Source organism: Oryza sativa, chromosome 3, assembly GCF_034140825.1.
Source record: "Oryza sativa Japonica Group chromosome 3, ASM3414082v1".
Classification (NCBI taxonomy): domain Eukaryota; kingdom Viridiplantae; phylum Streptophyta; class Magnoliopsida; order Poales; family Poaceae; genus Oryza; species Oryza sativa.
Genome location: NC_089037.1, coordinates 10,374,464 through 10,493,649, shown reverse-complemented (window position 1 = coordinate 10,493,649; position 119,186 = coordinate 10,374,464). Strand labels below are relative to the sequence as shown.

Here is a 119,186-nt window from a genome sequence, read left to right as displayed (position 1 = left end):
TCCTGAAAAATTCGCTCCCATGGAGAGTCGTACCCAGGACCTCAGTAGCAGGCTCTTATAACCATTAGGTTACAGGTCCTTTCGCCATCTGTCAAATATTTCTGTTAGTTCTGGTCGAGAAATATTAAGATACACTGGAAGTTAATTATTTCATATTATAAGTCATTTGATTCTTTTTTTAATTAAAATTCTTTAAATTTAACCCGAATTTGTAAAAAAAAACATCTACCACACCAAACTAGTTTTTATTAAATTTAGCATCGAATATAATTTAATAATATATTTGTTTTTTTTGAAAATATTAGTATATTTTTTATAAATTTGATTAAACTTAAAGAAGTTTAACAAAAATGTTAAACGAGTTTATGATATGAATCGGACGGAGTAGCAAATTTAGCCTGAACAATCAACTAGTAGTACATAGTATGATGGATGATGGATCTTGCTTTTCACATTAGCATGGGAGGGCACTACTATATGTTTGTGGTAAGATGATTAGAAGATAGCAACACATGTATAACGCATCCAAGATCGTGGTAAGAACTCTGAGAGCGACTGAAGCCGTTCTCTTGGAATACGCAATTATGAAATGCCTCAATTATGCAAATCTGCGAAAAGCGCGCGACTTTGTGGTACAGAATATCATTAGGACTTACGCGCGCGCGCGCACACTGTGTAGGAGTTAGTAGGTTGTTTGACAAAGTGAGGTCAATTGGTCTTTTTTTCCACTCCAACTGAACAATTCCATCAGCTTTTCATTTATTAGGTGGCCAGGAGAAGACGCAGGTGCGATATGATTAGTTAGGGCCATTGAAACAAGCTTACGATACTGCTTTGTCTCAGGTAACAGTTAACTAATCTTCTGCCAGTTCCATGGTAGCAGCACCGAAGAAAGCAACATGTGAGCTGTGACAACATTTTTTTTCCGAGGCACACATGTAACAACATTCTGAGCGTGTCCATCTGAAAGTCTTACCAATCTCCCTTGCAATCGTACCGATAATTTCTTCAGTAAGAACGAAGAAGGATTCGAGCAGTGTAAACGAGCTTTCTGGTTTACACTGCTGTATGCAGACTCTTGTATGCTACCATTGGCCTACTGGGTGAATTCCGGTTGATGAAAAGTGGGTCCTGCCTGTCATGCAGAATAGTAGAAGAACCCATAACTTTCTGGTGGGAGTGGATTCTAATCCCTCGAGGGGAGGGATATCCCCTCGTATATCTTTTTCTTCTAAATTCGATGCAAATAGTTGTGAAAAATTCTGAAAAAAAAATTAACAATGTAGAGTATAATGATGTCTACTAGTCCACCAAAATTCATGTTCATATTCAATCTACACATCGAGAAAAAAAAAGACAAATTTAGATATAAACAGTATGCTACTATTCATACGTTGAATTTGTCTTTTTTATATCTCGATGTGTGAGTTGAGTTTAGACTTAAGATTTTGTGGAGTTGTATATATGTGTTGTATGAATGTTGTCAAATTTTTCCAGAATTTTTCATAACCGTTTAGATGATTTTTAAGCAAACGAGGGAACATCCCATCGAGGGATCAGAATAGTTTCCCCTTTCGGGTTTGGATGCTTGAGATGGATTCAAATGGCAGACTTTACGCTTCAACTTCAGGTTGGCTGCTCCTTTGTAAAATAGCACAGTATCTTTAAGTGGCCATGAGCTTGAACATGCAAGTTGACTAATAGCTGGGACGTGTAATTCACGATATATAGCGAGTAATTAGTGGAGGGTTTACTCCATCCTGCCACTTTCTGAATTGGATGGGTGAACAGTTTAACTGATTGGCGACAAGGTTAGATCACTGACTGGATCAACAAGAAATCAGAACAATACTGTCAGCAATAATCCAAAAAAAAATTATTAGCATATGCCAAAAACTTGAAATTAGCAGGTCACCAAATATATCTCGCCACATCAGCCTTCCTCTCTAACGTCCTCATATGCGTGTTTCAGTCAGATATTCATACACATGCTCTTTTGCATTTCTATTTTGTGAGCTAAGATTTGCAGTATCAGTTAATCCACTGCATAAATGACAAGAGAGTTTTGTTGCATCAAACCTCACTTTTTTTATCCTAAAGTAAGAAAGCAAAAGATGCATGTTCAAATTGGTTCTTCCTGCATGATGAAAGAAAAGATTGGGACAAGAAGGTTTATCCATAGAGATGAATCGATTGCTTTGGAATGACAAATTTTTGCAATGCATTAAGTGCTGAAGCACTACAAGTTTGCCTGAAACTTAATGAGAAGCCAGCACTCCCATATCATCTTCTGATAACAAGGAGTGCTTCTGGCAGATACAAAAGAATTCAGGAATCAAAGAATGGCATGAGCACCAAAATTCTCCTAACCCCCCTAAAAGCCTTATATACAGACCGAAAAATAGACTATGGAGTCTACTTATTGATGATCTGAAGTAACTAAGAACCGAAACTTTTCAGTCTGCAAGAGGCTGACTACTCTGTAATAGTCGATTTTGTGTCGTCGGTGATCGTCGTCGCCGTCGCGGTGGTTTGGCTCGGCTCGCCGGTGAAGGACGAGGAGGCCGATACTGCCACCGAGGGCTTGATCTGCTCGAGCTGTCTGAGAACCTGCTGGGCCTCTGGCCTCGCCGCCGGTGAAGGATCGACGCAGTGCAGCGCCAGCTTGAGCGTCTTCACGAGCTCCTCGCCGGTCTCCGAGCCCGCGGCGGCCGCGTCCTTCATGAGCTCAAGGTCGAACACCTCGTTGGTCCACTCCTCCTCCACGACAGAGGCCACCCACTGCGGCAGGTCGAGGCCGTTGGTCGTGTCGCCGGGCGACTTGCCGGTGAGGAGCTCGAGCATGATCATGCCGAGGCTGTAGATGTCCGTCTTGGCGTTGGCCTTCTTCAGCTTGGAGAGCTCCGGCGCGCGGTAGCCCAGCGCGCCCGCCGCGGCGATGACGTTGGAGTTGGCCGTGGCGTTCATGAGGCGCGACAGGCCGCAGTCGGCGATCCTGGCGTCGTTCCCCTCGTCGAGCAGGATGTTGTTGCTCGTCAGGTTGCCGTGCACGATGCTCGCCTCCGCGTGCAGGTGGTGCAGCCCACGGGCCACGCCCATCGCGATGTTCATCCTCGTCGGCCAGTCCACCGGGCTGTCCGGGGCGCGAGCTGCAGCACGCAAGAGCGACGTCAATGGCGGAGCCGTGGAAGCAATGGCAGAGGACGCAAACAAACAAGAAGCCGAAGAACGTTGTGGTGAGGAGACGAGCTTGATTACCATGGAGGAAGGAGGTGAGGTTGCCCTTGGTCATGAAGTCGAAGACGAGGAGCTTCTCGCCCTTGGGGCCGAGGTAGTAGGCCCTGAGGGCGAGGAGGTTGGGGTGGCGGAGCTTGCCGAGCGCGTTCACCTCCGCCTCGAACTCCTTCTGGTTCTTGGCGATCTTCTCCCGGAGCCGCTTCACCGCGACGAAGGTGCCATTCTCCATGGTCGCCTTGTACACCGTCCCGTACGTGCTCTTCCCCAGGATCTCCGCCGTCGCGCACAGCAGGTCGTCCGCCGTGAACGAGAGCGGCCCGTCGAAGTGGACAAGCTTGCCGCCGCCGTCACCACCGGCGCCGCCCGAGCCGCCACCGCCGCCTCCGGACTTCCCGGCCGCCGCCTTGGCGGTGGCGTCCTTGGCGCCCTTCTTGGGCGACTCGCTCTCCTGCTTGTCTTTCCTCCAGAAGAGGAGGACGCAGCAGAAGAGGAGCAGGAACAGCAAGCAGATGCCACCGACTGCAAAGATGAGCTCCCTCTTGTTGAGTTTCCGTGTTGGCCGCTGCGACAAAGGCACCGGCGGCGACGCCATGGTCGCTGGAGAGGAAATGGAGGTGCAAATGGCGGAGCCATTGTACCCACAGAGCTGGATGTTTCCCGCGAACGAGCTGGCATTGAACTTGCTGGAAAGAGCTACAGGCACAGGCCCTGACAGGTTATTGTAGGACACATTGAAGGATGTCAGATTGTTCAATCCGCTCAGCGACTCCGGTATCCCTCCGGTGAGGTTGTTCTCCGACACGTCGAGCAATGACAGCGCCGAGATGTTCCCGACCGTCGCCGGAATCTCGCCGTCGAGGACATTCCTCCTCAGGGACAGCTTGGTCAGGTTCTTGAGCCCATCAATGGCGTCAGGTATGTGACCCCCGATGTCATTGCCATCGAGCTTGAGCTCCACGAGCGAGGTGAGGTTACAGAGTGAGGCAGGGAGGCTACCACTCAACAGATTGTTAGAAAGATCCAAGCTGTGGAGCCCCGAGAGGCTCCCGATCCCATCAGGGATGCTACCACTGATCAGGTTGTAGCTAAGAGAAAGCTCGTGGAGCATCCTGAGGTTGCCAATGGTGGGTGGCACCTCGCCGCTGAGATTGTTGCTGCTGAGCTGAAGGGACACGAGGAAAGGGAGGGAGGTGAGGCTGGATGGCACGGCACCGGTGAGGTTGTTGTAGGCGAGGTTGAGCCTGAGGAGCCTGGTGGCGTTGGCGAGCGAGGCCGGGACGGCGCCGGAGAGGAAGTTGCCGCTGAGGTCGAGCGTCTGCAGGAGCGCGCACCCGCCGAGCTGCGGCGGCACGGCGCCGGCGAAGCGGTTGTTGAAGAGGTAGACGCCCCGGAGCTCGGGGAGGAAGCCGAGGGAGGCCGGGAGCTGCCCGCCGAGCGCGTTGTCGTGGAGGCTGAGCTTGCGGAGCGCCGTGAGCTGGCCGACCTTGTCGGAGAGCGCGCCGGCGAGGCCCTTGAAGGGGAGCTGGATGGCGACCACCTTCCCCTGCGCGCACTTGATCCCGGCCCACCCGCCGGAGCACGCGTCGAGCCCCGTGCCGTTCCACCCGCGCAGGAACCCGCGCGGGTCAACCAGCGCTTGCCGGATCGCCTGCAAACCCTGCAGGTCGGCCTGCGCGATCACCACGCCGTCCGACGGCTGCCCGCCCGCCGGCACCGCCGCCATCGCCGCCGCCACCAACATCACCATCAACATCTTGACAAAACCTCCTCTCGATCCAACATCGCATTGGTTTCTGCTTCTACAAACATCCATGGCTAGCTATTCGGCTACTCCTACTAGCTACTACTCGAACCTAGCTAGCCTACTAGGCGATCTAGTAGAATGCAACAACCAACGCAAATCGATTTCTTGGTTTCTGCAAGGAGGAAGCAAATAGTACCACACCCTATATAAGCAGAGGCACCACGCCACAGGTCAGAGGAGGAAGCCAAGAAAAAGGAGGGAATAATTAAGCGCAACGGGATTCAATCCCAGATGCGCTAACCAACGGCTAGCTTAGCTCAACCCCACCCCTACTCCTCCTCAAACACGTGGCATATGCCACTGACAGCGTGGGCCCGGCGCGACAGCCTCAGAGCAGAGGGAATCCGAGATCCCCATCTCATTCAGTGCTCTCGCCGCAGGCCGTACTCTGTCCTTGGCCGTGCTGCTCCTCTGCTCCCCCCAAGTCCAACGGCTATCTCCCCATCCCTGGCCCCACCCGGCAGTGGCTCACCGGAGCAGAGGGAGCACGTGCGACAGGAGTTAAAATATTCCTACTCGTCGCATTGAAAGCAGCAGCCGGATTAATTTAGCCGCAGTAAAGAAGAGTGGATTTGGTACAGGCGAGCAGGCAGCGTCGCAACGGAAACGGCAGGAGGAGGAGAGCAGTGGCTGCTTGCTCGAGGGCCCGCGCGTCGGCGGCGGCAGAGCAGCGGGTGGGGAGAGAGAGAGAGAGAGAGGATGCCGCGGCCGCCCGCGAAAAAGGCCGAGAGATTTTGCGGGGATCCGGCTTTTGTCAACTGCTGGCACTGACTGCAGCAGCCACACACACTCGATGTACTGGAGGAATGTGCGCAGCGGGGGGCAGTTGGTGTCGCCAACGAGCAGGGGATCGCGTGCCCATCCAGAGAGAGCCCCCATTGACCTGCCTGCCCTCTTGTCTCGGCAACGGGCAGTAGACAGTTGCTCGGGGTTGGAGTACTAGGGTGGTGATGCCAATGCAGACGAGAGGATCCATGATTCCAAATGTCCATGGTTCAAAAGGGGGCCATCGAGAGCGGCAGCCCGGAAGGCAAAACAGAATGATAGGACAACCACGGGTCGCATCGTCCGATGCAAAACGCCCTGCGTTTGAGTGATAGAACTGGTTAGGATTATAGATCCTGTTTAGATGGGATTAAAACTTCTAAGTCCCTATCATATCGGATATTTGGACACTAATCTATTTATTATATAATTAAAGGAATAGAAAAAAGAGCCTCCACATTCGTTTTCATGGTCTAGAAATTCTCACATTAATCAGAGAAAAAGAAAAGGCAAAGACCATATAAAAATACAATTTAGAAATAGCTTAAATTCGAAATTAAAAAATAAGGAATATTAGAAGAGGAGACTGGAGTCCATATAGAAATATAATTAGGAAATAACTGAAATTCAGAATTAAAAAATAAAGAATATTAGAAGAGGAAACCGGAGTCCATATAGAAATACAATTAGGAAATAACTGAATTTCGGAATTAAAAAATAAGGAATATTAGAAGATGAGACTAGAGTCCATAGAAATACAATTAGAAAATAACTGAAATTCGGAATTAAAAAATAAGAAATATTAGAAGAGGAGACTGGAGACCATATAGAAATACAATTAGGAAATAACTGAAATTCGGAATTAAAAATAAGGAATATTAGAAGTAGAGTATTGAGTCTATAGAAATACAATTAGGAAATAGCTAAAATTCAGAATTAAAAATAAGGAATATTAGAAGTAGAGTATAGAGTCCATATAGAAATACAATTAGGAAATAATATAAATTTGGAAATTAAAAAAAAGGAATATTAGAAGTAGAGTCTAGAGTCTATATAGAAATACAATTAAGAAAAAAAATAGAAATTCGGAATTAAAAAATAAGGAATATTAGAAGTAGAGTATAGAGTCTATATAGGAATTTAAAACTAACTAAAATTTGGAATAAACATAATAAAATTAAAAGTAGAGTTTAGAGTCCGTATAAAAATACAATTTACAAATAACTAAAATTCAAAATTAAGAAAAACATGGGAAGAAGAGTTTAAGGTCAATATAGGAATACAATTTAGAAGTAACTGAAATTCGAAATTAGAAATTAAAATTAAAGAATATTGAAATATGAGTTTAGAGTCCACATAGAAATACAATTAGAAATAATAAAAATTCAGAAATAAAAATAAATAATATTGAAAGAAGAGCATAGAGTCTATATATAGAAATACAATTTACAGAAAATTCGGAATTAAAAAAAAGAAATATTAAAAGATGAGTCTAGAGTCCATATAGGAATATATATATATATATATATATATATATATATATATATATATATATATATATATATATATATATATATATATATATATATATATATATATATATATATATATATATATATATATATATATATATATATATATATATATATAACTAACACGTATATAAAATATAATATGAAAATTCAGAAATAAAAATAAATAATATTAGAAGAAGAGCATAGAGTCTATACAGAAATACAATTTACAGAAAATTCGGAATTAAAAAAATATATTAAAAGATGAGTCTAGAGTCTGTATAATATACAAATAACTAAAATTTAATATTAAAAATAATTAATAACTAACACGTATATAAAATATAATATGAATATTACACATTAGTAGTTTTGTAAAGTTATTGCAAAATTTAAAATTATGTTGTCATTTTAATATATTTGAATAATATAAGGAGAAAATATATATGCTATTATACGAGAGAAAATATAATGATGCTAGCCGCGCAATCTGCGGGCCACCATGCTAGTTATAAATATTAAACGCAGACTATTAATAAAACCCATCTATAATCTTGGACTAATTCGCGAGACGAATCTATTAAGCCTAATCAATCCATGATTAGCCTATGTAATGCTACAGTAAACATTCTCTAATTATGGATTAATTAGGCTTAAAAAATTTGTCTCGCGAATTAGCTTATATTTATGTAATTAGTTTTATAAGTAGTCTATATTTATTTAATACTTTAAATTAGTGTCTAAATACAGGGACTAAAGTTAAGTCCCTGGATCCAAACACCACCTAGGACTCCAGTAGCCATTTGAGGCTTTGTTTAGTTCCAAATTTTTTCTTCAAACTTCTAGCTTTTCCATCACATCAAAACTTTCCTACACACATAAACTTCCAACTTTTCCATCACATCGTTCCAATTTCAACTAAACTTCCAATTTTGACATGAACTAAACACACCCTAAGTGATCTGCTGTTTCCTTGGGATGGCATCATTGGCATTGCACGGTTTCATCTTGGAGTGATTCAGTTCAGAGCAGTAGTAGTTTTGGTTTAGAGAGAATCTATTACATGCCACTAACGCGTCTACGATTTGCCACTAACTTTGTCACGTTCTATAATATGCCATCGACTTTTGCTTAACTTCTACGATTTACCATCGCCGTCCGGTTAGCATCTGTTAGCATTGTACAATTTTATCTAAATGACCAAAATACCCCTAGGACAAAAACTTCCAAAATTTGAATAAAATTATCAAAATAACATATTATAAACATAAGATTGTAAACATCCAAAATTTGGCCAAAAACTTAAAATCTGATATTTCCGAATTTTTATCCAAATTTTGAAAGGTTATGTCCCAAGGGTATTTTGGTCATTTCAACAAATTTGTACAGTACTAATAGAGACTAACCGGACGGCGATGGTAAATCGTAGAAGTTAAGCAAAAATCGATGGCATATTATAGAACATGACAAAGTCAGTGGCAAATCGTAGACACGTGACAAAGTCAGTGGCATGTAATGGATTCTCTCCTTGGTTTATCATCACAGATTGACTGGTTCTGTAGTTAGGGGCATGGATGCTTTGCCACCAAACGCCAATACTCCAAGGCTCCAAGCAGTATGATTCACCATGGGTCCGTGTCAGTATCCGTGTCCCCATGATGAAAAACATTGGACATGGTGGACCAAAAGAACCGACAGAATGGTGTTGTTCGGCTAGTGCACAATGCAGAGAGCAAAGCATTAGCTGAGAAATTGAACTTCGTGTGTACCTTTTCATGGTATTACCAGAAAGACCTCAGAAATGAAGGTAGGGATGTGTAACTGATCAAAATTTGAATTCATCGTCCACATCTGACAGGCTATCTGGAGGGTCATATACAATCATATCAGGGAAGAGTTCTAGAAAATCTTGCTTTATCTTCTCCCTTAGGTCAGGATATGGAACCAGGCCTTTAAGTATAACCCGGAACGGCAATGAGAGGGGTGGATCTGGAGAGCTTCTCATGTCTTCGTAAAATTCCATTGCCAGATCAATCAAGCCGGCATCACAGAAGGCTCTAACGATGTCACCATAGGTGTGCTGATCAAATAACACGTCTTCAGACTTAAGATCTGCCCAGACCTGCCTTGTCTCCTCAATCTTCTTGTTCCTAGCTAGCATATACAGCATGTCCCGGTAGAAGTACATATCAGGGCGGTACCATATTTCTTTCCGCACGACGCTATATATCTGTAACAACAAGTACATGTCTATCTTAGGTTTATGGCACCACTTTAAATAAGAGTATTTATTATCTGCTCTTCCAATTTCCCTGGTAAAAGGAGTTTGAGAAACATCCAGATATCCAAGGCTATGACAAGTTAAAAACACAACAATATGATCTAAAAGGGCACAATGCACAACTATAATAGCTGACTACCCCCACCCCCCCCCACAAAAAAAAAAAAGCAACTACTTATCCATATGACTCATAAACTAGAATGCGAATGCTAACGTACAATATATACCACCAGGGACTTAAAAACTTAAAAGTGTCTTGTCAGCACCTACCAGCAAGACCAAACACAAATGTAAATTGGACTTTATCGCCAAAAAGTTTATTCAAAATTGTGAGATACAAATTTCAGAAGGTTATCGGTTTGCCATGATAAACCACCTATACTTGAGCAACCAAAGTGTGAATAAATCGCAGGATTGATGGCACAGCAGCCTCAGAGATTTATGACAGAAAACCAACCTTACAAATTTAATTATATATGTGAAGCAAACTATTTAACATGGCAAAATCACTTCATATGCCTATTATAATATGGAAATAAACCAATGAATTGGGAGGTTCACAACATGGATACTGTTGGTTTAGTTTTCAAAAGTCAGCATAACTCAGACCAACATTAAGTTAAACACACAGCTGAAAAAAATTGGAACAAATAGATAGAAACCGAAATGTATCTCCATAAGAAAAGGTTAATAGATTATCTAACGAGAACAGTTGTAAATATGCCAAAGAAATGCTAGAAAGGGGAAAAAAAGGCACAAACAACCTTGACAGTTGCAGAAAGTAAACCACTAATAGTAGATAGGCAAGACCATCAGAGCAACAGATGTTTATAATTGAATTGCAACTTGCAAGCAGATCGACATGGCACTGATGCTATCCTTATGGTCTCTTTGGAAGGAAGGAATGTAATTCAAGGGTCTTTGACACAGTTGGCTTATCTTTACTTTATTTGGCGAGGCGAATCAAGATCAAGGATGAATTAGCCATTTTTGCAACTAGTGAAGCCAATGATATTTGAAATTCTTGATCTAGCCGTGAAACACATGCAACTTGACTTACCCCCTTTCATATTTTTCAGAATGTTCTTCCTGCATTTTTTTCATTGTTTCTGTTCTGGGCTTAAGCCTTCCAGGCTCTGCCCTTGTACCTGATGAACCTTCTCCCTACTATCTTAATACACTAACACAGAGATTCTCCTGTGCATCCTCTAAAATGATGAAATAATGCTATAAGACCTTGTCTCTGTTTGAACCCACCTCAAAACGATTATCAGCTATGAAACTAACCGCTTTTAGATGGCACTTATGTCTAGGGGTCATGTTTTAAGATGGGTCTAAACAGAAACCAGGTCTGTAGGATTCTTTTTCCCCAAAATGATCAATATGCTTCCTAGCACAGTCCCTAGGAAATTATAGAGTTTAAACAGCAGATGAATTCTACACAAACAGTTGTACTAGACATGACATATGCCTGCTTAATGCCCCCGCTCTACAATTAAAATAAAGCATGTCCCGTTTAGTGCAATTAAACAGTTAGATGTTCTAAATCATAGCCATATGCAGTGCAGCAGTGCCCCAGAATTGTACAGTAAGACAATTCTCAGTGTTAATAACGTATCGGAACAACTAATTGTGTACTTCCACATACAAATAACATGGCAATAACAATTTCCCTGCAAAGACAGCATCAAAATTACAGGTTTAACTAGATCACATTACAGAAAGGAAAGCAAATAGTAAGGCAAGCACAAACGAAACAGAAAGGGGAACGGAAGCTGTACCTTCATGGAGAGGAGGACGTGGTCCTGGCGGAGCAGCTCGGCGAGTACAGCGAGGAGGTCGTTGCGGAGGAGCCGTGAAACATGCGAGCGCATGAACTGCTCCAACCGTGGGCTTCCACCGGCCGGGGGCAGCGCCGCAAGCCGCTTCAGCTGCCCGACCACCATCAGGCCTTCCTTCCCCATCTCCTTCTTCCGCCTCCATATCGAGAGGCTCGGGCTCGAGGACACCACCGAAGAGCACTGCCGCCGTCGCAGTATTTCCCTTGCGGCGGTGGCCGCCGGCGGTAGGGTTTGCAGGAGGACGCAGTGGTGGCGGCTCGGAAGCAGACGACGGAGCATCTCAGAGTGGGCCGGGAGGCTACTGTACTGTACATGTTTATATAATCGTGAATAGGACTCGTGAAACATACTTCCTCTTTTAAAAAAAAAACTCTTCTAACGATAGTACTGATTAGTAGCCTTGAGAAATAATACTTTATCCGTTCTAAAATGTAAACATTTTTAAGGTTGTCGTGGTATTAAGAAAATACTAAACGCCTAAAGCCCACAGAATCACTGATTGGAAGACCTAAGACCTACTCCCTCCGTCCCTAAATATAAGGGATTTTGATTGACGACTCAACAATATGTGCTCTAAGGCTACTAGTTCTAGATTTTTTGTGACAAGTTAATTCCACTGAGCAATACCTACACACCGCCTTTGGGACACCATATGTTACTACTAAATCTTGCTCACAGAACTCCCACACTTTTGATCTTTTATCACGTGATACTTTCAAGGACAAATATTCTAAAGAATCACCGGTCCCAGAACCCTCAGATACATTTACAGACATACTTGCAAACTTCCTAAGACAACATAAGGTACAAATAAACTATAAATACTTTGAAAGAAACACAAGTCCTAGTATCATGATGTTAAGAAAACTACACTTGTCCTAGTTTGTCTCTATATGAGAATGCCATGAAAAAGAAAGGACATCCTAATCAAGTGAATTCTCAAATTGTATTTCTACTCTAAAACATACGAAGTACTACTACTAGTATTGCAACAAAAATGCATTGTGATCTAGTTATGCATGTGTGAGCCCAATCTCATACCTCAGCTAATCCAACTCAGATATACGGCTGTCAAGATCGATCTAGATACTGAGTCAGGCATGATTACCAAGCTAAATAAATACTCTCACATCACAACAAAATGTTCAGACAAGGAGGGCACGGCAGTTCACCATATATCACAGGAGAAACATGCTAATTACACAGGAGAAACATCATTGGATAGAAGGGACAGAGAGGTGTACCGTTTTTAGTCAGTTTTGTCCTAGATTTTGGCCTTCACAACCTTGCTATCGACCCAGAGGGAGTGGTCCTGCAATACCTTCTTGATGGCGTCTGTTTCGCCTATTTCCAAGTACTTAGCTTAAATGTGAAAAACCTGCAATTAATATATAAACCTGCAATCAGAATGCAAATAACTAGCAGTGGTAGTAGTAGTAGCAGTAATACTCCATCAATCTCTTTTGTATTTCGACTCTAAAACATACGAAGTACTACTACTATTATATTTGGGTCAAGCTGAAATGCTCAATTTGTTTATGGGCTTTCCCATTGTCATACTGCAAGTCTGGTGAATGTTTATTTCAAGCATTGCACACACTTGTCTTTCTCGAATCTCGACTGAAAATATTACATTCTCCTTATGAATCTTGCTACTCAAAAGGGCTCTGAATTGATCTGAAAAAACACAGGTTATTTATGGATGGTTGAATGGCGCCATGCATTTTAATATTCAGAATATGACAGGCTGAAACTAACTTGGGGAATCCAGTCCATGTAGACTACTGCAGCTAATAACCTAATAATAGTTTTAGTTTCTTTATCGTGGTGCCTTTTCTCTCTTTAAGTTAGGCATGGTATGTTATTCTATCTTCTGTCTTCAGTTGGACTGGAAAGGCCAACTCAAAATCAGCTCACTATGTTTCTGATGTCAGTAAAGAAAAAAATGCACCTCTGGTGTATTCCCGAAAATATTTCTGATGTCGGCTCCAACTCGCAGGAACCCCAATAATCCCCACCGACGACGACGTGCGGTGAGTGCAGATCCAACAAAGAAACACAAGAACCCCAAGAATCACGGACCTGGTGGATGGGCGGGTACATGGAGTTCGTGCAGACGGGGCACTCGAGCAGCTCGTGGACGCTTGCCGCCGGCGGGACGACGGGGCCCGACCACCACCCCGACCCCTCCTCCTCCTCCCCCCGCGCGGCCGCGCCCCCTCCGCCGCCCGCGGCGGCCGCGGAGACGACGACCACGTTGACGGCCGCAGCGGAGGAGGGCTTGACGAGGATGGGGCAGGGCAGCCGGGCAGGTGGGAGACGCCGGCGACGCGCGCCGCGCGCGGGGCGAGGACGCGAGGGTGGCGGCGCCGGCTGGAGACCTGGAATCTCCCGAGTCGCGTCTCGCCCTCTCCGCTATAGAGGGCCAAATGGGCCGTCCGGCACGGCACGGCCCAGGCCCGGCCGTGCCTGGGCCGAAGTTAGTCGGGCCGGCACGGCCTGACCTACACGCTGGGCCGTGCCGTGCCAGCCCACGGGCTGTACACACGGCCCATGCACGGCTCATTATGACTCGGGCCGTGCCGTGCTGGACCGAAGGCACCATAGCCCATTGTGCTTCTGTACATAATAAGTCTATTTTTCATCCCTAAACTTTGTGGTTGTGTCCATATGGCTGGAAAATAAGTCTATCTTATATTCTTGTTTTCTTTGGGCCCTGCCTTATATGGTAATTTAAGTCTACTTTGCATCCATATACTACTTTTCTTCGATCATGCCATGCCGGGCCGGCCCACCGTGCCAAGGGTGCAGCCCAAGCATGGGCACGACCCCCCAGTCGGGCCGGGCTGTGCTTGGACGAGGGCAAAATGGCGTGCCTTGGGCGGGGCCATGGGCCTTGAGCCATATAGCCATCTATACTCTCCGCTCTCTGAACACGCGGTGATTTGGGGAATGTAGGGATGGCAATATTACGCGTGGGTGACCCAATGGGCACCGACGTGGGTATGATATTTTACCCTTAGGAACACCCATCCGAGACTCGAAGATGTCGTGGGCAACAGGTAGGTTTTATTTTTTACCCGTGGGTAACCCATGCCTAACCCAATACATATGTATTAGCTAATTTCGACTTATCTCTTAAGGCTTATACCCCTTTCTCTTGGTTCATTTGCGATGCTAACTGATAATAAGTTGTGATGTAATTCAAATTATTGTTGATAACTGATAATTTAGTAAATTATTTATTTTATTTCTCTTTGTTAAATTACCTATATTTCGAGTTATTATTCATGTGTGATCCATTGGGTACCCGTCGGGTATACCTGTGCCCGTCAGGCATGGGCCGGGGTAATGGGCATGGAGTTTTGCCCACTAACCCTAGTGGGGAGGGTCCAAGTGGGCGACGTGGGCATCGGGTTGGGCATGATTTTGCTCTACCCGTGCCTGACCCGGGAATGGCTGAATTGGCCACCACTGGACTCAACCATCTTAGAAACAATATTTATTAGGAAAAAGTACACCGAAGGTCCCTCAACTTGCCATCGAGTTACAAAATCGTCTTTGAACCGCAAAACCGGATATGACGCATCCCTCAACTTACAAAACCAGTGCAAACTAGGTCCCTCAGCGGTTTTGACTCTGGCTTTGTCCTATGTGGCAGGGGACTCGGCGTGGGACCCACGTGGGCCCCATGCGTCGGCCTTTTGATGATCATGTTTCTTTTTGAGAAAAAAATGATAATCATGTTGAATTTTATTTTTTTAGGGCTTTGGTATAGGTTGTTTCTGTTTCTATCTAAAATCATAGTGATAAAATTAGCATGTGTGGTTTCCAGTGCACATTTATCAACATGTATATGGGATTTATGGTGTTCGAAAATTTTTGGTATGTAATATAAATTTATGATTTGTGAAGTAGGACTACCCAATGAAAAATTCATGGCTACGCTACTGTGCGTCATATCCGGTTTTGCAGCTCAAGGATGATTTTGTAACTCGATGACAAGTTGAGAGACCTTCGGTGTACGTTTTCCTATTTCTTAACCAAAGTCAGATTGGTCCAAACCAAATTTTATAGACACCATACCGCGCCATCCCAACTGTGGCGGCAGCTCATTTCCCCCCGTCCAGACTATCTCCATTTAAAAAAAACAAACCATTTGGCCCATTTAACCCCAGATCATTAGCAGGCCAAACAGTAGGTTCCATTCATTATAACCATTTATATAGAGTGGTTTAATGAAACCCCAACTTGCAGTGCAAATTTCACCTGCTTCAGAAAAAGGTACGGGCAGCACGGAGGGCTACACGGCGGGGAACAGGCTCATGCGCTCGTGAGCCATCATGTCGCCGCCGCTGGGCGGGGCGAGACGCGAGCCCGGGATTTCTCGGCTTAGAGCAATAGACCACTACTAACTTCAAATCACCTATACTATTTATTCCTACTTGTCATACATATATTACGTTTTGAAGTCCGTGCTACAGATGACTACAGATCTGTCGTCCGCTGTTATTTTCTCTCTTTCTTTATCTCTTTAAAATATATTTATAGGCTACCGCTGTTATTTTCTCTCTTTTTTTATCTCTTTAAAATATATTTATAGTTAGCCTATATATTCTGTTATTGTAATTGCTCTTACCAGTAGTAGTACTGCTAGTTGTCCACTCCACAAAACCACGCCCCTTATCTTGTCTGTCCACCATCCCTGCAGACGCAGCAGCTGCCGCCAGCCACAGCCAGCGCAAGTGGCACCAGCCCAACTTGCCGCGAAAACTTTGCTATTCTCCCTCCCTACAGTTGCTGCGACGTCATGGACAATCACGCCGGTTTCAGCAGTTCCCGTGATACGTGAAAACTACGTGATTCTTTTCTCGCAGTTCATACGGGGATTAACCTGGTCTAAATTCAGTGTGATGCTCCACTGTTCTTTTATGAGTAGAAAACAGCTGGTTATTTTTTCTTTTTCGCAGTTCACACGGTAAATCAAGTTGTTCGAAACTCGCTGAAACTCTTGACTGAGTAGAGGAGAAAATAGTTGGTTGACAGCGTTGTATCGTCGACGTGTTCCCGTGCTGCCGTTTTGGCTACAGTGGCGTATACGTACCTGACCACTTGCCAACAAAGTGTACGTCGTTGTACTGACAAACAAAGCGTGGATGCAGATAGACCGCAGACAATGTGGATGTTTTATTTCCATCATTTTTCTCTTCGTATACCTTTGGGTGTGTTCGGTGCAGTTTCATTGGACTGCACAGCTGCAATGCTCCCAAATTTACTTGCATGGTGCCACTGTTGGTGTAGTTGTCACCATTGATGCAGCAAGTTACACCGAACAGATCCAAAATGTATCTTTCTATCTTAATTACTTTAAAAACATACTCATTCTCCTAAAAAACTACTCACTCTCTTTTTAGAAAAAAAAACTATAAACTGTTCAAAATACCAACGCACTCTTTCTCCTTTCCTCCCTAAAACCCCACCCTTTCCCTTTCAAAAAGAAATGCTCTCTAAAATCCAATTAAAAAAACCACCTCAAAAATATCTCATGATGCTGTTATAAGGTACGAGCATGTAACTAGTCAAACTAAGTGTCTGTTTTGATGTCCATCTCAATTTGTCACAAATTTGTGCCAAATTGTGGCGAGCTACAAATTATGTGGCTCAAAAATTAATGGTCATACTTGTGGCAAATTTTAGCTAAGAAAAGTGTCAAGACTAGTGAGATCAAAAGAGAAGAAAGTGTGACTTGGTAACAAACCAAACACTAACTACATTTGATCAAACTAACATATTTCAAGTGAGGTAAAATGTGGCATAAACTAAACCAGCCCTAAACGTCCGCTGTGTCTTCAATTGCACGCATGTTTAAATATGTCATTTATTTTGTTTCTAGCAAAATAAATCTACTCAACCAAGCTAGCCCTGAGTCAGTACTGTCCATGAACTGATCATACGTTGGCAGGGCCGTACCTAGCCATTTTAAGCCCCAGTGCAAAACATAAAACGAGACCTTATAGAAAATATCAATAAAAGAGATATTAAAATGTTCAGAAAAAAATATTACGTAAATGGTGGCAGCGCTCTCCTTAAGTAAGAAAAACAAGCGCTTCTTAATGTACTTATTCGATTTTCTTTACCCAAGCGGAAAAATGGAATGTTAGTACCTAGAAAGGCACGTCCATGTCACCGTTATAAACTATATTTCTTTGAGGTTGCCATGATTATTATCGAACATCTACGGTAACCAAAGAAAATACATGTTCTAGCCAAATCAGTACATCAAGATGAGGGGAACTTTTTTTTTAAAAAATAAAATGAATAGGAAGAAAACATATTGGAAATTAGTGCCTTGTATTGAAATATGAGAATTTTGGGGCCCTTGATTTGGTTTGTGTGTGTGTGTTGGGGGGGGGGGAGGGGCTGTGCGGTTGATCAGTTGGCACATGGCCATGGACGTCCCTGTATGTTGACGAGTCTCTAAATCTTACTCCCTCCGTCCTAAAATAAGTGTAGCCATGAGTTTTCGTGTCCAACTTTAATCGTTCGTCTTATTTAATATTTTTTTTAAAAAAACTGAAAAGTATAAGTCACGCATAAAGTATTATATTCATGTTTTATAATCTACTAACCAAATAAAACGAACGATCAAAGTTGGACACGGTAACTCATGGCTACGCTTAATTTGGGACGGAGCTAGTAATTTCGTGTGGTATTTTAGTATTGTTACTGTGTTCGTCAAATTGCTTGGACAATGTTTTTTTGTCGTCAAATTCTAGATATCAACAAAGTGAAATATCAAATAAGAGAATCCCAAGTGCTACACTGTATATTCTAGAGAAAATCCAATAAATATCATCGGCAAACACCTAAATTCAAGAAATGCTATCAACTAGTGTGTGTTCCATAAATTACCATCGTGCAAACAATTTTATCCAGAAATGTCATCACCGCTAGGGTTAAATGCATTGGTCATCCTATATCACTTAACGGAGGGATGCTAACGGAATCCTAACAAAGATGGTATTTCTGGGGCAAAGTCGTTTGTATGATGATATTTCATGGAACTCATACTTGATGATATTTTTTGGAATTGAACATTTGTCAATGGTGTTTCTTGAAATTAAGCGTTTGTATTTATTTTTTTTGGATTTTCTATATATACTATCGTGCTACCAGAGTACTAGTGCTCTAATGTCACTTAAAACATGTCCTGCAAATTTGCAATATTAGTCATTTCAAGAACAATTAAGCACCAGTCATGATTTTTTTTTACAAAATACCAGTCACAAGTTCCTCATCAATTTTTATTGTACCTTGCCATTTGCCAACTGCGTGTGTAATGAAAAGTGTCTACCTCTCCGTGCAAATAATAAAGAGATAAGAGTACATTTCACAGAATTCTATATATACATTAGTTGTGGTTTTATATAACTTGAATTATAAAACCTTGTTTGGAACAAAGAATTTGTTCAGTAAATTGAGGGGTTCCAATCCTACAAAATAGGTTCCTATTTGGTCAGACAAAGGATTGGACTTTTAAAATCATACTATGATATTCCTTAATTTGAAAAGGTACAATGCACTTTTTTTTTGAACAGTTAGAATGGCATTTAACCTCTTGAAAAAAAATATTTTGAGTTCATCGCTCTAATACAATTATCTTTACGTTTTAAAATGTCTACTCTTTCCCCCTCTGTTTTGTAATTCTTTTATTTTGCATATGCATTTAGACCAAAATCTTATGTTTTTTCCCTATTTGTCATTCTTGTCTAATAGTTGAGATTCTGTGAAAAATTACTCGAGGAAGAAAGGAGCTTATATATAGCCGGTCAGGTATCAGCATCAATCCCATAGTCCCATGCATATGAACGAAAAAGAAAATGGACAAGAAACACCAGATTGGACTATGCATTATGCGGTTGGACCTTATGATCGACTCTTCTTCTGAATGGGGCCTTGTCCAGTTCAGGTGTGGACAGTAAACCGCCTCCCACAACAAATCCACAGCCAAACAAACCACCGCGGAAGCCAAATCCCACAACCCGCCATACTGCCCACTGTAGTTACCAGCAGCATCAGCATATCATATGAAAATGAAGCGCAACTAGTCCCAGTAGCCCCCGGCCTCCCGCTGGTCCCTCCCCCCAGAAAAGGGCGTAGCGCAAGTTGACGACCGTGCCAAGTTGAACAAGAGCCAGTACTACTACTACTCCGTGTACTAGTACTACCACGCCACTTATTGCCCATGATGCTTATCAGTAGGTGAAAACAACAAACAGCCAGCAGCAAAGATGGTCATAATAAAGCGGGGAGAGAGAGATAGGGGTATCTGATCACCCCGATCACGGCGACGGAAAGCGACGAGATAGGCGCAACGCGACCGCGGTGCGTGCATGCGGCAACAAACTGCAGGGGGGAGATCTGAAAAAATCGAGTAGGCCGGCGGTGGGGGATCACCTCCCTCTGTACTGTACGTACCTCATCGCGACCAACTTGCTTCACCCGCTTGCTTGCGATTGCGAGCGGAGGATGCCTGACTAAAAAAAAAGACGAATGTTAGATAGGTAGCATCTATTATCGAATAAATAGAAAGGGTAAAACTTTAAACTCGAACCGGCTAGTCCACCTCCTTAACGATGCCTGTTTCACCTATTGACTTCCCTTCCGGTAGTGCACCGTTTTTAATCGTGCGGTGCACCGCTTGCAATGGAGATTATTTGCAGTTATACTGATGCAGTAGCAGACACTGATATGTGGGTCCAGGCTCACATAATAGCCACTGCTACTATATCAGCAGTATTACAAAGGATGGGCATCCGACCACTTGTATTGCAACAAGCCGCGTTCCACTTCCACCATGTTGGCCTGTTGCCCCTTTTGCCTTTCCCCAACTTGCATTGCGTGAACATATATATATCGAGCCATCCGTTTTTTTACTGTTGTTGCGTGTGACAGTGCGTCCGTCGTATATGTAGGCGTGTAGCTACGGTCCCTACGGAGTTCTCGCAATGTTTTCTAGTGACCGATGATACGGACATGCTCTCGCACTGTCAGTCGGTATGGGGCGAGAGATAATGCGAAGACGTGCTAAGGTATCATGTGGAACTGGAGGGGCAGGAGGTGTAAGGTGATTTTGGTTCGTAGCTAGAAGCTAGGCCATCACTAATTTAATACAGTATCAAGCATCCAGGAAATAGTCGGCAAACCATCAGGTATTCCTGCCCCGCGCGTGTGAGCTTGGCAGAAGAAGCTCGCCCTTTGTGAGCTAGCTTTTTCACTGAAATAATGCACGTTCAAATGGGCAGGGCCGCAGGGACGGATTCACAATGGGGTGGGGGTCTTTGAGACCCACTACCGTCTCTGGGATAGTAAAGACCCCCCTAATCTTCTGTTAACTTTTTTTCTATAGATCCATAGGATGTGGGGATTAGAGGTTCGATTTATGCTGATATAGTTTATTTAGCATCCGCCCCTGCAAATGGGCATTACACCCCTGCTGGTACTTCTGAAGTACTCCCTCCGTTTCATATTATAAATCGTTTGACTTTTTCTTAGTCAAAGTTTATTTAGTTTAACCAAATTTATAGAGAAAAACAACATCTATAACACCAAATTAGTTTTATTAAATTTAAATTCAATATATTTTGATAATATATTTAATTTATTAAAAATATCAGTATTTTTTTAATAAACTTGGTCAAACTTAACGAAATTTGACGAACAGAAAAATAAAACGACTTATAATATGAAACGGAGGGAGTAGCAGCTGAAAGTAGTTAAAATGGCACGGTTTAATGAGAAAAAAGAGAATTAATAATTTCGGTTGGATGGACCGACCAATGCTTGTCGTGACAGGTTATGCAGGAATGAGGATGAGTAAGTTGAAGTTGATCTGATATGTGCAATGCAACCTAACTGTCAAGATTTAATTTGGATGATATATTGCTGCGTAGAGAATAAGAAAACAATATTAACTATACAAAATGCATGCTCGATTGAAAGCCAGGACCAATTTCAAATTCTAAAACTTATTTCATCCGTTTCACAGTGTACTTTCTAATATTGCCTACTTCATTAATATTTATATAAATGTGGACAATGTTAGAAAGTCTTGCATTGTAAAACAGAGGTAGTAATTTTATAATTATTTCGGGGTTTTCTTCTTTATTTCGTTACTCGAGCTTGATCTCTGTACCACTAAAAGTATTACACTGAACCATTTTGCGTTGTATAGTCATATATAATATCTTCGCTTACAAGTCACAAACAATTTTATTCGAAAAAAAACAAGTCACAAACAAAATGCACATTGTTAAAAGACCGTAAGCAGAGAGTAATTACTATACAAGTTAATGTTAAACATGGCAGTATTATTTTACTTCTCTCTTATCATCGAAATGAGGCTGATTTTTTTGCCGGAATAACTGAAAGAGGTCATCCAATGTTATTAAGATAGAAAAAAACTGAGGCTGATTTAGTGATCATTAAATTCGATAGTTTCATAACAAACTATTCTTCAGCAACAACTAAAATTTCTATATCGTCTAAATGTATTATAAAGCATTGTCTTCATTTGATTTCTAATTTGACAAAACTTATTGATATTTCAGTCGTTCCACTAGGAAAATATACCCTGCATTTGAAGAGCCTTCCGCGCCCAATCACCGTTGTCCCTCCGCGCTGTCCAGAGGGCAAAAAACCGACAACTAGCATACGGAAAGGTCGCAGCACTAGCTGCACTACCTTGTAAATTACTTCGATACAAAATAAAAACACACAACCTGCTCATACAAGTTGGCCATTTGCTCCAAATTTATTAATGACCCTTTGAATAAACCAAAGCTAAACCGACAATTAGGCCCCCTTTGATTCAAAGGAAATTCATAGGAATTTTAAAGGATTTAATTCCTATATGAATTTTTCCTATATAGCCCTTTGAATCAAAGGAATGAATCCTATGGAATCCTATAAAATTCCTATGGAATGTCTCTTCCCATGCAAATTTTGAAGGAAATTTAACATGAGGTTCTACCTCATGTTAAGAATCCTTTGAGTCTTTCTCTCTCCTCAAATTCCTGTGTTTTTCCTGCGGCTCAATCAAACGGTCATTCCTATGTTTTGCAATCCTCTGTTTTACACTTGTATTCCTATCAGAATCCTATATTTTTCCTATTCCTCCGTTTTTTCATTCTTATGATTCAAAGGGGGCCTTAATTTACACAGTGAGGGAGTATTGTAAACTAGTACCACTTCGAAGCGAATCAAACAAACAACCCTCCCCCCATGCAACTTGTCCAATTTGTTCAAAATTTTATCGAACCGTCTTAAGGAGAGCCAATTAAATAAATCGAAAGATCACACGCTATATATTAAAGTAAGCACACAAGTAGTAGATTTATTTGCAACAGTACAGGCTAGTAGCTCGCACAGCAAGTTGCCTCACTGGCGAATATATATACGCCTCTTCCTCATCAACCTCTTCTCCAACCTCCTCATCGCCGCATAGAAATTCCACCGAACACATAGCGAGCAAGAAGAGGAGGAGGAGGAGAAGCGAAGGAGACAAGGAAACAGCGCGACATGCCGTGCATCCCGGCGTCCAGCCCTGGCATCCCGCACCAGCACCAGCACCAGCACCACCGGGCGCTAGCAGGCGTCGGCATGGCGGTCGGGTGCGCGGCGGAGGCGGCCGTGGCCGCGGCGGGTGTCGCGGGGACGAGGTGCGGGGCGCACGACGGGGAGGTGCCTATGGAGGTGGCGCGGCACCACGAGCACGCGGAGCCAGGGTCGGGGCGGTGCTGCTCCGCGGTGGTCCAGCACGTAGCGGCGCCGGCGGCGGCGGTGTGGTCGGTGGTGCGGCGGTTCGACCAGCCCCAGGCGTACAAGCGGTTCGTCCGCAGCTGCGCGCTGCTCGCCGGGGACGGCGGCGTGGGCACGCTCCGCGAGGTGCGCGTCGTGTCGGGCCTCCCCGCGGCGTCCTCCCGCGAGCGCCTCGAGATCCTCGACGACGAGAGCCACGTCCTCAGCTTCCGCGTCGTCGGCGGCGAGCACCGCCTCAAGAACTACCTCTCGGTCACCACCGTCCACCCGTCCCCGTCCGCGCCGACGGCCGCCACCGTCGTGGTGGAGTCCTACGTCGTCGACGTGCCCCCGGGCAACACGCCCGAGGACACCCGCGTGTTCGTCGACACCATCGTCAAGTGCAACCTCCAGTCTCTCGCCAAGACCGCCGAGAAGCTCGCCGCCGGCGCGAGGGCCGCCGGCTCGTGAGCGCTCTCCACCGCCGGGCCACCGATCGTTTTTTTCCGGGCGGATGGATGTGTGTTTCTTCGGCGCGTGAGAGCTTTCTCCTTTTTTTCCCCCTTTTTCCTCTTTGGTTTCTTCACATTTGACCCCCTCTTTTTTTTCCTCTTTATTTTTTTCCCTCGTTGTTGCGAGAGACACACAAACACCATCCACCCTTGTCCAAAAAGATTCAAGAAATGACATGTATAATTGACAGCCTGCAATTCCATTTGTATGCTCGAGTTGGTTGGTGTATTGAGTACATACATACATATACATAAACACGATAGTAGTATTAGATATTTAGATCTGTTCTCTGGCACAAATTTAAAGTGTACGTTCGTATTTAAAGTTGTGCTACATCTATACAGCAAATGCCATTCTGTGTGTGTGCACTAATTGGCAAGCAATGGGCGACACCCCTTCCATTGGCAGATCGGTCCATCAAACTATAGTGTTTGTTGGAGTAATTTGCACACCTACCTTGTAATAACGCGTCCAAAAATAATGACTCGGACTTGAACGCCTGGTCGAAACAGATACTGTTCGCCGCATTAAAACTCTCTCTCCCCCAATTCCAAACCGTGATCTCCTCCTTACCAGTGATACCATAACTCTCCATAAGATGTACTGCTCCTTTCGTCCCATAAAACTCAATTCTAGATTTGAATTTAAACAGTGTATATCTAAATTTAAATTTAGAATTGGGTTTTACTTGTGGGGAGGGAGTAATGTACACAGACTTGATCAAGAGAAGAAAAAGTCAGGATCGGTTCCGATCGCTGCTCTGTTGTGAAGATTTTTCGGCGGAGGGCGTCAGAATGAGAGAAAGCCGAGGGGGCGAAGCGCGAGAAGGAGATGGAGATGGAGATGGGCAAAGGCAACAAAGAAGGCCTCTCGCCCACTTGCGAGCGTCACGACGACGACGACCTGGAGTTGCACAGCCGCCATCTCCCTCGTGCCAGCCAGCCAGGCCAACTTGCATCACCCCTCGCCCAAAAAAAAAAAAAATCAGCTTAATCTGACCCTGTCAATCTTCCCCACTTGGTCCTCTCCATGTCTACAAGACTCTTAATACCATCACGATTAGGATAGGTAATTAGAGGCTAAGATCATCAGTTGATGATGCCCACTCGATCGCCTCTCCTCTGGTCTGGACCTCCTCTCGCTGCCTTGCAACTTGCGCGGTCGATCGATCTGCAACTTGGCACAGAAAAGATGGGGGAGGGGAGGGGGGGAGGGGTGTGTATTTAGCGTGAATGATTACGCGATTAGATTAAAGCGCAAGTGGCTCGTGCAACTTGCAAGGCCTTGTTGTGGCTTAATTACCTGGCTGGTTCCTCTCAATCCTTTCCCTCTCGCCTCCCGCCCATTGGGTTCCAACTTGGAAATTAATGGGGGGCCCTTTTCCACTTGCTTCTGGAACGGTCTAATCGGGTTGGGTAATGTTTTGATCCATCGATGGATGGATCGATCGGGAGAAGATGGCCCTGTTCTTCCGATCTATCCTTCCTCGGGTGCTTTGATAATCTTTTCCGTGTAGATTAAGAGAGAGATTTCCTTCCTCTCCCCCAACTTTTCAAATACTTTTATCTATTTATTTATTATCCGATGGATATTGTGTGTTATTGAGGTTATTGATTGATGATAAAATAGTGTAAAAGGAGGGTATCACATCTGTTCTACGCTTGTGCTTTCAAATGGTTAGAAATTTCCCGAGGGTGGAGAAAAAAAGAAAATTTTACATAGTTGACCGTGTGATTTATTCCAGGTTGGAAAAGATGAGTCCATATTATGATATAAATTGTTGAATTTAGATAATTTCTAGCAGAAAAGGTTGTATATGGAGTCCATGCAAATATTGCAATTTAGGGACGACTAAAATTTTAAGATTAAAGGGCAGGGTTCTATATAGTACCCATTTTTTCCCATGGTTACTGGCCCTCGTTGAAATTTATAATCAGCTGATTACAGAATATTGCCGTGCAAAATTTCGGATAATATTTTTATTTTGAGATTTTTTAGATAGAGTCTAGGTACCGCCAGCAACCGCACAGGAAAAACGGTATTCCCCTGTTATGAAATGTTTAACATTGATGAGTTCATATTTAACTAACCAACACTAGCATACTCTTTCCATCCTATAATATACTTACACTGTTTAACCATTTGTCTTATTCAAAAAGTTTTAAAATTATTATTTATTTTCTTTGTGACTTACTTTATTATCCAAATTATTATCCAAAGTACTATAGGGCTGGTTTGGTTTGAGGTCTAAATTAGACTTACCAATATTTGGTAATTTTAATAGTGTTTAGTGTCTATTTGATTTGAAGCCAAATTTTGGCATGCCTAAGAAAATAAACAATTTCAATAGTGAACTTAGGCTATTTTGGCTTCAATCTAAACACAACTTTGCTTTACCAACATTAGTCATGTAAAAACTTACCAAAATTTGGTATTGACAAAATTTGGTAAGGCCTATTTAAGCTACAAACTAAACCAACCCTTAAACACAGCTTTTCGTTTTTTATATTTACACAATTTTTTTTTAATAAGACGAGTGATCAAACATTGTAAGCAAAACTCAAAATCTCTTATATTATGAGACGGAGGGAGTATAAAAGAAGGGAGAAACAGAGGGAGTGCAAATTTCAAGTTTTTGTTGATAGCCTTTCGGGCTTGTACCTGGTCTCCACCCCGTGTTTGCAACCATGCTATTATATGACTATATCTAAGGCCGACAATCATATATTGATGCTCATGATAAAATGTATTTATATTACGAAGTAAGCGCAGCTTAACTGGCTATAGTTTTTATGGTGCAACCGACCCGTTTTAGACTTAACATGGATGTTCGTATTTATGGCTAATTATTCTTCTAGTGGTAGACGACGTATGCTATGTTGATTTAGTTTTTCAAAGATGTTGAGCGTGAGTGTAAACGTGTTGTGGACGTTTGAATTTGTAATGTATTTTTTTTAAAAAAAATATGTATTTATACTTGGTTTTTTTTCCTCACACATTTTCAAGTTCACCGTGACATATCAACAGGCACTCTAGCTAGCTTGGACTGGGCCAGATATGTCGATCGGTGTCACGAGCACTTTTATCCTTAATGGCATTGTATGGTGATGGTTAAGGTTAACTGGTTAAGTGGTTAACTACTGTGTGAGAGAAACGTTTGTCAACAATAATTGCATTCAAGTATATTCTTCTCCTAGTGTTAGAGGAGGGGAGAGACGAGAGAAAGAACACCGCTCTGTGTTACGGCTGGATATGCGTGAACGTGCGTACATTGCGTATACAACTCATATTAATGACAAGGTGGGGTACATACTACCACAATGTATAATTTGTTACATTATTATTGCACATATATAAGTTGTTCACAGTCAAGTGGTGCTCTAATGTACGGTGTACTTGATGGCTAATTTATACTCCAGTATATACACTTCTTTTTTTACCTTTGTTTTTCCGGAATTGGAATATACATTCGCGCATTTAGCCATAATAGTCAATAACCGCACCAAGTTAGGGATTCCAATTCCACCATTTTTTTTTCAATGGCTGATCAAATAACCATGCCGTCGTTCTATGCATATGCTTGATATGCCTTTCTAGTCGCATTGCTTTTTTTCCTTCGAAAATATTGTAAAATACCTCTCTCAACTATTTTTTAATAACACTTTTTTTTTTGAAAATAGCTATACATACAATCAACGTGTACAACTTGTGTTCGATTAGTGCATTGCTATCGTACTACATGCGTAGGCCTAAAACATGCCGAGCATATCGGTTAGTCGTTGGATTGGCCATACGAGTCGTACTCTAATCTTTCATATACAATGACTCATCTTTTTTATTACACGAAAAATGTACACACTCGTAAATCACTGCATTCACACATCCACGGTACCATTGAGTCCATGACAATATCATCCCACCGTCGGTGCTTTCCCACTTCTTCGCTATTTTACCCTTGTAACGGCCACGTAACGTCGGAGAGCCGCTGTTGGCTCCCGAATTAAATTTGAAAATATATTCTTGATTTGTTTTTTTTTCAAAAATATTCGGGATGTAAAAGTTTTGACAGAAATATACCACCGGACTCGTGTAACCATTGTACGAGAATGATGTGGACATGACGATACACGCGGTATCGTGTAACGAAAGCGCGAGACCGCCTACGAAATCGCGAGGCCGTACAGCCTCGCGGGACGAAATGGCGAGACCGAACGGTCTCGCGTTACCAGCGAGCGATACCGATGGCTGGCCGGATTCAAAATGTTTAATAACCCTGATTAGCGATTAATTAATTATCCCTAATCAATATAATTAATTACTAATTATTATTAATTAATTTCTAATTAAGTAATTAGCCACGGCAGCTCCTGGCGCTCTCGCTCATTCCTTGCGCGAGACCGCACCATCTCGCGTTTTCATCGCACGAGGCCGCGCGGTCTCGTGCTTTCGTCACGCGATACCGCGCGGTCTCACGTCGTCATTGTGCGAGACCGTCCGCATCGTCACGCCCACGTCATTCTCGCGCAACGGTTGCGCGAGACCGATGGTATATTTCTGTCAAAACTTTTATATCCCGAATATTTTTGAAAAAAGTACAAATCATCAGTATATTTTTAAATTTAATTCGCTGGCTCTCAGGCGCCACTGCACACCGCCCGGCCGGATCAGTGTGGCGAAGCCGCCGTTGGTACACCGGCCAGATTGTACGTCGCCGCTAACAGTAGTGTTCCTCTCGCAGTCTCGCTACGTACTGATCGACGTCGCCGCCGGTAGATGGATAGATATATGGATATGTGCGGCGTACAAGTGGCCGGATGTGTCGTGGTCGTGCAACAGCATGACGGTGACCGGCTGGGTGATCGAGCGGATGACCAAGCGATCGTGCTTCTGTCAAATCACCTGCAGAGATTATTAGCTTGCTTGTGCCCTTGGTATGCTCTCGACGGCGATAATTATATTCCACTAACTACTTCAGTCTTCAGACAAATCTCACACTCCTAGTCCTAGATTCCTAGTTTATACTGCCGGTGACAGTGGCCTCCAAAAGCAACCTCGGGGCCAATCCGAATGCAGCGGTTAGTTACAAATTCTAGATAGTTAGTACCATATATAGGCAGAAAGATATCCAGTTTCCCTTAAGAAAAGTAGTGTGGATGAGATCGAGTATTGCGTACACAGGTCAGTAGGTGCAGTGGCACTGGATGGTGAAGGCAAAACGTACGTCCCCGTCCAAAATCTCTACATACATAGAATCTGTCATCCAGGAAAATAAAAGCATAATCCAGGAAAATAAAAGTAGAAATGCTGGCTACCTCAATTAGACTTAGGATTTGCATTGGCAACTCGTCATATTGTATACTTTGTGCGAAGTAAAAGTAACTCAACTGGTTAGATTTTTTAGGGTGAAATCAGATCACCTGGGTTTAAATTCTAGATTTAACATGTGTGCTCGTATTTACGGCTATTTATTTTTTCAGTAGTAGACGATGTATCCGTGACAGCAAGGCACCGTAGTGATTTTATCAATCTCAATATATGTAAGCCTAGTCTTTCGAAGGTATTTATAGAGGTAAGGTGTGTGTACGTGTTGTGAGTGCTTGCTTTTGTATTGTGTTTCAAAAAAAATTGTATACTTTGTGTTCAAAATTACTAAATCTATATGTAAGCTTTGTTAATTTTCAAGTATTTAAGGATAAAATGATTTAATTTTATTAATAGTTCAAATGAAAAAAAACAAAATTTATATATATTTCACCCAATATCTTGAGATGCTCTCTATTTCATTGATATGATAATTCCAAAATTCTCATTTTCTTAATGCATAGTGATATCTGTAAGTGGAACCAGTTGTCAGGGTTATGGATATATACCACATAACATAACTAATAGTAGTTGACTAAGCTCGGTAGACCCACTACATACCATGTCTTATACGGAAACAAACATCGTATATAGAAAGAGTTCCGGATAAAGAACGATGAATAGAGTTCTATATGTAAACGACAAGTACTACACTAATTGTATCAATATTGGTCTCCCTAGTTCTACTTGGACAAGGGGGCATCTATGGGTATAAATATAAGCCCCCTAGGAGGAGAGGGGACAAGCCACAAGACATAACACACAATACACAAGCCAATACGCCGCCATATCGACATTAGAGATTAGCCTAGACATACCCCATCCGGTGCCTACGGAGGCCGGGAAGAGAGATCTAGTGACGTCTCTGATCTCGACGAGTTCATATTCGAGGAGGAAGACTACTTTGTCGTCGACTACGAGTTGGTTATCCCTGCTGCCAAGTTGATGACAGCTAATTAGGTTATCCAGGTCATTGTACTTGTGTGATCCAGATGAATAAAGAGCAACACCGGCTTCGGCTAACAGTATGTATGGCTATTACTTGTCAGATAAGAGACCCGAACCTGTATAAAAATCACTGTCTCCATCTCTTTTACCTCAATCTCGCATATATCCTGGTGTCAATGATCCCCATACCATCCAAATACCACGTAGTCGTGATCTCAAACATCGACACCTGTAATAAATATTCTCCCAATTTTCTCATCTTACTACTTCTTATAGTTGGCCATATTTGTTTGGAAAGTGTGTTGAATATATTATTCTCCCAACATGTAATATCTAGGAGGACCTTATTGGTTTTTGCTTGGACATTATGTCTCGTGCAAGACACTAAAATTCAAGTTATGGCAAGAGTAATTCCGATGGACACTCTTAATTTCTTGTTTAGTTCCTTGCCACATCATCTCAAATTCAAGTAATGGCAAGAGTATTAATTCCGATGGACACTCTCATTAGGACTGTCCTCACTATTTCTGGTAAATGTGAAAATCATATGACTAGAGATGTATAACATTTCACTTTCTTAAAGTAATGTATAGGAGTGGATACATAGATATAGATTGCAATTTATCCTGAAACAAATTAGGTCAGAGAAGAGATGGGTAGGCTACATGATGTGGATGATAAGACCTATCTTATTTTAGTTGCTTATCTCTTCACTTTGTAGTATTATTAGCTAAGTAACGAAATGCCATACAGGAACAACACAACATTACCACCAAACCTGTTCATGCACGCATCATGATGCATGTAACCTGAACAGGTTAAGTCAGGTCAGACCACTCAAGCGGGTCCAACACAGCCACAGTGGCGCTGCCGAGTCTTATGATATGGTTTAACTAGCTGTCTTCCTGGTAAGCACCAGCTAATCTCCTGGGGCGATGGTAACTTTTTTTATATACATATAAACAAGATAGCGCGTGATTCCCTGACATATCTGGCGATGGCTTAGTTACAATTAACAAATCCACATCGGTGGGCAGCCTTTGCGCTTTTGTACATTTTTTTTAAGCCTTATACTCTTGCTGCTGCCTTTTCATGACCGAGAAGTTCTTGCTGTATGTCGACCGTAGCTTTGCCCTGACGGCAGTTCTTAAATTTGTCTCCTAGACTAGAAAAAAAGGATGAGAGCTCAAATATCTGCCCCGAAAAGTCCTCATGGCTTCAGGCATGAGAACATGACATCTTTGTGTGGATTAATTAGACACTGGACCAATCAATTGATCGCGTCCTTAGGAAATCCGTTTGTACCTCCATATGCCCTTTTGAAACATCAAGGTATTTTTTTTGTTACGAAAACTTAATTAACATAGCCATGGAATGATTCTGTGATTATTTTTGTAAAAGTTTCATCCATTTGAACATGTGTGTATATGAAATTAACTGATCTTATGCAACTTTTACCAAAGGCACGACTTGGTCCTTAAAGTATCACTTTGTCTACATAAGAGGGTAGCTAGGGTACGGCATCCTGTCCAAACGGGATACTTTATATTGATCACGTTAGCTCCGCTCCACTTTATCCACTCACGAGTCCACCACTCAGCGCCGCCCAATGCGCTCATGCCCTAGCTGGCGGAGGAGCATGCGCGAGGCGCTAGGAGAAGGCCACGGCACCAATAGTGACTTAGGTGACAAAGTTGGTCCCTGCATGCTATAGCAGCCTGGTGACCCTTGTACCAACACCAGATTGAGAAGAAAAGGCATGGACATATGGAAAGGAATAGAAGGGAGAAGACGAGACAAAACACTGGTGGTCGACAGCTCGATCACCACCCGCCCAAGCGGCACTTGTATGATAACAATCCGGTCCAGGTGGGGTTGGCCGAGGCCCAACAAATTAAGGTTGTCCGGACCCCAACAGTTCTTAGGCACACTCACTCGGGGAAATGCCCAATCTCCCTAAAAGACTAGTCCAATAGGGGAAGGGTGGCTCTCCCTTTTACGACGACTTCCTTCTCCCAAGCTAAGCAATTCCTCCCAAGCTAAGTAAGGTAAGGGTGGCTCTTCCTTTTATGATAACGTAAGGGTGGCTCTCCCTTTTATGATAACTTCCTCCAACCAAGCTAAGCAAGGTGTGATTATTCAGAGGCTGCTCCTCCCAAGCTAAGCAAGGTATTCCCACCCCCTTAACAAGGGCCCAGTTCTGATACCAAATGATAACAATCCGGTCCAGGTGGGGTTGGCCGAGGCCCAACAAATTAAGGTTGCCCTGCTCCTCCCGAGCTAAGCAAGGTATTCCCACCCCCTTAACAAGGGCCCAGTTCTGATACCAAATGATAACAATCCGGTCCAGGTGGGGTTGGTCGAGGCCCAACAAATTAAGGTTGCTCGGACCCCAACAGTTCTTAGGCACACCCACTCGGGGAAAGGCCCAATCTCCCTAAAAGACTAGTCTAATAAGGGAAGGGTGGCTCTCCCTTTTAAGGCGGCTTCATCCTCCCAAGCTAAGTAAGGTGGGATTATTCAGAGGCTTACACGGTCGCTGTCCGACTTTTGCGTCTTTGCCAGCCGGTAATAGTGGAGGATGTCCTCATCATTGTACTTGGTACCTATGTGGTATTAGTTGGTACATGTACCAAGGTAACAACCATGATACCAAAGGTACCAGGTCTGAAACTTGTGGGTATCAACCATGATACCACTAGTACCAGGTCTGCTACCCATAGGAAACAACCATGATACCAAAGGTACCAGGTCTAAAACTTGTGGGTATCAACCATGATACCACTAGTACCAGCCCTAAAACCTGTAGGTATCAACCATGATACCACTGGTACCATGCCTGGTACCTGTAGGTACCAGCCGAGCCATGGTGATATGCCACACGCACGACATACCTACGCACAACGTCGACGAGCAACACGATGTCTGCAACACCACGTCGATTGTCAATCGAAACTCCCAATCTAGCACCTTTATTTGTCTCCCCTCTATCACCACTAACAGTTACATGGGAGGAGGATTCGCATCGATCGGCATCCTCCTTGATGGCATGACACCGAGGTGGAGGCCACGGGGGCCGGTGCGATCCATCACCTCATCACTGACATGGCTCAGGCAGATCCAATGATGGGGACTTGGGGAGGCCCTAGGTATCTCCGGATCTGGTGCTGGCAACCCTCTCCTTGACTCGTTGATGGTGAGGGGGGACGGAGTAGGAGGGTATGTGCAGCAGGAGAAAGGAGCGCAAGCCATTTTCAAGCTTCCAGTCAGGCAAGGAAGAAGATGAGAGGAAGGAGAAGAGCAGTGGCGGATGCGAGGCGTAGGTGCAAGAGAAGAGCGGCAAAGGAGATTGGGGATCGAGTCGGGCGGAAAAGGATGCAAGCGGATGAGGATGATGACCGCTCATTATGTATCCCGTCCCCACTCCCCCTGGACGGGATACCGTCGGTTAGTTTTTCTTAGTCATAATTTGTATTATAAAATTTCCAGTTTGCCTTTTTTACATACATTAGAAAAACAAAAAACAAATAGCATATTTGCGTATGAGGGTTGAACTTTAGTGGCTATCGTATACATAATTACTTTCATTAAATATAAATTACTTTGCATTACCTTTAGGAAAGTTCATTGGCACACATTTCAACGGAACAAACATAATGTACAATTGGGAATAATTGATCCATACCATTACAATGTTCCATATTACAAAAAAATGTCATTACTATTTACGATATTGGCTGGATGTCATTAAAATTTTATAAAATTGAATCCATGCCATCGCCATCACATTTTTCTTCACACTTTCGTTCTTCTTTCTGTTCTTTTCTTCTCTCCTTCCTTGTCTGGCGGCTGCACTCGCTTCTCCTCACTGGATCTCCTCGCCAAACCACCACTACGCTCGCTGCTGATCAGTCTAGAGTCCTCTTCGCAACAGCCTGCGGTGGACACATTCATCTTCATCGGGCACGGTGACAACGCCACCACCGTCGGGCCGACGAGCGGCAGCGCGCCGAGGACATGGGCGCCTAGAGGGTTGGGAGGGAAAACATGTTGGTGATGGCATGGATCCAATTTTACAAAATTCCAATAGCACACAACCGATATCGCGAATACAATGATATTTATTTAATACGGTACATTTGTAATGGCATGGATCAAATTAACCCTATAATAATTGGATGTGTGCTAGAAAGTTAGATCCATAAGGGTTCTCAACATACACTGTCACCACATTGATAGTAGGTCATACTTTTTTCTTTATACTAGCTGAATGCCCATGTGTTGTAACGGGAATTAAAGAAAGACTTTAAAACCACAAATATTAAAAATGAAATCCCCCCATTGTAAATCATTCATGTCATATTTTTCATCATTTTTTATCTCGTTTAGAAATACATTTTCCTTGTTTGATGGCTTCTGGTTGGGAAAGGGATAAAAGTTCACCTATCTCACTATTTGGGGGACCCATGTGGTAGTGGTGGTGGGTGGTGGCAGATTCACCACTCACCACCATAATTTGGGTCTTTTAAAGGAGTATAGATGTAAATGAAGGAAACAAGGTAGAGAGTTGTTGATTAGATTTACTTAGTCAAATGGCTTTATAAGTTAGTTCAAGAGCGAGTTTGAACTAAAATAAAAACTTAAAAGGACTAAGATGGACATATTAAAATGTCAAGAAGCAAACCAAGCCTTAAGTGAAGCTTGGAGACTTGGAGGATTAATATTTTGCTATTCACCCTTTTTTTTAATTGAGAAGAAATATACTTGGAGAATTGTCTTGATGATGACTTGATTTTTTGAATAATATAAATCATTAAACATGTGTTTAAAAGTCAACGATATCATCTATTAAAATGGAGAGGGTACTTTCTATTTCTTACAAAACTTTTTGGGCATCTGCCGTAAAACACACGCGTGCCTGGCATCACTATATAATTGTGGTATGGTCAGGTTAGGACTAACGCTGCCTTCGTTAGTCAGGGTTCCCAACCCATATCCCTCATTTTCCGCGCGTACGCTTTTCAAACTGCTAATCGGTGTGTTTTTTGCAAAAAGTTTCTATACGAAAGTTGCTTAAAAAATCATATTGATGCATTTTTTAAAAAATAGCTAATATTTAATTAATCACGCGTTAATGGCCTGCTCCGTTTTCCGTGCGCAGGGCATTAGTTCCCAACTAGGGGAAACGCACACAGCCTAAGGACGCAACAGTTACTCATATTCAGTTAGGGTGTATTGGTTCATAGTCAAGGTTGGATAGGATATGGCCATCCATATTTACAGGGATATTGTGGTCTATTAGTTTTTTTGTTTGGTTGGGTGGATATGGTCACCAGTTTTTTTTGGTGGATGAGAATGGATTGAATGAAAATAACAACATATTAATTAATAATAAAACATATTAATTATCATTAATATAGCCATAATTTATACTAATTAACAATAAATTAGACTAATTATATCTAACCAACACTAATTTTGACCCGTTAATTACTAATTAACAACAGAATACATTACTTATTGCTAATCAATAACTAATGATCATGATTAGCAAAGGTGCTCATCCGACCAATTTGACCGAATACACTCATCCAACATATTTATGGAATATTCCCTCTCCGGGCCGCCCTAACCACCATCGTCCACCAACTAAACACATTTAAAAACTGGATCATCATCTTCCTTCCAGGGATATCCCTCCAACCAAACACACCTTACCTTGCAAAACGAATATATGCCTGTCGTACGTCGTAGTACTACACGCGCGCATACTAATTTCAGTGTTGCAAGTTCTCAAAAAAAAAATCAGTGTCGCATGCGGTTCATGGCTAGCTGTAGCTATAGCTAATTGTGAACTGTGGAGAGTAGCTACGTAGGATTTCCTCCGTCCAAAAAACAAACCCTGGCTATGAATCTGGACATGACCAGGGTTTGTCTTTTTTTTTTTTTGGAACGGAGGGTATACGTACTAGTGTGGATTGATGGGGATGGATCGGAGCAAGCGATGATGGATGGGTGGCCCCCGGCCGGCTCGACATCGGCAATGCAATGCAACTTGGGCTATGTAATTAGCCTCAGGGATTAACGCTTTGTTGGAGGCAAGGCACACCACACGCGAGGCACCACGGCTAGCGCAGCAGAGAGTAGCACAATCAAGCAAGCAACTGCAAGTTGGTCCGTTCTAAACAGTAACAGCGAGTACTTTTACTAGTATACTGCTAATATAAGGCGAAAGGCCAGCCAAAGCCACATCGTCCTTGCGTTCCCCGAGCCCTTTTTTCGCCTCGTCATCATCCTTCCCGTCTCGCGTGATCGTCCCTGCCCCGTTCTGCTGTCCACTCGTTTGTACGTGTAGCCTATCAAACGGTATTATCTCCTGGCTCCCCTGCTGCTGGGATATCTACGCATCTCGACCCGGCGCCATGCGCGGGGCTCGTCGCGTCGTGCACGCACAGAAAACGCCGTTTCGCTCGTACGAGGCAGCAGATCTCTCGCTCTCGCGTGAGCGCCGTGGTGGCGAGAAGGACGCGCCGGTTGGTTGGTTGGCGCGGGCTCAAGTTGCGCGGCAAGTGGAGGGGGCGGGAGGGCGACGTCGTCGGCGTACGATCGTGTGGGCGCGCGCGCACTGGTCGCCGTCGTCGATCGCCTCGCCTCTCCGCGCGCACCGGTCTCGCTTCCATGTTGGCAAATGGCGATCGAGATAGGGGCGTGTGGGCGTGGATGGGCAAACTGGCCCGTACGTGCATCGATCCTCTTTTTTTCCGTCCTTTTGACCGCATCTTGTGTGTTTCTGGGCTTTTCGACGAGGTGACTGCTCGGCTGCCGTAGGCAGTAGCCGATGGTGAACATGATCGATTCGCGCTCATCTCTCTGGCCGTTGTAAATCCCACGGGTTAATTGCACCGAACCATTATTCTCCCTGTCCATGTCTCTCTCTAGCTAGCACTAGTAGATGGCTACGTAGTACTTCCCTGTGTCCTAACAACGGTACGTACATGAGTTGGCTTAAACCGCCACTCTTGTGCTTCACGTGAGTGCTTTGTTCGAACTTGGAACCAAGATCAACCAATGAAGGTACTAGTACATACTGATAGTCTAGGAGTACATACATATTCGGTATTACACTCGAATTGAGGAATTGTGCGTCAGTAATCAAAGTATCAGACTACTCAAAATCTCAAACTTTTTTCCGAGATTTATAAACAACGTTACAGTTCAGATGGACCGTAACTCAGGATAAGGCCTAGATTAGATGGGCTGGTATTTAGACCCATCTAGTCCAGGACATATGGTCCTCTGAAGGAAAGCAGCAGCCAGCATAAAATGGGCTTTAGAACGCGTGCATGCCCCCTCCAAACTGACTTAGGATTTCAGTTGGGAACAAGTCCTAACTCTCTCAAACATATGTTCAATCTGATTCTATGTCTCTCAAAAGCCTTAACCGCAATACTGAATATCCTAACCTCCAGCTATTAAAAACAGTGTAATTTAATTCTCATGATAATATTGATAGTGTTATTAATATGGCGTCCAGCCATCCACATAACATCCCAATCATTACAGGAAATAAAAATAAAATAAAGCTCACATGTCATCCTCCTCCTCTCTCTCCTTCTCTACCCCAATCTCCCCTCACCCCTCCCCCAACCCTTTCCAATGGCCTCAACATGTTGGGCACCACCCCTGTCGCGTAAACGACGACATCCCAAATGCTGCCGAGGAAGTAGCTCCTCTCGTATGCGCCACGATGCTAGTGACGAAGATGGAGATGGCACAATGGAAGGCATCGTGGGAGACAGCAACACGGTCGCGACAATAGATATAGCTGCGCCACCATTACGCATTGGGGTTGCATAGCCGTCGCTCCACCTTGGGTCATGCTATCGCTCTGTCTTGAGGACTCAGCGTCGCCGCTCCTTGGGCCACGTCAGCGCTCAAATCCTTGCTCGCCATCCTCCCTGGGCGCGCTTCCGTTCCCGCATCCTCCTGCGGAGTGCTGCCCTTGCCTTCGCGCCCCACCGTTGCTAGGTTTGGCGGTGCTATACCTAACAAAGCTCGCCATAGGGATAAAGGAGGAAAAAAGAGGTGATGTTGACAAAGACATGTGGGCCCACACACGTCGACTCAGCCAGTTGGACCAGATCAATGAGCCACGTCAACAAAATCCCGCCGTGAATACTGCATTGGGAGTCAAATTATACTGGTTGTGACAGTTGGCAGAGAGGATCAAAGATAACCTATGTATTACCGTTGTAGGGTACGAATTAGTTTGAACCTATATTGAGGGACTTAAGGTAGACTTATTCCTTCCATTTGAAGGCTAACCCATGACCACCAGCCCACCAGCTGGATGCTCCTTCCTCAAAGGCCCCCATACAGGAATACAGCCCAACGCGGCCACGTCGCGTCGCTCTCCACCTCCTCCCACGGAATTCCACCTCCAACCTCGTGAGCTCCGCCTCCACCTCGCTGCTGCTCCGCCAGCTAGTAGCCGCCATCCTCCACGCCTACAAAGCTCGCGGCCCCGCAGGTGCATGCTCCGCTGCCCGCCTCCTCGCCGCCTCTGCCTCCGCCTCGGCTCGCCGGTGTCTACGATGGCCTCCACGCTCGCCTTCCTCAGGCCCTCCGCGCCGGCCCCGCTCGCAGCCTCGCGCGGCGCCGCGAGGGGCGTCCCCGCGGCCGTGAGGGTGCCGTGCAGATCTAGGGTCTCGGCGGCCGGCGTGTCCCTCGGATCGGAGGTGGCGGTGGGCTCCGACGCGCTCTTCGCCGACTACAAGCCCACCACCGCATTCCTCTTCCCCGGCCAGGTAACGAGCACAAGGGGGCTGCTTCTCTTAGCACGTAGCACAGACAGTACTTGTGTCCACGCATATAGGAATTTGGGCTCCCGATTGTTGGAATGGTGAGACAGATACCCAGTCATTGAAAAGTTCCCTGTGAGGTTTAAACTTTGAGATAATTGCCATCCAGCTAGGTACAATTTAGCAGGAAGGAGAATTTGAATTTTGAAGGAACCTGAGGTAGCAGGAAGTGTTTAGTTAGTTGCTGCAATTGTAGCTTGATGTACAAAAGTAAGTTGCTTCAGTTGACGTGTATGAAGTTGTAAAGTGATGGTTAGGATGTGAAAGGAGGTCGTCTGATTTATAATTAGGTGCTTCAGTTCTGGTACTATTTTCATGCGGCCATATGCATAATTGAAAGCTAAATATGGTTGCAGTATATGTGCTGCATCACTTCTATGTGTTTATTCTTTTTCTTCGTTTTTCAGGGTGCTCAGACTGTTGGGATGGGTGCAGAAGCAGTGAATGTTCCTGCAGCTGCCAAACTATTTGATAAGGCAAATGATATACTTGGGTATGTTCTAATCTTTTATTCTACCTATACGTTTTCACTCCTTTACAGTACTTGTTCCATGATGCTAATAAGTTTACGTACTATATTCCAAAGGTGAAAAAAAAGATTGCATATGCTAATGTTGTTTTGACAAATGTAGGTATGACTTGTTGGATTTTTGCACCAATGGACCAAAAGAAAAGCTTGACTCGACAGTAATCAGTCAGGTTTGTAGATTTCAAAGTCATTTCTCCTTCATGCATTCCATTTGGCTTCTTATCCATGTAAATACTAAATAGTATTATTTGCTATGAACTGTGTTTTTTTTCTTAGTCATATCATATAGCTTTCCCCCATATGTATAAGTGATAACTGATAAGTTATGAATCCAGTTAACCAATTTTAGTAATTTTCTGTCTTGCAATTTATGCTAGAAGTCTACTCCACAAAATTGTTTGGCTTTCCCTTTTAACCCGGCAATGCTTTTCAAAATTTGTTTTCAGTGCAAAGGATGACACATTTCAGATATAGTTCCAGACTTCCAGTTCTTGTCAGTCAAGAGTTATATTCTGACCAATGAAAAATGTTTTTTTTTTTTGCAGCCAGCTATATATGTCACCAGCCTTGCAGCCGTAGAGGTACTACGCTCACGTGATGGAGGCCAAAATGTAATTGACTCTGTAGATGTCACATGCGGTCTCAGCTTAGGGGAATACACTGCACTTGCATTTGCTGGTGCCTTTAGGTATTTCCTTTATTCTGTTAATAAAATCATGCATGCATTATTTTGAAAAATAAGCACATGGATTCGTTTCCTATTATAGGTTGAACATACAGTATAGGTTTTGATTTGATCTTTTGTTGAACATACCTAAATCTCTAATACATGTAAGATTTTCAAAACTGAAGCGCTCTGTTTTTGCATTCTGTGTTGTGTCAAGTCTGTGTACTTACATAGTTCTCAACGTGTAGCTTTGAGGATGGTCTGAAGCTTGTCAAGCTTAGAGGAGAAGCCATGCAGGTCACTGTCCAAAGAACACCGTGAGATATGTCTACCTTGAGATTTTTGCTTTCCAAACTGATTGTTTATTTTTATTATCTGTGTAGGATGCTTCAGATGCTGCCAGCAGTGCTATGGTCAGTGTGATTGGTCTAGATTCAGAGAAGGTGCAGCAATTATGCGATGCTGCTAACGAGGAAGTAGATGAAAAGGAAAGAGTTCAAATAGCAAACTTTCTGTGTCCTGTAAGTGTTTCATCTCATGTGTTCCGTTCTCTCCTGGGTATTGCTTTGTTCAAAATAGTGACAGATAGGGCCGTTCATTGCAGGGGAACTATGCAGTTTCTGGTGGTGTGAAGGGGATTGAAGCAGTCGAAGCCAAAGCAAAGTCCTTTAAGGCCAGAATGACGGTTAGTGTTCCTGCACATCTATATATGATATATTATCTATCATAATTTGATGTTTTTGGAAATATAGTTGGCTTATCTACTGAATACTGAACCCACTGTTCAAACGCATATGCCATTTTGGATGTTGACATGTATTAATATCTTAGCTAAAAGAATCATGAAGATATTATATTACAGAAATACATCAGTTGTCAAATCTAATTTTATCCGAATAGGGTCGGTTTGTACTAGTAATAAAAGCTATGCAAGTTTTACTGCGCACATTCTAAAAATATTAGACAGCAATTTTTTACAAACACATAGCAAGATATATGTAAATGATGTGTCTTTGTCTGCGGTGACCATTATCTTACCAGGTGCGCCTAGCTGTTGCTGGTGCTTTCCATACAAGCTTCATGCAACCTGCTGTTTCAAGATTGGAATCTGCATTAGCTGAGACAGAGATAAAAACACCAAGAATCCCAGTTATCTCCAATGTGGATGCATCACCCCACTCAGATCCTGACACAATCAAGAAGATTTTGGCGCGACAGGTATGAGCTCTACACAATATTCTCTAAATCTGAATTTATAATGCAGCTCTCTCTACTCTCTTGGGCACAATGTCTTCTGTATGCCTGACTAATTAGAGTTACAGGTAACTTCCCCTGTGCAATGGGAGAGTACCGTGAAGACTCTGATGGGTAAAGGACTTGAGAAAAGCTATGAACTTGGTCCTGGAAAGGTAAAAGAATTTATCCATGATTTCTTAGACATGAGTAAGCTGAAGATTTATCCATAACTTCATAGTTCACACTGACATTTGAAAATACTGTTCTTGTCTTGTTGCTTGTCTGGCATTACCAGGTTATAGCAGGAATTCTTAAAAGGATTGACAAAGGCGCAAGCATTGAGAACATTGGTGCATGAGTTTGGAGGTATCAAGAGTCAAAGACTATAGGGATAATAAGGTTAGGGAGAGCCTGCAAATTCAAGCAGTACTCCGAATGTATCAAATGTTAGCCAACATGGCTGTTGTGGCAAACTGGCAATTGCCGTCTGAGGAAACGATATTGATTACTGTTGAGGCCCATAATTTGGAGACTTTTGTGGTTTATTTACAGCCTGCTGTTCAGATTTAACCAAGATATGAACGTGTGAATGTGTGATAACTCATGATAGAACATGTGAATTTGTTCTTAGATTTTTGGTAAAAATTGTTAGTTGATGTGTACGATGTGTACACAGAAAACTTGTGTATAGGATACATCCATTCAAATTCTGCAAAATTCTTTCCAAAACCCTTAGTACCATGGGATAGACCGTCCAAGTCTTATGATCCAATGGGGACAGATTTTTCGTACCATTGTTCCGATTTACCTTTCTGGAACGGATTGGGACTCGAGAATCCTACGATATTCCTTTCGAATGGCAGTTTCATAAGATTTTGTAGGAAAGTAGGAATTAGGTAACAATCTCATGGAAAATATCTAGAGTTCTCTCCATCTCAAGTTCCAATGTGTTTTATGATATCTATATCCGATTTATTTTCATCAAAATCCTAGGTTTTTCTTTCTATTTCTGCATATCAATACAAACGATGATAATGGCAAGAGGCCGGCGTAACGCACTCCTCTTCAAGTGGAATTTTCCTACCTGGCCGCTCTCAAGAACAAACCACTAACGGAGGCAAGGATAATGCCTAGTAATAATACAAGGGTAAATTGACTAGGTTAGCAGACAGCGGGGATAATGCCTAATAGTAAGGGTAAATTGACTAGGGCCGAGTTTAGTTCTAAACTTTTTTTTTAAACTTCCAACTTTTCTATCACATCAAAACTTTCCTACCCACAAAAAAAATTTCAACTTTTTCGTCACATTGTTCCAATTTCAACCAAACTTCCAATTTTGACGAGGACTAAACACACCCTAAGTTAGCAGACAGCGGGTGATAAACGCAAGAGAATGAAACAGCGAACCATAATGAGATTCTTCACCTACCACATATGTGAAACACATTCCACAACAAACAACGGATTTGAAACAAGCTAACCGTGCCAAGCAAAGGTCTATAATTTAAATGCCCAAAACTTTAACATTGCTCAAGTCGATTTGCCATCTCCAAGTAACAAATACCGAAGACCAACTTTGGCATCAAAACTATGATTTCTGGAATACATTGGGAACAATCCAAGGAATGCATCTTCAAGCAGTTTCAGTCATAGGGTACTCGAAGGCAACATCTTTCCCACAAAGCCTGCGGTAGACTGCGGAGAAGGTCTCAAGCTTGTATTCGGTATTGTTGCGCTCCTTTGGGTCCAAGAAAATCTGAAAACACATCAATACACATGGGTCAATACTAACCTAGCAAACAGAAATGTCATGCTGCTGGATTAGTTACAGGCTTACAGCAAGCCCATTGTACATGAGGTAAAAAAAACATCTTGGTTTATGATTTCAGTGTATGCAAATTATAAAGGAGAAGCCGATGTAGCTAGTAGACACAGTACATGCAGTGACAGATGAACACAATATAAACTTTTAAAATGACAATTTAGAAGGGTTTGTAGCATCTACCTTGATGACCTTGGCACCATCCAGACGGTATCTGATGCGCTTGCCAACAATCTCAGCTGGGTAGACTACATCCTCCAAGATACAATCATGAACAGCGGTAAGAGTTCTTGTGCGAGGGCGCTGAACAGCCGAGCCCTTCTTGGGAGGCCTCACAATCCTCCTTGTTGCAACAATCACCACATCCTGTTTGTAGTTCAACGTACAATATCAATAAAAATAGTCAAGTAATAGTAAATTCTTCAGAGAATGGTAACAACAACAAACTGACACCAAGGTCATACAAATATAACACAAATTAAGAAGTCTGCCGTGCACCAAATAAGGCTAAAAAACAGAAATGCCAGGATTTCGCTAAACATAACTAACAATTTTGATGTTTTCCCTTCGATGGTATCCTCAGAGTAACTTAGGATGATGCCCCAGGCCAGTTAACCACTACATGTGTACATCAGACACTTCAGCATTGATATAGAAAGCCAGTACTATGCTAGTAGAAGAATGGAAAATGCCCAGCTCGCAGCCTTACGTTAAGTGCTCGCAATACCGTGTATGTTCTCCAAGATGTTAGGTGTTACATGAACAGTATGATATGGCATATTCAGCGCTAAAAGGCAACATTTTATCTTCAATGAAACTGACAGTATATATGTTGCAAGTTAAGCATGAACAACATAAGCTTACAGGTTTTCGGCCCGAGATGCAACATTAAGAACCAACAAAAATGTATTACGAGTTAGTAAATTGAGCTAGTAGCATGCAACCTATGCAAAAAAAAAAGGTGACAAGGCAGGAAAACGTAATTCACCTTGCCGCTGAACTTCTTCTCGAGCTCCCTGACAAGCCTGACATGGATTTTCTTGAATGCCTTGCGCAGACGGTACGGCACGTGAATCACCACAGCCTTCCTGTTCCCGGCAATATCCATCTGGCTGCACAACCACACAAATCCGCAACCACATCACACATTGCACTAACTAACCATCAAAACGAATATACTGCTCACGAACAATCGGCCGGGACCGGGAGTGAGGTTTGCATGGAGAGAACAGGCACACTTACACTGCATTGTTGATGTACAGGTCCTTGAGCTCGCTCTTGAGCTCCTGGTTGCCATTCTCGAGGTCAAAGAAAGCCTACACAAGACAACAGCCGCCATAAGCAAACCACTCCTCGACCCATCTCAAAAGCAAAGAGCAGCGGGTCTCACCTGCGCGACGGAGTCCTCGAACTCGGAGGGCTCGAGGCCCTTCTCCTTCTGGATCTTCTTCCTCGCGGTGTACATCTTCGCTTACCTGGCCCCTGCCGCAAGATTCGATCCCCAGAGACGCACACACACACAAGGTCAGATCAGCAATCAAGCAAACCGAGCGAAGAAGACGAATTATAGCGTCGTGCGGATTTGAGGCATAGATGGAGAGAGAGAGATACCTGGGCGCGAGGAGAAGATGCGAGAGCGAGGGAAGTGGCAGCGCCGGCGCTACGATTCGGAGGCGGCGGAGGGGGTGGCCAGGAAGTGTTCTTATAAACCCTAGGCATCGCATCGTTGGGCCAGCAGGCTGTGAGCTCTCTAGCCTGGCAATAAGTCTAATCTGCATCCTTCAATTCATGCCCGTGGTTGAATCGCATTACTCAACTGCACCGAGTATAACCCATCCTCCAACTCATAAAACCATTGCAAATTGACTCCCTCAACAGTATTGGATGGGGGTTTTCGCTGACGTGGCTCATTGACCTGATCAATCGGCTAAGTTAGCATGTGGGGCCCAAATGTAAGTCTCCACTCATCTTCTCACCAATCTCTTCCCTCTTTCCTCCCTTGCATCTTCCTCTCCTCAAGTTTCCAGCAGCAGCTCAAGTCTGCTGAGAGGGTGGCAGCGGGCCGACAGCGACGAGTCGGAGACTCGGAGGGCACCGGCGGCTCCTCCCATCCTTTCTCCCTCCCTCCATCCCCCCCTCTCTCTCTCTCGGGGCCATCAGTGGCGGGAGGGTGTTCTAGTGCTGTTGCTACCTCTCTAGTGCTGACTCAGGACAGGAGCAGGCCAATGGTATCGTGCACCCACACCGGCTTCAGCGCTGGAAATTCCCTCTCGTGCACGACCACCCCGACCGCCTCTACGACCACTGGATCTCTCCTTCTCTCTTATGCCGCCAAACAGAGGCTCGGACCTAGTGGTGGGATCCAGCCATGCCATGGTTGGTCCAAGCGGCGGTGAGGCGTTGGGCATCTCCGAGCGTCATACAACCCATCAGCGGCAATAGAGACACTCCATCTTCTCGCGGGCGGCACAACAGCGAAGAGGAGCGACAACAGCTGGCAACAAGCACTCCTCTTCGACCAGGGAGCAGGGAGGTGCTTGTTCTTGGCGACTTAGCATCGGAGACGCTGTTGCCGAGCCATGTTGACGCTATTCTAGCTTTCCCTGAGCTCGTTCGTCATCATCTCCTTGGTGGATGTTGTTTATAGCCACAGCCGCCACCGTTTGCCGCCCTGCTATGATGAGAAGGCGGCGAGGGGAGAGAGTGTGGGGATTGGGGGGAGAATAGAAATAGGACCGCCGCTGCGCTGTCGGATTTACGTGGCTGTCGCGTTGTCTCGCCGATTCGGGAGGTGGAGTCAGAGGTCGACGAGCCCCTGCCCCGCTTGTGTTGCGACCGGCAAGCCCTCCCCCTTGCGTGCTGTGGCAGGCGAGTCCTCGCCGTGCGTGTGCTGTGGCCGTTGAGCTCGCGGAGCGCCGTGAATGGCAACCCCCCCCCCCACACACACACCCGCGCGCGCGCGCCGTGGCAACTGATTCCTCCCCACCCATGCACCACGATAGGCAAGCCCCTCCATCTCACTCGTCGCTGCAGCCGCCATTCACATTAGAGAGAGAAAGGGTAACTGACAAGTAGGTCTGAATTTTTTTAATTGTTTTACTGACTGCCATGTGGGCCCCATTTAAGTTTGTTTTATTTTAATGCCACGTAAGCGTCACATGGGATGAAGACCAAGTTAACCTACCACGTAAGTGGCATGTAGCACAAAACTTTGAAAGACGGGGGACTGGTTATACTCGGTTTTACGGTTGAGAGATATGATTCAACTAGGGGCATGTGTTCAGGGGGGCAAATAGGACTTATTCCATTTCGGAAAATGGGCCTTCGACCTCCTTTGGGCCGTGACTTGTGCTCTAGAGGGTTACTCCGTAGGAATAAGTCCACTTTGACTCCCATAACTGATTCATACCCCGGAACCTACCCACGATACCAGATATGACACCCCCTCTTAAAATGTGAAAAAATAGAAAAAAACATAATTCTAAACAGACATTTGATCAGACTGCGAGAAAAAAAAAGAATGAAAACGAAGGAATGAAAAAAGAACAAATCAATAAGAAAAACACAATTCTAAATACAGCCGTTTGATTGTACCCTACGAATCAAATAGCCCTTATTTTTACAATATGCAGATTTACTATTTTTCCATTTCTCAATCCAAAAAAACGATAACGGCGTGACGTTCCTCTTTAATACGAGGGTGTTTTTTCATAAGCCTGGCCGCTCTCAAGAGATCAAACGACAAAACGGATGCAAGCAGGAGGCCCAACAAAACAACGATTAAATGACTAAGGTAACAGATAACGAGTAGCTGGAGCAAAAAAAATGAAATAGGCGGTCATAATGAGATTCTTCCCCTACCACATAAGTGAAAACTAATTCCACAACAAACAATGGATTGAAACAAGCTAACCGTGCCAAAGCAAAGGTCTATAATTTAAATGCCCAAAACTTTAACATTGTTCAAGTCGATTTGTCGTCTCAAAGTAACAAATACCCAAGTACCAACTTTGGCATCAAAACTATGATTTCTGGAATACATTGGGAACAATCCAAGGAATGCATCTTCAAGCAGTTTCAGTCATAGGGTACTCAAAGGCAACATCTTTCCCACAAAGCCTGCGGTAGACCGCGGAGAAGGTCTCGAGCTTGTATTCGGTATTGTTGCGCTCCTTTGGGTCCAAGAAAATCTGAAAACACATCAAAACACATGGGTCAATACTAACCTAGCAAACAGAAGTGTCATGCTGCAGGATTAGTTACAGGCTTACAACAAGCCCATTGTACATGAGGAAAAAAAAACATCAATGATTTCAGTTTTTGCAAATTATAGTGGAGAAGCTGATGTAGCTGGTAGAGAGTACATGCAGTGACAGATGAGCACAATATAAAATATTAAAATGACAATTTAGAAGGGACACAAGTTTGTAGCATCTACCTTGATGACCTTGGCACCATCCAGACGGTATCTGATGCGCTTGCCAACAATCTCAGCTGGGTAGACTACATCCTCCAAGATACCATCATGAACAGCAGTAAGAGTTCTTGTGCGAGGGCGCTGAACAGCCGAGCCCTTCTTGGGAGGCCTCACAATCCTCCTTGTTGCAACAATTACCACATCCTGTTTGTAGTTTAACATACAATATCAACACAAATAGTCAAGTAATAGTAACTTGTTCAGAGAATGGTAACAACAAACTGACACCAAGGTCATACAAATATAACACAAATTAAGAAGTCTGTCGTGCATGAAACAAGGTTAAAAAACAAAAATGCCAGGATTTCGTAAGCAACACAAATTGATGTTTACCCTTCGATGGTATCCTCAGAGTAACTTAAGATGATACCCCCAGGCCAGTTAACCACTACATGTGTACATCAGACACTTCAGTGTCGATATAGAAAGCCAGTACTATGCTAGTAGATGAATGGAAAATGCTCAGGTCGCAGCCTTACAAACGGTGCTTGCAATACCGTGTATGTTCTCCAAGATGTTAGCAGTTATATCAACAGTATGATATTACAAATTCAGCGCTAAAAGGGTAACATTTTATCTTCAACCAAACTAACAGTATCTACGTTGCATGTTAAGCATGAACAACATAAGCTACAGGTTTTGCGCCCCGACACGCAACATTAAGAACTAACAACAATGTATTATGAGTTAGTAAATTGAACTCCTAGCATGCGACCTATGCAACACAGTAGACAAATGGGAAAGACGTAATTGACCTTGCCGCTGAACTTCTTCTCGAGCTCCCTGACAAGCCTGACATGGATTTTCTTGAATGCCTTGCGCAGACGGTACGGCACGTGGATCACCACAGCCTTCCTGTTCCCGGCAATATCCATCTGGCTGCACATCCACACAAATCCGCAACCACATCACACGTTGCACTAACCATCAAAACGAATATACTGCTCACGAGCAATCGGCCGGGACCGGGAGTGAGGCTTGCATGGAGAGAACGGGCACACTTACACTGCATTGTTGATGTACAGGTCCTTGAGCTCGCTCTTGAGCTCCTGGTTGCCATTCTCGAGGTCAAAGAAAGCCTACACAAGACAACAGCCGCCATAAGCAAACCACTCCTCGACCCATCTCAAAAGCAAAGAGCAGCGGGTCTCACCTGCGCGACGGAGTCCTCGAACTCGGAGGGCTCGAGGCCCTTCTCCTTCTGGATCTTCTTCCTCGCGGTGTACATCTTCGCTTACCTGGCCCCTGCCGCGAGATTCGATCCCCAGAGAGAGAGAGACGCGTACACGCACAAGGTCAGATCAGCAACCAAGCAAACCCGGAGAAGAAGACGAATTATAGCGTCGTGCGGATTGGAGGCATGGATGGAGAGAGAGAGAGAGAGATGGAGATACCTGAGCGCGAGAAGATGCGAGAGGGAAGTGGCGGCGCCGGCGCTAGGGTTCGGAGGCGGCGGAGGGGGTGGGCATGGAGTGTTCTTATAAACCCTAGGCGTCGCATCGTTGGGCCAGCATGGTGTGGGCTAATCTCTTCCCCGCATTTTCAGTAAATGGGCCTTCGACCTTCTTTGGGCCGCGACCTGCCTAGTGGTCTTCTCCGGAAACGATTTTGTTATATATTTGTCGATAAACTTTCTCCTATAAATTCGTTAAAAAGAAATATAATGATTATAATTATAGTTTAAATATAATAAACCTTGTATGTAACACTCACATAATTTTAAACCATTAAATTTATTTTATGATTTGTATAAGTAGATAAGAAAAAATCACAACAGGCATATGAGAGAGGGGATTTTATCCCGAGGTGTCAACTTCACACATAAATTGCGTGTTACTGAAAAAAATTAAGTTACATAGATAAGTTATGATTTAATTATATGATATTTATATGCATACAAATTATTAGGAGAAACATTATCGATAAAAGTTTTCCCTGTATATTTGTCCTTTAGGGCTGGTTTGGTTTGAGGTCTAAATTAGGCTTACGAATATTTGTCAATTTCAATAGTGTTTAGTGTCTATTTGGTTTGAAGCCAAATTTTGGCATGCCTAAGAAAATATGCCATTTCAACAGTGAACTTAGACTATTTTGGCTTCAATCCAAACACAATTTTGTCTTACCAAAATTAGTCATATCAAAACTTGCCAAAATTTGACATTGATATAATTTGGTAATACCTGTTTAGGCCACGAACCAAAACAAACCCTTAATCTTAGCGCCATCGTGGGGAGCCTTCTGGAAGGGCGAGATGACCCAACCTCTGAAGCCACGAATATCACCAGCCGCAGCCGGTTTCGTGTTTTTCAACACGCCCCGACGACCAAACGACACGGTGCACTGCAGAGCAAAGAGAGACCCGTCGCTTTCCCGGCGGCAAAATGGATTGCCACCTTCTTCCTCCTCCGCTTCCTGCTTTGATCCGGTCTCGACCAACGACCTAGCTAAGCGAGGCGAAAACCAGCAGAAGAGCCTCTCCTCTTCTTCGATCGTCGCAAGAAGATACTACCAGAGAAGCAGATCGCAGCGAGAGGAGAAAGATCAAAGATGGACGATATCATGAACAAGCTGGGGGGCTACTGGCTCGGGCAGAAGGCCAACAAGGAGATCTCCTCCGCCGGCGACGACATCGAGGTAAGGTTTTTTTTCCTTTCCTTCGATCGAATTCTTTTCTTGTGCCGATGTCCTGATGATGATCGCCGGCGGCGACGGCGACGGCGGCGGCGGCGGGTGGTGGTGCAGTCGCTGTCGACGAGCGTCGGGGAGGGGGCAAAGTGGCTGGTGAACAAGCTGAAGGGGAAGATGCAGAAGCCGCTGCAGGAGCTGCTCCGGGAGCACGACCTGCCGGAGGGCTTGTTCCCGCGGGAGGCGACCAACTACGAGTTCTCGCCGGAGACGCGGCGGCTGACGGTGCACATCCCGGCGGCGTGCGAGGTCGGCTACAGGGACGGCTCCGTGCTGCGGTTCGACGCCACGGTGTGCGGGACGCTGGAGAAGGGGAGGCTGGCGGAGGTGGAGGGGCTCAAGACCAAGGTGCTCGTCTGGGCCAGGGTCACCGCCGTCAGGGCCGACGCCGCCAAGGTGCACTTCACCGCCGGCATCAGGAAGTCGCGCAGCCGTGACGCCTACGAGGTCGTCAGGGGCGGCATCATCGTCGAGGAGTTCTAGCATCGCGCGTGCGCCGCCAGCCACGATCGATCAGAGGAAATAATAATACGTGCTTGTACGATTAGTGTTCGGGATGGGTAATTTACCGCGAATGACCTTTGTGATTATAACTGATTATTAGTAATTATAAAAGCTGGATGTCCATGATAAAGGGTAGATACTTGAGATGCTGTGAAGAACTACTGGTCTACTACTGCAGCCAGTTTTCTTTATGGTGTTCGATTTCAGTTACGGAGTTATAAGAAGGCTACGCATACGAGGAACCAAAAAAAAAAAAAAATCTTACTTGAACTTGCATTTGAGCAATGGATAGTTTACTTCTCACGGCCAGTCATTGAGCAATGGATCGTTCATACATCAAGATGCCAGGCCATTTCCCTTCATCAAATAAAAAAAATAAATATGCCAATTGCCTTTTTTCGCAGAAACGCACGGCAAGTCGTTGAGCAATGGACTATTGCGCAGATTTGTTCATAATGCATCAAGTTGCCAATTGTCTTTATCTAAAATGGAAGAGCCAAAAATTAATATGCACCAGCCGGGAATCGAACCCGGGTCTGTACCGTGGCAGGGTACTATTCTACCACTAGACCACTGGTGCTTTTGTTCTTGATTATACGAGTAAACTAATTTTAGCTCTACACAAATCCAACTCATATGACTAAGGCCCTATTTAATTCAGCTTAGGATTATTATAATCTGAATTATTAGAAGTAAGCTGAAACAAACAAGTAGATTATTATACTAGATTATTATAATCTATAAGCCAGATTACTATAATCCAATAATCTTCTCTAGATGAGCTTTTTCCAGATTATTGAGTGGCTAAAAACCCACTACCCTTAGATGCCTTTAATAATTTAGAAAAACAAACAACTTGTAGCTTATTTTATATCAGCTTATTATAATCCAGCTTAAAGTAATCTGATTTAATAATCTAGACTACAATAATCTTGAGCTGAAACAAACATGGCCTAAAAAGAGGATTAAAATTTGCAAGGGGCGCAGCACGTCATAGCAAAACAAAAATCTCATTTTTATCAATAATCTGGCACAAGGACGGCCACAAAAGGATACAGTACACTGAGTGATTCTGATCAAATTTGGGCAAAAATTATCCTTGTAATTATTATCTGGACCCAGCAGGCAAAATAATACATTAACTTGGCTGAAATGAAATACAAGGTACAGAGATCTATCTTTGGACATGTTTTGATGCACAGTACATCATTCCACATGGATCACTAGCAGGCCTGCATCACCACAACAGCATCTTGGGGGCTGCTTCGTTCTGTCAGCTGAGGATGTATGGTGCAGTATAGAAGTACATTGACTTCAAGAAAATACATGGGCTTTGAGCCTTGAATGTTCAGATTATTTCCTTCTTTTCTCGTTGAATCTTTCGAAGAACGACTTTGAGGCCTCGTACGTCGACCAGCAGATAGCAGCTGCAGGTGCGTGGAACAGCATTCTTGGCTTCCATCCTCTCATAAGCCCAGCATATCCATCACGCTTTATGATTGTTCTGAATACATCACCTATTGAGCTACTTGAGAAGCGCTCACAGCCGCACACACCCTGAGGATCAAAATGGGTATTATTACTATCTTGAAAATGGAAACAGGTGATCGCAGTAAAACAGGAAAAACAAAAACTGAAGAAACTACCCCACGGTTAAATTGATAAGTGTTAGAAAAATATAAAAGCAAGAGCAGGCATATCTTACAGATGTATTCATATAATAAAACTATGACTACAGGCAAGTGTGGATGTGTGGACAAACCATAACTATGATAGGACGATAGGTGGGCAAATTAGGTACAGAAAATATCAAGTCAAATAGGTAGATGGAAGCATATGTGAGCCGCAAGCCATGTGGCTACTGCAGAATCTAACCTATAGTGGAAGTGAAGAATAACAAGATGCAGTGCACAACTCAATGACAGCATATAGAGAGGCCCAATTACTCTACTAGCACCTGAGAAGTTTCAAGGTCGATGTGACTTTTTTGTGCAATCATTTGTGTTTCTTCCTCTATGGTCATAGGTTATAGAGGAATCAGTGTAGACATTGGGATTCACATTTGATGCAGAAGGGAAGACAGATGGGGGAGCATACAGCCTTTTTGGCTTGTCCTCCTAAAGACCAACAGTGAAACACGACCAACATATACTCCCTCCATTCCACATTATAAGACGTTTTGGCCTCTCCATTCCTCGTCTAGATTCACAAACATCGAAATAGATTTTTGACACATATATGAATCACATACATGCATACATGTATGAATCTATTCAAAACCCAAACACCTTAAAATGGGAAAGAGAGATAGAACTACTGATGACATAGTGTTTAACTATGCATGGCATACCTGAGCCAGTTGGTTAATCGAAGTAAAAAGACACTACTTATGTTAACAAGAACAGTTGCAAATTGCGATGACCAAAATAAATTGTGATGAAAAAAAATCAACAGTTGCAACAGATGACAAGTAAACTTACATTTATAATTTCAGTAAACACTGTAGATCAGCTAAAAACTATTGCCATATTGTTTCCACTAGGATACAATGGTAAACAGCTTTAACACCCGAGTTTAAGTTAGCTAATTTTCATTTTTCCTATAAGGAAATAAAGTGACAACAGCAGTTTGGTGAAAGGCTATGTTTTAGAAGAGGCCAACTTAGGATATATGCTATGTCAGAATACTGGAGTTTTGAATGAGCCAGAGTTCCCTAAGATATAACTGACCTCATTTGGTGCCTCATAGCTAAATCGGTTCACTCTATAAATATATGCTACAGAGCACCCTAAGCATAGTAAGTCGCCACTTCCTTCATTGTACGGATTGACTCCAACAATCTTGGAGATTTATAAAAACGATTGACAGACATAAAAATTCATCCGTTTGCTGAGCAAATCACCACAGCACACTCAGATCAGCCTCAAAATTATTATATGGAGTTAAAATACACACTTTCAGCAAAGCACAAATAAAATTCATAAGAGATCCTCACCTGACACTGCAGCTGAGTCTTGACAACGTCGAGCGGCGTTGTGACTGCAGCCGCGAGCGCGCCGGCTGCGGCTCCGGCGGTGGCGTGCACGGCGAGCGAATCCTCGTTGGTGGCCATGTCCCCGAGCATCCGCTTCGCCGCCTCATAGGTAGCGAAGTGTACCGCCGTGTACGGCGCGTTCATCACCACCGTGGTCCGGTAGGACGCGAAGAACGCGCCGAGGCCCTCGTCACGGAGCACGGTCCGGACGCAGTGCGAGACGCCCGTGTACGGGCTGCTCGTGAGCTGCAGCCGCTGCTTGACGGTGTCCATCGGGGTGAACACGGCGTCGCTGGCGATGGTGGCGAGCACCCCCGATGCGGCGTGCGCGGCGGGGTTGTTGGGGCCCAGGCGTTCGGAGAGCCGCGACTTGGCGAACTCGTAGACGGAGAAGTAGACGGCGTGGGCGGGGCCGGCGCCGAGCGCCATCGCGGGGAGGCCGCGGTACAGCGCCCTGACGCCGCCCTCGCCGGACACGGCGGCGCGCAGCACCGCCCCCAGCGACAGGACCGGGCGGCAGGGCGGCGCCCCGGCCTGCATGTGCGTCTTGAGCGTGTCGACGGGGAACATCGCGGTGTGCTCGACGACGCCGGCGACGGAGCCGGCGAGCATGTACTGCCAGAACCGGAGGCCGTCATGGGTCGCGGCGACGGCGAGCACCGGCTTGGGCGGATCCTGCGCCTGCTCCTCGCCGGGGGCGGCGGCGGAGAGGAGGCGGTCGGGTGTGCGGTAGTCGGCGGCCATGGAGGGCGGCTGCGGTAGGGTTAGGGTTTAGACGCGGGAGGAGAGAGCGGAGGAGGAGGAGACGAGGAGGAAATAAAGGTGAGGGATTTGGAGAAGATGTCGCCATTTAGGAGGAGGAGAAGGGGAAGAAGAGGTGGTGGTCAAATCGATCTCGATGCATCCTTGCCCTTGCTCTGCTCCGGTTTCTTCCCCAATTTTTTCTCCTCTCCTCCTCAGCTTTTCCGTTTCCGAACGGGCACCCGTTTTCTTTTTTCGTTTGTGTTTCTTATTCTTATTGGAGTAGTATTTATGTTTATATGTTTCTTTTAATTAAAAAGAGCATCTGCAGTCCTTTTTGTAATAAGGTTTAAATTGGTTGATATTTGTTGTTGCTTTGTACAGGTCACTAGGTCAGGTTATGTCAAAATCTGTGTTCTTTGATTTGTTAATTTTTAGTATTTGGTACAAGAGCAAGAGAAAACAGAGTCCTGTTTCCCAGTGGTAGAGATCAAGTTCTGATCTACTTTTGATCAGATACGCAAAGAGATATAATTCTGATTTGTATATGCTGATTTTATTATGGTGTTTGGACCTGGCTATCCGTTGATTTCTAACGAAAAATTAATTGCCCAGTTGTCACCACGACGCTAACTTCTCTTGAAATAATAATAGCTGTACAACCTCCATCTGCCTTGTGCAAGTGGACGGAAGAAAGGCAAGTCCAACATAAGGATCTGCAGGTCAACAATATAAAAATTTGCAGCGATTAGTTACTATATACACCGAAAAGTTGTTGCTTTGAAATCACATGATCTTTAGAAAAGAAGGCTAATCAGAGTGATACTGCTGGCAGGTAGCAACTTGCTAATGCATTGGGAGGTGAGGCTTACCGGATGTTCCTCCAAAAACAACGGAGGAGTAATACTATACTGCTAGCATATGCAGCAATACACAACCCAGATCTAGTGACCAAGTTGGGCCTTGGTTGGTAGCGCACACAATAGTTATTCCCCAACACACACACCCAAAAGAGAAAGAAAGAAAAGAAAAAAAGAAAAACCTCTACAAACTAGTACAGTGCTATCCATGGAAAAATAGCGGAGAGAAGCTCATAGCAATTGTATGCAAACAAGAGTAAAATTTACTAGGTCAGCTGCAGATATTGTCAGCTCGTGGACGCCAGTAAATCTCCAGCCATTCTGATATCTGCCTAGCAGAATATTCGGCAACACAACTGTTGCAAGCTACAAGAAATCTCAAGGTTCTGAGGTATCAACATAGAAATGAGCCTTTTTCGGTTAGTTTATGCAGCAACACATTAGTGTGTAATTGTTACTGTAGATCAACAAATTCAAAGACCATACTAGATAGGTTCTTTCTATATGAAACCCTCAATATAACTCAGAACAAAAAGGTTCAAGCCCTGCCTAGGACAAAACAGAACAGTACAAAGTACAAACTCAAGAATGAGTGACTACTAAAATTTCATGGAACCATAATAAGGGTATCTACTAGACTGAAAGCAATAAAATCTCATTTTCGACCACCCCATCACATCAGAACGGTGCATCTGCACCAGCATCCAAAGCAGTGCATCACGCAATCACGCAACAGCAATTCAGAGTAGTGAAGTGATCTTGTGAGTGTTCATATATTCTGAAAACAACCAATGCACAAATATCACAATAGTAGAAGCAAGCATCTTTATCTAAACGAAAAGGCAAGCTCCAAGCTTGAAAGATAGACAATAAAACAAGGATAAAAAAACTTAAAAAAGATTCCTTATTGTGCTAGTTCATGAAAAATAATTGCATCACTTTCCAAGCTAAAGGAATGACAAGGAAGGAAGAAAATTACCATCCTTCTCTGATAATCTGGTCCACTACTGAGAATACAGTCACATCATGCTACTTCACTATGTCCTCACAAGAGTGATTCATCCGTCCTCTATGCACTGATTTCTAGACTTCACAATTTATCTGCCAAAAAGTTGTGGCCAAGGCAAAAGTGTGTGGCTTCCACACGTTATAATAGAACAAATTTATAACAAGCCATTGGAGGTCCCAATCTTATCTTTTCTCTTGCCCACGCGTACAGCACAAGCAGTTGCCCACAACTGTAAAAAACGTACTGCTACATATCTGTATAAATTCCTCTGAACAAAATGATTGTTGATGAAGATTGCAATGTCATCTTCCTGGATATTAGTTTTCAAGAAGTAAGCTGAGAGAGAAAATCACGTCAAGACATGTTAAACTATATTTTCATATTTCTAAATCCACTAGATCATATGCACAAGTATTTGGTAGGCAGTGAATGAAACTTGGTACTGGAAATTGCACTCCTCACTGGACATAGGCAAATTGGGCAATTGTCCAGTGATTATCATTTATCAAACAGAGGAAAGTGATCGTCAGTTTTCATGCAGGCTCAATACTCTCATCTTTATCACACATGCATAACAGTTTCTAAAAAATTAATGTGGTTACCTTACGATCTTAACACTTCTTATTCCACCCAATATGAATAATCACATAAAAATAAATAGAAAAACGTCAACTGCTGAACTTATAGAATCTTCTTATCATCTCAAAACACGAAAAGAACAGGACACAATGTAGTATGTGGACCTACTAACTTTGCTCATCATTGGCTAAAATATTGCACAAAGATAATACATTCATTTCATTGGTAGTACCTGACATAATGGCATATAAAAATTTCTCCTTCCCAGTCCATATATGTTTGTCAACTGTACGGTGAGCAGTACAGTTCCATTGGATGCCTATTTCTCAATGGTCTACAGGAGCATATGTATCTCTACTCTGTCTGTTACGACCTCGTGCTGCAGGTAATAACATGCTCTGGACAGATGGATGAACAAGGCATAACGATACATTTGATAAGGATAAGAACATCTTATAAAAGCACGATTGTAGTTGTCTCAACAGGGACAATTTTAAACACCAAAAACAATTCAAAAACAGAAACATAGCGAACTTACCTTTATAGTTTGTGGCAAGCTGATCCAAAATTCCAGGTTTGGTATGGCCTGGAACAACACAAGAGAGATAAATAATGTGATTTGGATTTGGAGGCATCAAAATGATGATAAATGAATACCCAACATGGTACCATGAATTCATAGTGCACGAAATAGGTTTATGAATTAACTGACCACCAAAATACCACTCTACACACAATTTATGTTTGAGTAGAACGTATCTTTCACATTTTTAAAGGGCAAACTGTGAGCTACTAATCTCTTTATATATTCATTTTGCACTTTTAGATTTTAGTTTATTCGATGTGGCTGTCATCTTCTATTATTCTATTTAGAAAGGAAAGGAAAGGAGGGTGGGTAATTCAATCGAAATATTAGCAATTTCTACAATAAAATGCACTAGACCTTAAGGAGATAACTGAACTAAACTGAGTTTTTCATGAGACTGAATGTTTTCACTGCTCCTCATTTATCTTTAGAACTATGCTGTACAAAGTTACGTCCTCAAAAACAAGTAGAAAGCCGGAAAATTTTGCCCCCTAACTTAATTGTTGGTGACAATTTAAACCTTTATCATGTTTTAGTGAACTATTTTGGTCTTTTAACTTTGGCTGTTGATCTACCTCAGCCAACAGATTTAGTGAACCATGTCGATCTACCTCAGCCACTGTTGTATTATTTTGGTCAAATACAAATATAGCCAACAGATTTAAGCAGAAGATTTAATAGATGTGTCGCTGAAAAGCAACAAGATCAAATAATAAACTGTTCGGGGTTTAAACAATATCAGAACCAAATTTGATGGAATATTTTTTCCTATAAATTGCAGAACAGGTACTTGAAGACATCTATCGAATGAAATAACCTGAGTGATTGGGATTGTCAAAAGTAATTTATTCATTGAAGGTGGACAGTAAAAAAAAAAACTACAAGCAACAGATCAAAGCATACAAGCAGGAAAACATTTTGGGAGTCCAAATAGTCTCTCCAAGAAAAACAACAGAGAATTAGCATGATGGTTCTTCTAAAAACAATGTCACAAAGATGTGTCATTTGTTCTAAGAATACTAAGTTCAGGACAATGTCACAAAGATATATCATTTATTGTAAGAATACTAAGTTCAGGAAAGACTGCTTTACCTCTACAGAATGAATGCCAAGGAAATAATATCTATAGATTGAACCAATCAAAATGTACCCTCCGAGAAGGCACAGAATTCTGCAAAAAGGTAAAACATCAGTCAAGTCAGAACTCAAAACCAGATTCATCAATGGTGTATTGTCAAGTAACTTTAAATACAACTAAAAAGACATACGTTACAAATGAAGTGGCTAACCAGCCCCATCCATTTCCAGAAGCAGACATGGATTGTGCACAACCAGAAGGATGTCTAAGTGTTGTAGCCTATGAGAAACAACAATGTTAACATTTAGGATAAAATCTGTTAAATACAGCACCATAAATTTAGTGGACCTACATAGTCACAACTTCCTGATAGTACAAATTGATCCGATACCTATAAAAGAAAGAAAAATTAAAGGCAGCACAGTAAAATAAGAATGCAATAGTGTCCGGAAATAGGAAATATGAACCTGAAGAAACTAGTATATGAAAGAACAATCAACTTACATGGGCTACAGTTGAATCACAATAGATGTAAACAGAGATAGAGCACTTTGATGAGAACATCTTGACAACAACACCCTTCTGAGGATTAATATCATCTGATTTTCCAAGAAACATGTAAGTTTTGTCCAAAATGGATATTTGTGAAAGATTTATAAATAATTGTCCTTACCAATTAGAGATATATGAGATTTAGATGCTCTTCCGATAGTTGTGCAAACATCATATCCTGCAGAAACAAAAAAATGCTGAACACCAATATTTGCCACCAAAAAAATACAACAATTGCAACTTAAGTTTGAAACCAGAGAATTGATTGTGAACACTACTACATTTCTTTCGGCAGTGTTTTTTTATTCCTGATACAGGACAAAAGGGATAATAGGGAATAATTGATGATTATATCCAATGAGGAGAAAAAAAGCTACCTCCACGGTTATTTGACACAAGGGCACTGCATTGAGTACCACACCTTTGTGGACCACCACAGTCCTAGTTCAGTAAAAGAAATGGTTAAACCATAATATATTAAAACAATTGATGTATATCTGGAGATAAAACTGAAATGAAGGTAAATGAACCTCACATAGGTAAACTAATTCTGTTTGGTGCAGTAACATATGTTAACACTATTAATGCTGCAGTCTTGTAGGTGCTTGATATTAACTGGACTGATTTAAATAAGAAGCAAAATATGCACCTCTGACATCCAAGGGGCAGCGCTTTCTAGTGAGGTAATTATCGATTGAGTCATGGCAATACAGTAAATGGAGTTCTTGCTGCAAAGTCAACAGCAGGTGTTTGTGGACGATAGATGAAAACGCAAATTAATGTATATGTATGATGGAAGCAATGACATTGATGCAATTACAACAATCGGATTATTTTATGCATTAACAGGCATGGCTTGCCATGGAAGGGAAACCTACACCCAATATAATTCAACATGCAACATAGAAAATAGCACGAAAAGACATGCAGAATTATGTGTTTAATAATACGTGCTAATCCAGCAAATAATCTGCATATCATTTCCGAAAGGTGTGCAGTTAGGTTATATGATGGTAAGATAAAAGGGAGTACCTCACAGTTAAGACAAACTGGCGGGTCAAAGTTGAATATCATCTGATCGCACAGCTGCACACACAGAAGAAATAAAACAATCTGATGCAGAACATTATACCACAAAGTCTTTTCCCCCCTTGCAGGGGAAACCCAAACGGTCCATTCATCTGAGAGTGTTATTTACTTGTAAAAGTTGTATTTACTAATCAAGTGAAACATGCATTGTAATAGCTACAGATGAAAAAGATGGTCACACAGAAAGAGCAAGCTGGTATAACCAACCTGGAACCAGAGCACTGAATTATTCACAGCCACCTTGTAAAACCTGAAACACAAAATGGTAGTTAGTTGATTGCTACACACACACACACACACACACAAACACAATGCACACACTCAAATGCAGATAGATTTGTTATTTAGACATCTTGCTCTCCCACCAAGGTCAGCTTTTATCGTATACGAATCGGCAAGTACTACTATAACCATCACTGATACTACAACTCTACAAGCAACGAACTGAAACAAAGCCAAGTGATGGCCAAACACGACGCGAGCATTTCGCCAAGCGCGGTGGGCACGCCGCACGCGTCCCCAGATTGTGAGAAGCACGAGGACCCCCCCGAGCCACCCATATTCCCATCTCGATGGAAGCAAAAAAGGAGAGAACAGTTTAGAAGGTGATAAACCCGCGGGTGGCGGGGGCGGCGGCTAAGCTACGTACCCGTCCTCGCTGAGGACGCCGTGGCGGTGCGCCGTCGTCGGCGACGCGAGGCTGAAGCTGTAGAGCTTGCCTCCGCGAGCGACGGAGAACTCGCAGGGTCCGCCTCCCCCCGCGACCGCGGCGAGGCAGATGAGGTGGACAAACCCGCACGCGACCGCGAGCTGCAGCGGCGGCGGCCGTTGCCCGCGCGACGACGGCATTCCCGGTGGTGGCGGTGGCGGCGAGGGGCGCGAGTGAGCAATCGAAGCGGCGGCGGCGAGGCCGAGGGCGGCGCGGGGCCCGAGCTCCCGGTTCCTCCGCCCCCACGCGCGCCGCGCCGCGCCGCGTCGGGCTCGCTCGAGCTGTGGAGGTCTAGTGTGTGTTCGGACGTTTTGCGGTACACGACCACGCGGGACGAGTTCACGTGTCCTCTCCTACGCGACCTCCTCCAGTGGGTGGTGCACCGCCCACGTGCCCGTGACAGCGCGGGCCCACTATGCCGCGCCCGTGGTCTGGTCCGAGTCCGACCCGTGCTGGCCGATCTCGCAGTGTCGCTGACCGTGGTGGAATGGACTACCCCATTCCTTATAAATATAGCAACTTTTGGTGGATGGTCTGTCCAGATTCGTAATACTTATATTTCAGATTCGTAATACTTGTATTTCATCCATTAATACTTATATTTCAGATTCGTAATACTTGTATTTCATCCATCTAGGTGCTATATTTTAAGGCGGAGGGAGTAGCATTTTTTAATAATAGACTAATTTAGTAGTAGAAGTTAATGGTAATAGGTAGAAGAGAGGATAGTAATGGAGCCAAATTGACTAACCCATTTTTATTTTTTTAGGGTCTATTTGATTTGGAGGAATTTTATGAGTTTTGAAGAGAATGATTCCTGTAAATATTCAAATTCCTACTTTCCAAAGAAGCCTCCCTTGTTCGGCCATTAATTGGATCATCACCGTTGATCGATTTTTGAACAGAACATAACTGAGCTAAAACACACGGAAAACATTCTTTTTATTTATATATAATGATCTCGTCAAAAGCACGAGGAATTTCGCAACTCGGGCTACAACGTCAACCCAGTCAATTCCCGAGCTTAAACCTGGACGTGATCACACGTGGCAGTGTGAGTGCGGTGTGTAACTAACGGTGCTGCAGCGCCAGGCTCTTCCGTCCGGCCGGTACGGCGGCGTTCTCTCCGACGGCGACGTAGCCGACGGCCGGCGAGGCGGGGGGCGGCGACGGCTTGTGCTCGTCGCCGGCGTCGCAGTAGCCCTTGAGCATGTCCCCCTCCTCCGGGGTGAACCCGATGACGGACAGCATGGCGTCGGTGGCCCAGCAGCTCTGCTCGATGACGCGGATGGCGCGGCAGCAGCCGGGCCCCAGGTACGCCTCGCCGTTGATGAAGAAGAGGAGGATCTCCCCCGTGCACGACTTGATCTCCATCAGAACCTCCCAGCACTGCTGCTGCTGCTGCCCCACGCCGTCGGCCAGCCGCTGCGCCAGCCCAAGCCCCGGCGGGGCGCCGCCCGCCACCGCGGCGCCGGCGAGGAGCAGCGGCAGGAGCATTATCGGTAGGAAACTGCCCGAGCACGCCATGGTTTTTCTTTCTAGCTTTGCTGCTTGGGTATCGTGTAGATGTGCGTAGTGCGATGCAATGTGCCGGTGCGTGGGCAAGCTCTGTATTTATACATGACGCGATTAGTAACGTTCAGGGAAGGAGGCGAGGAGGCCGGCTTTTGAGTTTCGTAGCGTGTGGGAAAGGGAAAATTAGTGGACACAAATAATGTGTAATTATGCATTAGCGGCTTAATCTTCTGCAATTATGCAATGCAATAGGGGAGAGGAAATGAGGAGGTGGGGATGTTGTTTGAGTAACATGCAGGATATGAAGGGCTCCGGAGCTGCATTATGGATGGAATTACTGTCGAACCAGCTTGGTTAATCACTTGGTTTCAGTTTCAGGTGAGTACGACTCATTGGCTAGTCTGCGATAGTTTAAGATACAGGTGTTTCAGACAACCTCAAAAAGAAAAGAAAAGAACAGAAATGTACTAGTATTACAATTTCATGGCCCTGTTCTTTTGTGCTGAATGACTGAATAGTTAAGTATAATTTGCAATAACTATTCGAGGGTACGAACGATTTAATTAAATATTATAAAGTGAAAAGATGGGTTTAAAACAACATTCTTAACAAAAAACACATATAGAAAGTTTTTGCAAAATTAGTACCATTTAGGAACTCAAGAACGTGAACATTCATCCATCATTCCATTCCTTGAAAAGGAACAGAGCATATAGAGCCATCACAATTTGGACCAAAGACATCAGAAGTGATACATTCATAGATAGCCACATCACAATAAATTGTAAGTACAGAAAAACAAAACTAATATCTGCAACATGGCCAATATTGGATGGAAGGAAGCAGCGGTAGATGTGTCAATTGCAAGATTAAACATGCAATTATCAACAGATGGATCAACAGTGGTTATCAGACCTAGGCCATTGAAGCTGCAGCCTTCCTCACTCTGATCATGCTGCTGATAGAAGTTGTTGAACGCATATGACACATTACCAGGCCAGCCAATACCTGAGCAGGAGCCACCAGGCGACAGAGCAGTGCAGTCGGCATTGGAGCAAGCTGCAGAGAAACTGGAAGAAACATTAGATATGTCCTTGTTGTTATCCAACACACACCATTTTGACGGAAGGTACTGCACATCAGGAGCATTCTCCAGAGCTTTAGAACCTTGTCCCAAGTTGACATAATACTTTGCTTGGCCATCAAAGGTAAAAATGCCGTGGTGTCTTTCATAACTTCCACTCGCTATACTTCGTTGATCTTCATCTAAAAGGCTGAAGAGATATGTCTCAATTGGAGGCACTTTCGGACGTAGTGGAGTCCCAGATTTTCTTGCCAGATGGTTGACCAGGCCAGTCATGAAGGATTGGGCAATAGCAGGTGTAGCATTAACAGCTCCATCTGATGGCCATCCTACTCTCCCAACAATGATGTCCATGTTACTGAATCCGGCTTTAGTTAGAGAAGTAACCAGAGCATCTATGCTTGCATCAAAGTAATTGTCATACTTGATATGGCCATCACTTACTGGATGTGACATTAGTTGGAAAAGATAGTAATCCAATGACAGGTTCTTCTTATGTTGAAAGCTCGAAAAGGGATTCAACTCAACCATAAACGGTGAGCTATGATTGGCAAGGAAAGAGAGAAGCTCAGCTATGGTCTCGTTAACTTCTGGCCTGAAATAAGCTTTAGAAGGCAAAGCCGATGTGTTCAGATATACATCTGAGCTACAAGGTACAACTACTTTCATTTTATTGGATAACTTTGCATCAACCAATGCTCGTTGAATATTTGCTGCTGCACTGACAAGAAAAGATTGATTCTGTTGCCCATGGTTGAGAAGAAATGATTCGTCTCCAACAGCAACATACCTGTATATTCCTTTTTCTTGTCAACATTAAAGATAATATAGAAGTTATAACCACAAAAGTATGTATTGTAAAATAATTGTACAAGTGGAACACAACATATTAAGCATCATTATGAAACATACTGAAATGTGCCTAGAATCCATGGTTCAGCTCATCAAGACCCAAATGACACAATCTTTTGCAAAACATGAGTAATATTGCACTAGACTCCCATGTATACATTGTTTTTAGGTATTCAGGAACAACATTTTGAAATAGCAGTCGCAGAATCTGTATTGTGCTTCTCTGCTATTTATAAACATGGGAATGCCAAAAGAATAACACGTACTCCTCAGATAGAGCAGAAATATTCTTCCATGCTCTTAAGTTATGACTGATGAGTATTTATCTATACACAGCATACAGTTGAAAACTGTATCCTGTTTTATACTTTTATATAAATAAAGTGATTGGAACTAGCTGTTGTCCAAATTTACCAATCATTAACTTGGTCTAGTGACTTTATTTAGTGATATATTTTACCAAAGTAAGTCAATAGGATATAGAAGTCGAGAACAGGGACAACAGCTGGTAGCCTGGTACTGATTTTTTTGGATTGCATCATAAATCCTAGTTTCATTTTTATGTAAAGAAAATAACTTGAGGTACCTGGTAATCCAATGTTCTAACGGAACATTAACCAAATGCGTCATTAAAGCAATGTCTTTCCACCTTCATTTCAGATTGATTTATTCTCAGGGTTGTCATTGATTTAATTTGAAGAACTCAAGAGCGCAACAGATTTTTGGACAAGGAGTCAATGATATTCAAGTGGCCAATCCTCTATAAACAAGTGGGATCCCAGTCCTACTAAAAACTTCCTGAGCGTCTTGCTATGACTCGAGCATGATTGTCAAATCCGGTGATTGTTATTTAATAAATCGAGTCAACGGATGTCAATACTGCGCATACTGTGTCTAAATATAAGTATATAACAGCACAAGGAATCTGGGTCAAGCAAAAGCACAATTTGCACTATCGGAGTATTCCGTTGGTCCTTATAGTCTTAGATACTCCTACATTGAGTAGCTAAAAACTATTTCGGCCTCTTCCAGTCCAAAGAAAACTGCATCTATACCACGAGCACAAGATCAGGCGTGCCAGAATCCAGATGCGTGACGTTGTTGCTGTCGAATGAAGAAAAAAAAATGCATACTGAAGGGAAGGAAAAGGATGGTGGTTCTTACTCGAACCGTACGCCGGAGGCGTAGCGGGTGACGTTGTCATGGACCCAGGCGGCGGCGGCCTTCCTGGAGGTGGCGAGGGGGCGGAGGAGCTCGTTGGGGACCCCGACGGTGACCGCGACCCCGGTGCCCGAGAGCGCCGCGAGCGCGTCGGGGGAGGCGGCGGCGAGGCGGACGCGGGGGACGGAGTTGGGGAGGAGGAGGCCGCGCACCACCTGCGCCGCCGGGAGAGGGTGGGAGGAGGAGAAGCCCCAGTTCACGCCCACCGCCGCGGCAGCCGGCGGCGGCGCCAAGGCGTGGAGGAGGAGGATCAGTAGAAGGCCAGGTGCCAGCGGCGGCAGCGGGTGGCGGCGGCGGCTGGGCCGCATTGCCTCGTGTTTCGTGTACGCTGCAGGGCTTTGTCACGTGATTGCGTACATTTGCCCCTGCTGTATGCCTGTGGTGTATCCTTGTCAAACCAAAAAGTCCGTCCGGAGGGTAAAATCTTCAATTTCAAAATAGATGGAAGGTATATGGTCAAATTTTATCCAAAACCATATTGCATTCGTGCTAAGTGCAGCTTTGGCTCACGTCTGAAAAACTGGAATACCACAAATATGTGCCTTAAAATGTTTGAATGTAAAAATTAGTGTCGCCTAAATTGCTCAACGGTCATGTTTGAGAGAGATGGAGATAAAATCAACGTGCATAAAATAAAATCTATTAGCACGTGATTAACTGAATTTTAATTATTATAAATTTTAAAATAAATTTATTTATAATATTTTAAAGCATCTTTTATATACTATAAAGTTTTTTTTCTTTCAAAAAACACACTATTTAACCTTTTTCACGTTTGAAAAACATGCTAATAAAAAATAAAATAAAATATACATCTTAATCATGTTTTTCTCAAATGCATTCACTTGAAATAATTAGCCTATAAATGAGTTTCCATGCCGATAAACCTACTCCCCTAGGCATAAACCAGCACAAATAACAGACCGCACACAAACAGGCAGCACGCCCCTACAGAGGAATACGATTATACGAACCTGTAGTGAATTAGTAATCATCAGTAATGATATTTTGAATGAAAAACAACGGGCAATAGAAGTGGCCAATCAAAGACGATGTATAGCAACAGAATTATGTTTCGATCCCAAGAAAAAATTAGATGCTACTCGAGCAATTCTCCAACACGACCTCAACCCCAAAACGCAAACACCCCAGACAACGCGCATCAGTGAATTCAAAGGGGTCACAGCCACCAGAACCTAACGAACTCTTTTCAAATAGGACGACTTAAGATTGGCTGGTGCTATACAACAAAACTCATCCAAATCAAATAGCGGAACTTTAATCCGCGTTGACACCGGAATTTGTAAGGTCGATGTCACCCATTCCTGTATCTTCCTCCTCTTCACTGTCAGCATCACCATCAACCTCCGCATTTTGCTCGTTAAGGGTTTCTATGTGCTCATTGAACAGTTTATCTTCTCTCTCACTCACCTGTTTATAAAATGCAAAATTAGCAAAGAAAAAACTTAATGAACCGAAGAAATTATAATAACAAATAGGAACTGGTTTTTTTTTTTTGTAAAAAAGTGCAAACACAAGATAACAAAAGCCTAAACGAATTAACAAAAATTCAAAAAACTTACAGCTCTCGGTGCTTCCTTAACTATCAACTTTCCCTTGTGCTTCTCGATCTCAGCTGTGCAAGCTTTAATTGCATCAGTGAGAACTGAAATGCCTTGGTCCTGTTCAAGATAAAAGATAAAAGTCAGTTACTATTTCCTGGAGGTTTGAAACATGATAACCCCTAAATCGTACTGGTGATTATCGAATTTAAAACTTTCAAAGAACAGCTCTTGACCTTACATATTAGGAAAATAAGGAGATGTTTACAGCTAGTTAATTACATGATCTTACAGGTGCACTATGCCCAAAAACAAAAAGACAAGCTTCCATGTAAATAACCGGTGTAACCTATCCTAAATGACGGTTCTATAACATTCCAGATTGTGAATGTACAACTATTAGTTAAGTATCAAGTCACAATAAACAGTACCACCCATCAATGAAGGCTGCTAATCCAAACTAGCCTAAGAACATTAAAAAAAATCTCACACAAAATTCATGGAATGCAATTATACACTATGGAGTAGATAGCTTACTGAACAATGCATTCGCATAATCGCAAACCATGTTATGGACTGAAGCAGTGGAAAACTCAGCATATAGTATGACTCCAAGTCATTTCCACATTATGGCATAGATGCTAGATGGGGATCAATATGAAACATGTGCTGTCAACAATGACCATACACATAAAAATTGAGGACAGTGGCATCAGCATTTTGTTGTAGAGGAGGGCACTTCATCTGATATCTCAACATATGACGTGATTCTTAAATCTCAAATTCTATGTACAACTATGGTCTAAATGTGAATTAGTCCATCTTATCGGTCAAGCACAATGCAAGATCCACGATAATCAACAAAATAAGCTGAAGAAAGCACCGACCTTGTCAAGAGTTTGTGTGGTCAGCACATAAAGTGGAGGTGCAACTAGCTTAATCTTCACTGGACAATTATCATTACCAGCAGCTTCAGCCTTCCTCATGGCTTGCTGCAAAACCAACCAGAATTAGCCATAAGAAAAAGTTTCAGTAAACCCTAAGGGAAGACACAGGGATAACAAGAACCTTAATGTGAAGCACCCCATCAAATTGGAAACATTTCATCTCAACATCAGCACGGATCTTAAGTGGCTGTGGTGTCATCCTCCTCCTTATATTCTTAACTAGGGCATCCTTAACCTCAGGGGTGACAGCAGGCACCACCTTAGTCACCTGCCAGTAAATTTAAGCATATTGTAAGGAAAAAAATACTTAAAATGTAATCATGCCAAAGTTAGTTTTAGAATGCATTTCAACAACACAGTATTGTTATGATGTTAGTTCAAATACAATTGCAAAAATAGTTAGAACACAAGTCAGTGCGCCAATTTTTTCTTGTCATGTATAATGCGTGAACAGCTATTAACCACATTTACCAACTCTAAACTATACAACCACATATTGTCTCCTGTAAACTCTAGAGAGTGTAAGCCAATATAAAATGCTTGAACTACATACACAATGTAAAAGGTATAAAAATCGCCCAACCATCAAACTACATAGGCATGATCAATAAAACAAGACCCACCAAGACAGGATTAACCACTCCACATTATATACTATAAGCCACTAACTACTTACTATATCCCACAGCAAATAAGTTCCATATGGGGCAAATTCAATAATGCCAAATAAAGTTCATCTAAAAAAGGAAGTACTACCTAATTACCCCAGAAAGATTACTGTAGACTAGTAGTACAGATGCATAAACACATAAGATTTAAGTGAATTCAGCACAAGATATCAGCCTAAGCCGTCTAGACACACAAACTACTACTTCTCATATCTATGGTTCATGGTATAGCACAAAAAAAATTACACATTTAAGCAAGCGCAGGCATGAGCAGCAAGTCTTTGATGGTTTGAGAAGAAAACGAACACAACCTCCTGTCCGTCAGCGCCGGTCTCCTTCTCCTCGTAGGTGAGTGAGTCGAGGATGGCATCGGGGTCGGCGACGATGAGCTTGAAGGCCTCGAAGGCATGGCCGTACTTGCGGTACAGCGGCCATCCGATGCGCTGGTAGAGCGGCTCGAGGTCGATCCCGAGGGTCTCGGCGACGTGGCGCATGATCGAGTGGACGAGCTTGGACTTGTTGTACCTGTCCTCGCAGGCGTGCGCCTCCTCCTCGGAGACCCTGCGCTTGGAGAGGTCGATGTAGCCCTTGTCGCGGTCGACGCGGAGCACGATGGCGGGCTCCTGGCGGCCGACCTTGATGAGGGAGGAGATGGAGCGGATGCGGCGGCGGGAGAGCTCGGAGAAGAGGATCATGCCCTCGATGTTGTTGTACTCGAGGAGGGAGACGTAGGCGCCCATGTCGGCGATGTGCTTCACCTGGATCATCACCGCCGCGTCCACCTCCGGGAACCGCGGCTCGTACATCCGGCACTCGAGGTTCGGCATCGTGGCCGCGCGGGCGTCGCCGGAGTCGGAGACGGAGGAGCGGGGAGGCGGCGGATCTAGGGTTTGGTTGGGTTTTTGGGTGTTTTCAGACGGAGAGAGGCGGCGGCGGCGGCGGGGGAAAAGGAGAGATGGCTTTTGTTGCGCCTCTCGAGCTCGGGAGGAAAAACCTGATGACGAACGACGGATCGGACGGTTCACGCGGGTGGTCTGGTCTCTCTCTCGTATCGTATCGTATCACGTCTCATCTCGAATCTCGATACGCCTTTCCCTTGACATAATACGTAACTAGAGATCGTTTGCGTATTTCTATAATACGTAATAGCTTTACGTTTGGCGTAATGCAGTGTCCGGCACCGGCAAAGGCGGCAGCTCGTGCGTGTCACGCGAGGGCATCACACCGATCCGAATCTCCTTCCTCTCCCATGCCGCCGCCTCTTGCCTTGGAAGGGAGGAAAGAAGCGAAGAGAAGAGAGAGCTAGCGGCGGCGGCGGCGGCGGCGGCGAGGCAGCTGGTTGTTTGTTGTTGGTTCCCTCTCCACGGCGACCTCATTGCCTCTCCATCTCTCTCGAGAACCCTCCGCGCGGCGACCTAGCTCCACCGTCATCGCAGAGGAGGGGGGATTAGGCTGTAGTAGTGTGAGATGGCTTCGCCGGAGCCGGCCGCGGGGGCGGACGGCGCTTCGGCTAGCCAGACGGCCGTGGTGGAGCCGATCCGGTTGCCGACGCCGGAGGAGATCAAGGGGCAGGACATCTGGAACAACTGCGCCGTCCGCAGCGTCGTCAGTGGAGTCATGGGTAACCACTGCTCCATATCTTATTGATTTTCCACGAAGACAGGAAGCTTTTGTCTAGGAGTTTAAATTTGATTTGGAAAATGCAAGCTTGTGCTTGGGATAGGGGTAATATTGGGACTATGATGGAATTTGCTAAGAGAAGGGTTTTTGCTTTGTGTATTGAAATCACCGCATGCATTACCGTGGTTTAGTTCGAGCTTATAATCGTAGAGCTTGGTTGATCGTTCGTTCGTTTGTTTGTCCAAATAACTAGAAGCAAGAGGGTGTCACTTCTGCAAGGTGAAATTATTTTCTGTAGGATTTACCGCTGATTCAGAAAGCGTAAGCTTGTGCTCGGACTGGGGTACATTGAGACTATGAACTTGGTAATCTATGATGGAATTTGAAGGTTTTGCTTTGTCTGGAACAACTGCGCTGTCTGCAGTGCCGTCGGTGGCGTCATGCGTATCCACTAACACTGCGGAGCTCCTGCCTCCATCTCTTATTTTCCATGTACATATTTGATTTTGAAAGTGCAAGCTTGTGCTGGACTGGGCTATATTGGAACATATGAACTTGGGAACCTTTGGAGTGGGGTTTTGTTTTATCTGATGAAATCACTGCTACTGCAGTTTAATTCGAACCTTATACCATAGAGCTTGGTTGGCCGTTTGTTTGTCCAAATAGCTAGAAGCAAGAAGATCCCGGCTACTCAACATCTGAAATTTTTTTTTATTGATTTACTGCTGATTTGGAAAATGCAAGCTTGTGCTCGGACTGGGTACATTGACTATATCAACTTGGGAATCTATGATGGAGTTTGCTGAAAGGCGGGGTTTTGTTTTGTCTGTTGAAGAACATTACCGTGCTATAGTACGGATCTTATATTGTAGAGCTTGGTTGGTTTTTTGTTTGTTTCTCCAAATAGCTAGGAGCAAACAGGATGCCAGTTTTGCAGGAGGGTAAATTTGTTTTTCTTCTTTCGATGAATTTGCAATCTGCAAGAGATGAACTTTGTGTGTTGATAGTAGGTTGATTCACTTGTCCTTGCTGTTTCTGTGTGCTTTACTTTAGAAATTTTAGGTACCCATGATTCACAATCGAGCTCAGGAGGTGATACTATAGAAGAAAACCTGTGATATATCTTGGTGAACTTTCGTGTAAAATAGAGATGATGGAGAAGCATATGTTTCAACTGAGCTTGCCTCGGATACTTGTGCATTTTTTCTTGTAGGGATTTGTCATGTTTACTCGATTGGAAAAAAGACCAGTTTTTTCATGTGTATTGTTGCTTTTGGAATGTGACAAATTACAATTAAATATAATTCTTTATCGATGCCTAGCTTTTTTTTTGTACTGCAGTGTGAGGTGAATGCCTCTTGTAGTCAACTGTCTTTTCATGAGATTGATAATATTCCACTTGAACAATATGTAGCTTTTCAACGGCTTCTTGAACCTCCTGTTTGATCTATATGAAAACCGGATAAGTTCTGTAATGTAGAAATGTATACTTTGTGTTTTTCCTTGTATCATGTTCTTTTACGCACAATGTGTGTATCATCGAAATTGGTTTGTAGGACAGAACCAGTTAGGTGCATACTGCTCTTTAGCTCTTGTCCATCAAAATATCGGTATTTGCTGTCAGATTGGCAGTTGGTAGTTGATACTCTCAAGATAACATCATTCAATATTCAGTGATACTTGCTAGATCCTAGCTTGAAGTGTATCATTTTTCATATTTTACCCAATGGATAAATGGTAATGTGGTATTAACTCTGCGGTCATTTGATTCAAAATAGGGGGTGGTTTAGGCGTGCTTATGGGGCTATTCTTTGGAGCTTTGGAAAACCCAATTACAGCAGAGGAGATGACAGCAAGACAACAAATAGTATACCAAGCTAAACAGATGGGTAGGCGAAGTATAAGCAATGCCAAAACCTTTGCAGTCATGGGCCTGATTTTCTCTGCCGCTGAATGTGTCATAGAGAAGGTAGATGTTTATTTTATTTCATTACGAATGTTACTATAATTTTTTTTACTTACTCTACTCTGACTTGTGATCTTGTAGGCTCGCGCAAAGCATGACACTACCAATTCAGCGGTGGCTGGCTGTGTCACAGGAGGGGCTTTAGCTGCAAAAGGTATTCTTTTTATTTCAGCAAATTAGCCCACAATTAATAATTTTACTTTAAATTTCACAAAGGAACAACTAAGGGAAGATCCCCCAAGACAATTTTCATGAAATAGTTGTAATCACTAGAGTTGTTTTAGGATAGGTTGAAAAGGAGCCACATCTTTTATATCATATCTGTTTTTTTCCTAGCTGGCTGATCATATTCTTAAAATTCATAGTTGAACAAATGATATATTTCTGACCATAATCAGAAGTTGGATATACTTCTATTTTATCACTTGTTGCCTCTAGCTTTTTGCTTATGACCTGTTAGCTACAGTACATTTGTCTTTAGCTATGGTACCTTTGGTTTGTCTAAGCTTGTAATCACAAATGAGGGGAGCAACATGATATGGGCAACTACTAATTGATTCAGCAGTATCAAGTTCATATGTATAGAGTTGATTTTGATTTTGATAGTTTTTCATCATAGTTTATTTTCAAGCGTTCGCTAGGAACACATATATATCCACAAATTATTTTTGGTCACTAATAAGCATTACGGCTTATAAACAGTTGTTGGCGAAATGATGACAATAAGTGTGTTCTTGCTTCAACTTTGTTTGAGAATTCACCCCCAAGGGAAATTGTGCTTTCTTGTAGGTGGTCCTAAAGCTACATGTGTTGGATGTGTGGGGTTTGCCACCTTCTCGGTAATGATTGAGAAGTTCTTGGATCGTCATTCTTGAATCATTGGTGGAAACATTTTATCGCCTTATTCGCCGTTAATTTCAAGTGAAGCTTTTTGTAGCAGGTTAGCAACCAAGAGGTGGATTCAGCATCCAAAACAACCTTTAGTCATTTTAAGACATTCACTCATTGACATGTCTTCTGAGGTCTTGCAGACCAAGATTTTGTTATTTTACGAGTGTTACCCAACATGGTAGGCATAACTGGAGTAACTGCGAGGTCTACAGAAATCGACCTTTAATACGAGGCAATGGTTTTGAGTTCTGCAATATGTTGTATCATTCTCACTATACGGCTGCTATATTTATCTTCGCAATCCGTATCCAATTTGCTGTTATCTTGTCTCACGTTACTCCAATTCTTTATTTCTACTGATCTATTGTCTGACAATCTAGTGGCACGATATTTGGGACTGTTCAGAACACTGATCAAGTGTTGTACCATCTTTATATACTTGAGATAGCACTTGTACTTTCTTGACCCGTTTCTTAGTGACAATTCCGTGACTCTGAATAGTTTTGTTGCCAAATAGAGTAAAGTGTACGGGCGTCTTTAAACTTGTAGGGGTATGTCATCTAGGTCCATAAACTCTCAAAATGCATATCCAAGTCCTAGAATTTGTCATAGTGTGTCATCTAGGTCCCAAATTGCCACAACCCCTTCAGGATCCTATGTGGCATTGATGTGTCATGTCACACGGACATGACATTATTTTGACTGATAAATGGGGCCCATTTAATTTTTTTTTTCTTTTTTCTTTTTTTCTTCTCTTTTTCCCCTTTCTTCTCCTTTCTATGTGACCCATGCAGAAAAAAGGGAAAAAAAGGAAGAATGAGAAGAAAACGAAAAAGAAAAAGAAAAAAGAAAAAAAAAAGAAAAGGACACGTCATGTCCATGTGGCATTGCCATATCAGCGCCACATAGGATTCTAGAGGGGATGTGTCAATTTGGGACCTAGATGATACACCTTGACAAGTTCTAGGACCTGGATATGCATTTTGAGAATTTAGGGACCTATATGACACAACCCTACAAGTTTAAGGACCGCCAATGCACTTTACTCTGCCAAATAAGTAAACAATGCTCTTTCATTCCCAAGTATAAAAGCACAACAATGAAACTCCAAAAATATAAATCCCTTCTTACAGACAAATGTGATTACAGACACTTGTCAAGAAACGGCGTCCAGTCTATATATAACCAATGTCTCTCTGGTGTTTACATGTACTACTACGATGTATCCACATGAAGAGAGAATCTAGGATTACTAAAACAAACGCCAGAATCTAGAACTACATCAGCTTTCTGGTCGACGAGCTGGCTAGTCGTCGATAATAGCGATGAGCAGGGACGCCTCTTCAGCATCCGGCGCCTGATCATCTGCAGCACAGGGAGAAACAGAAAATAGCGGTCTCGTTAATTCAACCAATCAAAGAAACAAAATTTGACGGAAGCAGAGAACTTGCTGTAGATCGGTTTTATGATCAGAACATGTACAAATTGCAGCAAGAGATTGACAATGATGAACTGTACCTGCAGGGAGGTTTGACATGATCTGCTTCACTATTCCACCGCCATTCGGCTCATCCCTTTTCTCTTCAGCCTTGCCATGGTCAGCAGCGTTGCCATTTCTGATCTTAGCATCGTCCTCGTTGCCGTGGTTCTCGCGGCCATCAGCACCGGACATGGCGATGCCAATCTTGGAAGCGACGGTGCTCAGAATCCCAGCCTTCTCGCCTCCCTGGTCGCATCCTTCTCTTTCATTTTCCTCTGCCTCCACTGTCCCCAGACGAATTTTGATATGGTCAGCTTAAAAAAGGTGAATATTTTCTTCTGATGAGATCCATCGGAGAACAGAGAAAGAACAAAAGGTGTTCTTAGTTCTTACCCGAGGCCGGCAAGGAGTCCGGCGAGCCGGACATGAGCTTGCTGAAGATGCCGCCGCCGCCATTGCCATCTCTCTTCCTTTTCCTTTCCTCCTCGCCACCACCAGAAGCAGCAACCACATTCTCATCGCCATTGTGTTCACCGCCCTCCTCCTCCTCAGCACGGCCGTTCCCATTACCGCCGGACATGGCCGCGCCGATCTTGGATGCCATGGTGGTCAGAAACCCACCGTCCCCATCCGTCTCCACACCGCCTCCCACATTCACGTCGCCATCGCCTTCTCCACCCTCCTCCTCGGCGCCGCCGCTCCCGTCAGCGCCGGACACGGCCGCGCCGATCTTGGACGCCATGGTGGTCAGGAACCCACTCTCCCCACCACCACCGGCGTCTTCCTCTCCGCCACGCTCTTTCCCCTGCGCCATGGACATGGTCTCCTCCTGCTGCTGCTCCCTCCTCTCCTCCTCGCCCACCGAATCCTCCATCTCGCGCTCTCTCTCACAGTGTCTCTCCCTCTCACAGTTGTGGCGAAGTGCCGTAGCTGCAACCGTCGCGCCGTGCGTGCGAGCAGATCAGGAGGAGTTCAGGACGAGACGTGCCGTGCCTTGCCACGCCGGATACGGAGGGGAGGCGGTTCATATATAGACAGCGGCGTGGGAGCGGAGACACGCGTCCCGCGGAGGTGGCCGGGGCTTGGCGTAGTGGGCGACCTCGCGCTAGAACCTGGGGCCGCGTAGCCGCCCTGGCGCGCGCCGGTTGGCTCGAAAATCCCCGTGATTTTCTATCGTTTTTTCGCGATCCTGGCCGTGGCCGGTGAGGTGGGGGTGTCGGGGGCGGACGGTGGATCGCACGCGCGGCGTGGCGTGTCGGTGTGGATTTCCGCCGCAAAAATTGTGGACGCTCGCTTGACCGGGTTGTTGGTCTCGGTCACGGTCGGTCGGTCGGTCGGTCCAGGAGTAGAGCGGCGGATGCCGTGCTGAGTGCTGATCCGTCCGATGCGCTGCATGTGCAAATCGTACCCGTCCGATCTGCACGTCCCAGCAGAGGCCATTTTTCAACGCGCACAGCTGCGCTGCGATCTGCGGCTGCACCGGACCGGTTCAGGTGGAAATCTTGGTAGCATTTCTTAAAATTGAACTAACTGTTTTGTTTGTTACCTTATCCAACTTTTAAGATTAAAAAACTTTGTTAGCATATGGGACCAAATCAACCCGTTTTGTTTTGGGGAAAATCAAAAGACTTGTCTCCCAAAAAAGTCAGTATGGCGGATACATCATATCTATATACGTATTCCATCTAGCAAGTGCGACTGTGCGAGTAGGATCGCTGATGTATATTCACGCCTGATGTTTGAAACTTGTGTGAAGCGCACTACCAACAGTAAATAAATCTGCCATATCTCTATGGACAAAACCATCAGAGTGGCGCAGCGGAAGCGTGGTGGGCCCATAACCCACAGGTCCCAGGATCGAAACCTGGCTCTGATAAAATTTGTTGATTTTTTTTTCTCTCATTTTTGTTGCAACTGATCCTCATTTCAGTTCTGGACAGATGCTTACAACTTTATTAATTCTCCAACTTTTAGCATCATTTCAGTTCTGGACAGATGCTTACAATTTGATTAATCCTCCAACTTTTTATCGTAACGACATGACCAGATGTCCAGATCGCATCTTCAGAAAGCTCGTAGCAGCGCTCGAGACCTGATAAGTGATCACCCCCCCAACACATCTCCGAGCCTAAACTAAAACCGATTCCGCGGCGTCGAAGTCGTGATAAATCATCACGTCGAACCCGTGAAAATTCTTAAACACCATCATCAAATCCCATCATTAGATTATAAGCCTTACCAACCTCCATCAGCCAGCTAAATTAACTCGACGCCCCCTGGTAAAACTGTTGATTTGCCGGAAGGAAGCAGTTGCAGGCGCTGGTCATTATAAACTTAACCAGCGCCCATAAACTAATCCTGCCCCCCCTGCATGCGTCGCTGCTGATCTAAAAAAAAAGAACCATTTGTGCGTGATTATTGTTACCGGGCTCACGCCTCCGTCGCATGGCTTCGCTTCGCCTGCCTCCTGCCATGTTTTTACCATGCCTTCCTCGTCAGTGAGATCCTGTCTATATGTGCCGTTGCTTGCTCCGGCCTTTTGCAGTGATCTCGTCAGAGTTGGTGTTGTTGTTGTTGAGCTCACCGTGGTAGGAGCTGAGAGGGGGAGATGGGGCGGCCGCCGTGCTGCGACAAGGCGAACGTGAAGAAGGGGCCGTGGACGGCGGAGGAGGACGCCAAGCTGCTGGCGTACACCTCCACCCACGGCACCGGCAACTGGACCTCCGTTCCTCAGCGAGCAGGTCGTGAAAATCAACGATATCGATCGCCGTTGCTGCTGCTGCCGATGGGATCGAGATTGCAATTAGAGACGCATTTGATCACATCAGATCAGATCAAAATATGGTGTCATTGTTTATCACTTTTTTTTCCCTTTTGTTTTGTTCTGTAAAAATTGCATGGGGGGTGATGTGGGTGCAGGTTTGAAGAGGTGCGGGAAGAGCTGCAGGCTGAGGTACACCAACTACCTGAGGCCCAACCTGAAGCACGAGAACTTCACGCAGGAGGAGGAAGAGCTCATCGTCACCCTCCACGCCATGCTGGGCAGCAGGTATATCATCGTGTTACGCTCAGCTTGTCCCGTTATCTCGTCATTTCAGACGTCACCATGCTTTTGCATGTGTGGTGAGTGGTGTAATACACTCCGTCCGTTGGACCCTCCTGCTTGATTGATCTGTCGTTGCTGTTTTCGAATTGATAATCCACGTGCTAGTTTGTCATCGACTCAGATTTGGCGAATCGGTGTTCGTGATTTGTATCTGATTTCTGCGTGTAATGCTAAGCATGTTGCGAACTACCTTGATCCTATAATAAGCGTAATTATAGGTTTCAGTGTCCAACTTTATCTAACAATCTTATTTAAAATATTTTAATGATTAGTATTTTTTTTATTGTTATTAGATGATAAAATATGAACAGTACTTTATGCGTGTCTTAACTTTTAAAAAAAATTCATAAACTTTTTAAATAAGACGGACAATTAAATGTTGGGCACGTAAACTTATAGCTGCACGTATAATAAGACGGAGGGAGTAATTCCCTTGAATCCTAACATGAGATAAATAGCTAGTGCACATAATTGGCTGCTCTAATGTACTTTGGCAGTATGATGCTGATGCAATTAGCATTTACATTTAATGTTCTAAAAATTTTATGGAATCAACCTAGATGTGAACGAAAATGGCATGACAAAATAATCAAGATCCCTGAGCGGTAACAAACTGATACACACACAATGCATGTAACGCCACTATTCACAGTTAATTAGTACTGTACTACTAATTAACTTAGTTAATACTAGCACTAGTTATTTTACACTCTAAACAAATGCTGCGAGATCATCTCTACCCTCAATCAGAAATGGGAGCTAGTTTGACACATCAACACACAATTTGGACTGAGATCATTGAGCATGCATGTAATTTCTACTCCATCCGTTTCAGATTATAAGATATTTTAACTTTGATCAAAGTTAAACTGTTTTAAATTTGACTAAGTTTATAGACAAATATAGTAATATTTACATTACCAAATTAGTTTTATTAAATTAATAATAAAATATATTTTTATAATAAATTTATCTTAAGTCAAAAATATTATTATTTTTTCTATCAAATTAATCAAACTTGAAGCAGTTTAACTTTTATCTAAGTCAAAAACATCCGAGGGAGTATAACCAAAGTTGTGCGCGTGCATCAATCAAATGCGCGTGATTGGCAGGTGGTCGCTGATCGCGAACCAGCTGCCGGGGAGGACGGACAACGACGTGAAGAACTACTGGAACACCAAGCTGAGCAAGAAGCTGCGGCAGCGTGGCATCGACCCCATCACCCACCGCCCCATCGCCGACCTCATGCAGAGCATCGGCACGCTCGCCATCCGCCCCCCTCCCGCCGCCGGCGCCGCGCCGCCGCCCTGCCTCCCGGTGTTCCACGACGCGCCGTACTTCGCCGCCCTGCAGCATCAGCATCAGCAGCAGCAGGTCGTCACGCACGTCGACGCCGACGCGCCCGCGTCGCCCGACTCGCAGCATCTGCAGCTCAACTGGAGCGACTTCCTCGCCGACGACGCCGCGGGGCACGGCGCCGACGCGCCGGCGCCGCAGGCTGCTCTCGGCCAGTATCAGGAGGGGTCAGCACCGGCGGCGACTGCCGTCGTGGGCGGAGGCCGCGCGTTCGGTGACGTCGACGGTGCATCAGCTGGCGTCGGCGCCGGCACGGACGACGGCGCCGGGGCTGCGTCGGCGTTCATTGACGCGATCCTCGACTGCGACAAGGAGATGGGGGTGGACCAGCTCATCGCCGAGATGCTCGCCGACCCGGCATACTACGGCGGCGGTGGCGGCTCCTCCTCGTCGGAGCTCGGCTGGGGTTGCTAATTATACTTAACTCGTGCGTATTAACTCATCGATCCGTTCTGGTGTCTACGAGACTACGATTATATCCGATCCCCATTTCGATTTAACTACGGGCTTGCCAGTTAGACAGTTACTCTGCTCTACTCTTGGACACTTCCTGAGCTAATTAATTACGCGTTCAATGTCATTTCATAAAGTAATCAATTCATCGTTTGAAAGTCGTAACATTGAAATCAAATCAAGCAATCGAGCAATAGCATGCATGGTAGTGTACTGTTCACACCCGAAAATTTCTTTGTTGTTTCTCAATGTGTGGATTGAATTTGACCTTAATTTTCTGTGAACCAATAGATTTCAATCTACTCTACATTGTTAGTTTTTTCTATAAATTTTTGTAATGATTTATGTTGAATTTTAAAAAAGTAAACGGGGGAATATCACCTCAAGACATTAGAATCCATTTCCATAATTAAGGGAAACTATTTTGCTCCCTCGAGGAAATGTCCCATCGTATGTTTGTAAACCACCCAAACGGTTATAAAAAATTCTGAAAAAATTTTACAACACACATACAACATATTTGTATAGCTTCACAAGATTTTAGGTCCAAACTTAACTCACACATTGAGATATAAAAATGGTAAACTCACAAGATTTTTATAATGATTTTTGTTGAATTTGAAAAAAGTATATGAGAGAACATCACCTTGAGATATTAGAATCCATTTCCATAATGAAGTGAAACTATTTTGCTCCCTCGAGGGAATGTCCCACCGTATGTTCGAAAACCATCCAAACGGTTATGAAAAATTATGGAAAAATTTAACAACAAACATACCACATATTTAAGGCTTCACAATATTTTAGGTCCAAACTTAACTTACCCATTGAGATATAAAAATGGTAAACTCAGCGTATGAATAGCAGTGTATTGTTCACATCCGAATTTATCTTTGTTATTTCTTATTGTGTCGATTGAATTTGAACTTTTTTTTTTGGACCAATAGATTTCAATCTACTCTACATTGCAATTTTTCCAGAATATTTTTATAATTGTTTATATTGAATTTGAAAAAAAAATAAACGAGGGAACAACCTCTCCAGCGAGTACATTCCATTTCCATTAATCAAATTTCTCAAGGAGGCAATCTGCACAGTGCACACCAAACAGTAACTCTGTCCCAACCGCCACGAATCCGTTTCGGACTCGAACCCCGCATCGCGCGCACTAGGACTCCCGCCTCGGCGCTCTATAAATCGAGCGAGGGGACGAATTGGACGCGATCCATCCGCCGCCACGGCTTTTTCATCCCCTGTCTCCTCCCTCCCGTCCACCTCTCCAGCCCTAGGGTTTTCGCGCTCTCGTGATCTCCTCCGCCGCCGCCGCACCACCAGCCGTAGGGTTTGGGGCGCTCTCGTCCTCCGCCTCCGCCTCCTCTCCGCCGCCACCACCAGCCCTAGGGTTTGGGGCGATCTCGTGCTCCGCCTCCGCTCTGCTCTGCTCCGCCGCCACCACCAGCCCTAGGGTTTGTGCTCTCTCGCGCCCCCCACCCGCGCGCCGCCGCCATGGCCGCCGCGCGGAATCCGCTGCGGCGGTGGAAGCCCTTCCTCGCCGCGTTCGCCTCCGTCGACGGCGCCATCGAGGCCGCCGACCCGGGGGGCCTCTCCCGCGACGAGTTCCGCCGCGCGAGGGGACGCATCGTGGAGATGCTGCGCGGCGCCGAGGGGGAGGCGGAGGCGGAGGGGCTCTGCTTGGTGCTCGACGACGTGATGGCGGAGTCCCTCCTGACGCTGCGGCTGGTGCCCGTGACGGCGAGGACGCTGGCCACCACCGACCTCGCCGGGATCGTCGGGGCGTTGAGGAGGCACGAGTCGGAGCGGATCCGCGGCCTCGCCACCGACATCGTCCGCGGGTGGAGGGTGGCCGTCAGGCGCGAGCTTGTCAGGATCGGGATCGCGATGGAGAAGCTGTCCCAGACACCGGAGCGGATCGAGGCCGATCGGCGTGTGCGTGCCTCATCTGATCTCGACACGAAGGTGAAGCACGCAACACCGACGTCGCTGCCCAAGCGGATCGTGATCGAGGCCGATCAGCGTGTGCGTGCCTCCCCTGATCTCGACATGAAGGTGAAGCACGCATCACCGGCGCCGCCGTTCAAGAAGAAGGCTACCGCCGATTGCAGCAGCCGCGTCGATCTGGCGAAGACATCACAGCCATCGCTGACCAAGACGAGTGCTCCTCCAGTTGTTGCTGGCGCTCGAGTGAAGGCGCCCGACATGGGCTCAGCGACAAAGGCGAATCCGCCGAAGAAGCTGCCGGCTGTCACTGGCCGCGCCGGCGGCCGCCGCGATGGTATCAAGCCCTACCACATTGACGGCGAGAAGCTGACGGTTGCTGCAAAGCGGCTTGATGTCTACCAAGAGGCAGAGGAGGCGCAGAAGCGGCACAAGAGCGCCGACATGGGCGCAGCAGCGAAGCCAAAGGATCCAGCGCTTCCGCCGAAGAAGTCGCCGGCCGTCGTTGCCTGCGCCGGCCGCCGCGAGAGCATCGAGCTCCGCAACGACGACGAGAAGATCGCCGCTGCAAAGTGGAAGCTCCATGAAGGCTACCGAGAAGCAGAGGAGGCGAAGAAGCGGCGCAAGATGGCCGACATGGGCGCAGCTGCAAAGCCAAAGGAGCCAGCGCTTCCACCGAAGAAGTTGCCGGCCGTCGTTGCCAGCGCCGGCCGCCGCGAGGGCATCGAGCTCCGCAACGACGACGAAGAGAAGATCGCCGCTGCAAAGCGGAAGCTCCATGAAGGCTACCGAGAAGCAGAGGAGGCGAAGAAGAGGCGCAAGATGGCCGACATGGGCGCAGCTGCAAAGCCAAAGGAACCAGCGCTTCCGCCGAAGAAGTCGCCGGCCGTCGTTGCCAGCGCCGGCCGCCGCGAGGGCATCGAGCTCCGCAACGAAGACGAGAAGATCGCCGCTGCAAAGCGGAAGCTCCGTGAAGGCTACCAAGAAGCAGAGGAGGCGAAGAAGCGGCGCAAGATCCATGTCATCGAGGACCCAGAGATTCTGAAGCAGAGGCAGAAAAAGATGCATCCGATCCTGAGTCTGCGGAGCCGAGCAAGCCACGTATCCTCTATGGCCGAGAAGAGCTCACTCATGTCGTCCCTTGGGAGGCTTTAGGCCTAGAATAATTTACCTCTGTAAATTAACTGTGCATCCGAAGATCCATTAGCTTATTTGCCTCACCTCTGCAACTCTCTGTAGATCTTCCCCTGTATATAAACACCAAGCTTCCGTATGTCTGTATGGCTCAATCAGTCAAACCAATTCTTGGTACTAGTTAATGTAACTATCTATGTAAGTAAGAGTATATCAGTGAAATAAATGGATCAATCTTGTGATCCTCTTCAAGTTTCCTCTGTTTTTTGTAACATCTGAATATCTGATCTTGATAGTGTCAGTTACAATCCTGTTGAGTGAGTGATCTCATTATTTGGTTTGCGTCTCCCGCCCAAACTTGTATCTCCCAAACACCAGGCCACGCCACGCCCAGCCCACGGACGACGCCGAACACGCTCGCGGCCCAAGCCCAACCGCTGCGCCGAGACATCGCCGCCGTCCCGCGGCCTCCACGTGCAGCGGCCAACGCCACACAGCGCCACTGCACCACAGCGTCCTCTCCGTTGCTCACTTGTTTAATTATTATCTACAAGTCCACGGATGGCTTGTTGCTCCCCCCACTTGTTGCCGATCAAGCCGAGAGCTTAGCTTGAGGAAGACGAGACGCGCGAGCACGAGCGCGAGCCTGCTTCCGCGGAGCTAGATCTCGCCATGGCCGCCGGTCCACGCGGCCGCCTCCTGCTCGTCGCGCTCGTGTCGGCCGCGGCCGTCGTGGCCGGCGCGCTACTGCCGGGGTGCGCCGCGGCGGCGGCGGCGGGGGAGAAGGTGCCACTCGCGCTCTACTACGAGACGCTGTGCCCGTACTGCTCGCGGTTCATCGTCAACCACCTCGCCGGGATCTTCGAGGACGGGATCGTCGACGCCGTCGACCTCCGCCTCGTCCCATACGGCAACGCCCACGTCGTCGGCGCCAACAACACCATCTCTTGCCAGGTTTGATCGCTAAGCTTCGCGCGCTTCCCCTTGGCTGGTTTTTTTTCTTCCACGAAATTGTAGACGAATCGTTCGATCGGTTCATGCTAAATTATTTAAGCCGGTCGATTCAATAGTCAATCGATTTGGCTCTTGCCCAAGAAATTCTTGCACCGGTGCACGGTAGCAGTCGTGGCAACGTGGCATGACAGCGCCCATGGTGGGTGGAGCTCAAAATCAGTCGCGGTTGCTGTCCTGTTTGTCACTATTTCCTCTCTCTCTCTCTCTCTCTCTCTCTCTCTCTCTCTCTCTCTCTCTCTCTCTCTCTCTCTCTCTCTCTCTCTCTCTTCTGTTCCCTTTCTTGTGTTGTGTTTCCCTTCTCTCAAACGTTTATCGCGCAATAACATCTGAAAAATTATCGTCGAAACACCGGATTGAATTCTGTAGCTTTATTGCTTGCACCGAGGTTAAATAAGTAAGAATTAGTCGGGTTTACTGATCATTCTAAGCGGGAGTGGATTTGATGATACAGTAACAAAATGGACGGACTTCACAGAGTCTCCACTCTCGCACTATGCTATTACTAGTGAAGTTTTTTCTTTTTAGGTTTCTGTTTTATGGAAAGATTTGCTAATTCAATAGCACACGTCACAGAAGTTTAATTGTGCGCTATTGAAACAATTTTATCTCATGCGCATATGCTGCTTGTAGATTGGATCGGCTCATTTTGAACTTGGCTTAGCTGAGCTAAACCTTTCGGTAGCTAGCTTTAACGGCCACGTGTTATGAATTACTAGTGTTCATGTTTTTCAGTCCACATATCTACCATCATGTGTTGAATAGTCGATTTGTTTCAGAACTAAATAGTCGACTAGTAGTAATTGAATGGCTATATCTACTTGTTATCCCCCAAATAATGTGTAAATCTTCTTAGAGTAGTGTAATTACTATTGTGTGTGTGTGTGTCTATTTATCTCTCTCTCTCTCTCTCTCTCTCTCTCTCTCTATATATATATATATATATATATATATATATATATATATATATATATATATATATATATATATATATATATATATATATATATATATAGATAGATAGATAGATACATCATACATATGCAATTAAGTACTCCATCCGTAAAAAAAAAAAAGACAAACCATGGTTTCCGTGTACAACGTTTGACCGTTCGTTTTATTTGAAAAAATATGAAAAAAAAATTAAAAAGATAAGTCACGCATAAAGTATTAATCATGTTTTATCATCTAACAACAATGAAAATACTAATTATAAAAAAAATTTCATATAAGACAGATAGTCAAACGTTGGCACGGAAACCCATAGTTTGTCTTTTTTTTTCTTTTTTTTTTAAAGGAGGGAGTACATATAGATGGTTACTAAATGCAAATAGTATATTTTTGTCTGCCACCCCGATCCCCATCTCACAAACAGCACCGTACCCTGCGCCTGCGGTCACATGGTGGTCGCTGCACGTGGGCCCAACTAATCCAACCTGGACCCCAGTCATCCCATGTCTTGTTCCACTTTACTCACGCACTCTCGCACCTCGTTGCACACGTGGCCAAACCGCTTTTGACTTTTACCCTTGACTTTACGCCACTAATCATCGTCGATAAAATGCACCCACACCTCCCCTCTCCTGACCACCACCACCACGGCCGCCGGTGATCGCCGGAGCAATCCCCATCCATGGCGGCCATCCGCCGATTCCGCCCTGCCCTCCTCCTCGCGGCGATCCTCCTGCTCGCCGCCGGCGCTGTCGAGGGGAAGAAGGGCGGGAAGGTGGACGTGGCGCTCTACTACGAGTCGCTGTGCCCCTACTCGGCGATGTTCGTGGTGGGCAGCCTCGCCAAGGTCTTCAGGGATGGCCTCCTCGACGCCGTCGACCTCTCCCTCGTCCCCTACGGCAACGCCCGTGTCAAGGACGGCAAAATCTCCTGCCAGGTCGAGGTCCCCCCGATCCGCTCCTCTTTATCGCCGTCTCCTTTCGATTCCCCTGCTCACATTCACAAGTTTCGCTTGAATCCTGGGCGTTCGGTTCTTGAGCTTAGCACCTGCCAATTCCAATTCTGTGTGCGATGATTTTTTGGTAGTGGTGGTGATGAACTGATACTGAATATTTCTGACGCTGTTGAGGTGTTTGGGTTTGTTGCAGCATGGAAGCGAGGAGTGCTTCCTGAACACCGTGGAGGCTTGCGCCATCGATGCATGGCCGGATTTGGTAAAAAAAATGCTCACATGACAAAAGCTAGCTTTGCAACTTCTCTGCACAGAAAAGCTTGTAATTTTTTTCTGCTCCGGATCGATCTTTAATTACACAGCTCCGTGTTTTGGCTGCAGAGAGTGCATTTCCGTTTCATCTACTGCGTGGAGGACCTGGTGGTGAACCACAAGCAACGGGAGTGGGAATCCTGCTTCGGGAAGCTCAACCTCGATCCCAAGCCTGTCACCGACTGCTACAAGGGCGAACGCGGCCACCAGGTCCGTTCCAGTAATCCCATTTCTTGGGGGGCAAATTGCAAATAATCCTATGATCAATTGAATGAATTGATCATGTCTCCTCCTGTTGCTGATTCCATCCATTGCTCTAATCTTAATGCCTGACCTGACCGGCATTGTCTGCATCTTGATTTACTCCGTTGATCCAGCTCTCGCTCAAGTATGGAAGACAGACTGACGCTTTGCAGCCTCCCCACAAGTACGTTCCCTGGGTGGTCGTCGACGGTCAGCCGCTCTACGAGGTGCGTGCCCTTGCTGCTCTCTATCAGTGAACTTTCAGAATTCGCAGTGTTGAGATGAATTACCAGATTCGTCTGCACAAGTTCAGCGATCAACACTGACACGTGCTGATTCTGCTAATTACGGTGATTAACTGAAGCGTTTTTTTTTTTGTTTCAGGATTACGAGAACTTCGAGGCTTACATCTGCAAGGCCTACAAGGGCCATCCTCCCAAGGTGTGCGAGGGGCTGGCCCGTCCTCCGACTCCGACTGTGCTTGAGGTAGCGGAGGCAGTCAATAGAGTCAGCTATTACGACTCCGGTGATATCAGGCTTAAGCCTGATGAAGATGGCCACGCCAAGATCAAGAAGGTGGTTCCAGATGATGATGATTGAATGATGGGGGGAAGATATCAACATAGGCAGTCCCATGTTTCTGTCTAGGCTATAGGACATAGTTCATCCAGTAATAATGAAGTGCCGTTCAAAAAAAAATGGTAATAACAAAGAGATTAAGTTTATATATTGTGCATTTGTGCTGATTAATTTGTCCCGCTCACCATTCCATGCCTCAGCACTAGCACTAGAAATGCTTTAGCATACCTGAGGAAAAATGCACCGCAAGTTCTATAAAACTCTTCAGTTTGTGAATAAAGTTCAATTTTATTTGTTTGGCACCCTTGGCTAACCTCAGGTTTGCCAAAGAATATGGCGTAACCTCGAGCGAATTCCAATCGTTTCCCTTCAAACTACAAGAAACAATGACACAAAAAAGCTTAGTGAACAAACCACACATGCAAGCAAGACCTTGCACTAATTTCTTTTCGTGCACCTCCCCGTGTACATTACAATTCAATTTCTTTCACTTCTAGAAACTATGAAACAATGGCACATAAAGCTTGAGTGAACAGACCTAACATGCAAACAGAACCTCACACAAACGGTTCTTGCTGGCATTTAGCACATTCTCATCCTTGAAAATTGCATCCATAGCTCGTATATAAAAAGTCCCTTCATCTAAAGTGCAGCTGTGTATCCCACATACCCCCACAGAAAAACGGATCAAATAGTTTACTCGGTGTACTCCCATCAAAATGGTTCTGTTTTCTGAACTCTGATTGCTGCGAGATTAAATTTCTGCCTGCTTTCATAAAGTTCCCCGCTGTCAAAAAAAGTTCCCCGTTGTCACTTTTCGTGGATGACGAACTGATACTTCCCTTTGCTGATAACATTGTGCCAACTGCTTAACCAGTCAACAAGACACAACACTAACCATCATTGCTATCACATGATCCACTCTTCCGGGCTCAGCTGGATACTCCTATCAACCCATAGGTAAACCATCTGACTGGTTCAATCCCAGGATGTCACAGATAATGCAACCCAAAGATCATTGGACGTCCCAGATATATACATCCGATGTGTCTCAATCTGTTCATCTGTACTTAATGGGGTTGGGCTCGAATAGTGGCCATTGCTAATTCTTTCAATGACAGAGAATACAATTTCTCTTTGTATGGGTTCATGACCGTTTAAAAGATTTCCCATGCTCAAAACTTTCCTCCATGATTGGTTAGCAGTTGGAGGAGGAAACAGATTTGATACAGCATCTCTCTCATGCATCCCCACCTTTTCCTTAGCAGTGAATTCCTACATCGAAGATTAAAAAGAGATCAGGAAGGTAGGCGGCAACCTTATTAAAATGACATGAAAAACTTGGCCAGGTATTGCAGAAACCCTAATAAACTAATTTCATACAGCTTAAATAAGTAACTTCAGTGTAACTCAAAATAAGAATATTAACAAAATGCCTCCAGGCCACAGAAACCGGTTGAACAATGGCAAAAAAAAAAAAAACTGCAGATAGCAGCAGATCACTATTAAACAAAATAAAAATTTAGATTTGGTTGTACAAGACCTTCATAATGGCTATCGCTGATCTGAAGGGAAAAGGCTACGATAGTAGACAGCATACATGAAGGAAATTTTTGAAGTGCATAGTGGTGAGTGGTGACTACTGAAACATCACTTAAAAATACCATGCTTCCCACCAAAACAGGGCCAAGGGAAGGGGGCACACACAAGCAAATGAATATATTAGTTTGTGATCTGAATCGATTTAGTTCCATTGACTTCATTTTTGTAAATGCGTACAGGGGTAAAGTAACAAACAACAGTAAAGAATAGCACTGACCTTCTCATAGCAAACACTTTCCAAGCTAGTGCCCATTTTTGGTAGATAGTAATTGAAGTAGTCAGCGAAAATTGCTTGAGACAGACGTGGAGCATCAATAAGTTTTCGGTGGACTGAAGTAGCAAGAATAAGTAACTTCTCAATGTGCTCGAAAACTTGACAAAGCCGCTTCAAGTCATCAGACAAATCACTGATGTCAGATTTACCTGTCAAAATAATTGATCATATAGTTGTCCAGATAAAGCAGAGAAGATGAATATAAAACCAACACATCAGAACAAAGCAATACTATGGAAAATTAATGTACCCATCTTGGACACGATGTAACTATACAGACTACAGTTTATGCACAGATGTATTGTAAATATGCACCTTGGAGAGACTTCAATGTTGAAGCCAACGTAGCATATAGCTGATCCATTTTAGTCTTCATTAATTTAAAGCCACCATATGTGGTTCTGTTCAGTATGTCTGCTGACGATTTGAACACAGTGCAGACCATTTGCTCAAGGAGCTGCTGTGGTCTTAAAGTTTCAAGGTAATGAATTACCTGCATACCACAGACATGTAAAAGTTCAGCGGGGAAATCATTAAAATATTATTTTCATATATGGCAGTCATGGTTTCATTTTTTTTTCAAGTCTTCCAACAACATATACGGTTCAAAATTACATCTGCCACCTACAAATGTGCCAAATTACTACTCCCTCCGTTTCAATTTACATTGTTACCCTCATTAATTACATCCTAATCATCCCCTTTCCCAAAGCAAGCATTATTTTTTTGTTGTGAGGAGTACTAGTACTAGTATGGCTGGATTGATGAAGGAAAGGAGGGGAAAGACATCTCTAAAAAGTCTCTGGAATGTGAGGACAGGTATTTTGAAAAAAAAAAATTGGATGCTAGAATGACAAGTAAATTGAAACTGAGGGAGTATAGATTTCATAGTCTTGTAGCCTTCAATATACACAGTATTAGGGTCTGTTCTTTTTTCAACTCCAAACTACAACTTCCTTGTTTTCCGTTAGCATGCTATTCAAAATGTTAAACGATGTGTTTTTTGAAGGAAAAAAAATTATATATAAAAGTTTCTTTAAAAAATCAAATAAATCCGTTTTTAATGTTTGTAATTGTTAATACTTAATTAATCATGTGCTAATGAGCTTTCTTGTTTCATGTGGGGCTGAAAATCTCCTGCAAGTTGAGCTATCGAACACGCCCTTAGTAATTTGTAGACAAACTATAACTGAACAACCAGTTACTGATAAACACCCCCTGCTCATTCCTATGTAGGTACCACAGTGTCTTACATGAAGAAGAAGAATAACTTGTGCACGGGTTGAAAAGATTAAACTACCTTTTCTCCCTCTCGAATAGGATCAAGCAGAAATTTCTGTTCAGAGACAGGTAAAGCAGGAGCGTCATTCCAGATTTTACGCCACATATTCCCATGTTCAGACATACGCTGAGAAAGCCTTCCTTTGGGTGGCCAACCTGAAGAATCCTCTGCTCCGTCCTCACTCACCCAGTCACCAGGAGAGTGCCACCGAATAAAATCTTCAAAAACAGCATCTGGATTTGCAGCTTTAAAAGCAGACATATCTAAACATGGAGAGTTTCTTAATTAGCAACACACGAAATTGTACAAAAGGACTAAAACGGAAAAGTAGGATGGCATTGACCAAAGTTATGACGATTGATCATAGAACACAGACAATAAAACAAAATTCTTCAGCATAGAATTTATAAGTATATGGCAAGCTCACTAAAAACTGACCAGAAGATAATACATCTCGTTCCAATTGACCAGATAATCCCTGCAGCAACAGAGGAATGACATAATTTAATTAGGCTAACTGATAAGTATGATATAGTTCACCTCAGACTAGAACAAAGATGAAAAATCTACAGATATAATGTAATAAAACGTATATATATGTGCATATCACCTTCACTTTATGCCATTCACATAAGCTTAAAAATTAAAATAGTTAGATTCATTAGAAATCTACAAAGCAAAAACATGTTGACCATTAACGCATTTTAACTGCAAGTTCAAGAGCTTACAACAGCATTGCCAAAAGCTTCAGCAGCATGGAGCCTTTCTTCATGCATATCTTCAGTCATCAAAAGTGCATCCTAAGAAACTGATGTGAAAATAAGCGGGGTGTGTGTGCACTCCATATTAAATCTGAAGTAGAAATAGACCAAAAAGAACCTGAGTATATGGTGCATGCATTTCTTGAAATGTATTCAGAAGCATCATTGAGGGGACGACACCTGCTGATCCTTTACGAGTCTTATTTTGTGCCTGTTCTTAATTAAAAAAATAGCATCAAATCATTTAGATTTTGAATTTGAATGTACATACTAAATTGATGATATATTACCACGCTATTTGAAATACCATCTTCATGTGCATGATCAGTACCCTTCTCGCGACTCAATGATTTCTTTCTCTCAATGCATATTGCAAGCTTACAAGGAGAAAAAAAACACAAAATTAAGTATGATGCTGATCTGTCAGGAAACAGGTACTCCTACCCAGAAAACACAGCACAAGTGTAGCAGGGAACAAGTTAAAAGATGCAAGGGGCAACCATTGACACTTGAAACTTACAATAAACTTCATAAGAGCATGGCTTTCTTAGGCAATACACTATGAATACAACCATGTTCATACAACGGCTAGATTTGCCCACTGAGCTTTTGGGAGAGACCTATGAGAATTACTTAATGATCATTGCCATAAGTAGGATAGGCGATGGGGGACTAAGAAATAGTTAGAATTACCACACAACAGCATATGGAGACAAGCAAACCAATAGGCCGAATATGTCTCCCAAATAGAAGTCAACAACAGGTCTATTATCTACCTTGCTAAGCAGAGTACCAAAGAAATAAGTAATGCATGTATATACCATAAACGCCAACCATGATTTTCACTTGATATCAATGGACAACATAAGAAAGTAGCATTTGCTCACAGGATGTTAACCTCTCAAATGGAAAGGACTACAAGAAGAACAGTACAAGTACCATATGCAACTTTTGGTGTATCAGACAAGTACAGAGGTCGATACTAGAAGTGCTCTTCATCCTCGGCAATCGCTCTGATTCCTCCCAGCACCAACGAATTTCACGAACAAAGTCAATCCACAGGACTGCTATTGCTGAAATAAAAAATAAGTCCTATTATTATTAATGCTCATCAAATTAAAACAGAGGCATTATAAGAAAGCAAAGGGGAAAACACATACCTCGTATATGGCAGTTGCCGAACCACAGAGCATGCAAACAGAATTGGGCAAAGAGTGAATCTGAAGGTGCTCCTTTCATAGCGCGGCCATACTTATTTTCTGCTTCCACATAATTCGAGTTCCCAACCTCTGTCAAACAGAAAACATAAGAGTTTGTCAACTTTATCAAAATGAATTGTAAAGAAAGAAGGCACTGAAATGAAATGAAAATTCACAATGGCGTTAATGTTATAAGCAAATATTATGTATCTGTTTCTCGGTAAGGTCATTTTTCACTTTATCTACAACCCGAAAAAGATACCACTGGTGTAGAGAAACTAGGAAATAATAATTGAAGCCATAGCAGTATAACTGGGTGACAGTCTGGTTCAAGCATGCAAGACTACAAACAAAACATAGAACTAGACACGGGGTACAACACTGCACAAGCATACCCCTGCCCCTGTTGAACCCTGACCATCCCAAGAGTGAGTTCAGGCAGTGATGGATATTCCATGGAAGCTAGAAGACCATTGTCAGGCTCAGACCAACTGATCTATCCACTTACTAAACAAGGAATATGACCCTGTTCCTTCAGTAAAGTACATCTATGCAAATGTAACTGATGACATTTGAGAACTTCTGAAATAAGATGTAAAAAGATGAGCTAGCCTAATTACTTAAGTGCTCCAGTGCAGCATTATGGATAATACATTAGGTTTCACAAGAAACTTGTCAATTATGGTCACTGTATGATGATTCATTAACTGAATTTGTTAATGAGATAGGTGAATGGATAAATACCATCATTGAAAAGATCTTTCATAACACGATCAACAACAGATGGTGGAGGTACAGTGACGGTAGATTTTGAATTTTCCTGGCCTGAAGTATCTGCTGTCTAACATGACAGATAAAAATCAGAAAAAAAAAAGCTGAATAAATAGTGCTTTGAAGGATTTCAGGCATGCACGAAGCTCTTAACCTGCAACAAAATCTTCCAAAAACTGTGCCTCTGCTGATGATTCAAATGCTTTTACCAGAAGTTGCAGCTGCGATGCAAACCCCACAAACTTTCCAATAGAATCATCAACCCTGGTGCAAAGTACAGACATAGATAAAAAAAGAATACATCCAGTGAAGGTAAAAAAAAAAGAGAGAATACATACAGCAGGTTTACGTACAATTGATGTAAAAAGTGTGAAGGTAATAATGTCACAAGGAATTTACATGTATGGAGATACAATTGGGTGAAGAAGCCAACGATCAGCATCAAATGACGAAGCATTTTCCACCTCAGCCATCTCAAGGGTCTCTTCAAACACTCTCTCTCCCCAAATGGCAGTCAACTCAAAACCTAAAACAATTTAGCCACTAAGTCTATTGTTTTTTAACATATGTTAATTAAAAAAATCTCAGCTGGAAAAATATGAGTCACACATATTATAAATACTAAATACATGAGGTAAAACACGCTTCCAAACATGACAACTACTGCTTAAAAAATGGAGTTAATATACTGTAATAGTCCTTGCCTTCATGGCAAACCAAGCCTCTCATATCATATCAACACTTGTTAGGATACCACTAGCATAAAGGAAAATGTGAAGAAGAATTATTCAGCCTCCATATTTCCTCTGACATGGAAAATGAGGTTTCTACGTTGAGATGACAACATGATCCCTTCGCACTTACAATGTAAAAAAACAAAGTAAAGTCCCAGTATCAATGACAATAATATGCATAAGAAGTTTAGAACCATACAGAGAAACTGATGACAGATAAAAGAGAGGCACATATAATAGAAACTATCCTTTAATGGTAATACAAGAATTATAATATAAGCTGCTAGATCAATTTTCGATACCATTAAGTGGCATTGTTCGCAATTTTGAAACTATTGGTTCTTGGTTGCTCTTGACGATTGATCCAATTAGATCAAATCTATGTCTAAGTTGCTATTTTTTCATTTGTCTTATTTTTGGGAGTAATTATTACTCCTTCAAATTTTTAGCAGTTGTTGCTTTTGAACAATATCATATCACACAAACACTTGGCATCACAATTCACAATGCCTGTTTTCAAAAAATTTCCCCTGTTAACTCTACATTTCCCCACAACTTCATTACCTCATTCTTTGTGCTAGAAATATTGTTGAAGACCATTTTAATCCTTTTTTTTTGTCAAAACCCGTTATTCAAAAAATAAGCGAGTAGAAAAGTTGCTACTAGAAATATGGAATAAGGTTGCAGTTACCTTTGACTGGATCCTCAGCAGAATACCACTCTGCCCAAGAGCAATCATCATCCCATTGTTTTTTTGGGTGGTTTGCAACTTCGCTTTCTGCTATTGACTCGTTAGCTTCGGACACCAAAGTTTCCTCGTTATAGTAATCATATTCAGGAGTCCTGTAGGTAAGCTTCATGGAGAAGATTACCTTTACCCTTGCAGGAAAATCTGTAGAGGATAGGACCTCCAAACAGAAAAATACAGGTCACATATGTAACAAAGTAGCAAAATAATCCAAATCAGTAGTGCGGCTCTGAAGAGTCAGAACAACAGAATTGCTGAATAAAAACAGATGGTACATTCCTATAGTTCAAATGTAATGGACTGATTGTTGAATGGCGGGTAGCTGCCCCCCCCCCCCCCCTCTCTACTTTTTTTGTATGTCCATCATATGCAGATATTTTTTCTTTGAAAAGGTTGAATACTTCTGCTGATTAAAAATGAGGCAAACCTTTCAGATTTCAAAAGATCTAGTGCACGATCCAGTTTGAAGTTCAAACACTATGTATCTCAATTGTGAGGTTCAAAAGATAATGTGGTAGCAAATGTAAATAAAGTTTGTTTCCACGATATTCCTTCCATTTGATTAACAAGGAGTATTTTAACTATGCCTGCGGATTAAGGAGGTTATAGAACAAGAAAGTGGTAAAGGAAATGACTCATGTCCCAGTACTAATGTAGGGGATAAGAGGGGATGGTAAATGAGGGTTAATGGGAGAATAGGTAACTAAATTCCATGCACATCTTACATTTTCAAACTAGATTATAAAAGCTATAAGCAGAATATATTGAAACATAGGTAATTAACCATTCATTGTACACAGATTTTATCTGCTGTCTTAAAAAGTTCTATGGGAGAAGAAACAGCACCAAAAGTTATAAGAAAATACTCACAAATTTTGATAGAAACAGCTCGTGTAACCCCTCCAGATGCATGAGTCGTATCGGAACCTGGCTACCAATACGATCAGCTTCAAATCTTCGAGTAAATACAGTTCCCAAATTTTGGATTCCTATATATGCTTTACGTGAAGGGTCATGCACTGGTACAAAGGCTGGCCAATTGCTAAGATTAAAATTCATGTCAGTAAAATTAAACAATGGTATAGTTTCACTAGAAAATAAAGAAATGGCCTGTTAACTGTTAACTAAGATTCATGCAGCGTGCCTTGATGAGATGTAAAAATGCAACGCGTGTGAATTAATATTCCCTCGTATAGACAGAATTTTCTTATTCCTTGAAGAAGACTAAATACACCAATATCATATAATAATATGCTTAGTGCAACCATATTGTGCAGGACTGAATCTCCCAGTCCCAGATTCAGAACAAACATTTATGCCAGAATGAGTTATGAAGTGCAAAGAGATTTGAAAGGGACATTTCAGATTGAATATGGGTGTACCAGAGAGGACTAGCATTGACAACACAAAATGATATCTAATCAATTGCTTCGTGAAGACGCGAACAGAAATACTGTGATCGTTGATGAACTTATACTATCTAACTTGCTGAACAATATGCACAATCTGTAATATGTCTAGTTCAACAAACTGCTCACTGTTATAAATTTATATGTTAGTCAAAACTTACCTTCCACAATTAGACAGAGCAATTGCTACTGAACTCAAAAGCTTAGTTGATTCAGGATCATCAAGCACCACACCACTGGCACTCAAGGGAGCAATAATCTGCGATCAAATAAAAGCATAATGACTTCATTTGTGTTTATTAGCTTAGGCATGTTTACTGGGCTCCATGATGCATTAGAGCCTTAGAGGTTGGTGCAGATTTTTAAAAAGTCCCCGCCTATCTATGTACTAGTTCCAATGGTTTCTATCTAAAGCTCAATGCATTAGCTAAATAAAAAGTATAATGCAATATAGTGTATCAATATACCCAAAAAGGCGCCACATGGCATCTGAGGAGTATACTTGCGTGCAAGCAACAAGGCCACATCAGGTTAACTTTCTTGTGTTACAATTACAGTAATGAAGCAGGGATAACTTGTCAATACCACATAGCAGAAAATATACCAGAAACTCATATACTCCAAAAGAGAGCTGCATACTATGTGTATCATCGTCCCAGTATGAATGTTTCCCTACAGGAAGGTATTTATGACTGTGAGGAAGTTGTTAAACGAGAAAATGTTAGGAAAGAATAACATCATATATAATTTTGTTGAAGACTTTATCAACTTATTTTCTCCCACCTTTTGCAGATTTCATGAAATGATATTCCATACAATAAACTCTTTTCCCATGCTTCAATTCACGTTTGACCACATACAAGTTATCGAAGGAAGGCACACTCTCTGCACCTTTTTGCTACAGGAACATATCCAATTAAAAAACAATCATACAGAGGATGAAATCGAGAGGGAGAGAGAGAGAGAAATACCGTCAAGATATTTGGGCCATCAGCAAGCCATTGACGGCAAATTGCCTCTATCTCAGATATAAACCTAGATGCCCCCAAAAAAACTCTTTAAGTGCAGTTATACATAACCAGCCCTTTGAATCAAGTTTTAAATAGCCTAAATAACATAAACAAATTTGGAATGTATCAATGCAGTACCTCTCCCATGATGAAGCAATAGTGAAATCGTCAAACCGCTCTAGCTGAAAAAATGCAGTTACATGGTAAATCAACAGGCAAATGCCCACTTCTATAGGTTAGACGGAAACAGAATGTTGATTTACAACAACTATAAATCTTACACATTGCAGATTTTAAAGTTAAAAGAAGTCATAACTGAAGAAACTAAACACTGCCCACCAATTGTACACTGTTTATCTCGACAAAATGATGAGGCTAAGGTACCTACAGTTACCGAGTACTAGTTGTCATCTACGCAAAGACATATTGTGATGTAATTTAGCATTACAAATTCAGGTTTATGACCAGTACAATCCACTTAGCTTTTCTGACTCTCCAAGCAATTTTCAGCAGGAAACGTCCTAACTGCCACTCGAGTAAAATTGCATTCCGGTAGTTCAGAAATCGACTTCAGTCCATAACAACAAATCCGTAACCCAACAGGCCAATGAGAGTTACCCCATTGTTACAACCTTAAGCAATCAAAGAGAAGCCCCAATTCCACGAAGTCCCGAACAAACTAGAAAAATTCATGTCAGACCAGAGCAACCCCCACAACCGCACCCGCACTACCCGATCACGGCGAGCTCGCTGCCCGTGCCAGGCAGCAATCGCACCCAGCATACACGAACGTACCTCCTCTTCGGCCTCCCCCGCTTCCTCCTCCTCCTCCTCCTCTTCCTCCCCGATCCGCCGGTGCTTCGCGTACTTGGAGGAGGAGGAGGAGGCGGCGGAAGTAGAAGCCATGGCGGCGGCGGCGGCGGCGGCGTCGGCGATCCGCTCCTCCGGCGAGGCGGAGGTGGCCGGCGGCGAGGGCGGCGTGGCGAGGAAGCCTCCCGTCCTCCTCCTCCTCCTCGTCAGATCGGTGGCGTGGTGGGGGAGGAAGGAAGGAAGACGAGAGAAGTGGAGGAGGTGTGGTGTGCCGAATGCCGATGCCGCGTCGTCGACCGACGCGACGAGGCCTCGTACCGGATGGTGCTGGTCCAGTAGTTCACCGATGGTGTTGACACGCACACCTGCGCATCGCGGGCCCGCCGCGCCGAGACGGAAGCCGTCGTGCGACCAGCGTACGGTCTACGACACCAGCGATTCGGTGCACGCGGGGCCCGGTCTACTGGACCTCATGTTTTCTACGCGGAATAAGTTCATCTAAGGTCCCTTAATTTTACACCGAATCCGATTTTCATCCTTGAACCCCAAAACCAGATACAACATGTCCCTGAACTGTCAAAACCGGTGCATACAAGGTCCCTCGGCGGTTTGGAAGGCGGTTTTGGCTGACGTGGCGCCTATGTAGCTGGTTTGACTAGGTCTTCATCCCACGTGGTGCTGACGTAGCAATTATATCTTGGAAAAATTAAAAACAGTGGGCCCACATGTCAGCTACACAAAAAAAAATAACTACAAAATGGTGGGGGCCACGTAGGCCCCACATGTCATCCTCACTTCTCCATTCTTCCTCTCCCCTCTCTTTTCTTCCTCTGCGTCGGCTACATCAGGGACACGTTCGACGCCGCCATGAACAGGATGAACAGGCCGCTCTGCGAGCTCCGCAAGAACGTCACGCTCTACTACGACCGCTTCCAGCTCCTGTTCTCCGACGTGGACTTCGTCTCCGGGTACGGCAACAAGCCGGAGTGGCCGCTGAACAAACACCAACGTGGTGGATGCCTCCGTCGCCGGCAGGTTCCGGGAGCACGTCGCGGCGCTGCTGAACGCTACCGCGCACGATGGTGTACGCTCTGGTGCAGTGCACCCGCGACATGAATTTTATTTTATTTTTTTCAAATGTTCACCATATCCTGATTAATTTGTTTCTCTTGATTGGTTGCTGCATGATTTTGGTCGTGGTGCAAAACAATCGGGTTCTGGTGTCCCTTCCGGCGTTGTCCTCCACCTCGGCGTCGCCCTCTGCTCTCGGCTCCGGGAGGCCGTCGGTGATGGGGAAGCGACAACGCCGGCTTTGGTGAAGCGACGGGACAACACGAGCTCGTGGCTCGCCACGGCTTTAGCTCCTTCGTTCCTCTTCCCCTTTCCCATACGCGCGTGCCCGGGAGGGAGTGAGGCGCAGGGACGGCGGCGGCTCCGGGACACGGAGCAGAGGGGCGCGGCGGCGGGCGAGCGGAGTCATCAACGCCCACCTCCCCCGCAGCGGCGTCCGGCGCCGGCCGAACCTGTCCCTCCTGGCCGACCGTTGCACGACCCCGCGTGAGCTCGCCGTCGTCCACGCCGCCATGCTCGTCTCCGGCCGCCTCGCCGACGACGCCTTTGCGGCGACTCGCCTTCTCGCCGCCTACGCCGCACTCTCCCCTCCCGACGCCGTGCTCCGCCTCTTCGCCACAAGCCACGAGCGGCGGCCGGAATTCCGTGCGGAGCGCCGCCGCAACGAGCTCTACCGCTTCGTGCTGGCTGCTGCGTCGGCGCAGAGGCGGCGCAGGGGGAGGAGGATGGAGGCGGTGGTCCGGCGAGGGAGGAGCCTGGCAGCTGAGGCGGCGGCGGCGGCAGCGGTGAGGTTGCCGAGGTCGCCGCCTCGCAGCCTCGCTCGCCTACGAGAAGAAGATAAAGAAAAGGGAGAGGGAAGAAAGCGGGTGTGAGGATGACATGTGGGCCCACGGATTTTATTATTTTTCTGAGATATAATTGCCCCGTCTACGTCGCGTCAGCGCCATGTCAATGCCACGTGAGACGGAGACCTAGTCAAACCATCCACGTAGGCGCCACATCAGCCAAAACCGCCTTCCAAACCACTGAGGGACCTCGTTTGCCCCAGTTTTAACAATTCAGGGACCGTTTGTATATGGTTTTGGGGTTTAAGGACGAAAATCGGATTCGGTGTAAAATTAAGAGACCTTAGATGAACTTATTCCTTTCTACGCTGATATGAAGCCCATCTCGGTATCCTCGGGAGGAATTGGTCCGCTGGGCTTAGCTCCGAGACCCATGCATATATTTTGGTATAACTCTATTTGCCTCCCTCCTTTTTTGCCGTTGATCGGATCTGATCCTTAACTATAAAACCTGGTATAAGCCAACTTCGAAAACTAATGCAAATATTCTCCCCGGACAGTATTGAGCCAAGTTTTAGCTTACATGGTGTGTTGACTAAGTCTTCATCCCACGTGATAAGGTAAAAAAAAAAGGTAGGCCCCATGTGGGGGCCACCAATCAAGAATTCTATCTTCTTCCTCTAGCCTCCTCCTCATCCTCCATTTCTCCATCTCCTTTTCCTCGTGCTATCCAAGCCAGCGACCGACAGGGAAAGGGCGGCGGTTGGCGTGAGAAGAACAAGGCGGCCGTGGTGGCGGCGGCGGCGGCTCCTCTTTACCAAGAAATCTTGGCGGTAATGCCTTGTTGAGTGGCGGTGGATAGATCTTGAGTCATTCCCGACCGCTCCTACCCCTCGCTCCCCTCGCGTGCTCGTTGAGGTCGCATCGTTGAGCTTGGTGATGGCACCGCTGCCCACGCCGCTTGGGAGCTCGGTGACGACGCCCGCATTGCTCCCCTCCATCTCCATTGTGGGAGCCCAAGCTTCGTCTGCATCACTGCGAGCTCGATGACCACTGGGCTGGTGCAGCCACTGCTCAGGAGAGAGGAGATCGCGACCAGTACGCAGCGTGGAAGAAGAAGGGTTGAGCCCAGCGACGGCCGGCCTCCTACTCCAGCTCCTCACCCTCTTCCTATATCCCCTTCGCATCCATTGTGTGAGCCCAAGCTCCATTTACGTAAGGCACTAGGCTACTGCGACCATCGCACTGACTTTCGACACCGCCTCGATGCCGCCTCGACGACTTGTCACCTTTCTGTCTCAACCCCTTATGTGGATGTGAGGCCGTCGTTGCCCATGTTTTTGTCTGGCTGTCTGACCAGGTCTATCTTCCTATCATAGTCATCAACTTTTGCATTCCGCTGTTGGCCATAGGGTCCCCTCCATTTGCGCCAGTCCTTACGGTGGCCCTGACTCGCGCCACTTTGCCACTGCTGGTGGTGTCCTCCGGCTTGTCTCGCCTCCGTAGTTGCTTGCAAGGAGAGAGGAGAGGAGAGGAGAAAAGTAATGAAACTGACATGTAGGATCCACTGCATATGTTTTGCCACATCAGCAGAAACCCACTTTTAAAAACACAAGAGAAGTGAATTTGCAACGGTCTCTAGGGGGTGTTTGGAAACTAGGGACTAAAATTTAGTCCATGTCACATCGGATAAAATTTAGTCCCTGTCACATCGGATGTTTGGACACTAATTTAGAGTATTAAGTATAGATTAATTACAAAACCCATTCCATAACCTTGGACTAATTCGCGAGAAGAATTTATTGAGCCTAATTAATCCATGATTAACCTATGTGATGCTACAGTAAACATTTGCTAATTATGTATTAATTAGGCTTAAAAAATCGTCTCGCAAATTAGTTCTCATTTATAAAATTAGTTTTTTATTAGTCTATGTTTAATACTCTAAATTAGTGTCTACACATCCGATGTGACATGGACTAAAATGTTTTAGCCCCATCTAAACACCCCTTAATGTTTGGGGAGGAGTTATAGGGGAGTCCTAATGGGCGGGTGATCGCTCCCTCCCCTCCCCAGCGATCACCCGCCCCCCCCTCCTCCTGTACACATTACCTCCTTTCCCCCTTTCTCCTCCCCTTCTTCTTTTTCTACTACACCATAAAAATTAGAATTCAAATTTAAATTTGAAAACGGGTATGTAAACTTTTTACTTATATACTTTGGGTCTATAAACTAATATTTGAATTTGAATTCAAATTCAAATTTGAAACGGGTATATAAACTTTTGACCTATAACCTTTGGGTCTATAAAATAATATTTGAATTTAAATTCAAATTTGAAACAGGTATGTAAACTTTTTATTTATAAACTTTGGGTCTATAAACTATTATTTGAATTCAAATTCAAATTTGAAACGGGTATATAAACTTTAGATCTATAAATTTTAGATGTATAGAAATACTATATATAAAAAATATTTGAATTCAAATTCAAATTTGAATCGGAATATAAACTTTTGACTTATAAACTTTAGGTCTATAAACTTTAGATGTATAGAAATACTATATATAAAAAATATTTGAATTCAAATTCAAATTTGAATCGGATATATAAACTTTTGACTTATAAACTTTGGGTCTCTAAATGTGTAAACTTGAGGTGCATAAACTTGATAAAATAGGAAAGTAATGCGGTGCCAAAAAAGGAAACCAGGTGGAGGGAGAGAGAGGGAGGGGGGGAGCGAATTGATCGCTACCCCCACTGCCTGGCGGGCGATCGCCTATTAGCCTTTCCGGGAGTTATACCTCGTTTTATGGATGTGGGATACGATTCGGCCAAGGTAAGAGAGGAGGAAGGAGGTGAAATAGACTATTTTGGAACCCACGAAGATCATCGTAGTAGTACAGTACTCGTGTGAGCCGTGTCGCCGACTCGCCACCGGTCGGCATGCTGGATGCTGCACGCTAAACTCGAGCTCCACTCTCCACATGGCGGAGAGATCTTTTTGCCAACCACAGGCGCGCTGGGGCGCGGCATGTGGTCCTCGCAGGCGGAGCTGTACGGACGGGACGGGACGAGGCGCTTGATTATTGGGTTGGGCCTAGGAAACCGCGAGGAGGATGGAAAAGAAAGGCAAACCGAATCTAGCAGGCGCTGTGGACACCCGGACAGATGAGATGATGGAGCAGTGCCTTGGTTAGTTGGTTAGTTCGTTCGTTAACTACAACTCTATACAAGTAGATCATCGCCCATGCCTCTTAACTAGTAAGGGTGCGTTCTTTTTTAAAGGAGATTGGGGAGAGATTGGAGATACTGTCACTTATTTTCCACGTGTACGCTTTTCAAACTACTAAACGGTGTATTTTTTGCAAAAAATTTCTATATGAAAGTTGTTTTAAAAAATCATATTAGTCCATTTTTAAAATTTAAAATAGTTAATACTTAATTAATTATATACTAATGACTCACCTCGTTTTGCGTATCTTTCTAATTTTCTTAATCCCCTCTCCCTCAAACACAGCCTAAGTACTCCACGCATCAGACCACCAGGGGACGCCAGCTCTCGATCGAGGGAGAGGGATCGGACGGATCGGACGGCGGCTGAGCCGAGCGGCCGCGCCGCCACCAACCTCGTGCCGTCCGGATCGGGTGCTCGGCGTGGCTCGCGTCACATGCCCTTGCCGCGCGCGCGGCGCACATGGATCACCGTCCTCGCGTCCTCGCGCGTGGCGACGTGTCCTCTCTTCCTCTGATCGATCAACGGCTGCTGGTCCTCTTCCGTTTATTATTTGGTGCAGTGACTATTCGAAATGAATGAAAGAACACGGTGATGAAGAGCGAGTTCATACAAAAGGTAATTGCATGTCATTTCTAATTTTATCTATTTAAGCTCAGAGATAATATAGATACTTCACAATACATCTCATACTATCTCATAGTAGGTGTTTTTTCTTTTACGGAACAAGTATAGTACACACTATCTCTAACACATTAATCTCAACAATTTTATTTTACTTATTTGTTCAATCCATTCTTTATTTCTCTTTTTTCTTAAAGTTTGTGTGTTGATTATCCCTTGTATGAGGAGTGCCTTTTTACTCTGTATGTTTTTTTTCTCTCCTCTATCTCGTTATATACAGAAAGACACATATAGGTCGGTGCTATAGGTGTCGAAACAACTAAAACCGACATCTTTAGTGTTTTTTCCATCTCAACATGTTGAAAATAAAAAACAAAGACATCTTTAAGTGATTGTAGGTGTTGGTTATATAAAAAAGCCGACACCAATAATATAGGTGCTGTTTTTTTAAAAAAAACGCATATTATATATTATATGTATCGGTTAATTAAAAAACGACACATATGAAATATTCGTGTTTTTTTTAGGGGATTATTGATGTGTTCATGGATTTGAGACAACATTTTGGTATTTGGGGTATGATTTGGGATCAGCTTGATGACTCAATGTGTCGAGCCATTCTTTTTTGGCTTGTGTGCGCCTCAAAGGTGTCGGGTCTTCAACCGGCACCTTTGACCTAGGGTCATCATTGCCATCTTTTTAGTGTCGGTTGGAAAAACCGACACCGATGACGTTTTCGGTAGTAGTGATATAAGCTCATGCGAAATTTTTGGGAGGAGTATTTAGATGCTTAGCATTATTAGCCTTAATTAATTAGTTGTGGGGAGTCAATACCATCTGTTATGTTGATCAGCTACTCCCATTAGCTATATAGAGAAAAAAAAGAACCACATAAATACATAATTCTAGTGTTTTAACAGTATCTCTCCCACCAGGGTATCTAGAGTCTACAGATAATAGAGGTGTGACCATCCAGGATGAGCCGAGACAGAACCCCAATTGCCGGTAGCGTTTGTTCCATAGAGAACCCTTCATTCCCAGCGTATATATATGTCTCCGGGTGACAAAATTTGGCGTCTCGCTACCCGTCTCCTCACGTAAGGCCAAGCGGACAGTGATAAGAGAGCCTATAGGATTAGGTAGTATCCAACAGCGAGTAGTCACCAGTCCACAAGGACACAAAAATGAAACCGACCCATCAAACGCACACACACCACCCCCGGCTATTAGCAAACCCCGCAAAGCCCGGATTTATTAGCTCGCTTAATCCTAACACGCACACACGGTGCAGTGCAGTGGAGAAGGTTGGTGTCGTGAATGGCTGAATGATCCGGCATTCCGGTGCTGTGCTGTGCCCTGTGCGTGCGAAGACGACGAGAGCCAAATCAAATCAATCAGATCGCCGACACGCTGTGATTCGGTTGGGGTTTTCTCGTGTTTGGCCCGAGGCGAATGGACAGGTGAAAGGAAATGTCTCTGAAGTCTGAACATATACGGGCATCTCCACCGATAAAACTGATCTCTGTCTGTCGTACATGGTCAAAACCGGCCGCATTTCATATGTTGATCCGCGTCAAATCGAAGCGGCCGGCGCCGATCCCGGTAATAAGCAAGCAAACGGCAGCGTGGCTGTACAATGAAATAGATGGTCACCTTGATTCAGATTATTCAGGTTCAGTGTATCAGTGTGTGTGATAGCGTGCTTAAACAGTGCTTGGCGGCGCCATTAGGGTGGATAAATATTAATCTCGAGAGAGAAATTTCCAGCTGAAAGATTGTTAGTACTAGTTTTTTGTTTTCATAGGAGATTTTGCATGTTATCTCAAGCTATAGTGGATAAGCAATGGATGGATGGAGTACCAGTGCTTTTGCAACCTAACAGTATCATGAATGGAATCTTTGCTATAAAAATTGATGAGACTAGTAATGCAGATGCAGCTCAACAGGGCGCTCGTCAATTATAGCTTTCCATAAGCAGCAAGCAACACGGACAATGAGATCTCCATGACCGCATTTCTGTTCTTCTCCAGTGTGGTACATCAGCCATCAATGGAAACTCGCAAGCAACGTGACATTTGTACTGCAGAGAAGGATACCAAAAGATCTTGAAATGTCGTGTTGTTTACCCCCCGAGCTGAGCATTTTTTTTTCTTCTATAATATCTGCCATCCCTGGTAGGCCATCGATGGACAAAGCAGCAAACGGCAGAGATTCAGAGGAAGCTTTCCTTTCTCGTGATACCATAAAGCATCAAAATGACCGATGTGAAGGGAATTTTACCATGTCCTGTGCCTGCACTGTTCTTCATGACTTCACTGTGTTTTTACAGATTTACTGCTGTCATTGTTTCATTGAGGTAAGGGTAAAGATCTCAATCTGAAGAAAATAAATTGCTGCTACCACTACTCTGAACTCTGAAGAATATATATCCTTCCATCATAACTCCATGACGGTTGCTTAGTTGCCCTACAACCTTTTTACAGGCTATATTTATTAGTGCAGATGCAACGGAAGAAGCTCCACCTCAATGGAAGCAGAGAAAGGAAAACGTGAGGGTGACCATTCCTTCACACTTTGGACCATAAATTCCATCTTACAGCGTGTGTATGCAGTGTGCATGGTCCATCCATACATACAGCCATAGAGAGAGAGAGTGTGTGTGTGGCAGATTGCAAAGCCATTTGCACGGCATCCTTAATTCATTTTCCTGCGCCTGTCAATTGCAGCAAGATCACATGAACTCACCAAACCCCTCCATAAATTAATCACAAGGCACCAGCCCCACCCTCTCTCCATCTCCACGATGCATGTTCCACTGCTCTCTCTCTCTCTCTCTCTCTCCCTCTCTCTCTCTCTCTCTTCCTGTCATGGACGGATGGACCAGGGCCTAGCTCGTACTACTACAAAAGACGGCATCAGTTTTTTGGCCACCTCTCCTCTCCTTGTTTGCCTCCTTTCTTCTTCTTCTTCTTCTCCCTCATTTGAGCTGAGAAGTTAAGTTGGAACCAAGAACTATACTAGTTATATTATGTAGAGGAAACATCACAAAAGAATATCAGAAAATAAAAAGAAACCGTTCCATGCCACCCTGAGATTCTCCTACAAGCTAGCCCAACCAAGGAAACAGCAATTTTTAAGCTGTTTCTCTTGATACTCGATCTACATCTTTTCCCTTAGTTTAACACTCTTTTTCAGTGGGTTTACTACTCTTGTGTGGTGGTGGTAGTGGTAGATCAAGAGCCAAGAAGTCCGGGAAAAAAATTCTACTTGTTTCGTCCATTTGGTTTAGTCTGCCAAAGCAGAAGTCAGTGGCGAGATCTTGTTTCTACTCCATTCGCATCATTCTGCTGCCAATTTGCCCTCAGAGAAGAGGGAGATTCGGCAGCGGAAGAGAGCGGAGTATCTCCGGCGATGGCGGCGGCGCTGGAGTGCTGGTCGGGCCGGCCGAGCACCGACGAGGAGATGGTGGAGCAGGTGCTCATGAAGCCCCACGTCCGCTCGGACGATTCCCTCCCCACCTGCGCCGACGCGGCCTTCGCCGCCGGCGAGCCGACGACGGCGCAGGCGGCGCCGAAGAAGTGGCAGCGGCTGGGGCGCAACTTCGCCGGCGCCATCGCGGCGTTCAAGAGCTCGCTGAACCTGGACAACGGCAGCCTCCCTCGCGACCCCTCGCCGCGCGCCGTCGGCGAGAGGCCGCCGCTCCTCGTCCGCGGCTTCCAGCAGCTCTACTCCCGCGGCGGCGCCACCCAGCAGCTGCCGGAGAAGCTCGTCGCTGACCTCCGCCGCCACTTCGACGCTCTTCCCAACAGGTCAGTGTCTCAAAGTTCGCACCTTTTTTTTTATTATGTTCAGAGACCATTTTCTTCAAGAAGGGGCTGAATAACCAACAGTTTTTTTGGATCTATGGGTGGATGTCAAACTGTTGTCTTTTCAGTGGCAAAATGCCACTTAAAAGTTTAAAACAGCCGTTTTTGTTTTTTGCCTACTAAGAAACTGAAAATTCACAGATTCTAGTGATAACCAGATTAAAGGCTAGTGAAAGAATTGGTATTTAGTTCTACGATTTTTTTACTCCTGTGAATTTCGGGAGTGCCAATTGCGGAGTCAAGTACATAATTTGATATGTAAGCTGGTAGCATAATGCATCTCTGAATTGCGGAATGCTTCGCTGACAAGCAGAAATCTCCATTTGCAGCTATGCACAGGCTGGATTTGACATGAAAGATGTGCTCTTGCATGCCCGTCTTGTAGAGCAGGCAGCTGGTGAGGATCAGCCTGCAGTGAGTATTGAGGAAGTTCCTGGAAGCAATGGCAGAGGAGGTGCCAATGAAGGAACTGTTTTTCAGCTCACTTTTGCCTGCAGTGCACCACTTTCATGGCAGTCAATGTCAGGCTCACTTGATAGTCCTTCATTTTGCTGCAAGAGGATCCAGATCTTCGAGAAGAGAGGATTGACGCTTGGTGTTGTAATGATACTCGTGCAGCCTGGGAATGAGGTGTTCTTCAAGAACCGGGTCGACGCAGCACTGAAATCAGCAATAAAGAAGCAGCGGAAGAACAGCGGCGGTGTTAAGCTCCCATTTGGGCTCTGTGGTTGTCAAGAAGAAGGTTCAAGAAACTTTGATGAGGAATCTATGTTTGATCCAGATGATGGTCAGGTTCTTGACAATGAGCCAACTTGCAAGCCACAGCTGCCTACCCCACTACCACAATCATCAGTTTTTGTTTCTATAGACGAGTGGCAAACCATTCGATCTGGTGGCGAGGAGCTTGGCCGCTGGATGCTGAGCTCTGAGGAAATCGAGTTTATTGATTGGGTTGGTCCAAATTCATTCAAGGGTGTTTTTAGAGGAAGGAAGGTTTGGGTCAACAAAATGAGGGGCTGTGACATGGGAAGTGCTTATGATGTTGAAATCCGTCAGGACTTGTTGCAGCTGATGAGCTGTGGCCAGAGGAACATCCTCCAATTCCATGGGATTTGCTTCAATGAGAACCATGGGCTCTGCATAATAACAAGGATGATGGAAGGAGGATCGGTTCATGATATCATCATGCAGAGAAGCAAGAGATTGTCACTCCGAGACATTCTTAAGATCGCTATTGATGTTGCTGAGGGTTTGGCCTTCATGAACAGCTACGCAATTACCTATCGTGATCTTAACGCTCGGAGGATCCTGCTCGACAGGCAAGGAAATGCGTGCCTCGGGGATATGGGCATTGTTACCCCTTGTAATAATGCTGGTGAGGTCACCGAGTACGAGACTTCTGGCTATCGATGGCTAGCTCCTGAGGTTAGTTTTCTTGGGTTGATTTACTTAAAATTCACTAGTCTAGAAGTACAATCTCTGGAAATAAGCTGTTTACTGCAGCATTATCTCTTCATTTCTACTCATAGACATTATCTGGAATTATTTGTGAGACGTTTGCTTCCAGATTTCTGTAGCATGTTAGGTGTTCGCATAGGCATCAATCTGACCAAACTGTGTTAATGAACTACTGCTTGATCATGCAATTGGAAGAGTATTGATTGATCTTGCCAAGTTGAGGAATTATAGTTGCTCTACCTGTCAAGTAATATTTCTTTTTTAAAAATATTAATATTTCATTCCCATGGAGAACCATTATTTCATCCTTTTAACCTGACAAACCAATTTTGAGCTCCTATCATGTTCTTGTTCGCTCTTTGCCAGACAATCACAAAACGAACAGGTCATAAAAAACCTAAAAAAATCACAGTACCTTGAGCATACTTTTACAATTGCTTGTTCTTACATCGAAACCGTCCTGACCAAAGAATTTACTTCCATGCTGCACCAGATCATTGCCGGAGATCCCGAGAGCGTGTCGGAGACCTGGATGAGCAACGTCTACAGCTACGGGATGGTGCTGTGGGAGATGGTCACAGGTGAGGAGGCATACTCCACATACTCCCCGGTGCAGGCAGCGGTGGGGATCGCCGCATGCGGGCTGAGGCCAGAGATACCAAGAGACTGCCCTCATTTCCTCAGGTCACTGATGACCAGGTGCTGGGACAACAACCCTCTGAAGCGCCCCCAGTTTTCAGAGATCATCTCCATGCTGCAAAGGCAGAATGTCAGATAGTTTTTCTCCTTCTTCTTCTTCTTCTTTTCCTATGCTGCATATCTGCTTTTGTCTGGCTGTTTGCCCCAATCATGCAGGGAACTGCATATGAGAGAATATAATATATGTGCAAAGGCTTGTTATATTGCTCATCTTGCTTCTAAAAAAAAATGCTCTTTCCGATTTTTTTTATGATGTTGGTTACTTGTAAATGAACTAACCAACGTCGTATATTAAAGGATGATGGTAGTATCAGGTTGTATTGAGCTGGTCCATGGAATGGCATGAAGAAACCAAAGTGCATGAGATTTAATAGGAGGATCTGGGGGATAAGGACAGCGGTTTTGCCCAAACCTCCGCAACAAACTGTACTGTCCATATTAAAAGCTTCCCTAAGAAATGCAAATGCTTTGCACATCTTGGATGCAGATTGCTGATCTTGCTATATAAACAATGCTGGATCTACTGGGACAGGTCAAGATCTTGTGAGGCTCTTTGTTTGACCTGCTCATGATCTTTGATTGGCGATTTGGGTCCAAAGCTTTTGTTTCGGCCTCTCACTTCCACACCTGTCCCTCCATGACTTTACCTGTATATAACAGTATAACCATGTGATCTCCTTGGTCATCATTAGCGTCTTATTTTCAAGGAACAGTTGCTGCCTACGACTTTGTGTCAGCCTTGAACATGCAGGAGATGCTTTTTTTCTTTTTCCCTGGTTGTGTCTTCCATTTGAGGGGTCCAAAGCCCTAAAACGTCAAAGATGAGTGTGCTTATGGCTGTTGTAAGCTATGGCATGGTGGTGCCACCTCAATTATTTTCGGTTTTGCACTGCTGTGGCCTCGACAGCAAGCTGAATGCAGGAGCTCGTGTACTTCTGTCTTCATGTATGGGTAAATATCCTATAACTGTTGGCTACAGTACTCTCTTTGAACATTTTTTTTAGAGAATAGAGTACCTCACTAAGCAACGAAAATATCCTACCTATACAACAATCAGGGATGAACATAGACATAAGAAATAAAAAGGAAAAACCTAAAATCGTGCACATATCCGTAGGGCTGTGCCATCGCGCAATCTGCATCATTTACAGAACTGGCCTTACAATAATATCTTACATAACTACAGTCAGAAAAACATAAAAAAAACATGTGGCATTATCCATAGCAACACTTTTAAGGCCCTATTTCTTTCAGTTTGGGATTATTATAATCCAGATTATTGGGAGTAAGCTGAAAGAAACAGACAACTTATTGAAGTAGCTTATTATAATATGGAGCCCAGCTTATTATAATCTGATAAGCTTATTTAGGTGAGTTTTTTCCAGATTATTGGGTGAAAAATTACCCACCATGCCACCCCACTCCCTCTTTAGACTCGCAAACCCAATAATCTAGGAAAGAAACAACTAACCGCTTATTCTACTACAAATTAATAATCTAGATTATAATAATCTTAAACTGAAAGAAACATGGTCTAAGAATGAACGATCATTTATCCACCTATGTCGTCCGAACTAACTAAAGTCAGTGCTGTATTTTTATTCAAAAATAATTCAAAGACAACACTTACAAGGATTTTTTTATAGTAAAAGTTTTATTGAACTTAAAGTTTGAGAACACTCAAGCCGGCCTCTGCAAAGTGCACACAGCCACACCTACATGGAATCGATAAAACAAAGTAGTGTTGTGATCAACCTTTTCACCCTGGAAACCCCTTGTACCAATACTCCGTACCTTTGTTGGCGATCATAGCTCGAAAGGCTCCCCGATAGCAACATATGCACACGACAATTGCTGCTCTCAAAGAGACATTCCAAATATAAGATGCTCGATCCCTTAACTCCCTCTAAAACGTACGCAAATGGTCATGGTCTGATGGTCTCATGGAAAATTCCGAGTTTTTTCAAGGGAATTCTCTCTCTTGTCACACACATCACTCCACATCAAGGTAGATGAGACCAACTGTTTGTTTCGCGACAGCGACGACAGTGACTCGCGCGTGGTGACCGTTCGCCGTAGATGCGTCTGCGCCTGGACGGGACGGTCCCCTTGCGCGCGGCGCCGCTCCTGTGACTGAATCCGCGCCGTCGATTGCTCGGTTGGACGGCCACGATCCTGCACCGGGACGAGGGCCCGACCGACACGCCTCGCAGGAGACGCGCTTTGCTCACATGGAGCTGACACTGTTGGCTGCTCTCCGTGAACGGGCAAGGGTGACTGGATCGGCGTAAGAGCATCCAATGAAAAAAATCCTTGTACGGAGTACTACATAATTGTATCCGTAGTTGCATATTTTCATATACCGTTTGCCGTACCTATACAAATAGGGGAATATGTTTCTGAAAATTCCATAGAGAAAAGTAGAAAACCTGCATAAATTTGTGCAAATTTATAGTACTACATTATATTCTAAACTAGACATATGAGTAGTTCTTAAGTAGAGATAAATGGATCAGAGTTGAAATGAACCTACCAAGATCACATTAACTTCCCTGTCGAACTGACATGGATGCAACAGGATGAGCCGCTGAACTGCTATGTGCGTGTGGAGTATAGATGCAGCGATAATAAAAGGCTCAACCGTGACAGCATTCCACGGCACGATTCATATGCACGTACCTTTTGCATCATCAATTCTCTGCAAACGCCAGAATCCTCACGCAGTTCTCGCTGGCGACGCATTTACGCCCTTCTCGCTGGCAGTTTTGTGCGCCCATGCCGCCATGCCTCTGCATTGCGTCGGCACCCATGCCTTCGCATTGCGTTGGTAGCAGCGGTGAAGAAGAGCTAACCAACGTACTGGAAAAAATTGGCAGGTCGCTGCCGCAACCGTCCTTGCAAACACGGCACAGTACCGATCAGTACAGACCAGAATTCTGAAGCATCGAGTAACAGTACTCCATCAATAGCAACATATATACTCCAGTCCATACTCCATAGCAACATACGGAAAGCTAAAGTTTTAGAGGTCCAGAGGACTGAGGAGAGAGCGAGACAAGTAAGAAACAATGAGACTCCATGAAACGTTGCAAATCATAAGAGTAACATCATCGATCAACTTATCTTAGGGCTACAGCTGACTCAAGACAACAAGATTGCCATCCAACTCAAACAGTGTTGTTGATTGGTGAGAAAATCTTGCATGAGAATAATGACAAGCAGGATGAAAAGCTCAGAGGCGTGCTAGTCATCCGAAAAGAAAAATTCTGTGAGGACAACAACAAACATGGGAGATCATGAACTTGGTTTGTCGGCTTTTTCTCCTTATTTGTGAAGATCATTCATTTGAAGTAAAACCCTGAGAGGCTACTCAGATACGGGGCATGCACTCTCAAAATCTTGCTGCTCCTTACGACAGAAGTCAAATTCGTTGGTGTAGTAATACATGCAGCCGGCATAGGCGTCCATCTCCTTGGGGCACTTCTGGTGAAGTTCTTTCAACCTGAGAATGAGAATATTATCAGAAAGAACTATAAAGCAAACAAGCAAGTAGAGAGTGCAGATGAAACATAATGGTTTAACTACAAAATGCACGATACTCAACCAAAAGGGTCACAAATCTTCATTGAGTTTAAATGTTCATAAATGAGAAACTAGAAATCTTCATTCAATTTCCCATGCACACACCCTGCTGTGTGTAATAGAGAGTAATAGAACATTGTTAACATAAAATCAACTGACCATGGCAGCTTTACAATATATTGCATGTTGTCAGTTGCAGAAAGGTCAGATCCCAAGTAATAACATCATTATTTACTATCCTGCTCTCCAGTACTGTCTGTCTTGTGCAACATGCACAAAACTATGGTGAAGAAGCAAAGCCCGTGCATATTACTTCACTAACTTAAAATGTTCTTGAGCAATCTTCTATTATATTATTAAAGGAGCCTCCACGTTCGCTCTCATGGCCTAGAAATTCCCACATTAATCGGAGAAATATAGAAAAAGAAAAGGCAGAGTCCATATAGAAATACAATTTAGAAATAGCTGAAATTCGGAATTAAAAAATAAGGAATATTAGAAGAGGAGACTAGAGTCCATATAGAAATACAATTACGGAAAAAATAGAAATTCGGAATTAAAAATAAGGAATATTAGAAGTAGAGTATAGAGTCCATATACAAATATAATTAGGAAATAATAGAAATTCGGAATTAAAAATAAGGAATATTAAAAGTAGAATATAGAGTCCATATAGAAATACAATTACGGAAAAAAAAAGAAATTCGGAATTAAAAATAAGGAATATTAGAAGTAGAGTATAGAGTCCATATAGAAATACAATTACGGAAAAAAATAGAAATTCGGAATTAAAAATAAGGAATATTAGAATTAGAGTATAGAGTCCATATAGAAATACAATTAATAAAAAATAAAGATTCGGAATTAAAAATAAGGAATATTAGAAGTAGAGTATATAGTCCATATAGGAATTTAAACCTAACTAAAATTTGGAATAAACATAATTAAATTAAAAGTAGAGTTTAGAGTCCATATAAAAATACAATTTACAAATAACTAAAATTCGAAATTAAGAAAAACATGGGAAGAAGAGTTTAAAGTCAATATAGGAATACAATTTAGAAGTAACTAAAATTTGAAATTAAAAACTAAAGAATATTGAAAGATGAGTTTATATAGAAATACAATTTAGAAATAGCTGAAATTCGGAATTAAAAATAAGGAATAATAGAATAGGAGACTAGAGTGCATATAGAAATACAATTTAGAAATAGTTGAAATTCGGAATTAAAAAATAAGAAATATTAGAAGAGGAGACTAGAGTCCATATAAAAATACAATTAGGAAATAACTGAAATTTGGAATTAAAAATAAGGAATAATAGAAGTAGAGTATAGAGTCCATATACAAATAAAATTAGGAAATAATAGAAATTCGGAATTAAAAATAAGGAATATTAGAAGTAGAGTATAGAGTCCATATAGAAATACAATTAAGAAAAAAAAGAAATTCGGAATTAAAAATTAAGGAATATTAGAAGTAGAGTACAGAGTCCGTACTAAAATTCGGAATAATCATAATAAAATTAAAAGTGGTGTTTAGGGTCCGTATAAAAATAAAATTTACAAATAACTAAAATTCAAAATTAAGAAAAACATGGGAAGAAGAGTTTAAAGTAAATATAGGAATACAATTTAGAAGTAACTGAAATTAAAAATTAAAAATTAAAGAATATTGAAAGATGAGTTTAGAGTCCACATAGAAATACAATTAGAAATAATAAAAATTCAGAATTGAAAAAAAGAAATATTAAAAGACGAGTCTAGAGTCCATATAGGAGTATATATAATTTACAAATAACTAAAATTTGATATTGAAAATAATTAATAACTAAGACATATATAAAATACAATATGAATATTACACATTAGTAGTTTCGTAAAGTTATTGCAAAATTTAAAATTATGTTGTCATTTTAATATATTTGAATAATATAATGAGAAAACATATATGCTATTATATGAGAGAAAATATAATGATGCTAGCCGCACAATCTGCGCGGGCCACCATGCTAGTAATAATAATAATAACTAGTCTGCTTGGAAAGGCTAGCAAACAAGCACTACTGGAAAGGCAACAAAAAGAAGAAGAAAATAATTGTCAGCTCATGCAATACCAAATTACTCTGCCTCTCTGTGGCAAGACTAAATATTTGTGTAATACACCTAATCATAAAACCACATTTCCTCCATTTATTCACTGTAGTGATGTACTCTTTAATCTACACCACCTAAAATTCTATATCATTATAATCACAAAAAGGGTCAACACAAAGTAACATGAAATCAAGGATTCTTCAATAACAGAGCATGTTACTTGAGTAACATTGAAACAAGAGATAATAAACAGGAATGGCTGTTCAGACTTCAGAGACATAGCACACAGAATGATCAGAGTCATAGCCTCCAGTCACTCCTCAAGTGTACAAGCTTTCGACATATCAATAGTATTTAACTGTTGTTCATTGGCTTTTCATTTTGCTGCAAGCTCTATATTATGAACTTTGCACAGCTCTATCTCCTTAATAGTGATTAGTTGGACTCTTTTCCTGTTCTTTCAATAAAATGTTAGCCCAGTAACACAATGTTCTCTGTACATCCTGTGAGATACTGAGATACGCATAAGTTGTACCATCAAAGAAATGTTAAGTGTCATCTTTGCAACTACCACTTGAGGCCATAACTCATCATCGTACCTCAGTAGGCAGGCACTCCTGCAGATGGCAGTGAGTGGCTATTCCTAGAAGGCGAGAATGTGCTGCTCCCTATGTTTCAAATTACTTGTCATTCTAACAAATTTCACACTAACCAATGAGCTGTGGCAAATTACATTATTACCCTCATCAAGTGCATTTCAATTGTTTTTCCAAAGCAGTCATTCTCTAATTAGCTGAGACGAGCCAATGGGAGCTGTGATTGGATTGACGTGTGGTTGCATTGGGTAGGGTGGGAAGTTCACCTCTAAAAGTGCTCTGGAATGCGCGAATGACAAGTATTGTGGCAAAAAGAAAATTGAATCCTAGAATGATGAGTAATTTGAAACAGGGGGAGTACTTATTTCCTTGATTATTCCATATAAACAATAAAACAGTATGGATCAACAACAGGTATCCTTCTGCCTTTGCTATATGCTCTAAACCCAAAAAGTTCATCTGATCATTTAGCAGATGGAATCTAAATCAAGCAGCAACAATACATTTCATATTACTGAAAAACAGCAAGCGACTACGCGAGGTATCATGCTAACTGCTTAGCTGAACTAACTCTAGAGCAATGTAGTATTGTAGTTTAAGCTACCAACTTATCATGGAAGATTAATAAGCTAAATGATTCCTGGCTTACAGTGGAGGAGAAGGCGTGGTGTGCTCAGTCTGCACTGGTTAGTGGTCACTCATTGTGTACACATTTTGTTCTGGTCAGTGATCACTCCTCACATTTTGCTTTAATAAAATTGGAGAAGATAACAAAGTAATAGCAGGTGTCACCTTGTAAAGGAAGCAGGAACGTACTGTAAAATAAGTGAATACTAACTATCAACTTCAGCACTGTGGAGTCATATACTTGTATATTATCTTCTAAATCTCTCTAGGATATATTAGGGATGCTAGTTTGCACCATGAACTATGTTTGATTTTTGGACAAAAAAGGCACATACACACAAGTATATACTACAATAGTGTACAAATTGAAATGTCCAAAGATAAATGAATGTTTGGGAATCAAGTCCTAACACAGACAACTCGAGACACAAATAGAACAAGGAAAAACAGAAAAAAAAAGTCTCATCCGTAAGTAGATTTCCTATCTTAGGACTAAAAGTGAACAATATAAGCAAGTAATAGTCTGCATTGGCTGCATATAAGAATACATTATCTCTGGTTGAATGAAATTAACCTATAACATTAAGAAGTTATTTAAGTTCTACCACCGAGACTAAGAACAAAGCCAGCTTGCTGCTGAGTGCGATAATCCCAATAACTACCTAATCCCCTATGCTGCATAATCTGACCAGAAGGATAACAAATTTGTTTTTCTGAATGGAGAAGAACATTATCATGTATGAGCTCACAATTTCACACCTTTGTGAGCTGCAGCTAATCACTGAAAAGCTAAATTTCATATCAGCTCTGCATAACATATTCCTAAAAGACATACTACTTGCTACAGAGTTACCCTGTTATTCTAGCCCCCGGCATTAGTAAGAATGCACAACAATGAGAACGAACCCTACACACACTAGTCACTACAAACTATGGCACCAGCTAGTAACAACTATCACAACCACATTAGCAACTAGCTAGTGCGTGTATCATCGAAACAAAATCCACTCCCAGAAAATGCAACCCAGCATCATCACATATTCGTTAGGCACCAGTCGACTATGCACTGATACACTACCAAACACTGACCGCTGAAGCAAAAAAGAAAAAAAAAAACGTATTCCTACCTATCAATTTTATCTAACGGATTAGAAGAAAATTATCAATTTTATCTAACGGATTAGAAGAAAATTTAAGTAGCAGCACGGACTAAAAACATCACAGCGTTGATCGAAGCAACATTTCTCGAATCCCCGAGTTCAAGGAGGGGGCGTGAGGGGATCGGACAAAAAAGGGCGCGGGCAGCGAGGATGAACCGAGGAGGAGGAGGGGGAGCGGCGGCGAGGCGAGGCGACTCACAGGTCGAAGACGCAGCGCTTGACCTGGCGGCCCTTCTCGAGGCACTTCTGCGGGTTGGGGTCCTTCTTCTTGCAGTTGAGGAAGGCCACGTTCTCCGGCCTGCACCGCACGGCGATGTGCTTCGACGCCGCCATCAGCACCGACGAGGTCGGGATCGGATCCCCCGATGCGTCCACCGGCGCGCTGCTCGCCGACATCCCTGCGTGCGGCGCGGCGGGCCTCGAGGGCTTCTCGCCTTGGAGATCTGAGGAAGTCGGAGATGGAGATGGAGAGGACTGTGGAGGAGGAGGACGGAGGACGGGAGGAGGAGGAGGAGGAGCAGGTGGCCGGTGGTTTCGTGGGCTTTTTGCACTGTGGCGATAGAGGAGAACGAGTTGGGCCTTATATGGGCCAAACCTAGCGGCCTCATATTTTTATATTATTCTGGCCCACAGAGCTACGCTAAATATTACGCCTTCTCGCCACACGCACACTTCACCGCAACTCCGGCCGCCCGCCGCCGCCGCCGCCGCTCGCGTGCAGCAAGCGTTGTGCTAGCTAGCGCCGCCCCACCCCTCCGGTGCCGACTAGTTGCTGTGGCTGGCGGCGCGCGCCGCCTGACTTCCTCTCCTTCTCCGGTGCCTCACCTCAGGCTCTGTTGAGAACAGGAGGGGTGAGGGGGAAGATGCCGAAGAAGGGGACGAAATCGAGGAAGGGCACGGACGATGAGCCCAAGCAGGAGGAGAAGAACAAGCTTCCGGAGCACCTTGAGGTCCAGCGGACGCGTGTGGTCTGCAAGGGCGACGCCCCCGTAAATGTATCCATTCTTCCACGCTACTCTTCCTTTTGCTTCCGCGCAGTTTTTTTTAATTATTATCAGACACCTATATATATATATATATATGCATGTGTGTATATTTATTCAGTTAATTTTTTTGCTTGTTAGATTCTATTGCTTCCTGTGGAAATCAAGCGTTCTGATAATTTGTTCTTCAAGGAGCCTGATTTCTCATAGGGCAGCACTCTTTCTACGCTACTGCATGATTGCGTCTAATTGATTAATTCTCAGATAATTGGATATTGAAGGGGCCGTACTTTATGATCTTCTTTTTTATGTTCTATATGAAACAAAATTGGCTGTTTATTATTTCAGTGTGTGTACAATAGGCCTAATCTATTGTTTTATATGTTTAAAGACTGAAGGTTTTCAATACGCTGGTGCTTTTGCTGCTATGGGAATCGATAACAGTGTCTCAGCGGATAAGTTTTGCAAAAACTTTAAAGTCGTGGTAAATCGACTTACGGAAGATGATATGGAGTTTGATATGATTGGTATTGATGCATCAATGGCTAATGCTTTTCGGAGAATCCTTATAGCAGAGGTATGCTCATGTTGTCATCTGTACCATCGCGGAAGCTGTTTGCTGTATTCTAAATTTCTAATACGTCATATATTTGGGGTTCCATTTCACTACACGTACTTAGTTATTTTGAATTTACAGGTTCCTACAATGGCAATTGAGAAAGTTTTAATGGCTGACAATACCTCAGTTATAGCAGATGAAGTTCTTTCACATAGACTTGGCCTTATTCCACTTGATGCAGATCCTAGGCTTTTTGAATATATCTCAGGTCTGTAACTTAAATTGTTCTAATTCTTGTCTGTAA

At 43.8% G+C, this 119,186-nt stretch overlaps 21 protein-coding genes and 2 non-coding genes across 36 annotated transcripts in view; 10 read left to right on the top strand and 13 right to left on the bottom strand.

Annotated features, from left to right (window-relative positions):
- Positions 1-2,171: 2,171 nt before the first annotated feature.
- Positions 2,172-5,157, bottom strand: LOC4332550 (probable leucine-rich repeat receptor-like protein kinase IMK3). Its single transcript, XM_015773469.3, has 2 exons — positions 3,259-5,157; positions 2,172-3,149 (listed from the first exon to the last, which is right to left on the bottom strand). Exons 1-2 carry the CDS (start codon positions 5,048-5,050, stop codon positions 2,476-2,478), a joined length of 2,466 nt encoding a protein of 821 aa, XP_015628955.1. The 5' UTR covers positions 5,051-5,157; the 3' UTR covers positions 2,172-2,475.
- Positions 5,158-9,122: 3,965 nt separating this feature from the next.
- On the bottom strand, positions 9,123-13,840 carry LOC4332549 (pentatricopeptide repeat-containing protein At1g62350). Of its 4 annotated transcripts, none has more exons than XM_015772863.3 (4): positions 13,394-13,840; positions 12,687-12,820; positions 11,383-11,748; positions 9,123-9,550 (listed from the first exon to the last, which is right to left on the bottom strand). In XM_015772863.3, exons 3-4 carry the CDS (start codon positions 11,719-11,721, stop codon positions 9,146-9,148), a joined length of 744 nt encoding a protein of 247 aa, XP_015628349.1. In that variant the 5' UTR covers positions 11,722-11,748; positions 12,687-12,820; positions 13,394-13,840; the 3' UTR covers positions 9,123-9,145. The 4 variants fall into 4 exon arrangements, with proteins under 4 accessions (XP_015628349.1, XP_066165004.1, XP_015628348.1 ...); XM_066308907.1 differs by having other exon boundaries at positions 11,383-11,743; XM_015772862.3 differs by having other exon boundaries at positions 13,525-13,840.
- Positions 13,841-22,927: 9,087 nt separating this feature from the next.
- On the top strand, positions 22,928-23,969 carry LOC4332548 (abscisic acid receptor PYL4). The gene has a single exon (XM_015772546.3). It carries the CDS (start codon positions 23,023-23,025, stop codon positions 23,710-23,712), a length of 690 nt encoding a protein of 229 aa, XP_015628032.1. The 5' UTR covers positions 22,928-23,022; the 3' UTR covers positions 23,713-23,969.
- A 14,510-nt stretch (positions 23,970-38,479) lies between these two features.
- LOC4332547 (uncharacterized) lies at positions 38,480-41,907 on the top strand. The gene is made up of 10 exons (XM_015772727.3): positions 38,480-38,870; positions 39,332-39,417; positions 39,557-39,623; positions 39,999-40,141; positions 40,369-40,417; positions 40,504-40,641; positions 40,725-40,805; positions 41,162-41,338; positions 41,443-41,529; positions 41,652-41,907. Exons 1-10 carry the CDS (start codon positions 38,598-38,600, stop codon positions 41,712-41,714), a joined length of 1,164 nt encoding a protein of 387 aa, XP_015628213.1. The 5' UTR covers positions 38,480-38,597; the 3' UTR covers positions 41,715-41,907.
- A 914-nt stretch (positions 41,908-42,821) lies between these two features.
- On the bottom strand, positions 42,822-44,853 carry LOC4332546 (small ribosomal subunit protein eS7-like). Its single transcript, XM_015775909.3, has 6 exons — positions 44,790-44,853; positions 44,569-44,660; positions 44,421-44,494; positions 44,167-44,290; positions 43,362-43,544; positions 42,822-43,112 (listed from the first exon to the last, which is right to left on the bottom strand). Exons 2-6 carry the CDS (start codon positions 44,641-44,643, stop codon positions 42,990-42,992), a joined length of 579 nt encoding a protein of 192 aa, XP_015631395.1. The 5' UTR covers positions 44,644-44,660; positions 44,790-44,853; the 3' UTR covers positions 42,822-42,989.
- Positions 44,854-47,093: 2,240 nt separating this feature from the next.
- Positions 47,094-49,106, bottom strand: LOC4332545 (small ribosomal subunit protein eS7-like). Its single transcript, XM_015775908.3, has 6 exons — positions 49,050-49,106; positions 48,809-48,900; positions 48,661-48,734; positions 48,411-48,534; positions 47,617-47,799; positions 47,094-47,368 (listed from the first exon to the last, which is right to left on the bottom strand). The coding sequence occupies exons 2-6, from the start codon at positions 48,881-48,883 to the stop codon at positions 47,246-47,248; spliced, it is 579 nt and encodes a 192-aa protein (XP_015631394.1). The 5' UTR covers positions 48,884-48,900; positions 49,050-49,106; the 3' UTR covers positions 47,094-47,245.
- Positions 49,107-50,038: 932 nt separating this feature from the next.
- LOC4332544 (uncharacterized protein At5g01610) lies at positions 50,039-50,974 on the top strand. The gene is made up of 2 exons (XM_015775911.3): positions 50,039-50,289; positions 50,398-50,974. Exons 1-2 carry the CDS (start codon positions 50,203-50,205, stop codon positions 50,821-50,823), a joined length of 513 nt encoding a protein of 170 aa, XP_015631397.1. The 5' UTR covers positions 50,039-50,202; the 3' UTR covers positions 50,824-50,974.
- A 379-nt stretch (positions 50,975-51,353) lies between these two features.
- Positions 51,354-51,424, bottom strand: TRNAG-GCC (transfer RNA glycine (anticodon GCC)). The gene has a single exon. It is a non-coding gene; the product is annotated as a tRNA-Gly (tRNA).
- A 414-nt stretch (positions 51,425-51,838) lies between these two features.
- LOC4332542 (uncharacterized mitochondrial carrier C8C9.12c) lies at positions 51,839-54,657 on the bottom strand. The gene is made up of 2 exons (XM_015776580.3): positions 53,840-54,657; positions 51,839-52,401 (listed from the first exon to the last, which is right to left on the bottom strand). The coding sequence occupies exons 1-2, from the start codon at positions 54,620-54,622 to the stop codon at positions 52,198-52,200; spliced, it is 987 nt and encodes a 328-aa protein (XP_015632066.1). The 5' UTR covers positions 54,623-54,657; the 3' UTR covers positions 51,839-52,197.
- Positions 54,658-55,017: 360 nt separating this feature from the next.
- On the bottom strand, positions 55,018-61,403 carry LOC4332541 (uncharacterized). 5 transcript variants are annotated; one of them, XM_066308559.1, is made up of 13 exons: positions 61,022-61,403; positions 60,580-60,622; positions 60,316-60,369; positions 59,661-59,724; positions 59,405-59,461; positions 59,236-59,330; positions 59,084-59,122; positions 58,922-59,010; positions 58,746-58,824; positions 57,606-57,653; positions 57,300-57,465; positions 56,459-56,798; positions 55,018-55,335 (listed from the first exon to the last, which is right to left on the bottom strand). In XM_066308559.1, the coding sequence occupies exons 1-11, from the start codon at positions 61,219-61,221 to the stop codon at positions 57,394-57,396; spliced, it is 840 nt and encodes a 279-aa protein (XP_066164656.1). In that variant the 5' UTR covers positions 61,222-61,403; the 3' UTR covers positions 55,018-55,335; positions 56,459-56,798; positions 57,300-57,393. The 5 variants fall into 5 exon arrangements, with proteins under 5 accessions (XP_066164656.1, XP_066164658.1, XP_066164657.1 ...); XM_066308561.1 differs by having other exon boundaries at positions 56,459-56,794; XM_066308560.1 differs by lacking the exon at positions 55,018-55,335 and adding an exon at positions 55,864-56,257 and having other exon boundaries at positions 56,459-56,824.
- Positions 61,404-61,994: 591 nt separating this feature from the next.
- On the bottom strand, positions 61,995-62,665 carry LOC4332540 (egg cell-secreted protein 1.3). Its single transcript, XM_015774680.3, has one exon. It carries the CDS (start codon positions 62,606-62,608, stop codon positions 62,153-62,155), a length of 456 nt encoding a protein of 151 aa, XP_015630166.1. The 5' UTR covers positions 62,609-62,665; the 3' UTR covers positions 61,995-62,152.
- A 553-nt stretch (positions 62,666-63,218) lies between these two features.
- On the bottom strand, positions 63,219-66,114 carry LOC107275763 (glucan endo-1,3-beta-glucosidase 9). The gene is made up of 2 exons (XM_015773804.3): positions 65,697-66,114; positions 63,219-64,470 (listed from the first exon to the last, which is right to left on the bottom strand). The coding sequence occupies exons 1-2, from the start codon at positions 66,059-66,061 to the stop codon at positions 63,369-63,371; spliced, it is 1,467 nt and encodes a 488-aa protein (XP_015629290.1). The 5' UTR covers positions 66,062-66,114; the 3' UTR covers positions 63,219-63,368.
- Positions 66,115-66,789: 675 nt separating this feature from the next.
- On the bottom strand, positions 66,790-69,867 carry LOC4332538 (eukaryotic translation initiation factor 2 subunit alpha homolog). Its single transcript, XM_015776562.3, has 5 exons — positions 69,242-69,867; positions 68,384-68,530; positions 68,203-68,307; positions 67,337-67,435; positions 66,790-67,184 (listed from the first exon to the last, which is right to left on the bottom strand). Exons 1-5 carry the CDS (start codon positions 69,755-69,757, stop codon positions 67,032-67,034), a joined length of 1,020 nt encoding a protein of 339 aa, XP_015632048.1. The 5' UTR covers positions 69,758-69,867; the 3' UTR covers positions 66,790-67,031.
- Positions 69,868-70,199: 332 nt separating this feature from the next.
- LOC4332537 (mitochondrial import inner membrane translocase subunit TIM22-4) lies at positions 70,200-73,737 on the top strand. 2 transcript variants are annotated; one of them, XM_015776564.3, is made up of 5 exons: positions 70,200-70,551; positions 72,329-72,519; positions 72,598-72,670; positions 73,306-73,355; positions 73,457-73,737. In XM_015776564.3, exons 1-5 carry the CDS (start codon positions 70,398-70,400, stop codon positions 73,523-73,525), a joined length of 537 nt encoding a protein of 178 aa, XP_015632050.1. In that variant the 5' UTR covers positions 70,200-70,397; the 3' UTR covers positions 73,526-73,737. The 2 variants fall into 2 exon arrangements, with proteins under 2 accessions (XP_015632050.1, XP_015632052.1); XM_015776566.3 differs by having other exon boundaries at positions 73,306-73,581.
- Positions 73,738-74,462: 725 nt separating this feature from the next.
- LOC9271382 (uncharacterized) lies at positions 74,463-75,888 on the bottom strand. Of its 2 annotated transcripts, none has more exons than XM_015774523.3 (3): positions 75,281-75,888; positions 74,926-75,201; positions 74,463-74,772 (listed from the first exon to the last, which is right to left on the bottom strand). In XM_015774523.3, exons 1-3 carry the CDS (start codon positions 75,759-75,761, stop codon positions 74,714-74,716), a joined length of 816 nt encoding a protein of 271 aa, XP_015630009.1. In that variant the 5' UTR covers positions 75,762-75,888; the 3' UTR covers positions 74,463-74,713. The 2 variants fall into 2 exon arrangements, with proteins under 2 accessions (XP_015630009.1, XP_015630010.1); XM_015774524.3 differs by having other exon boundaries at positions 74,926-75,171.
- Positions 75,889-76,691: 803 nt separating this feature from the next.
- On the top strand, positions 76,692-76,763 carry TRNAM-CAU (transfer RNA methionine (anticodon CAU)). Its single transcript has one exon. It is a non-coding gene; the product is annotated as a tRNA-Met (tRNA).
- A 627-nt stretch (positions 76,764-77,390) lies between these two features.
- LOC9267500 (transcription factor MYB35) lies at positions 77,391-79,904 on the top strand. The gene is made up of 3 exons (XM_015774730.3): positions 77,391-77,628; positions 77,807-77,936; positions 79,106-79,904. Exons 1-3 carry the CDS (start codon positions 77,496-77,498, stop codon positions 79,761-79,763), a joined length of 921 nt encoding a protein of 306 aa, XP_015630216.1. The 5' UTR covers positions 77,391-77,495; the 3' UTR covers positions 79,764-79,904.
- A 926-nt stretch (positions 79,905-80,830) lies between these two features.
- On the top strand, positions 80,831-83,148 carry LOC107277100 (uncharacterized). Its single transcript, XM_015773793.3, has one exon. The coding sequence runs from the start codon at positions 81,309-81,311 to the stop codon at positions 82,911-82,913; it is 1,605 nt and encodes a 534-aa protein (XP_015629279.1). The 5' UTR covers positions 80,831-81,308; the 3' UTR covers positions 82,914-83,148.
- A 312-nt stretch (positions 83,149-83,460) lies between these two features.
- On the top strand, positions 83,461-87,242 carry LOC4332535 (gamma-interferon-responsive lysosomal thiol protein). Of its 2 annotated transcripts, none has more exons than XM_015775590.3 (5): positions 83,461-83,846; positions 86,003-86,068; positions 86,188-86,328; positions 86,496-86,588; positions 86,746-87,242. In XM_015775590.3, the coding sequence occupies exons 1-5, from the start codon at positions 83,565-83,567 to the stop codon at positions 86,959-86,961; spliced, it is 798 nt and encodes a 265-aa protein (XP_015631076.1). In that variant the 5' UTR covers positions 83,461-83,564; the 3' UTR covers positions 86,962-87,242. The 2 variants fall into 2 exon arrangements, with proteins under 2 accessions (XP_015631076.1, XP_015631077.1); XM_015775591.3 differs by lacking the exon at positions 83,461-83,846 and adding an exon at positions 85,453-85,791.
- Positions 87,243-87,341: 99 nt separating this feature from the next.
- Positions 87,342-97,826, bottom strand: LOC4332534 (uncharacterized). 3 transcript variants are annotated; one of them, XM_015775586.3, is made up of 21 exons: positions 97,526-97,826; positions 96,869-96,912; positions 96,692-96,755; positions 96,504-96,618; positions 96,325-96,392; positions 95,882-95,979; positions 95,182-95,353; positions 94,255-94,471; positions 93,229-93,355; positions 92,984-93,093; positions 92,803-92,895; positions 92,020-92,148; positions 91,799-91,932; positions 91,150-91,236; positions 90,978-91,070; positions 90,827-90,898; positions 90,537-90,576; positions 90,117-90,361; positions 89,132-89,309; positions 88,760-88,965; positions 87,342-88,215 (listed from the first exon to the last, which is right to left on the bottom strand). In XM_015775586.3, the coding sequence occupies exons 1-21, from the start codon at positions 97,634-97,636 to the stop codon at positions 87,919-87,921; spliced, it is 2,700 nt and encodes an 899-aa protein (XP_015631072.1). In that variant the 5' UTR covers positions 97,637-97,826; the 3' UTR covers positions 87,342-87,918. The 3 variants fall into 3 exon arrangements, with proteins under 3 accessions (XP_015631072.1, XP_015631073.1, XP_015631075.1); XM_015775587.3 differs by having other exon boundaries at positions 92,803-92,892; XM_015775589.2 differs by lacking the exons at positions 96,325-96,392; positions 96,504-96,618; positions 96,692-96,755; positions 96,869-96,912; positions 97,526-97,826 and adding an exon at positions 96,188-96,262.
- Positions 97,827-106,200: 8,374 nt separating this feature from the next.
- Positions 106,201-109,480, top strand: LOC4332533 (uncharacterized). Its single transcript, XM_015775963.3, has 3 exons — positions 106,201-107,065; positions 107,452-108,547; positions 109,074-109,480. The coding sequence occupies exons 1-3, from the start codon at positions 106,668-106,670 to the stop codon at positions 109,356-109,358; spliced, it is 1,779 nt and encodes a 592-aa protein (XP_015631449.1). The 5' UTR covers positions 106,201-106,667; the 3' UTR covers positions 109,359-109,480.
- Positions 109,481-112,338: 2,858 nt separating this feature from the next.
- Positions 112,339-117,818, bottom strand: LOC4332532 (NADH dehydrogenase [ubiquinone] 1 alpha subcomplex subunit 8-B). Its single transcript, XM_015775962.3, has 2 exons — positions 117,540-117,818; positions 112,339-112,781 (listed from the first exon to the last, which is right to left on the bottom strand). The coding sequence occupies exons 1-2, from the start codon at positions 117,734-117,736 to the stop codon at positions 112,646-112,648; spliced, it is 333 nt and encodes a 110-aa protein (XP_015631448.1). The 5' UTR covers positions 117,737-117,818; the 3' UTR covers positions 112,339-112,645.
- Positions 117,819-118,015: 197 nt separating this feature from the next.
- The window catches only part of LOC4332531 (uncharacterized), a 4,514-nt gene continuing 3,343 nt past the window's right edge, over positions 118,016-119,186 (top strand). Inside the window, exons 1-3 of one of the 2 annotated variants that reach the window (XM_015775961.3) lie at positions 118,016-118,335; positions 118,715-118,900; positions 119,021-119,150. In XM_015775961.3, the coding sequence (XP_015631447.1) occupies positions 118,204-118,335; positions 118,715-118,900; positions 119,021-119,150 (448 nt within the window). In that variant the 5' untranslated portion in view covers positions 118,016-118,203. Of the gene's footprint in view, positions 118,336-118,464; positions 118,901-119,020; positions 119,151-119,186 lie in introns of both variants that reach the window. The other variant, XM_066308558.1, reaches the window with a different exon arrangement.

Coding starts and splice junctions, on each gene's coding strand:
- LOC4332550 (XM_015773469.3), bottom strand. CDS start 5,050: ATGGATGTTTGTAGAAGCAGAAACCAATGCGATGTTGGATCGAGAGGA. Junction 3,150..3,258: donor CCTCACCTCCTTCCTCCATG/GTAATCAAGCTC, acceptor TGCGTGCTGCAG/CTCGCGCCCCGGACAGCCCG.
- LOC4332549 (XM_015772863.3), bottom strand. CDS start 11,721: ATGCTCCGTCGTCTGCTTCCGAGCCGCCACCACTGCGTCCTCCTGCAA. Junction 9,551..11,382: donor ACGTCCTCCTCTCCATGAAG/GTACAGCTTCCG, acceptor TTGTTGTTACAG/ATATATAGCGTCGTGCGGAA.
- LOC4332548 (XM_015772546.3), top strand. CDS start 23,023: ATGCCGTGCATCCCGGCGTCCAGCCCTGGCATCCCGCACCAGCACCAG.
- LOC4332547 (XM_015772727.3), top strand. CDS start 38,598: ATGCTCCGCTGCCCGCCTCCTCGCCGCCTCTGCCTCCGCCTCGGCTCG. Junction 40,142..40,368: donor GCATTTGCTGGTGCCTTTAG/GTATTTCCTTTA, acceptor CTCAACGTGTAG/CTTTGAGGATGGTCTGAAGC. Junction 40,418..40,503: donor TTAGAGGAGAAGCCATGCAG/GTCACTGTCCAA, acceptor TTATCTGTGTAG/GATGCTTCAGATGCTGCCAG.
- LOC4332546 (XM_015775909.3), bottom strand. CDS start 44,643: ATGTACACCGCGAGGAAGAAGATCCAGAAGGAGAAGGGCCTCGAGCCC. Junction 44,291..44,420: donor CTGTACATCAACAATGCAGT/GTAAGTGTGCCT, acceptor GTGGTTGTGCAG/CCAGATGGATATTGCCGGGA. Junction 43,545..44,166: donor AGAAGAAGTTCAGCGGCAAG/GTGAATTACGTT, acceptor AACTACAAACAG/GATGTGGTGATTGTTGCAAC.
- LOC4332545 (XM_015775908.3), bottom strand. CDS start 48,883: ATGTACACCGCGAGGAAGAAGATCCAGAAGGAGAAGGGCCTCGAGCCC. Junction 48,735..48,808: donor TCGAGGACTCCGTCGCGCAG/GTGAGACCCGCT, acceptor TGTCTTGTGTAG/GCTTTCTTTGACCTCGAGAA. Junction 47,369..47,616: donor ATGGTGCCAAGGTCATCAAG/GTAGATGCTACA, acceptor ATGTGTTTTCAG/ATTTTCTTGGACCCAAAGGA.
- LOC4332544 (XM_015775911.3), top strand. CDS start 50,203: ATGGACGATATCATGAACAAGCTGGGGGGCTACTGGCTCGGGCAGAAG. Junction 50,290..50,397: donor CCGCCGGCGACGACATCGAG/GTAAGGTTTTTT, acceptor GTGGTGGTGCAG/TCGCTGTCGACGAGCGTCGG.
- LOC4332542 (XM_015776580.3), bottom strand. CDS start 54,622: ATGGCCGCCGACTACCGCACACCCGACCGCCTCCTCTCCGCCGCCGCC. Junction 52,402..53,839: donor AGACTCAGCTGCAGTGTCAG/GTGAGGATCTCT, acceptor TTTGATCCTCAG/GGTGTGTGCGGCTGTGAGCG.
- LOC4332541 (XM_066308559.1), bottom strand. CDS start 61,221: ATGCCGTCGTCGCGCGGGCAACGGCCGCCGCCGCTGCAGCTCGCGGTC. Junction 59,725..60,315: donor CAGTTTGTCTTAACTGTGAG/GTACTCCCTTTT, acceptor TTACTGAACTAG/GACTGTGGTGGTCCACAAAG. Junction 58,825..58,921: donor TTAGCCACTTCATTTGTAAC/GTATGTCTTTTT, acceptor ACCTTTTTGCAG/AATTCTGTGCCTTCTCGGAG.
- LOC4332540 (XM_015774680.3), bottom strand. CDS start 62,608: ATGGCGTGCTCGGGCAGTTTCCTACCGATAATGCTCCTGCCGCTGCTC.
- LOC107275763 (XM_015773804.3), bottom strand. CDS start 66,061: ATGCGGCCCAGCCGCCGCCGCCACCCGCTGCCGCCGCTGGCACCTGGC. Junction 64,471..65,696: donor GCCTCCGGCGTACGGTTCGA/GTAAGAACCACC, acceptor AGGAATATACAG/GTATGTTGCTGTTGGAGACG.
- LOC4332538 (XM_015776562.3), bottom strand. CDS start 69,757: ATGCCGAACCTCGAGTGCCGGATGTACGAGCCGCGGTTCCCGGAGGTG. Junction 68,531..69,241: donor CCGGCGCTGACGGACAGGAG/GTTGTGTTCGTT, acceptor ATTTACTGGCAG/GTGACTAAGGTGGTGCCTGC. Junction 67,436..68,202: donor CCACACAAACTCTTGACAAG/GTCGGTGCTTTC, acceptor TATCTTGAACAG/GACCAAGGCATTTCAGTTCT.
- LOC4332537 (XM_015776564.3), top strand. CDS start 70,398: ATGGCTTCGCCGGAGCCGGCCGCGGGGGCGGACGGCGCTTCGGCTAGC. Junction 70,552..72,328: donor CGTCGTCAGTGGAGTCATGG/GTAACCACTGCT, acceptor GATTCAAAATAG/GGGGTGGTTTAGGCGTGCTT. Junction 72,671..73,305: donor AGGGGCTTTAGCTGCAAAAG/GTATTCTTTTTA, acceptor GCTTTCTTGTAG/GTGGTCCTAAAGCTACATGT.
- LOC9271382 (XM_015774523.3), bottom strand. CDS start 75,761: ATGGAGGATTCGGTGGGCGAGGAGGAGAGGAGGGAGCAGCAGCAGGAG. Junction 75,202..75,280: donor GGACTCCTTGCCGGCCTCGG/GTAAGAACTAAG, acceptor ACCTTTTTTAAG/CTGACCATATCAAAATTCGT. Junction 74,773..74,925: donor CATGTCAAACCTCCCTGCAG/GTACAGTTCATC, acceptor CCTGTGCTGCAG/ATGATCAGGCGCCGGATGCT.
- LOC9267500 (XM_015774730.3), top strand. CDS start 77,496: ATGGGGCGGCCGCCGTGCTGCGACAAGGCGAACGTGAAGAAGGGGCCG. Junction 77,629..77,806: donor CTCCGTTCCTCAGCGAGCAG/GTCGTGAAAATC, acceptor ATGTGGGTGCAG/GTTTGAAGAGGTGCGGGAAG. Junction 77,937..79,105: donor CACGCCATGCTGGGCAGCAG/GTATATCATCGT, acceptor CGTGATTGGCAG/GTGGTCGCTGATCGCGAACC.
- LOC107277100 (XM_015773793.3), top strand. CDS start 81,309: ATGGCCGCCGCGCGGAATCCGCTGCGGCGGTGGAAGCCCTTCCTCGCC.
- LOC4332535 (XM_015775590.3), top strand. CDS start 83,565: ATGGCCGCCGGTCCACGCGGCCGCCTCCTGCTCGTCGCGCTCGTGTCG. Junction 83,847..86,002: donor ACAACACCATCTCTTGCCAG/GTTTGATCGCTA, acceptor GGTTTGTTGCAG/CATGGAAGCGAGGAGTGCTT. Junction 86,329..86,495: donor AGGGCGAACGCGGCCACCAG/GTCCGTTCCAGT, acceptor CCGTTGATCCAG/CTCTCGCTCAAGTATGGAAG.
- LOC4332534 (XM_015775586.3), bottom strand. CDS start 97,636: ATGGCTTCTACTTCCGCCGCCTCCTCCTCCTCCTCCAAGTACGCGAAG. Junction 92,896..92,983: donor TTTGGAAGATTTTGTTGCAG/GTTAAGAGCTTC, acceptor CATGTTAGACAG/CAGATACTTCAGGCCAGGAA. Junction 92,149..92,802: donor GAAAGATCTTTTCAATGATG/GTATTTATCCAT, acceptor TCTGTTTGACAG/AGGTTGGGAACTCGAATTAT.
- LOC4332533 (XM_015775963.3), top strand. CDS start 106,668: ATGGCGGCGGCGCTGGAGTGCTGGTCGGGCCGGCCGAGCACCGACGAG. Junction 107,066..107,451: donor TTCGACGCTCTTCCCAACAG/GTCAGTGTCTCA, acceptor CTCCATTTGCAG/CTATGCACAGGCTGGATTTG. Junction 108,548..109,073: donor ATCGATGGCTAGCTCCTGAG/GTTAGTTTTCTT, acceptor ATGCTGCACCAG/ATCATTGCCGGAGATCCCGA.
- LOC4332532 (XM_015775962.3), bottom strand. CDS start 117,736: ATGTCGGCGAGCAGCGCGCCGGTGGACGCATCGGGGGATCCGATCCCG. Junction 112,782..117,539: donor AAGCGCTGCGTCTTCGACCT/GTGAGTCGCCTC, acceptor TCTCATTCTCAG/GTTGAAAGAACTTCACCAGA.